The sequence below is a fragment of the Wasmannia auropunctata genome, unplaced genomic scaffold, assembly GCF_000956235.1.
Source record: "Wasmannia auropunctata unplaced genomic scaffold, wasmannia.A_1.0 LD336106.1, whole genome shotgun sequence".
Classification (NCBI taxonomy): Eukaryota; Metazoa; Arthropoda; class Insecta; order Hymenoptera; family Formicidae; genus Wasmannia; species Wasmannia auropunctata.
This window is the reverse complement of record NW_012026784.1, coordinates 8,794,674-8,922,455: the sequence shown is the minus strand read 5'-3', so window position 1 is coordinate 8,922,455 and position 127,782 is coordinate 8,794,674. Positions and strand designations below refer to the sequence as shown.

At 41.6% G+C, this 127,782-nt stretch overlaps 1 protein-coding gene and 2 long non-coding RNA genes across 5 annotated transcripts; 2 read left to right on the top strand and 1 right to left on the bottom strand.

The window, feature by feature from the left end:
* Positions 1–11,631: 11,631 nt before the first annotated feature.
* LOC105455924 lies at positions 11,632–13,602 on the top strand. 3 transcript variants are annotated; one of them, XR_975186.1, is made up of 3 exons: positions 11,632–11,980; positions 12,049–12,555; positions 13,176–13,602. It is a non-coding gene; the product is annotated as an uncharacterized LOC105455924 (long non-coding RNA). The 3 variants fall into 3 exon arrangements; XR_975188.1 differs by having other exon boundaries at positions 11,632–12,407; positions 12,471–12,555; XR_975182.1 differs by having other exon boundaries at positions 11,632–12,555.
* A 7,714-nt stretch (positions 13,603–21,316) lies between these two features.
* Positions 21,317–23,255, top strand: LOC105456992 (probable splicing factor, arginine/serine-rich 6). Its single transcript, XM_011701383.1, has 3 exons — positions 21,317–21,902; positions 22,275–22,439; positions 22,481–23,255. Exons 1-3 carry the CDS (start codon positions 21,765–21,767, stop codon positions 22,847–22,849), a joined length of 672 nt encoding a protein of 223 aa, XP_011699685.1. The 5' UTR covers positions 21,317–21,764; the 3' UTR covers positions 22,850–23,255.
* Positions 23,256–29,489: 6,234 nt separating this feature from the next.
* Positions 29,490–120,339, bottom strand: LOC105455936. Its single transcript, XR_975189.1, has 3 exons — positions 119,626–120,339; positions 119,323–119,357; positions 29,490–30,036 (listed from the first exon to the last, which is right to left on the bottom strand). It is a non-coding gene; the product is annotated as an uncharacterized LOC105455936 (long non-coding RNA).
* Between the last annotated feature and the right edge of the window lie 7,443 nt (positions 120,340–127,782).

The following is a 127,782-nucleotide window of genomic DNA, read 5'->3' as shown; positions in this document are numbered from 1 at the left end:
CAACCAATCAACAAAAAAGCAGAGGAACGTTTTAAGTAATATGTTACATTCGAATCTGTTACATCAAGTAACATTTTGGAGGGACCCGCTCTCGGCTCGTTTACGCGCTTCTTGACAGATAGGGAATCGGGCCGATCGCGTAAAACTCGGTTATCTAGATCGCAGCACGAGCCGGCGAGATGCTGAATAATTCCGTCGGATCAACGCGGCGCGAGGTGGCTGGGAATCCCCGATGTGGTTCCCGTGATGAAAGAGAGACGCGCGCCTTCTCCACGCGATCGGCCGATCCGAATTTAGATCGGATCGAGGAAAACGAGAGCCCGAACGCGCGAGCCACGTGCCCCGCGCGCGAAGATTACCGGCTAGATACGTACACACTCGCGTATACGCACAATACACGCATGGCATTCACATGCACATGCCTCGCCTGTTACATTGCGTATACGACACGTAACTCGTGCGCGCGCGAACGAACGAGCGAGCGGGCCGTCGATCTTGATGCCGGCGGCCTATCTAGATGAGATACCGCGATTAAGATACACACGCCCTCCGAAATCCGAAGTTTGAAATCCGAGCGAGATGCGACGACGGCGACGACGACGACGACAACGACGACGACCGCGAGAGGCGGAAGGGGGTCGAACGTGACCGGGCGCAGGGCGACTCTCCCCGCGGAATGAGCGATGATTGTAACATTTCGCGCGGACCGCGCCGTCGCTGCGAAACGACATATACGTCATCGACGACGAGGGGGATGGAGCAGGCACACGTCGCGGTGTGCGCGTCGGTCACGCTTGTTCCGCGATTGGCAAGACGGACGACAGGGCGGATAGACAAATGGAGAACGCCACTGTTGGCCGCCGCTCGCGTGGGTGGTAAGTCCGTCGCGTCGCGTACGTCGCATCGCCCGTCTGAGCGGTCGTCTCGTCGCGTGACACGTGCAGAAATATTGTCCCTCTTTCACACGCTTACGTAAGTAAGCGATCGAGCTGAGCTTGATTACAAAGTGCACTGAAACTTTTTCCACGCGTCTTGTGTGTTCGATAATTATAAATGTCTCTCTCACCGTTGCCCTCCCCTTGACCGTCCTGCAAGCATTCTTCGGCGCGTATTGTCCAGCGATGAATATTGATGAGAGAAAAGAGAAGTAACATGTAAAAACGGACTGTAAGAAAAATAATATGAGAATAAAATAATTTTTTTGTTACATTGCGTCTTTAAAAGTCGCGATTACAGTTTGTTTTTTATAAATTATGATTAATAGAAAGAAAATTGATAGAAAATGAAATCGTGAAACGGACCAAGAGATTACTGCACTCTAGCGTCTAATCAAGATACTATTATCGATATCTATATCTAATTATTTTCATTCAGTTAAAAGAATCTCTGAGATTATTGAAAATCAAGTCTATGTATGACAATCGTGTTTGATCCTTTATCCGATGACATCTCATTTCATTTTTATTATATCTGTACATTTGTCCAGCAACGTTTTGCGAAATCGTGAAATCGGAATCGCGTGTTCAAAGTTAGTGACGCGATCACTTTGCTTTCGACACCACGAACGGGATACCTATTCTCAAATGACAGTGGCACATCTCAGTCAGCGATCGCTGTTAACCGGGCGCCGCCGGTCGGCAGAATGGCAATATCGCTGTCATCGACGGAGCAGCTCGAATTGCGGCTTTGAGCTTTAAAGGCAGCGGCATCGTGGAAATTACGCGCGCTGTCTTGCCAAAGGAATGCAATGGAAGCGTATTACGCGAAACTGCATTGGTGCGGCGTCGCGGAATGCGCGGAGAGCGCGGATTCTAGCGGATGCAATGAGAACATAACGAGTCAGGACTGAAAGGGAAAGTATTTAACGTGGCAGGGGAAAAAAAGGAAGGAGGCCTGGTCGCCTGGTCTTATATTTAGCGAACAGGCTAATTGAAGGAAAGAGAGAAGGAGAGAAGAGAGAGGCGCCTCGAACATAATCCTTACACACTTGCATTGTTGCGTTTACGTGGAATATAACTTATGAGTTATGACGTTTCTCTCTCTCTCTCTCGAGTCCGTTACTCATCTTTCCCGCTCATCTTCCCCTTGTTCGACTAAATAAAGTAATCAAATGAAACGAGTTTCGTGTCGTACATTGTCCCGCGACAAGTCGCGTTAGCGCGCGCGGCTAATAAGCGGCACGCGGGGTTGGATCGCCAAAATTGTGACAAGTTGGATGATGAGTGAGTCATACAAGCGGAGCTACGTTGTCCGACAACAAAGTGTCAAATAACACGTAACTCTGTCGCATGCGTACATGCGTGCAGGATGCACAAAACAGCTCACGAAACATCGTATTGCAAATCCACCGAGATTTCCGAGGTGGTTACCACGAGGAATTCTCCACGAGCGAACGGCGGAACGTTTTCGACGAGGCCGCTGACGACGGTGGAGTCGTCGGCAACGTTGACGCATCTGGCAATATAATTGTCCACCGCGACGATATACGATAAAACATCCGCAATGTTTACGGCGGCCGCGTGTGCGTCAGTACGCACGTGTCTCCATGAAACGTTGAGCCTCGTGCCCGACAAACGTAATGTTTTCGTATCAATTTGCGTAATGTCGCCGTACATGCTGGCACTAAGAGAATAACTCGTGACACCTCAGCCTCTCTTGAATTACAAAGCTGGAAATCCACTGAAGTAACGAGTTGTACAATATGTTTAGTATTTCTCGCATTAATCCGTTTTTCTTCAATGTAATTAACTACGTATGATTCTAATTTCCCGCAATCTATGGAAAAGCATACGACTGATAAATCATGTATATTTTTATCTAATTACATATATATATAACAGTAGTTTTATTTAAAACGAAAACAGCACATTTAAAAAGTAAAATCAACAGCGTCCAAAGATTCAAAGGAAAATAACATAATTTAATAACGCATTAAATTATCTCCAACAGTACCTATTCGATGCTTTTGCTGGCATGATCTAGTCATAGGCATTCCGCTCTCATGTTTTGACAGATGGAAACGCATGGAATGCATGTTCGAACCTTTCTAATCATTCAGTTTAATCTCACTTGGATTGTGAGAGAACCATCGGGCGCATATTCTATTAATAATTGCAGAATGTCGCGAGCGCCGTGATTCCGTCGGTTCGCTGCTCGCAAAGCAGTAAAGTAGCAAAAAGGAGGTACGAGACGAAGACGAGAAAGATAACTTTCTGTCATATTGTCTATCAAAAGGGATGTCGGGGGTGGCGAGGAGGTAATAAAATAGCGACGATAATACACGGCTTGACTCTGAATGCGCGGAAACCGCCAAACAACGTGCGGATCATTATCGTTTTCCTTCATATTTCGCGATAAACACGTCTTGCTCTCTCTCTTTCTTCAAATTCTCCCTCTTTCTTTCGCTGTCCGTCTCGTCGATTTCCGTTTCGTCTTTCAGCTCGCTCTCGCGCGTGTAACACGTCTGGAGGTGGGTGGCCTCAGATTGAGCGAACAATAGTACACGTGTAGCCATCATGCCAAACTGTCGTGTTGCCTCGAACGGAACAGCAAAACACGGCTCGACACCTCCCACTACCTCCTATTCGTTGTAACTGAAGATTATTATTTACGATTAATCTAATCAAAGAGTGTCCCTCTTGCGAATTATTGAATGTTTGATATTATCTAGTCATCGGCGAAAAAATTTCATTTTTTTTTTAAATAAAGACTTGTATCATTATGCGAGGAAACAACAAATTATTTAAAAATCTTACTGAAATCTGCTTTTCGTATTTCTTTCATCTTTTGTTGCGTTCGGTATGTACACGTGCACGCGACAATAATATTCTACAAATATTAGACAAGTCAGATTGTCGTGTCGCATTTGAGGAAACAACAGAATCCGTCTGTTGTCCCTGTGTCACACGCATGTTTCTCTCTGATTCACATTTGTTTTCTAGACAATGATTGCTTTGGACATTCTTATTATGCAATACACTATATATATATAAATATATTTTTCCTCAAATTAATAAATTTTTTAATTACTCCATTTTTATAATGCTTATCTCGAGTTTTACTTATACTCAAGTATAGCAGAAGGAAGCAATCGTGAAACTGAACTTCTTTTTCGCCACACTAATATATGCCTGAATTGATAATCATTGCCTGCAATCATTGCCTTAGCAATTTTGCAAGCACGCATCATGATCGTGACAGAAAAATAAATCGTAGGTCAAGCGTACAAGATCTCCTCGAACATTAATTTGGAAAGCGTAAGCTGCAGATTGTTCTATCGCGGAAGATCTCGCGCACATTGTCGGTTCCCTTCGATAATTCTGGAAATCATCATTCATATTTTTTTTTCAATCAATTTCCGTTACGAGGCATGCAAATGACCATTCACGTTTTTTTATTAATTTCCGTTACGACCCATTCAGTGAAGACGCGGCGGACTTATCGTGTCTATCTCGTCGTGAATTTCGATAAGACGGACCTTCGGGGTCAGCGATTAAACGATATCGCGTTTCGGCGCTAACGAACGTACTGTAATCGAAATTCCCATCATTGGCTGCAAAGAGGAATTTATGCATCCATGGCATCTATCAAAGTCCCGTCGGAGTGGAGGCAGCAGTACTAAGGTCATCGTATGGTGCCGCATGCGTATTTCTGTGAGACACGACGACGCCAGCAGAATGCAAATGCAGCAGACCTTAGACGACGAAGACGACGAAGACGAAGACGACGACGAAGACAACGACGACGACGACGACGACGACGAGGCGGTAGACGACAACGAGGACCACGTCGACGCCTCGTCCGCGGCGACAGCGCCTGACGTCGAATATGCGAAGAGCCGAAGAACTCTCGTGCTCGGTTATGTAACCGCGCATGAAACTAATATATCAGAGTTGTCCGGCGTTTGTGGCAAACTTAGACCGCACGTCTCGAGCCAAACGTTTTCTCGCTCACTCTCTCTCTTTCTCTCTCTTTCTCTTTCTCTCTGAACCTTTCTCGGCGATGGATGCTTGATTGGAGAAAAATTCGACAATTCATCGATAACGTTTGTCGCATTGTTATTAACTACATCGCATATATTTATAGTCTATATATTTATATTTTTCGATTTCTGTGAATTGATCATATATCGTGAAATCGAACTTTTCGGAAGCGCAGCGTGTGTGATAGATTTTTAAAAATTGATACAAACGATAGAGCATCGGTAATGTAAATATTAACATTTATATTGATATAATAAACATTAATAATATTCATAAGCGCCAAAGCGATTGTTCATAATATATTTCGCATTTCGGTATTCTTATTCGATCATTAAATTCATTGTTGCTAATTTAATAAAACGACTCGTTTATTAATTAAATCAAACATTTCATTTAAATAGGCCGCATCTTAGAACTACGATTGCCAGGGCAAAGAAAAATGCACACTAATAAATAAGCCCTTCTCGGGTAATTTTGGCAGAAGCTCGGGTAGAAAGAATTTTTTCGCGTCCAGAGAGACCGACGAAAAAGAACGAGCATCTGTTACTCCCAAAAAGTCCCAAGCGTTCCAGACGTGTAGCTCTCCTCCGTCTATGCGCATGCATCATCTCTGCCGTTTCTGTACTTTTTCGTTCTTTCGCCATCCGATATTGTTCGCACAGAACGGTTCTTTTTCTGCGGCTGGGATAAGATGTTTAGTCTGATGGAGCGGTGGAACACTATATGGAATTGACAAAGAAAAGAAGAGACCGAAGAAAGAAAGCGGAGTGGAAATGGGCGCGTTGTCACTTAGCCAAAATTACTTCTATCCACATCATGAGGAAGATAATGGTAAATAATTAACTTCGAAAATATGACATTTATCTCAGAATAAACATCAGATCTTCGTCTCTCAACGTTAAAATTAGTTGTTTACTATGGCATTTAATACAAAAAAATTTTACATGCAAAGTAATTGAAGTAAAATAAAAATATAAGTAACTATATTGAGAAACTGACACGATTATTAAAAGTATATTAAATGTACTTCGACTGTTGAGATGTTAACTTGTCTAGATCTCGAGATAGAGAACTCGCCGCATATAAAATCTCTATTACGTCACCTATATGAACGTGTGCCGCGGAAAATATTAGGCACTAGACCGCATTATGTGGCGGGACTATGTAGCGGCCGTTACGTATTACTTAATTCAATATTGTGCGTCCGCGAGGCGTTTGCGTATCGCGAATGGCAAGCAGTATGCCGTAACGTTTCGCGTTGACAACTTCCGCGCGTATATTACGAACGCTTTTTAGCGCGCGGCGGCTGTCACAGTCGTGGCGACGAATTCACGAAGAGAGAGGCACACTGTCGCGGCCGCGCGAGACCGCGGGCTTGTCCCTTCACGATTTCAGGGTGCGTCCGATGATGTCGCCGATGCCGCGGCTGTCGCGTAACGCCGCGACGCGTTATACCCACGTACACGCACGTCACTTCCATTGTCAACGGGGGACGCACGCGTGACACAGGCGTGCGACATATTAAGCGCATAAGATTTACCAGCGACACCCACACGGCAGATGGGTTATACGATACAATTGTTGGAGATGGTTAGGTCGCGAACCGTATTTCCGGCTCGCGATTATAGGTCGTCGTAAAATTTAAACGAGAAACGAAGAAAGGAGAAAACGATATCTGCGGAGTTACATAAGGAAGAAAATATTGGAGTTATAATATCTGTTTTTCTTTCTCGGACGCGATGTACAAAGATAGAAAGTTGCGAGTGAATGATTTATACCTATTTCTCCGATGGAATTTTTTTTATCAGATAAGTGGAAGTTTATGTCCCTCTAAATGGCTAATCGAGCGCTAGAAACTAGTTCACGTTGCATATATTTGATCTGACCCAGGATGTGAGAATCGATCTGCCAAATTTGGAACACGTATAAATGTGAAGAAAATTGTATTGATGAAATCGCATGTTTGGCTGTCGATTACAACAGAATCCAGCTTTAGTGATAATTTAGCAAAATCGCGATCATACAGTCATTAGCACATTTAATAATTAGAGGAACCATAATAAGGGCAATATATTGTTATTAATATGTAGTGAATAAATGTGTATTTATGATTGAAAATGTGAAAGCAATATCCCAAAGAGGTACACAGAAATTCGATAATCAAATGAGCGTATCCTCGTAATTGTACCGAGAGTGTAACTCGTCGCGCTCAACCACGAAGAACGTCGCGTCGCGTCGCAACCGACGCAGACACAATAGGGGCTCGAGATCGCAATGCAATTAACGTGGCGTTACATGACAACGCAATGCAACGCGGGGAATCGTCAAAATTAGTAAACAGCGGGGAATTCACCGACGGCAACACCCACATGGCAGACGCGCTCAACCGCGCGGAGCGCGCCGCGTCGCCCCGAAATAAACCACGTTAAATGGATCGTGACTGCTTGGACAATGAAAACGCGAAGTCAATTAACCCCGATGTCGCTGGAGTCCCTAAAACCATCGCACTGATCGTGTTCGATGGAGCGATCATAAATTGATGTAAATCGATGAAAAATCGAAACGTGCACATATACAGAATTGGCCTTTTGCTAGAATTTACAATTTAATTATTAAACCGTATTATTATTATGCCATACAAGAATTTATATTGCTGAATTTTATATCATCTATATTATATCAAGTTTTTAAACAAATAATGTATATGAATTCATTGCATAAAGAAGAAACATTCAGAGTCCGGTATTTTACATGCACCAATTTTTACATGCATCTAGTTTTTCGAATAGACATACGTCTTTTATATAAAATATATTGTATTATGTTTATAATATAATACGCAATCTGTATATGTATGAAAGTACATATTCTGTATGAGATGTATGCGTATATAGTATAAAACTCATAATAAAGCCTATGCCGTAAGATATTATCCGCTTAGCGAGGGAAGAGTTAAAGACGCGTCGAATAGGTAATATCCAGGATTAGCGTTGTAATAACGGCGAAGCGTTTGGTGTAATTATTGCCCCATCAGTGCAATAATATCAGCTCGTTGCAGTCAACGCTATGCGGCACAAAAGCGTCCGTTAAGCGATGTGACGTAAAAAAAAGACAGAGCGTGAGCGGTACAGACGGAACGGTAAATTATGCAGAATATCTCTTTTTATAATCGGCGGATCGTTAAGCCGCGGTTAAATTTAGGCTAATCTGTAAAATTATAGATAAGAATAACATCTGCAAAGTGAACGTGTTCCCCGTTCTTTTAGCGCTGCCACTTTGTCAGATTCGCGCGGATATATTGCAAGCGGCATTTAAAATCCGATTTGCCGAGCAAAAAATAAGCTCGGCTATTAACTTGGAAGTCACGTGTCGTTTATAGACCTTAAATATTCCCGACAATTTTCTTCTACATACCAATTCGGGTTAATCATCGACAGAAACAAACGATGTTAAATAAAATAGAATTTATGCTGTTAAATAGTCACGGATCATCAACGATCATGAAGCAATGCTCTCGTGTACGTATGTACGTACAAAGCGTGTCGAGCTCTATTTAAAAAAATAAAAAATCGGATCGCAGAACCTGTTTCAAGCGGGGCTGCACGGTTCGATCGGAAAAATGTCCTAGCGACACACAATCGCGACACGCTGCTAAGCGATGGCCGCTGGAAGTTGACAAATGCGCGTTAAAACAACGAGCAAACACGTTGTAATTACGCGATATAAGGAAACTCGCGAAACGGCCATTCGTAATGGGATTATAATCGCTCGGCGTGGATTTCTACCCCGGCATCGATGGGTTAAATGCAAGCTCCGTTGCGCTCAATGATACACATTAAGTCCGAACATCGTTTAGATGTCAATGAATTGTTAGAGAATTGTTGAAGAAGAAACAATTGTCACACGCTGGATACGTATTAGATACATTTAAGTTATTAAGTTGGTCGACGTCCAACATGAGCGAACAAGCGAGCGTACCGTTATTCCGCACAGACGCTCTCTTCCCAATATAATAGATGTCTTTTAAACATTTCAATATCTGCTCTTTTTCCGCAGATTTTACGTCGCGGTAAAAACATTAATCTATGCGCTATGGAAGGACAAATTACTGTGTAAAACGCATAAAAGTAAAACAGGTTGGTCATTATTTGGTTTAATTAGTGAAAACTGTCACTAAGGATATAAAATTGAAAAGAAAAAGATTTTTCTCTATCTTTATATATCATATTGTTAATTGGATAAGCCCAATTAATTTTATGGTAATTTCTACGATCATAATCTCATATCTTTATATAGCACCATCAAAATATTAAAATAAAGGATATTTTCTCGTTTCAAGTCTCTATGTCTATCTGTAGAGCTGACATTTCTTGCAACTGAAAATTATCTCCCTGTCATAAAATCTAGAACTAAAGATACAATAAAACATAAGCATCTCCCTGTTGCGAAATTCTTCCGATAATCATTCTTCCTTTTTAGGTAGATTAGATGGTTGAATGTTTAACTGCGAAGAATTTATTGGATAGTAAATCTAAAATTGTTATTAACACTATAAAATGTAACGTGTCCGCTGTGATTCGCGTGAGCTATTTTATTATTTTAATTATTATTCCTCATTTCCTTTTTAAATTAACTGAACAAAATTTTAAATCACTACTCGGCCATTCTGGATTTAAAAAAATATGCATATATATATATATATGTATATATTTATATATATATATATATATATATAAAATTTCTCACTTTAAAAAATGAATAGTGACAGAATGACGAAGTGGCCCACTCTCTAACCGCAATAAATCATTTCTGTATATATTAAGTAGTTTAACTTCACGCAACATTGGCGACAAATTCCGCTACTTAATCGACCTCACATTTTATTTCGACGTCGCATATTCGTTTTGTCAACCGAGTCTCGCGCTCCGCATAGTAGCGCCGCTATAAAAGCCAAAGAAGTCGAAAGAAAAAAAAATCGCTTGTCAAACATTGATTTTTGGCACGATATAAACACGATTTATGCGGCACGCTGCGCCTTGATGTATCACATGGTTGCAAACCGGCCCGATCCCTATCCTTTCATTCGTTTTCAAGCTTTTGATTTATGACCGTCTCTTATGTGTACTCGTAAACGTTATATTGGTTTCCCGCGGCAGCGGAACCGCGTCTGCGACTTTGGCAACCAATTAACACCATATCAGATGCGCCATTTAAAAAAAAGAAGGACCAAAACATTGTGAAAGACAAAAAAAATCTTTCTGATTTTTCCGTTACCTATATATGATGTACAAAATTGTAAAGAAAAAACATCTGTTTGTAACTAAAATAAAATACAAAGGAAATCGAATTTCTAGAAATTTCTATAAAGTTTAATGAATAAAACGTCAATTGATCACTTGACTAACTGTTGCAAAATTGAAAGTTGCACAAAATAAAGACGTCGATTTCTGTTTACGCGAATCTCTGACCGTATGTGGATTAAATGGAATGGGCAGGACGCATATATTTATTTCTTTTATGTCTTCATCCGAGACGGAGTTTAGGATGGGGACAGACTCTGTCTGTTGGCACTTTTTGCTAGCACCTAGACACTGGTGGCTCAAGCGAGGGCGTGCTGACGTGAGACGCCATGACGCTGAGCGCGTTCCAAAAATACGACGGCACTTTGGCACACTGTACTGCGTCCTCAGTGATTCTAGCGGTTGTTTACATCGATAAAGAAGCTGTTGCGAGTGCCATTCCGTGCCATTAGATCTCCTACTTTGTTAGCAACTCTGACGGAATCTCCGGACTCGCCCTCACCGCTTCGAGTCGTACGTCTTCGGCGCTTTTAATCAAAAATATTGCATCATTTTAGTATCTCGTGGACTAAAACGAAATGCGGAGCCATATATAACAAAATGCTAAAAAAATCGATCATCTTTTATCAATTATATATTGACGGCACGACGTTACATTTAAACGATAAATAAATTTGCAAGAGTGAGCATTTCTTAAATAGAATTTAGCAGCAATTTTAGAATATTTAGTATATAAAATTATTCGTCTAGTATAATTACACTAAAATTATAGTTTGGGGTGTAAAATTATACGTTTTAAACGAAGTACTTTGGGACGTAGGTTTTTATTATATCTATTGTAATATTTTATTGCTGTGTGATCTACCACTTGAATACATATATTCATTATACTTAGCGCCGCAATTCTTCAGCAGAAATTATTATCACCTCGTCTCTGCAAATATTTATGTAAGCGCCTTGACATCGGTATTAATGATAATCGTCTTTGTTAGTTGGAGGATACCTCGCGTTGATTTATCGCGATTTTCGAGACAATTTGGTAAGACCGTTCCCCGTGGACGCGCGCAAGCCGCGAGTCCGACCATTCGCACCGGCTATTATTGTCACCGGCGTCACGATACGAGGGCGACGACGAGTTCCTCGCGCGGGAGAGACACGCGCGAGTACATTCATCCGCGTTCACAGAACCGCCATGCGGACGTTCGGACGCCCGTTGAGAGCGGCGCGTTTCCACCATGGCCCCACGATTCATAGTCTCGCGGGTGTACCATTAATGAGAGTCTCTCCTTGCGGCAACTGGCCACTGTTATTATAGCTGCTCATAACAGTCAAGCATCGCGCGCGGGGCATCGCCGCGCGGCAGTCGCGTTGGCAGCCGCCGTCTGCCGTCTGCACGACTGTGAGGCATTGAGCGTCTATTTTCACACGCGCCGCGCGTCCCAAACAGCCTCATTCCTTGTTGCAACGATTCCGATTCCGAGTGAATGTCCAGCAGTGTGGACCACCCTCTGGTCAATTAAAGTCGACGAGCCGGAGAGATTTCGGGCTGGAACGGCTGCGGCGGCGTGCTTGGAATGAAGTCAATCGTTAACATCGGGGTTGACAAGCGAATGAAGAAAAAAGAAACGAAAGTCTCTTTCTCTCTCTTTCTCTCCTCCGAAAGAAATGATAGACTTTGCTACCGTATTTGAATCTCAAGTAACAATTATTTATCTAAGAAAGATGTTTAACGCATAAAATTGTGATTATCTAAGAAATTTGAACAGGATGGATGTAATTGTGCTTAAAACTTTACGAAAATCGAGGGGATCCTTCACACCGCTTGTATTACACGCACTCGGAAGCACTTTCCGCAAAAGGATCGTGCCAGCTAAGACTGAAAAATTCAGGACCGGCTACGCCGGTGCAACTCCCGTCCTCGCGTGCGCAATTAAAATTAATAAAATGATAATTAATAAAAACAGCAGACAAACGCAAGACGGCCATAAGAGACCGCGAGCTCTCTTTCTCTTTCACTCACGTGTCGTTAATTCGTTATGAGCTTTCGGAGGAGGGAAAGAGAGACGTTTTCCACAAGCCACTTTGGCGCTCTCGACGCGACGAAGAGGAGACGCGCTTCTCTCTGGTACCCCCTTAAGAGTAGAGTCGGCTGTCATAAATGTCATTAACTGATCGCCAGCGTTTACAGGCTTGAGAGCCGGTTGTCATTTCTTAACGTGGCGGATCGTCTCCGCCGATGGTGGAGTGCAGCAGCTACGATAACTACACCGCTGGTAATTATTCCCCTTAAGCACATCGATTATCATTTCATTAACTGACACCGCCGCTCGATCGCGTATTCTAATTTTCTTTGGGGTGAAGGGATGGCGCGTCAAATTAAAGTGACTTTAAATCTTTATTACGTTTCAATCTTGACGTCGCTCAAATCTATCGCGAGAATGTGTAAAATGTTCACTGACTACTCGATTCAATATTATATTATGCTTGATTTATTTATATTTTATTTAAGTTAATTTATCATCATTATTTTTATTATTTATGTTAACATTTAATGTTTAGTTGGAACTGATATCAAATCATATTTAAAAAATTGGATGTATAATACACAAAAAAAATTTTAAATTTATGGAAACGAACTTTTCTCGTATTTATAAAGAAAGCTCAGGCATGTGTTCTCTGCAATATTCAAAATAATATAAAATTTTGATGCTAATTTCTGTCTCTTCTGTTTAACGAGAAATATATTTTTCTTTTGTGTACTAAATATGTTTCCAAATTTGTCGTTTAAAAAATACCTTTTCCACGCGTGACTTCCCCAGTAGTGTAAATATCGCATCGTGTCCAGGAGAAGGCAGATTAATCTTCTCTTCCAAAACATTCGTACGTAATACAGAGAATCGAGAGAGAGAGCGAAAGGCATCGCTAGTCGCGAGCGGGTGTTGGAAAGAGTACAAAAAGAGAAATCCGGCCAGACAGTGGAGGGCGTGGGAGATACATTTATAAACTCGCATCTGTGAGCTTAGAATCGCATGATTTAGTGACTACGGAAGGAGATCTTCGCGTCCGCTTTAAGCGGCCTCTTCAGCCGCCCTCGTTTGCGAGAAATGGCGTTTCGCCGAGTTAAAGTGTCCCATCGATCATAAGTAAAATGGATTGCGAGATTATCGGACAGACTGTCAAGTACTTTTAACCTTCTCCGTGATTTAATTCCGAGACTTATTAAAACTTTTACAAGCGTTCCATCTCTCTGATGGAAAATCATTGTAATTTCGCAGAAAAACATGACATTACGTTTGCATTAAATATTTATTTCAGAATTATCAATTGTCTTTTACCTTTTCTATCTTTAATTCTATCTATCTTTTCTCTTATCATATCTTTAGAAGTAAAGGATTTTAATATCGAAATGTTCAATATTAAAAAAATGATAATTAAATGATGAAAATGAATATTAAAAAATTGCGATGTATGTGAGTAATAATTTTTAAATTTTTCACTCAAAAAATATTGCTTTGAAATTCATCACAGAATTTATAATTAACAGGAAGTGCATGAATTTAACTATAAATCTTGACAATAATAGATTTTAAAGTAATTAGAGATTAATGTTCGTTGACACGTTTGTTGAGCTCGCCCGGAATTGAATCCTGTTGAAGCGTGTTCCAACTTACGAGTGCCATTATTTCTTCGCGCATTGTGTATCGCTGGTCGCAGATATTCCATTAACGTAACAAATGTTTGCGTGTATAATCCGCCAAAACGGATTTGTGCGCGTTAACGTGCACTTCGTGCCACATTTCTCAGCTCCGATCAGCAACGTTCCTTTAAGCTTATGTATGTCTTGCTCGATTGTTTCGTCTGCGCCATTTTATACGATACAGATCCTTTGCATTCGTCGTATGTCGTATTTAAGTGCCTGTTCACGTTGTACCAAGTAACGTTCCGCGAGTCGTTAAAATAGGCGATTAATCGTGCTGCACAAGAGGAAATATACTGGCGTTTTCACTTAAATCAACTTCGACTAATGATGCTACGGAACACAAATATGACAACGACGTCGCATATGTATAGGTGAATATTATGTCTATCATGAGTGTATACACTAAATAAATCTTTAAAAATAAATCTTTGCGTATACTTTGATACATTATAAAATTGATAGTTACGTATATTAAGAGATGATTCTTTGTCCTTCAATTATCATGGAATAAATATTCTAATATTAATATAATTAATATAATATTATTTGTTAAATAAATTAAAAGCTATTGTGCTATTTTTGAATAAAAAGATTATAATCTTTTTCTGTTAAACTGGTTATATATTATTAGCATTTTTTCATACTTTTTCAGTATATTTTATTCATCTTAATGTGCGCACGAATAATTTTAAGGAAAATAGCTAAATTGTGCCTTAGAATTCCGGCGGTATTCTCGACTGCGGTCGATACTCTGTCCGATTCTCTACGTCACCGAGGGCATGCAAACGCACTAAATTTAGATCGCTATCGTCGGTACGTGCAATCCGTTCTGCATTGTCGGCAACGACAACGATGTTTTTCCGTATTATTAATTATCTTTTGACCGCGCGATTTGTAAGCGCGCGACTAATTGGAGACGATCGGCGCCGTCGAGCTACGAATTCCGACGATGATGACTGGACCACGGACGTGGATTTCGACCGAGATCACGAACGCTTTGCTCGCATTGCGGAATAGCGCGACGTTAGACACGAGGGAGCATGTACGACACAAGTGAACGTCGCAAATAGCCGAAATAGCTAGCACGCATCCGAGAAAGCCATGGTCCGTGAAATATATGTCGTTACGTTGTTATCGAAGGTACCTTTACGACTTTTGGGGCTTTTGGGATTTGAAAATCGTTCGCGTCAGATCCAGTTAAATCATTTTTACGGTAAGTCATTTTTTGCTGATAGATACTTGGATACGTCACATTTTAAAATTATCGTTTTGTATGATATTTCAACATAATTTATAACACAATAAATTATTGAATTGTCCAACAAGTTGGACTGTCGCCATAAAAAAATATTTAAGTTTTGTAAAAAAATATTAAGGTATTGAATAAATTATTAGATATTTCGTCAATTAAAATCTTTGTTGCACATTTAAAATAATTTCTATAAATACCTACAATCAGCTTCCAAAACAAGAATGAAAAAAAAGATTGTAATCCGACTTTGACGAAACTCAGCGTTAACACGTAACAGAATCCTCTATCATGTTTCCTACGCGTAATAATGTGTGAACGTGACAGCTCCAGATAATATCCCCGACGATCTCTAGCCAGACGGAACATTTCAGGAATCATTGGTAACGCCTAACCAGGCGCGAGTCGCTCAACCTCGTTATTACATCTCCCGCCGGATTCCTTTCCGCGTTCAGGAACGTCTCGTCTCTCTTTCTCTCTCTCTCTCTCTCGGAAATGTTGCCGTGCCCGCTACTCGAGGCACGGTGTTCGTAAATCTTTCGCCGTAGTTACAGCCGCCGGGCATTACGTTGATGCACTATTTATAAACACGTGACATCGAGACGAGTGGTTGGTGCGGGTGGGCCAAGAAAACCTACGTCGCTACTGCAGCCGAGTAGCTTCATGTTCTCGCCTCTTCTAGTCCACCTGCTCTCGTGTAATCAAATGTTTTCCCTTCCCCTCTTTCTCCTTCTTACTGCTTCTTGTCTGCTTCGTGCGCACTCGGTTTCGCATTAAATTCCTCATGAGAACGAAGATTCTTCGATTGCTCTTAATATTTTTTTCCGTGAAAACTATACTATCAACTGTCAATTTTACAATTAATTTTTCAAAGTTACAATTAATTTTTTTATCGAATAATATAAACTACACTTGCGCAAAAAATTAAAAATAAAAACTCCAAAATTGAATAACAGAAAATATGATACAGCGGAATAAAAGTTACGTTTATGACAAAATACTTAGAAATATTTTATGAACATATAAATGAATTTTATGAACGTTAAAAGAATTAAATAATAATTGACATGTACGAATATAATAATAATTTAGGAAGATGTTCATATATTGAGTTAATTCAATATATTGAGCAAAGAAACTTGAATAAATTATACAGAAAAAAGCTCGGTTTATATTACTGATTGATGCAAATAGTTCACTTATTTTACATTATTGAATACATAATTCCTTTTTTTTTAATTAATGTACATTTCACCATCACTTATGACGATCCCTCCGAATAATTTCATAGCTCTGCAACGTTTATCACAGGTGTCTCCACGATGCGTTTCGCCCCGATTAAAGTGATATTAAAAAAAAGTTCGTTTTATATTACGCGCTGCTTTCAAGACGACTTCTCGTCCGAACTATAGCCGTTCGATACGCAAAAATCATACGGTCGTAATTATCTTAAAGCTACCGCGGTGCCCACACCATGCAGATCATATGTCTTGTCGGCTCCTACCTTTCCTCGGTGCGCGCTTGCGAGGAGTGAGACGTTCGAGAGCCGCGAGTGCATTAATCTCCGGCGATGGTTGCGTTAATATAATCGTTTAATATGTCTGGTTTATTAACTGCGCCCGTTCTCATTGGCCCGTTAATTCACCTTTCCGCCGCGGACCCGTCGCGAACCGAAAATCCGGCACGCGAGAATGAGCGAGTGGACGGAAGAAGAAGTAAAAGAAGAAGGAAAAAAGAGAGATCATTTCGACTGACCCGTCGTGTCTTCGCGTGCAATGCGAATGCGAGGCACCTAAATCTGACGTATGCAGCACGCCGCAGAATCAAAGGCCCGATGATGAAAGAATACGTATAATTTGATGTACGACGAATCGGATTCATCGTATACTAAAATTATTTCTACGCGAGGCTGAAAAGAAAATAAATTATATCACAATTCTCGTCAAATCCCGATATTTAAGATATTTTATCATTCGAAATATGCAGAAAATACATAATATATATATATGATTATGTGTTTGCGGTTAAAAACGCGAATTGACTATTTATCGTAATTAAGTTTAAGATCTCGTTTTTTGAAAGCAATGCTCTCATTGAATTATATTATTACAGAAACGGCCACATCCGACAAGTACGAAAAATTACGTCGCTAATGAATATCTGGTGGATAACACTTTCTAAAGCGTAAGCGGCATATAAGCGGAAAGATTATATCTCCGCGCGACAATAATTAAAACCTGGTTGCCACACCGTCGCGCTGATAGATGCTCGCGAGCGGGACAAATTATGATAATAAAATTGTCAACGCGTCTCGATCTCTCCGTGTTCCGAGAACACCAATTATTTATTACGCTCGTAATATTCATGCGCGCGCGATCGTACCGCCGTTGGGAGCGGGGCATTCGATGATTGGTCGATCAAATAATTTGTATATTGCGCCACGGGGGAAAACGCTAATGTGACGCGCACCAAGTCGGCCGATAATTAATCCAAAATGGCGATCCGCGGTTTAAAAAAAACCGCGTTTACGATGGATAATGAACCGCGTCGGGCGCCGCCGGTCAAGTATGCAAAAGCGAATAACACGTTCGACTTACGCGTCGACTAGTCGGTTGCGGAAGGCAGAAAGGTGGCCCGCGCTCGGCCAATCGCAATCGTCGCCGGTTACACGGTGCACAATGCGCCGATCGACACGTCGATTGGTCGACCGAACGACACCGGTGTCGCGAGGGTTATGTCTTTCCACATGCGGACTCTACTGTCATTTAATAAGCGTCCTCCGGGTATATTTCGAAGCGCAATCGAGCCGTGTCCTCGAACCGTGACACCTCTAAGATCGGTTGTCGCAGCCTTAGGTCTTTTGATCTTTACAGGTAGCAATTAACCCTACGTTGGTTAAGCTAAAAATGTTGCAGAATTTCTACACAGGATGTATTAAAAGTGTCTTTCAAATTTAACGACAGATAGATGGCGGTCTTGATTTTTCCTTAATTGAAATGTCGACGTTTTTAATATTTCTCGAGTCCGTAAACGATTGAGGAAACAAGAGAATTATCGTGAACATGCAGTTTAAACAATTTATAGAGACAGAATTATTATTATTTACTGTTTAATTCGTATATGTAATGTAGGTAAAGAGATACTGAATTACGATTAACGGAAAGCGGATAGTCTATAGTTCGGTTGAGGATTCACCGAAGTATGCCTCGTATAATAAACCGTTGCGATCGTAAAAGGCGCAAAATCTGTGACGATCGGCAGAGAGCTTGGCCTTCTTGCGAGCGGTCCCGCGCGTTCCTCTCTCGCAACGTCCTAACGACTTTCCGAGCAACAAGAAGTAGACCACGTCGGGTAAAATCGCGCATACGCGCTCCGGGAAGCCGCGGCATTGTCTTAGAAGAAAATACGCCGGCGAAGTCACGGTGATTATGACGCCGCGAGGTGTGGAGGATCGGGATCGATGGATTCCTGGAAAGAGCGAGCGTAGGTGTAAAAATGCCTCGGTGGGCAATCGTCACGCTCGGTTCGCCGCATTCTGTCCGGCCGGACATCCCGCGGCGAGGGAGGTGATGGCTCCCACACGCACACACATACGATACAATGCCAATACGCGCGCTCGTGCACACGCTCGTACGCATAAACACGCATGAAGCGTGTGTGGAACCGCTGTGCGATTCCGTCGGCGTCAGAAGCGTGCGGCACGAGGGCGACCGTCGTCGTCGCCCGGATTGCGTTCGTCGCCCGTCGTTCTCCCGCGGCGTTGGGAAACAGCACGCTCGTCGTGGGAGCGGCGAATTCCGCGCGCAATTATCCTGACGCGCGACATTTGTTAGGGTCCTGTCGGCCCGGTCGGAGTCCCGACTTGGTCTCGACGGGGCGGACAACAAAGTCTCGGAGCGGAGAACGCGCGGGTCCGTTCGCTCCGTCGTTGTTCGCAAGCCGCCGCCGTGAGTGACGTTACGAAGTCACGTTCCTAGAGTTCCTCGAGGATCGGTTTTGCCGCGGTGTGCTCTCCCTTCACGAGACACGCGAGAAGTCGGGTGAAGCAATATCTCGCGACACCGGCACGAATAACGCGCCGCGGGTGTCCGAGTTGTTGGGATCGCGTCGAGGCGCGCCACGGGGAATTGAAACTGATGTAATCACGGCGGGACAAAGTTTGGCTTTCAGAAGCAACGCGGATGCAAATTCAATCTACGACGTGTATACCGTACGGGTAACAACGCAATTGGCGACCGGCGTAAAGCCCACCGCCTCTCTGCCGTCGCGAGTAGTGATATATCGCGGATTATACGCTCGCGCGGCACGTCGATTGAATTTAATTACGGAAATACACCGGCACTCGCGATCGTTCTTATAACGTCGCGCGCGGTCGTCGCGAGGAAGAAATACTGCGGATAGAAACGAGGAGGAGATCTAAGCGCGCCGTCGTCGCCGCGATCGATGAATAATAAAACGTCCGCAAAACGAAATGCCGGAGAGCGACCGGGATGCCACCGACTTGTCGTGTTCCCCCTGCCGCCCTCCTACCCTTCGCCGCTCTCAATGCGACGTTGATAAATAATTATTGGAGTATAGACGCGGGCATTTACAAGCAGGTGCGCATTCGAGGAGAGGCGGTATTTTCACGACACCTGGTGCTGATTAACGGACAAAATCGTCGGCGCGAGCGAGCGCGTATAGCGACTTTAAAAGCGACCGGCTAAATTGCCGCGTTATTCCTGTAAACCGCGGCTATCCCCACGACTACTGTCCAATTACCGGACGAGGTGGCAAGTCGTCTCCGTCCGAGGATACACGCGTTCCGCCGCGCGCGCGCGCGCGCGCTCGCCGCGGCTTGGAATCGCGACTTCTTTTCTGCCCGGCGACGGCACCGTTAAGGACGGATAATGAGACGAGTCGCGAGACGTGTATATAGAAAGAGAGAAACCCTCGCGAGAGCGCGCGTCGTCATATTACCGCAAGCTAGCTACCGCGTACGTGCGGTAGCGCAATTTCATATACAAAGCCCGGGGTGAGCCCCGGCGTGATGACCCCGAACCTCCATTAGATTTATACAGTCACAATGTTGCACGCCGCTCACCGCCGCGATTTCCAAGATACACAGGATGTTTGCAGCAGTCCCGAGGCGCATTTGCATTCAACGAGAGCGAGAGACGCGCGACCACGAGCGAGGCACGGAGGTTCCATGCTTTTTATCTTGAGCAACCGCAAAATCGTCATTTTGTTGTCATTAATATTGCTAATATTACATTCATCGCGATGATAAATGTTCCAGTTTTATAGGGATTTTATATGTGGTTATGCTGTCGATCGAGGAGTCGCGTGCGGATCATCGGTCGCCGATAATCGATCGAGCAGCTTATTTTTCTTAATTATGCATGCCGGAATGTTATGAGTGTTAAAACGAGCGTATTAATTAAGGCGCTTTCAATGGGAGTGGTGCATCTCGGGTTACGTGACACGATATTTACTCGGCCGGTGGTACTTACGTGTTACCTGTATCGCAATGCACGCGCGACGGCGAAGCTAATTATGCGGGAAATGTAAAAAAGGATACCGCGCGGCCTGAGGAATATGAAATGAGCGATGAAGAGCAAGAAACGAGGCTATTCAATGATCAACATCGACATAAGTCGCATAACTTACCGCGCGAGACTTCTTATCTCTTGTTATTACAGTCTCGAGCGTGTTCTTCTAAAATTACTGCTTGAATTTATTTTGAACTCCTTCGTGTCGATACTACTTAATAAATCTTGTAATTATTAATATGATTGAATTATATAACGTGTGAATTAGTGCATTATCATAATCTCACGTCGGTAAAATGAAAGAAATTTGCGAAAAGGAAAAAAAAACTGAAAAAATGCATTTTCATGCATATACTTCTCTTATGCTAATACTAATCTCTCTAAACGTGGAATTTATGCTACGAATTATTTCCATCGTCATATTCGATTGCGCGATTTGAATAAAATTTCGGCATCATCTACAGATCTTCACTTTTCGTGCGATCCGAATCTAGATTCCGGTGGCTTCTTCTTAGCAACGCGCGTCGGAGAAAATAGCGCATCAATAACAACAGTTCAGTTATCTCCGGACAGGCCATTGACGAGCAACACATTCCATCCTCTCTTCCCAAAATCATATTCGGCATCTCGATTTAACCGATTTTTATCGGTTATTAAATCTTCTTAGTGATTATTTAAGCGCGCCGGCTTAAATGTGCCGTCTCCAAGTGTACGCGTTCACCGAGTCCAAGTTATCTTAGCGTCGTCGCACATTTCGGGAAGTCGCAGAGAAGCCACCGCGACTTATTTAGAAAATCATCCAGATCATCACGGATTGCGCCAGATGATAAGCGGATCGCCGAGATTAACGTCGGCGATAATCTTCTTGCGACACTCGACCTCTCCGAGCTCCTCGCATGTGGCCCCTGAAATTCTGACGAGAACTACTCATGAGACGACGCATAACGGCATTATCATCGTGGAATATCTTCAAAGGATAGAAGAGACGAGAAAGGGCGAAGTATGACGAAGCCAAAGATGTCGGCCCTGGTGGCCTCCGCCATTCGCAATCTGCGGGAAATTCGTGGTTCCACGTCAAAGGAAATCATGAATTACATTAAATCCCAATACACGGGGTCGGACGCCAACATACAAAAGCAGGTATTTGATAATTAACAGTTTGGCAAATATTTTATCAGTAATATTCATTTTTTTTTGCACAAAAAGCATGTGTTACGTATATTATTTTATGTTACTTTTCCTATCGATATTAATTTCTAATTCTCTCATTATAGAAGTAATTAATGTATAATAAAAATTAATATACTAATGCTTAAAATTTTTTTATTTCATTCTCCTCAATTTTGAAAGATATTGTAAAATTTTCTAACTTTGTTACGTCATGTTACTAAACAAAACAGAAAAAAAAACGAAAAATTTTACTGAAAATTGTAGATTAATGAACGCAGTAAACAAGCGTTTGTTAATTCTACAAGAAAATTGTTAGTCATACAAGAAATGCTTTTTTCACAGATATACGCTGCGTTGAAACGCGGCTTGGACTACGGTATCCTGAAGAGGGACCGTGGTTATTACAGCCTGAGTACGGATCCTGACATGATGTACAAAGCGCCCGTGGCGCCCTTGGAGCAAGGCAGGAGACGAAGGAGGCGAAGGAGGCGAGGACGTGGCCGTGGAGTATCGCGAAGAAGACCTAGTCGCCGAGGCCGCGGGAGGAGGGGGAGGGGAGGGGCAGAGGCAGGGGCAGGGGCAGGGGCAGGGGCAGAGGTAGGGGCAGAGGAAGGAGGAGGAGGAGGAGAAGCAGAACCAGAAGCGGCGGGAGAGGAAGTCCTCCGGCTAGAACGAGGTCCCTCGCGGCAGCCAGGTGCAAATGCGTCTCGTCCAGGAAGCGTACGGGGGACACCTTGAGAAATTCCCCGGTGATGGAGAATCTCCGAAAGGACATGACTTATTTGTATAAGAAGAGCGCCGACAACCAGACGCCGTCCAGACACCACAGCCGCAGCCGGGATCGAAGTCAGTCGCGCAGCCTGTCGAGTAGCAGCGACAAGGAGATGATTGACGACCGAAATCGCGATCAGCCGTGAACATCTGCACACGAAAAGATACTGCGGATCTTAATCCTTCGCAGTCGTATATCGTTGTATATCCGCGTAAAATTGACATCAAAATTTTATATAAAATTGAAAATTTTTATTAGGTATATTATACATCATTATTATATTTTATTATTGTTTCGTAGAATTCAATTTGGAATAGGAAGCAAATTTTATAATCTTTTAATCGGGGCTGCAAAGGATTAATCGTTCGACGCGGTGGTTATTGATCAGTGACGCGGGGATAACTCTCACGAATTTTGTCTTATTTTGGCGATAAATTATAGTGGTCCGAAATGTACGTCGATAGCGAATCTTGTTTTGTAGTCTTCGACTTTTTACAAATTTTATATGTTTCCTTTACACTAAGTAATTATACACTGTTGTATCACCACAATCGGTTTTGTTCTTATTTCAATTAATCCGATTATTTCCGCTCTCATTCGCTATTATACATTTTTAGAATTCTGAAAATCCAGCTGATTATTTCTAGGAATGATATCGAGGGACGACAGCCAGAGTTTTCTTTCTTATGTTCTCCGAAAAGCGAAATCATGAAGTCTCATGGAATTGACACGATTTTCAGGTGCGAACGTGGCTCCAGAAGTCCTGATGCAGATAAAATCCGATTGCTGTAACTCTTATCGCGACGGGGACAGGTTAGAAAGGATCGAGAAGTGATTAGTGACATTTACCGGTCTCGAGCGGGAAGGCAAGGGAGAGAGACACACACGAAGCGAGAGAGAAAGACATCTGCCGATTCCCGGTACCGTTTAGATGTCCTGCAGGTCCGCCGGTCACAATGCCGCGATCTAACTGCTCCCTATTCTCCGACAGGACTCTCCCCCGGAGGTCGACGCGACGCTAATACCGTGATCTATCAAGCGATACTAATGCGATTCTAACGGTGACTCTTTCTATCGTAAGATCCTTCTATAGCCGGAGAACCGTTCGCCGTTCTTCCGTTCGTAAGCAAAACTCTCTCTGGTGGTCCATTCAGAGTATTAATTTCCGCGCAAAAAAAGCATATTAAATCTAAAAGTGTCATCTAAAAATGCGAGTTGATTTGTCTGACGTCCCTAACGCGACGTCAGCTTCCGACAAGATTTCGCACCCAGTGATGAGTCGCACGAAAGCACAGAATGTCTCTAAATAAAGTTTTCCGCATTACTATAAATTGACGGAGTAACAAAGCTGTACAGTTATAATGCATCTTCTTGATTAACGAGAAGTTCATGAAATTGCGTAAACGGTGAAAAGGCATTTTATGAAATAATATCGCGCGAAAGAATTTAAATGATAACAAATTCATGGCAATCGTTTTTTTCTTTTTTTTAGTAATCTTCTCACTTTGTCAAGAAGTAACGAGAGAGCACAGAGAGAATAGAAGTTACTCGCGGTCGTTGGCAGGCGCAACCATCGTGTCCCGAACGGCGTTTCACGCCGCTCGTCGCTGCGTGGTTCCACCTAAATGACGTGTCGGACGGACAGGAAGAGGTCCGGAGAGAAAACCGGCGATACCATCTTCTCTTTGCGCTCGCGATTGCTCGTGAAACTCCCGGATACCGAGATGTCAGTGGGTTCTCACGTACACCGACTGGCCGAGATAGCGTCACCCCGGCATTACGCGGTGATATCATTAAGGTAGATTTATGCTACCACCGACGGCAGTGTCGACTCTCCGGGAGAGTCTCCAGATTAGGAGTTAGCCCACAGAGGAGCCACGCCCGCGGACACATCTGACTTAACTCATATCGTAACTTACAGCGGTGTGTGCAAGAAGTGTGTCCGAATGTATGTACACGCAACGTAATGCCCGCCGAGCACTTAATGCTCTATTAACAGATTAAAAAAAGAAGATGTAGTCGATTATCGCAGATGATCTGGAAGACGGAAATAATTTAACTTTGCATAGACAGTCCTTCTTGCTCTGTATATTTTGTAAAGTTATTCTTACGTTTAATAATAGAGCTGATAATTTTTACTTCAAATGTATATGTAAAGTTCACTTTTTTAAATATTTATTGCTTTAATAAATTGATAAAATTTGAAAAATGATTCTTACTGAAAGAATGTTTTATTAAAACTCTGCTGATAACATACAGAAATGTATTTTTGATTATTATTAGCCAAACTCTTTGGAATTAAGTCTTTCATATTTGTTGATGTAGAATCGCAAGATTAAATGATTTAATGATTACATGATTTAATTAATTTGATAATTTCAGTTCTTAGACGAGCGATTATTCACACAGGAACTTGTAGCGTTTTACGTTTTCTCGCATTTATATATACAAAAGCAAGAAAAAAAAGAATCTTAGAAAATACAATACAATAAGAACGAGAGGAACGAACGTGCTCAAGATCGCTGCTCTAGTTTGTGTCAACGCTCCAGGAATTTAATTGCGCCGCCATCTCCGCAGCTAATATATCCGGACCACACGAGAGAGATTTTAATTCGTGCGATCCGCAGCGTTGATAACTACTGGGTACTCGAATTAGGCTACATCGACGATATGGAAACAGCAGGTGGCGATCCTGGCATCCAATTATAGTCCGAAGTGTTATTAACGATCGATCGCAATACAGCTCCTGTACTTAACTAGCGGGCAAGTATGCCGCATCATCTACCAGCGCTCTCCTAATCGACTGTCTTACATTGTGCGAGACGGTACTGCCATTATGTGATGGACGTATACGCATCTAATCACACAATTTCCACATCGATACCTCGTTTCATCTTCTTAGCTTAAGGATGCTTGACAATTTCTTATAATTCCCTTTAAAAATTACTCCGACGTTAAGATCGATCGCAACTTTCGATGCTAGAGAACGAAAGGATATGCGTTATATCAATTATCGTGTCTTCATTATCGCGAATGAGTGTAGAGATTAATTCCACATATTTCCAGCAGCTAAATCTTCGAATTCCACTTCTTTCAACAACTGTGTATTTGTGGCTTTTGTGTTGTAACTCTCGTTTCGGAATAACTGCGAATTACGCTACTGTCACCGCTCCTCTCTAATACACAGCGGACGGATTTAGCGCGGATTTCTTTTCGCTGACACTTCGCCTCGTCCGATCGGCGTTCATTATCGCGGCCGCACTAGAGCAGCGCCGTACAAGCGCTTAACTGTTTTGTCCCGGCTGATGGATAGCGCGTTCGCACATTATTACCGGACACTCGGCCAGTTTTATGAGTCTAGATTGGTACATGGCTCTTTTACCCCCGGCTAGACTGCCCGGACCCGAGCAACTGCGGCGTTAATAGTGTATTTACCGATAATGATCTCGGTGGTACGCGATAGTCGCGCGAGGAAAATATCGAGCGCGGAAGTTCGACGTGATTTACGAGCGCCTCAATCGCGGCCTCGCGAATCCGACCGGAAGTCGTAGCTGCGGTGGGCAAACCGGTCCGCTTTTCGATACGGATGAAAATCTGAGAGCGAGAGAGTCGAGCGGCAAGACGACGCGACATCGAAAATGGAATATGAATAGTTCTAGTTCGGCACTGGCCAGTCGATCAGTCGTCATTAGCGCGAGAGCGTGTTTATTGCCCGGTTTTATGTCGTATAATTATCCATTGTGAAATTCATTTCTCGTTCATCATGTCACACCTCTGTTGGAAAAAGTCGTAACCGGCAGAGCTGTAAGTTTTGAAGTGTCGCGAATGTTTCCAGTGATTGATATTTCGATTGGAAACGCGGATATAATGTTATTGCTGCAGGCTAGAAAGCGGTAGTATTACTTTTCTATTGAGTCATTTGCGTAATTTGAAGGATTCCTGATTGCCTCCTTTCCTTTGATTGCAATTATTGTTGAAACTAATTTCAACACATTGGAGCTGCGATATGTATCACGAAATTTTTTATGAGTTGTATTTATTAATTATAGAATTGTAAAAGAGCTATTCTTATAATCTAAAATAATAAAACTTTGCAATAGAGCATTATAAAGATAATATAGTGATTAATTTATTATTATTCAAACTAAGTATCTATACCTTTCTAACTGTGTAACCTAAACAATTTTACTATTAAACTTATGTTATATCAAATAATGAGAAAATTATTTTAAAAAATGCCTTACTTTGTCAAGTAAGATCTTCCAATGGTATCGATAATTATTTATTTGCAGTCTTTTAATTAACTCTGCTTTAATTAACCTTGAGATAAGATTGAAATGTGAGTAGAATGGTAAGCCTCGCAAAAGCGTGACGAGTCGTAAATACGGTGGGTTAAGCGGAAGAGCTTTGACGTTACACCTGCAACATGCGTTTAATAGACACGCTATACGGATACGGTTTTTGTGGCATCTTAAGAGCAGGGCTGGCTCGTATCCACACCGGTCCTATCGCCCGTTGCAACGCTGCAACTCGCATTTGCATCGCTAATTAGCCGGGTCCTGCGTGGCCGATATCGACGTTGATAGCATTAACCGCTCTGTTTTTCGTCCGAATCGCACCACGAATTTTAATTATATCCCCTTCGTCCGTCGATCGCTCGTATTAGTGTCTCCGATTAATCCCGTCGCGATAATCTATATACGCATTATGAATAACCGTATACGCACGGCAGGACGGTATTATGGGCAGAACGTTTGGATATCTCTTCGGATACTTTGTCAGAGGATCTCTGCGCGTATAAATAAAGATGAGTATACTTAAAATATCCTCGCCGTTATCTCCAAAAGGTACATACATGTACGACTGAAAAAATAACACGGTTGCCTTCTGCGCCAAACGTAATTACATCAAATTTTGCAATTTAAATCTCATTCTATAAATAGTTTCTAAAAATTTCACGCAAAACGTGAAATATATTTGCATTTATAAATTTTGTTTTAATGATATGTACCAAATATTGCTCATATATACCTATATGTATATATTATTTTTACATTGTCGAAAGTAAATCTGTAATTTTTAATTTGATATGTTTTGACATACGTGACTGCTTAATCTAACAAAGAACAAAACATTTTATTTTCCCATAAAAGATTTAACTTGCGCAAATGTGACGGTATATTGCGTGCGTTGGCGAATCCTCGCGTGATCAGCTTCGCGCGGATATTAAAAGCGGCATCACGATGCGAAACAAAGGTCCACTTCGGTCTTCCGGGGCTCTTCATACTCTCGCGCACGTGCTATATAATTTCGGAGAGTTGTCAAGAACGTCACTTCAATCGACGGACGTTCCGATCGTTACGCTCTTTCTCGATCGGCTCTTGATCGCTCTTTATCGACTGTAACGAGGTAGACGTGCAAGTGATGCGCTATACCCGGGCTTAGCAAGGAAATTAACGTGACGTGAACGTGCCGGTGACAACCGGTAATTTTTTTGCCGATGCTCGCACCACCATTTAATTGATTTTAAAATAAATCGTAATTATGACAGACGCGCGCGCGCGCGCGAGAGAGAGAGAGAGAGAGAGAAAGAGGCTGCGAATCTCGGCCAAATGTACGTTTCTTTTACAGCCGAAGCCGTCGCGCTGTGAAACCACCACCTCTTGGCGCGGCTAACTGTAAATAATCACACGTCGCCGCGTAGAATCTCCGTTTTATATAGTTAGCGCACGGTTCGTCGTAATTCAATGACATAATTTTTAATCAAGACGCAGCTGAGAGAAGAGCTACCTCGAAGAGAGCACCTTCCGGTACGTGAAACCGGTAACCATCGGGTTACCGGTCTTGTATTTATATAAAGTATAAACCCAACATAGAGAGAGAGGGGGAAGGAGAGGGAGAGGGAGGGAGGGAGGGGAGAGAGAGAGAGAGAGAGGAAGAAAGAAGAAAGAGAGAGGTACGAGACCACGGAACCAGCAGGTTCTCCGAGTACCTACAATGGTGTTGCGTATCCGTGCGCGGACGGCTCTATTCAGCTCCAAACAATGTAATCACAACTCAGCGTTTTCCGCGACGTCCGCGACGCTCCCTTATCGATCGGCGAAATCGACCGTCGATCAACGCATCCTCGTTTGAACTCAACGTCTCAAGGTGAAACCCGGCGTTAATTAATTAAAGGCCTGTCCGCCGTTTCGTTGCGGATCCCAGTGACTACGATCGACTCAGGCGTAAGAATTGCGATTATTATTCTGACAAGAATATGGTCCGACATTACGCTGCATCCTCTACTGTTATGTATTTCTGCGCGACTCGATTGGGGAATTTTCGTCATAACTGGCGTAATTTTAAATATGCTGCAATTGTATCTTCGAAATTACACTTACATTTCGAAGCAAATTTATCGTTTGCGAAAGTAGCTTTTTTTTAATAAAGTAAATCTAAATAAAGTAAACTCTTAACGAAAGTACTATATTATTAACGTTATCCTAAAATACTTTTATATTCTTTCTATCATTCAAAATTAAATTTATCAAAATCAAAACGCACATTGTTGTCTTCTGAAATCGGAATAATAGTTTCACAATTATTTGAAAGCAAATGTAATTTGAAATCCGCTGCAGAAAGTTCCTTGCCAATCGTCATCGTTTCATAAAAGTTTTATAAAAATCCTTTTGTAATCGAATGCCGCACGCGCGATCGCAAGGGATTATTAATCGGCGAACTCGTTCACGCGATTTTGGAATGAAGTTAGGGCTGATTTTACAAAGGGCCGTTGCACGCACTCTGTTCCGCCTTGCCCGTGTATGATCCCGCCCGAACGGCGAGACGAGGAAGGGAATGAAGAACGGCGAATTTATGCTTTCGTGTTTGTGAATAACTCCGGCACGCAACGCAATGCAGCACAACGCGTATTTATATATGCACTCTCTCGGCCTCCTTCGAATTTGAATTACCGGCGAGTCAGGTGAGCCGGGCGATCGTTAATCGAGCAGGTAGTAGGAGGAGCGCGTGAGCCTGGGAGTTGGTTGACCGTAGATTAGTCTATCTGACAGGAGGACCCGACGTACACACAGGAGGCATACCGAATACGCCTAATCGCAGCTGGCATCGTCAATACCGCGGGAGACGCGCGCGAGATACCAGCGGAGCTCGATTTGATCAAGAAATTAAGGCTCACTAATTACATGCCTGTCAGAGCGCAATCTAGCAGCGACAAAGTCAAACGAGTTAACTTAATCCTAAACGCAATAAGTTTCTACTTACGGACATCTGCTCTCAGAACGTATTTCTTCAGAAATTCCGTCAAATGGGTGGGGGATGCACATCGTTGCCCTAAAAAAAGTAGAAAATATATTATAATGTAACACATACATTATAAATACTATTAATAAAACTTTAAAATTGTACTGGACGCATTTAATATCTAAGATTTTTAAGGATTTTTGGTTTTGCTTTAAAAAATTTATTTTGACAAAAATTAAATGCAGAAAAATTTATTTATCCTGACACACACACACACACACACACACACACACACACACACACATCTGATCTGTACAAATTCCTAATCTTATGATACTCACGAACGATCTAATACTTATCGTGTTTAAACATATACACAAATCCAGTGTGAAAAAGAAAATTTACGATCAGCCACCTTCGATGACCACGATGTAGCCTTTTTCCCGATCGGCGAGTGGCGTGATCGAAATCAATTACTCATTAATCGCCCTCGTCCGCCGGACCGACCTCCGCACTCGTAATTAACAGTGATTAATTAGACTCGATGCTCGATCGATATATTTTATCGCGTATATGAAATTCGCGCCGCGGGTTTTCCGCAGGATGCCAACCGAAACCGAAAGAAAGGTGAAGAGAAGGGGGAACTCTGAGCGCGAAGATGCGAGGGGAGGATTTGAGTAATCATTGATCGTCATGCGATCGTGCTTTTGAATTATCCTCTCTTCTTGCCTGTACCCATAAAAATCACGATAATACCAGCTTCTAACAAAATTTGCACAAAAGTCTCGAATGAATACTATATGTAAGTACTTTAACTTGCGTACATATTAGACTACATTTGTTAAACGAAAAGGCGCTCAGTACCATGCGTCAACGTCGTTCGAGCAATTAAAGCGAGGGAGCAACGAAAAAGAAAAAGTGGTCGAGAGCCCTGCCCTGATTTATCGCTGTGAGCGGTGTAATGAGACGTCCGAGGTCCGAAGGGGCGACAATTTAGCCGCTGATAATCTGAACAATGTTCTACATTCGTATTACGACTGCCGTAAATTAACCGTATCTTAATGACACCGCGAGGAGCCTCAGCCTCGAGGACTCAGCCGCCCACGCGAATCGCCCGCGACATCTCCGATCGCCGCGCGATCTCGGCAGCTCGTTCGCTTGCGCGGTACGGAAACCGGAATGCCAGGTGCGAAAGGGGGCCCTGGCGAGGATCCGTCCTCGTCCTCGGGAGCGGCACGCAAATTGTCCGGCCGAGTGGTTTTTACGCGTCGGATAGATCGGCCGATCGCAAGGGCGTGAGCCGCCCCGAGTGATCTACGGGTGATCGCGAGTCGACACGCAACAAGACGTACGGCCCTTCGGAGGAGCGCCTATATAGAAAAAACAATTAGCCGATCTCGGCGTCGAACGAGGGCATAAATTAGCGATCGGCAGACCCGTCAGAAGCCGGCAATAAGAGCGAGTATGCCGGACGGCGTGTTAAGCCGCCGAATGCACTTGGATTTAATCGAGATCGAATGTCATCGTGATCGGCGGAACGGATCTCGCGCCTTAATTGCGTCAAATCACCGGTATTAGGGCAGTAACAATGGCGCGGGCGCGCGATGATATTTCCGAAGGCTATAGAAACCGCGGGTGGCGTCGAGAATGCGGGCCACGGCATGGTGGGTTGGTGCGGCAGGAATTCTCGGGGCGGGCGACGGACAAGAAGATTTCAGATCGCGTGTGGGCACATTGCATTGTTCGTAATGTAGCGCGATTTAATGTTTGCCTTTTACTCATCGACTATAATATAACGTATCTCGCCCACGAGTCGCAAAGAGGATCCGCGCGAATCGTGCACGGAAATCGTGAAAGGTCCGATTCGCATGATAGTGATATTTAGCTGTGTTTCATTGCGGAGATCGTGTAGGCGCTACCTATCGGTAAAACCTATCGGATTCAATCGGATTACTATACCTAAAATCTTACGCGTATAGCGATTTCATTAAAACCTTCCACCTGACGTTTTCAAGTCGTGTCGAATCTCGCGAAACAATCCGCGTAAATAAAATGTTCTTCTATTTGTTGAAAAAAAAAACAGTGTTTTGTCGCAAGCAAGGCGGGCTTTAAAAATAGCAATAAAAATCGGTTTATCACGATTTCGCTTCACGCCCGTTAATCGTTCGGAATCGACGAATAATCCGCGCAAGCCGGAATCCATAAAGTCGATAATTAGTAGCGACATAAACGATGAGTTCTGCGAGAGTTACGGGCGCATTTGCAATAACTTATAATTTCACGCACGCTTAGCCGCGTAGTTAGTTATCGCCGTTGCCGTTGCGTTCTATTCATTCCAAAACGCTTTCATCGCGCGTCACGAGGCCGCACACGTTCACTGCCATATCGAAGAGTATCGCAATTAAGTGAGTCTTCTTTCTCCATTCTCTCCGCACGCCGCGCAAACACGCTATACGTACGATACTCCTCTGACAAAAATATCCGGCGCGCTCGCCGGGATTCCGCGGCGAATAGAATTACCCGGGTCCAGGCACTTCGTGAACTTCTGACCCAGAATCCCGCACGGCGATGGATATATTGAAATCATCCTGAATGCAGTAAGCCCGATTTTCCCGAAAGTCTCGAATCGAATTACTATTTAACCAGAATTAGAATAAGTATAATACTGAAGTACGTGCATGTATGTGTGGGCTCTCTATAAAATATTCAGTATATTTTATAGCCGGTAGAGGTATATCAGAAATTATAATAATAGAGACAAAAAAATCTTAATTAGTAATATTTTACGAGTATCTTGGACGTTACAATAGACATGAATATGTTATACGCGTATATAACGATGATTGAAAATATTTTCCGGATATCCCGTGTTCCCTTTACCTCTCACGTGGGATTTCTTAGAAATATTGCAATATCCCAGCGAGAGATAGTCTCTCGACGTGGTCTCGCAGATTTCCCTTCGCTTCGTCTCGGATTGCAGAATCCGGTATATAAATCGACAAGTCGGTAAACACGGTTGACGGAGATTGGCGTGACCCGCCATTAGGCGGAGTAATCAACAAGTCGATAACGCACGGTACCGGTGTTATATGTTATACGCGACGATTGCACAATGGCGGGGGCGATTTGCGAACGCGGCCGGATCGAGAAAATCGCCGGCGGTCGTGCCGCCGAGACGCTTAAATCACGCAACACCCACATACGTCTCACTCTCTCTCACGCTATGCACGTGCGAAGTGGAAACGCGCGACGAAACGCAACGCGCCCCTCTCGCCTCTGATTTGAATGAGCGAGAGGCGAGGCCGGCACGACGATGTGTTTTGCCACGTCGCTACAATAGATCCGGAGAACAATGCGCCGGACGACAATGCGTATATTATCGGCAGCGTCGATAATTAGTTTCTCCATTTGGTCGAGAGGCGCGCGAAAAATTAATCGATCCGCTCGGCGCGACAGTACAATCGGCCGAATTAATTATACCGGTGTGGCATTTACTTAATGAAGCGTCATTGAAATTTTACAACGCGCGCGAACTATATTGCTAATGCAATCGGAAGAATAATTTTGCTTAAAAGAATTTATGATATCCGGGAGACACGACGATAAATTTCGATAAAATTTATTGATCGAATCAATTATTGATTCGCGATGACCACCGATTCTAAAGCAGCCTGTCAGCGAGATTTTTCAGCATATCTAAGGCTATTTCGAGATATCTAACGTTGGAATTTGAAAAGTGCATCGGTTTAGTGAACAGCTAAGGTTTAAGACCAAGTGAGTAGCAGTATTGCATTTGTTAGCATATTTGCTGCGGCCACCTCGCAATCCTCGCATCATGAAAGACGCCGAAGCGCGGAATCATCTCCTCCGCGGAACGTCGTCACGGTGCATACAACCGTGCATCCGCGCTTCCAGATTTCCGTGGCATCGAGCGCGCGTGTAGCACTGCCGCGCCGCCGGCGGCATCGGGGCGTTAAAGCGCCGTAAAACGCGTCTGGTCGCGCTATCACGCGACGAAATACGGAGAAAAACGGGAGAGGAGGAAAAAGGGAGACGAAGGAGGCAGCGAAGAAGGAGATGTAGAGGCGGCCGCAGATAACGCCGCTGCGATAAAGTCGAACGCTAAGCCGTGTGCGCGCGCGCTTTGTTTCTTCTCGGTTGGCGACTAATGACAGGATATTATACGCAAGAAAATGATCCCGCGGCGGTAAGTCGCACGGTGACGAGGAAACGATAGAGAAAGAAAAGGTGGGAGAGAGACCCTTTAATTTAATGTCCGCGAGCGAGCGATATCCTCTGTTTTGTGCAAGCGGGAGAGCACACCGTCATCTTCATTAAAGGATCTAGGAAAATGATTTCGCATGTGGGGTATAGAAAGACTCGGGCTGCGTCCGCGAGAAGAAGAGAGGACGGAGTAGAAGAGAGGGGAGGAGAGGAAGGCGGATCAAGATCGCCTCCGCATGCCGCCTAAGTGCTCTCGTAAAACGACTCTAGCATTTCATCTGTTCTTATTTAGCGGCAGATTACGCGTGCTTCGCCAGAGCGCGAATTAAATACAATAAATATCAAGAGCTCCCCCTGCTCTCCATCTCTCTCTGTCTCTCTTTCTTGCTTTTTTCGATTCTCTCTTAATCGCGCTCGTTGATTAAGCGACAAATTATCGTCCGATAAGACTTTGTGCGGCGCGGCTCTGCCTCGCGCCGTTTTCTCCAAACGAATCGACCGAACGCTCGTAAACCGCTTCGAAGGCAGGATGCAATGCACAAAGTATGCGATGCCAGCGATCTCGCGAGCTTGCGTCCGGTTTATCAATATTTTTGTCCCGCGTTTACGGCCCGCGTTCGCTCGGCCGAGGGAGCGTTTTGTGAGGCGCCGCGAGCCCACTCTTTTCCCTGTCTTTCACCCGGCCGCGTGTAACGATGTAATAGTTCGGAGAAACTGCCGCAGTAAAAACCGTAATGAGGATGCGCGTAAACGTTCGCACCCTGAAGTTAGTCGGCCCATTTGACGTAGTCGCGATTTACTCCTCGACGAAACGGGCAGATAATATTCGTGCGCGCAATTATATCGGCGCGCGCGTGAACTCGTCCGCTCGGCCGACGCCCATTTTTCGAACGTGGCGCTTTTAAGCTCGACATGCACATATAACGACGTATGGAGCACGCGAATCGTCTAAATCTCTTAGGAATAATGTCTGTATTTTGACGCTTAAATTGCGAATATTCGTTATTTAAATATAATTTAAGTAATATTTGCGAGATCGATCGGCGAGAGCTCTTCGCAAAATGGCAGCAACAAATATAAAAATGAAGAGGAACATGAATATATATAGTTGTACACATTATTATATATTACCACCGAAACTATCACCGTCGTTATTATGATTGCTAGGTACAAGATACTGTGACATTGCAAGGACGGTACATTTGGTCTTCGAAATGTACCACCCACGGTCCCACGTCATTGAACGCGGCTCCCGAGGCGATGCACATTAATTAATATGTTTGGCATTGTGTGGTCGCTCGTCGAGATTCTATCTCGCGCCGCAGGTTCCCGCCCGCTCCTCGATGTTTCGCGATCACCGCCTCGCGAGCGTACGATGTGACGAGATTGCGCGGCGATACCGCGCCGGAGGAAGCCCTTTGTCCTCGCGTATCTCGCAGTGTCCCCTTTGACGAGACTAGATCCCGAGATTAATGAGAGCCAAGCCCCCTTAAGCTCGTACTGTTCTAACTGTAAGGAGGTCCGCTGGACTCTTACGGTGCGATCCCTCCCGCTTTCCCCTCCCTCATTCCTCTCCATGATTTGTAGAGATTTCGCGTCGTGCGAACGCAGTTGAATCACTTTGACGTTCCGCCCTCTCTGCGCGCGTTTTGTATTCCGGTCTGCTAAATCGGTAGTTCAGCGAGGCGCAGAACGCCTCGAGACTTATACGCAGAAGCAGTTGACCTCAGTGGAATCTATTTTTTCTAACTTTTAAGATTTTTCTTCTCTTTCGCTCACGAATATCCAAGCCTTGCTAGAAATTTTTTTTCGCAAACGAGATAAAAATTATTTCTTAATATTTAACTCTTTGTTTGTTTTTCTTTACGTGTGATAAACGTTTTTTTAATATACAAATACCTTCAAAATCTTGAAATATTCAAACATCATTAAATTATGATTACGTCACATCACGCGTAGTATTGCGGTGCGTGGACCAAAGGGAGCTTCAATCTCCCAAGGATGTCAAGTGAACATCCGACGTATTAGGACGATGACGTCGCGATCGACGCAGCATTTCCGACGTCTTTCCGCGTCGCGCCAACGGAATTGCGTATTCCGGCCCGGTCCGCCGTCACGGTTGGGGTCAGGAATGCCGTGGTGGATCGTGGCGGAGAAAGCATACCGCGGGTGTACCGCGCGGTAAGTTGTGGCCAGCAGGGTCGTGGGTCGTCGCCAGGCCGTCCGGCATCATGAGAACAGACTTAGACCCAAGGCATCGAGGCTTCCCCTCTCAGAGGGGGAGATAGGAGAGCCGCGGGCCTCTTACACGCGGCAACTAGCTGATGACCATCGTCCACCTGACTCCGCGAGATTTATCGCGCTCACGATGTAGGTAGATATAAGGTGTATATACCTACCTATACGTATTGCGATACTACACAAACATCACGGACCCCGCGCGATAGACCCTCCGCGCGCGCGGCCTAGGCACCGGGGAGGGGGGGAGGGAACCCCGCTTTGCGTGAATAATTAAACTCTTATCTTCTCCTTCACCGAATGTTATTAGAATTTCCTTCTTCTTTCCCGGCCGCAACGTCGATGCCCTATGAACTCGGACGATGTTTCAACGGTTGATACGAATAACGGCTGACGTAACAATCGGACAAGATGAAAGATGGTCACGGTAATTTCGTAAACATTCATCCCACGGTTTTGCGCGCGCGCAGTCGGATGAAGTCTCTCTCGCTCGTGAAGAAAACTTAATTCGCGTACGGTGAAACGTATATACGATTCGCTTTCATCTGCGCCGGGGAAACTTGCTACAAGCGTTCGAGCTTTATTATACGGGGCTCTTATTAAGTCGCTATCATGACGAACAATGTCCGACTGGCGCTAATATTAATATAACGATTGCGAGGCGACGTTGGTGGACAAGTCGAGTTATCGTTCTTGCGTTCCATATTCGAGCGACAATGATCGATGACTCACGGTGCCTAGCTCTTCGCGCGCTATCGACGTAACGACTATATATCACCCCCTCTCTTCTCTCCCTCCCTCAGCAGGATGCTAAGACGATTTTACGTAATCCGCGCAAGTTTGATGACCCGAATGCGACGAGGAACGTTGGCTGTTTCGTTCAAACACTCGGCCGTTGCAATCGATTTGTACCGAGGGGTCAACCACTACTTAAAAAAATGTACAGTGATTGCTAATTATGGCAATACAACACACTTTATTGCTATAATTGCTTTCGTATTATCAGCAATATTGCCTCATGTACTGCCACCTATTGCACAATATTGCCAAGTATTGCTAATGTATTCCTATTGTTATATTACTATGTATTGATAGCGTATCGCTAGTATTCTACTGCCACAATACTTAGCAATATATTCCTAAAGAAATGTACACTGATTGCCATAGTGATTGACCCCTCGATTTATGTACATTCGTCAACGAAACCTCGCTGCCGCCGCCACGGTGCCGTTTCTCTTGATCGCCATGTGACAAACTCTGATAGAAAATCTGCCGACGGCACGAAATAATTTATAAACGGAGATCCCCACCGCGGCGTGCGTGTGGTATATACTTCGCTGGCGCAATAATGCAGCTGCGGTATGCACCACGCTCCTTGGTGCGGCATGGTGTACGGCGCGGATTCACGTAGTCGCATGTGTAGGCATCCTGATATACATAAACACGGGTTCTCGTGCACGCGACGCGTCATCGGGTGTGGGAGGAGATTTACAACGTATAAAATTAGACGACTCAATGGACACTTCTAATGCGTGCCCGAGAGGGATGGTCCGCCGTTCCTCTCCTCGTCGTCGTTCACGCTCGAATGACTTCGCGTGCGCGAAGAATCTCTCCTCACGCTATGTGAGCGGATTAAAAGTCGCGTTTCCGGTGGAACGCGTGGTTCGTACTCGGTCATCAAACGTCCAATATATTGTGAACGATATAGCATTGAGCTTCATTGACAAATAATATATTTGAGACATTGGTTTATAATTTAAATCAAAAATAGATATTGCAACGAGAACATTACTACCTTGACTTGCACATCTTCAATCAAGTATTTGTTTTAAAAGAAAATCTTAAATTTATGATACAAAATCATCCTGCTGTATTACTCTTATTCTATATAGGTACCACAGATAGCTGTCATCTGTGCAAAGTATAGACTTTTAGCAACGCCGCGGTCATGTATCCACAAAATTTGATCTACCAAAAATTGCTAATCGATCAAAATCGCGTCTCCGAATCGTGTAATCTTAGCACGTTTTTATACGCACCCCGGCAGGATAATTCTGGTTTGTATATAATTTGTAGGCCGTGTAGATCCGAGAAGCGGTACGAACTCGTTCGACATAAATACGCCGGCGGCTATTAGGTATAATGAGTTCATGAGTTATAGTGTTTAACCGCCATTAGTTTTTATAAATAGTCGTGACGTCGATATACGCGAGACTTTTCTTTCCGGTCGAAACGTTCTCCACACCTGTACGATATTGCAACAGGGGATAATAGTAGGTTTAGAAAATTCGCAATATGTCGCTGAATATAAGTTATTAGTGCCTAGCATCCTGTTGGAAAATCCTCTTTTCTTCTTTACAAATTGATTCAATATTCGATTTATGTAAATTGAACGTCACATAAATTTATAAGCGGTCAACATTACAAAAAATCTCTGCCAAACTCTTAGTGGTTAATAGTTGTCTATTAAATAAGAGACATCTTTTAAGCAATAGACTGATTAAATGATAAATCTTAAACAATATTGTTGTAATAACACTATTTATTTAAACGACAGACAACGAAAGTCTCAGAAATAACACTAAAAAATGATGAGCTTTACTGTAAAACATTTTGATATTCTAGCAATAGTTTTAATTCCCAACAAAATTATTTTCAGATCTGTATCCGGCAAAATTTTTAGATCTTCCAACAAAATCGGTCTTTTCCGTGTAAGAATAATTATGATATTGATGCAAGAGAAGATCCCGCAGAATTTCAAGCCGCGCATGTCTGCACACTGCAGTCACGATGATTTAGTGCAGTTTACGAAACGTAATCCCCGCATGTTTCAACGCAACATGCGTGACTGTCGTGCCCGCGAAGGACGAGCGGCTCCGCCGAGATAGAAGACGCACGATTGTCGCTCAGCGAGACGGCAGGCCGCATTATTTAAGACGCCACCCGTTGTACGTCTTGGCGCATCGCGAGTAGCGATACCGTGGTGTTTTCAACCCACGACGACGAGTTATATTACATTTTCTTAGAGCCGACCGTATACTGTCGCCTACTACGAGAGCTCGGAAGCTCCCTCCGCAAAGGTCCGCGCGGCATTCGTCAAGCGAAAGTTTAAGTCACGCCATGTGCGCCCGTAATTCTTGATTATGACGCATAAAATACATTGTGTGAAATAACGGATGCGAAATCGTAGCGACGCATGACACGTTAGACACGCCTTCGTGTAACATGTGATATCTTGTTTAACCTGGAACGCACGACTAGGATAATACCCATCGGTAAATGATCTCTCGGGTATGTTTGCTTAAATAATTAAAGTTTCTAACAAAGAGAGAAAATATTCCTTCTAAATAGTTTCCTTATAGAATTATAAATTATTATTAATTAAATTTTTAGTCCAATAAGTACTTATTAAAAATTTATAACATAATTACACTATACAAAAAAATAATACACTTGTATTATACATAATATACTTTGTACAATCTTATATTGTCATCAATCAATTATTCAAAGTGTCATTGCAAATGTATGAGAGCAAAATATTCAAAGATTTATTGTCTATGACAAGTTATTTTCATACATCGAAAGTAATTCTTGTTTCTTTTCCTTATACACACAAAGATTAGGTGATCTGGTTTTTCTCATTTACCTCTGGGTGGCAGCAGCATAAGAACGACTGCGACGGCTGTCGATTGCACTTGAAGTATAATACCCTGCGCGATTAAGAAACGCGCCGGGTTAATCGGCAATTTCCCTCTTTCTGCTTTCGAATTACGTGCGTGATTGCACGCTGCTGCTACCACCGGTGCAGAAACAGATGTATCCTGTAATAACCCGGAGAGACACGAACGGTGTGCTCGCGTTTTCTCGCGAATGAGAAAGCAATAGGTAAGATGCATTTGTGATTCACGGTCACCCTTTTGCCAATCAAGCAAAGTTCCGACGAATTAAAGAGTATCCCGCTAAAAATAACCCGTAGGGTACTTTTGTGCGTAAAATCGCGGACGACATCAAAAGCACTTACTGAAGACGTGACAGCTTTAAAGAATAATTAACTATAATGAGCGATTATGTGATGTGAGAGAATTATGGGAGAATGTAAAGAGCACAAGTGACGCATTTATTAATTTGTCATCTTCAAAGTAGTTTTATGATAACGTTTTGCGATACGATGCATCTTCAATTTTTGAAACTATCAGCAGAAGCCCCAAGAGAATTAAAGCGACGTTACGTTCCTTCCTATTCTAAATATATATTTATACGTATTTTATGAGGAGTTTCTCTACAAATCACTCCCTTTTGAGCAAAAATAACATTTGCTGCAATCTAAAACATGAATATTGCTGAAAATTATTCTTCCTTGACAGTTGGAAGCCCGAAGCTGAAATTTCATTACTTTCCGTGCTTCTGTACAACACGGAAACTCCGATTGCTGCAGCGTTGCGCGCCTCCGGGATTCTTCGCCCGTCATAATTTTTAAACGTCATTAAGGAAATTACGCATCGGTCGCTCTGTATTTCGGACAACCCATTTCAATACCTTTTTACCGGCTCCTTCGCCTCACTCCGCGAGACCATCTCCGGTATCGCCCGTAGATTTTATCTCTCGCGATGCAGAAAGGTATATTTATACAAAATGGAATACGGTAGATACCGCGCGCCAATCCAACCGTTCCGCCATCTTCACCGGCAACATCCAGAGCATATTTCATGCCCGATCCTTTTGCCACTTTCTTGCATCGTTCCTCATTACATTGTCGCTTTAGGGACTCCGCTTCCTGGTTCTGCAACGTTGTTACTGTCCGAACGATCTCTCCGCCGCGATCACAATAATCTCCGCCCACGATCTCTCACGATATCCGTTAAAGCCGAAACGGTTGTGCGAACGCGAGAGGTCTCGCGCTTGTCGCTTCCGGGCGAAATTCTTCGCAACCCGACGCGCCCGACGGACACAATGCGATGAACGTCACGATCCTTGGGACCTGGCAGGCAGGGGAACGAAATTCCACATTGTCCGTGCAACAGTCCGAGCTTTCGGTACCTACTTGCCGCATGGATGGCTTTTTGACGATAGCCCGTAGCATCGGGCGCGGTTTCCGGTACCGTAACCACATTGTATAAACTGCATGTTCATTTTTACCAGCGTCCGAGTATCATGCTCAAATTTCTACTGAGATCATCGTAGTATTCGTATAAATATATCAATATTCGGCGAAGGTAACAGAAAAAAGTCCTTGGTATTCTAAGAATGTTCCAAAATAATAAAGAAGCAATAAAATTAATTTTGTGTAAACATTTTTTTTTAAATTAATATTATCTTAGTGTCCAGTGACAATTTTAAAAGCCGACTTTTTGACGTAATCTTCTAACTTCAACTTAGAAAAATTTTTTGTATCCGCATGATATTTTCTTATAAGATTTTGATTGTTTCAACAGACCGCGCCGTTGTTCGGTGCATATACAATACACAACTGGGTCATTGATCACGGCAAATTCGCGCGAGAGAAAGGTTTTACGATTATGGATGCCTGGTTTTATAGCGCAGCTCGCAAAAACGGTTACGATAACCATTCCTCGTTGAATATCCCAGTGAATACCTGGCGCGGCCGCGTGCGCGCGAGTTAACGAAGCGTTCGTAATTCGTAAACAGCATTCATTAGGAGTGCGTATGGCCAAAGCGCGGATTTTTCCTACAGGTATTTCCCGGCAGGCCGATCTAATAGATCTGTAATAAGTTTGCCGACTCGTCGGCGATTTTCATCGTGGAAGCGGAGATCCTCGATTACTTCACCCCGCTGATAACGTTAATTTATGTTACTGGATCGGCGAGCAACGCGAGAATGCGACGTGTTACTCGCGTACGTCGGTATATTCGGAGCCGCACAAAGACGATAATTTCAAGAATCTTAATCCAGACCTTAAAAGCAAATCGGTCGAATCGTCGCAACGCGGGTGCTGTACCGGAATGGAATCGAGATAATGGTCTTTCCGTTAAGATATTATCGGTATGTTCATCTATCAACCAGCTGTACGGTTAATGTACAATGTTTCGCATTAATGTACAATGTTCTTGTAATGATACACACACGTATATATACACGCAGGCTTAACTTCAAGTATACAAGTTTATTATATAAAAATAAACTTATTCCCATTAAAATGAACGTTATAGCGCTGATAAATTTGCCTGAAGTTGGAACACCCCTATAGCTAATTACTTCTCTCTTTTCATTTATAAAACAAATTTATAAAAACTGAATAGAAAAGGTAGTCTTAGAGAAGATAGCCACAATGTGTTTATAGATTACAAGATGATATCAGGTGCTAAATAAGTAATTGTATTACTCAGGCAAGAAAGAGGAAGCGATAACTTTTGGTTGCGACACAGCGATGGCAGCGTAAGGAATCCTTTCAAGGACTGCCTGACAAAAGGTGGTACGCATCATCGCATATTTCTGTAATTATTGCCGGCGCTCTTTGATCTGCCTTAACTCGACTACACGCGTTTCTTCACTCCGTGTCTCCTGCCCGTTCGCTGCTGTTACCTCTCGGATCCTGGTATCGTTGCGAGCGCAAACGCGATCGCCAATAAGCTGATAACGAGATGCCGACGCGTATTTACGCAGCGCTATGTGCGTACGCTTTATGTGCCAGTTGCCGCGATATCGACAGAAACAGGGGAAAAAAAAGATAAGAACACGTTTCTTGTTCAAGATACACGCAGTTTAAAGACTTATTTAGATTCGAACAATTTTTCACATAATACCGTTTCGACTTAACGCCTAAGCTAAATTACGGCAATGTTAAATATAAGTAATGCTAATGTTTAGAACTACTAATTATAGCAAGGATTAAAAGAAAGAATAATATGCGTAAAAAATATTTTTCTAAATTATTACTTAAAATATTCAATATTTATAAAAAGTATTTTGAGTATATTAAATTATGTCAACTTTATGTTTTCATTTCGCGTAAAAGCAGCACGTCGCTGTTTGTTAACAGCAACAAATGTTTATATCCAAAAGAATAACTGAGTAAATCTTTAATATTTTAAATCTCTCATTGATAAGCTTATAAAACCTCGCAACCATTTACAATAGCGGCATTTCAAAACAGATACTTCGCTTTCAACAATTGCTCCACAAACTCTTCTTACTGACTTCAAACTGACCTAAAAGGTCTAAACAGCCCCGTCAACAGGCTATTACGGCGTTAAAAGACAGCGCCAAGTATATGTGTATAAGTTAGGGCGCAATAAATAACCGGTCAGTACAGCCAATTAAGCGAATTTCGAATGGAACGTGGCCGCGCGCGGGAAAGGGGTTGGACGTCATTAGGGGCGCGATGGCGATTAGGACGACGTCGCCGAGCCTCGTCGAGTGCCGCGGCTCCGGCGTACGGTAGCGAGATTCACCTGCTCCCGGACGGAACAGCTGCTACCATTCCGTGCGCGCTTCCGAAGTACGGCGGTGCGGGGCTAATTAGTCCCATCGATGGCCCCGACGTTAATGACTTCGGTACTGGGCCTCCTCCTTCGCCACCGCCACCGCCGCGCACCGGCCTGCGTGAATTAATCGGGCCTTGCTCCGCTCCGCTTCTAGCAACGCGAGTGATAAAGTGCTGGGATAAGAACGGAGGATATAAAGTTGCACCGTACGCGATTATCGCGTCTGGTTTTAATGAAGTAACCGAAGTACAGACCGCGCGACGTTCTATGTATAAATAAGCTTTGCAGGTAGATACGTAATTGTACAAAAACAAACTCACAGAATTAAACAATTCAACTTCTTTGTTAGACTTTATTACTTTTGTTCGTATATCTATACTGTTTTATATTTTAGATAAAAATTAGACTCAAATTATTCTATGATATACTCTGCACTCTTAAATTAAAAAAAAAAAAATACGCGAGGACGTTTGCACGCAGCGTTATTATTACTTTTATCGGCCTGTGTGGATGTCCATCCGGCTTAGCGCGCGTGTAGCGTGAATTTTAACTCTTCGTATATATTAATTGCTTTCGAAGGGTAAACAGAGCGTCAAAAGAGCGGAACATCTTACGCACTGATAGAGATATAAATCGGGCGACGCGATGCATGCGAGTTTATCCGTGCGTTAAGCCCCGATAATACATCGCTACATTGCGAGGGGAGGGAGAAAGAGAGAGAGAGAGAGAGAGGGGGGAGAGTACAGAGAGGAAGAAACAGCAACGGCGCTCACAAAAGATCGATTGCAAAACGATCCCCGAGCAAATAGGCGCGGATACAACATCCGTTCAGTTTATCGTCATGCGGACCGACTCGCGTGACCCGGTTGCATCCTTGCATCGGCATTGCTGAATGCATGGGTCCCGGGCGTCGGTGTGCCGGTCGGCGTGAGCGCGCGCGCGGAAGGAATTAATAGAAAACGCATTTATATCTCGCGTGTAGAGCGAGGGTGATAAACGGCCGGCCATTACGCAGTATACATAAAGTTAAGAAGGCACTACTCGAGCGTGCCTACCCCTCCGTCATTCCTCGCTTCCTTCATGAGCACTTGTTACAAGGGAATCTCTCCTACTTATCGTGGGATACGTGAGTCCGCGAAGTTGCGCGAGTCTAATATTGCATATATTTTGCACCTATCGTCCAATTTATCATGCACTTGGCAATTCTTCAATTTCGCCAACACAGCACCACACTTGGACTAAATTTCTCCAAAGCGATCGACTAATCTCGCCATTAATTAAAGCTTAAAAAGAACCAAAGTACACGCTAGATATTGTCGTATGCTAATCTTTGCTTTTCTTCATTACCTAATTATCCCTTTTTTTAGCTTTCTCGAATAATTAAATTACAACGTCGCTAGAAATATGACATGTAAATGACGTAATAGACCTATATATGACGATGATATGTGACGTAGATAATGATATTCAAGACAGCAGCGGGCTTCGAGCGATAATAAATTCTCTTTCTCTCTGTCGCGCGGACTATATCTCAACGTCGTAACGCAGGCATTAACAACAAGTACAAAAACTAAATCGATTCGCTTCGGCCGTGAGTTAAAAAGTATATATACGTTGCGCAACATTTTTGCTCGCCGTCCGCTTGGCGTTTAGGCCGATGGTGTTGCCGCCTGTTTTACGCTATTAATACAATCATTTGTAGACGAGAGCGCCGATCGTGCATTAGCATATAAAGTTTTTTTTTCAATCTCGTTACGACGGACAGGCTCGTATGCATAAAAGCGGGACGAAAACCGATCGCGGGATTCTCAAGAGCGTATCGAACCTATAACCCCCGGATCAATTAATCACATTCCTCGATGGAACTTTATGAATTCCATTTGCGTGCACGTCGGTCTTTTGCTAACCACACGTCGGCGATTAAAAAAAAAGCGACAGCGTCAACAAGGTAAATTAGTAATTTCCTCGTGCCGTAACAGTCCTATGTAAATCGGCTTCAAATTGTTTTTGTCTCTACATTCATATATCACTGGTAGACATTCTCCCTCTGGCTCAGCTGGACAAAGATTTGTTAAAAAAATCAATTTTACGCGCTTGTTTGAATAGACGCTTTTATAGGCAAGTTTATAGATAAAGCATAATAGTTGGATGTGCGGACGTTGGATGATAATATATACGCAACGCAGGTGAGATCGTTGAAAAAGTATCCTTTTATAGCGGCGGGCTTCCGCTCTTTTCTTAGGCATCTCTCACAAGCATCCTATAAACTCGACCGGACACTCGAGATCGTTCCACACCTGCGAAGGAATGTCTATCGGCGCCCGTCGGGTGGATGCATATTTTCAAAGCGGCCCCGAAAAGTCTACGAACACCTACGCATCAGGTCGGTTCTAGGTTCTAGGTCGATTTAAGTACTGGGACGGTACTTTAGTACAGTCTGTCGAAAATGGTTTCTCACGGTGAAATTGGGTATCAGGCGCAGAAACCATCAATGAAGAACCATCGGACATGATTAACTATCTCGGCTATTCTCGTAATTATCTGTGTTAGTGCCGTAGGAGAGAAAAAAAGATCATTTTTTTGCTCTTTTTTTGTCGTATATTAATTAGACGATGTAAGCGGCTAGAAAAACTTAAATTCGAGACTAGAATAATTACGTAACGTGAAATTACATTATTATAAGAATATCCTACCAACACGTAGCAGTGGCATGTATTGTAGAATGAAATAAAACAGAGTAGAAAAATTATCATATACCTAATTACACGCGTGTGTGTGTACACACACACATATATATACAATACATATGTGTATGAAAAAATATATATATTTATTCAATTTTTTCATTTTTATTCTACACAACACTATTATTAGTAATATATTTATCGTATTTTTTTACAAATATTATATGTATATTTATATATACATATATATAGCTAATAGTAGTGTTGCGTAGAATAAAAATGAGAAAAATTAATTAAGACAAAGCATTGTGTATCTTTGTAACTTTGTATTTCAATGAATAATGTAACCATAACTAAAGGAAAAAATATGTGATAAATTATTGCGTTAATGGTCAATAGATGGCATGATGAATTGGTTGTTTTCGCAGTTCACTACATTTTCCTATGTAACTTGTTGTGCAACTTACCATGCAATAAATTGGTAACGTATACCAAGGCCCTTGAGTCTTAACTTATCGATTTGTGTACACGAAAAATTCGCATGAAACCAACCGTAATGTTCCTATTTTGCGTGCATCGGGCTTATCCTATTCCTGCGTTCCGTCGCGAGAGCAAAGTCGGAAAAAAAATCACGGTATGCATTACACGGTAATAGCCAGTTAATCGCAACGAGGCAGCATCGTTGGCGGGCCGGTGGCGCACGTGGAGTATATTGAATGCACATTAAATAAAGTTATCCCGCGAGACGTAGAGGAGCGCGGTCTCGAAGCGAGCTCCGATTTCTACGCGGCAGTATATTTGCAAAGGTTCGCTATCGGCCGGCGCGAATCGGCAGTACGTATCTCGAAACTTTGTTGTGTGTGCCCGGAATTACCGAGCGAATAAACGATTCCGGTCCAGAACCGCGCCGGAATCGCCTCCGAGGATCTTACGTTAGTCCGCGACCGGCACCGCAACAATTATGGATATATCGGGCATGCGTTACCGGCGGCACCCATACGTCACGGTAATGAGCTAACATATCTCTGTGGTACTGACAGTGGAACCGACTTCCACACGCTACTCCACCTAGGGCGGATACGCGGCCGAGGCCTGGCTGCCACGGGTGGCGTAATGATTTACGCGTCCCTGTCCCGCGGGCACTGTCAAAACCAATATCGAGAGAGAGAGAGGGAGAGAAGGAGAAAGAGGATTACTTTAAAAAGAGTAACTACATGCTTTCCTGGAGGAAGCTGCATTGCATCCGGTGTTGCATTTGTTCTCGATGTCGGTCATACACGAATCTAATTCACTTCGACTATTATAATCTCATTCAAACTCGCCATGTACGTCGATAATTACAGATAAGTTTATATTTTAATGAGATATATCTGTTCACTTTTTGTTTCGATACGTACATTAGAATATATTTATTATATTGCATATATTTTTCATAAAAATATTTAAAAATTTTACGCAGTTTATATAAGAAAATATAACTTCTCTGTAATGTTTTGTTTTTATATCTAAAAGATTTCATATGAAATGACACAGACATGCGGGGTTTATCACATCGTGCGAAAGAACGAACAATTCAACGGAATCGGACGATTATAGAAGAGAGAAAGATCCCATGGTGGTCTCGATAAATGCAACCGTAACTCGCAAGTCTCCTCTTTCTCGTGATGCAACACAGTGTGCTGTATGGTCGATCGTGCGGCTCTTCGCGGGCACGCTTCTCTTCCTCCGGGGCCACGTCCGTTCCGGAGTGCGCGACCCCTTGACCCAGCGAGGAGGACGCGCCGCGCCGTGGAACACCCGTGTGGATAATATATTCCGGGTGTATTCCGTGAGGGAGGAAGGGGGCAATTTTCGCGGGGCGGTGTTGCGTTGATTGCGGTCGTTCATCGCGAGTTCGCCTCCGTACCTTCACTTCTTCACTCACTCCCGTCCTCACCGCCACTTCTTCCACCCGCCTGCTATTCTCCAGTTTCCCTCCCTGTCTCGCCTCCTTCCCTCCCCCCCAACCCCGTCCCTCTCCGCTCCTCACGCTCGTCCTCATCCGTTCGCGGCCATTCTCCGCCAGAATCTCTTCGTTCCGCGCCGCGAGAAGCACGCGGCAGTACGCGCTGCTACACTCTCGGCTCTAATTTGCGCACAGCGGGAGCGACGCAAACTAATGCACGTTGCGCACGCCGGGAGGGAGTCCGTAGGATCTTTGTCTTCGCGCACTCCCGCGCTAACGCGCATCCATCATCGTGCGGCGGGATCTTCCGACGAGAGGAGGATTGTCCGCCGAGTTGTTCCACCGGAACGAGGGCCGCCTTCTTCCCGCAAAAGACTCTCCCGATAGAGTTCTAATACTTCATCGAAACATTGCTACTTTTCGTAATCATAAATCAAATGATATTCTGTACGATAGGACGTTTCGCTTTACGAACGAATATGTCGTTTTGTAAAAATTCAAAATTTTGAGAATAGTGAGATATATTGTAGGCAACGTTTAGAATAACAATATGATAAAAACAAATGATAAATTCGGTACATTGATATTCTAAAAATGCCTCGAGAAACAAAAAATCGAAGGTGATATCAATTAAGAAAAGGAAATAATTGACGTCATAATAGTTTTCATTATTATACGAATATTTCCGTTAGTGCATTTATAGGTGTGTTAAATGTAACGCGAATATTAATTTGAACGAATAGTACCTATATACCAAGAGACGACAAGGCTGATAATACCGAGAAATAATAGCAAACAATGTGTTATTATCGGATCGATATAATGCGTGGCGGTAATGATAATTATTCAGGAAGCCACATAAATTATTGTGTTTTGATAAACCGCAGTTGCAGGAAATAACATTTCTATATCTCACCTCAGCGAGAAAACGGAATTAAAAATTTCGATGGTTTATCTTGTATACGGAAAATTCAGTTGTCATTAAAAATAGCAGTTATGCTCAATCGATTGCGTATCGCCGTCCTTGAACAGAGACATTCACAGAGAAAATCCTACGTGAAGCAACTCTGGACAAATCTCCGGTTTCAGGGCCAGAAAACGATGGCCCTGAAGGCAGTCTACTACACCGGGAATCCACGCTCTTCGACTTTTGAATCTTAAGTTTTCAAGGTTCGGGTAGACAACCACCTGACTCGAAGCTCGAGGGGGTAATCAAACGCACGCGAGCCACGCAGTTTAACTTCGTTTTCGATTTTCTTCGAAGTTTCCTTGCCCGTAGTTGACAGAGATCGAAGGTTTTGTAAGGATTAATAACACGCTATTATCCTGCATCCTCTTCAGAAAAGCTTCTTTGAGAAAAGCTAATTATTCTCTTTCTCTTTTTCTTTACTTGAAAAGGCATTTTAAATAATTAGCATGCTATGACAGAAATATAAATATCTCATACATTATGTAATGGTGTGTTAAAAGTTGTAATGTAACGTAGAATGCGATGAGAGTACAGAGGATGATTCGAAATTCCGTGCTTGATTTAATGCGCCGTCTTTGTCATTGAGACGCCACGAATAAACCGCGAACAAGTTCGAACTCACGTCGTTTCGTAGAAGCTCAGATCTACGATCTATAATGATATGCATATGAATCAACCATATGTTCGCAGCCTCATTTGTGTCAGTCCTCGCATATGTTGGCGCACGCATCGTTTTTCTTTAGGCGTAAGAGTCACGCATGCATAGCGAGTCAGCGCGGTCGGACTTCCAGCTCGCCGATCTCGCAGATTTAACCGAGCCCTCAAGGTAAAACCCTTCGAAAATGCCCCGCTTTCTTCCGAAGAAGCGCTGGTCGACCGTTCATTATACCTTCTGTTATTTGACAGTCTCTGCTCGCCAATAAATCCTCTCCCATTCGCCGTAATAGCGTTCTGCGCGAGACGCGTGTGTTTTCTCGCCGCATCTGCATAAATATTAACAGTGTAATGATTTCGTTTAAAGACATCGACGAGAAAAAAATGCTAACGGCAGATATGGTTGTTAAAAGTATAAGATGTGGTTGTTACCGATTGCGATTAAGCTCAATGATAAGCCAGAAGTGGCGTAAAATTTTCTCCGGTACCGCGCGCGATCGTGAAATGATCTCCCTTTAACGTCGACACGTATTGGATGCCTTTAACTTTCAATTTTGCCCCGCGTATGCTTATCGACTTCATTTACTCAAATAACCGGCGGCACGATCAGCGGTGCGATCTTTTCGATAATCGGCAACTTGCGTCGCCGCGATGCGCGCAGGACGATCAACGGTACCAGCTGCGCGGTGCGCATTAACTATACAGTGGCAAGTTTTGTAACGCCTCGACTGTACTTGGATGCGCGCCGACTCCTCGCACTCGACTCGATTTTTTCATTAAACGTAATCGGGGTATATTCGCGCGCGAAAGCTCGCGCACGGAATACACCGGTTTGTTTATATGACTATTTCCTTTCGTGCCCCGAAGCGAACACGCGATAACGCAAAAAAAAATACTAAATATCGTACAATTTGCACGGAAACTACAGCGGGATAATTACGCGGTGCTGATAATACAAATGGCTTTTTTTCCCCCCCTTCGCTCTCGTCGAGAACGACGAGACAGCTGCCATCCTCGCGCAGCGAAAGAAGCGAGCAAGTGCTGAGCTCACGCACGCACACGACGCGACGTCGTGTGCATTCCGTTTGATCGATCGATCCGCGGATCGATGGATCTTACGTACGCGAGAAACCATATTTACAAGCGCGCCTCGGCATCGGCGCGCGCGTTGACGATCGGACCCGCGATAATTAATTACGTCGCCCTGAAAGAAAATGAATTGCTACGGGTAGCAATAACAATGCTTAATGCCGCGGCTCGGTTATCGATGATGCTGCAAAATAAATACCACTTGTCAAAAAGATCATTTATCGGGGATTGATAATTGGCAGATCCATTCAAGCTTGTCCTAGGCTCCTTAATTATCACGGCCTCGTCGGGATATCTCATTAACATGTTATATTTTCGCTCGTTTATAATCTATTATCATCCCGCCGACAATGCAGATATTCTCAATCTTTCGCCACTCGCAGGCAGGGAGATTATGCATTCTAAGATTAATATAATATCGACTCAGGGATTATTTGCACAGTCATACAAATATCGTTTAAGATGTAATTTTGAGATAAAGTTTTCTGTTTTAGAAGATATGTCTATACATAAAATCAATATACGCAAATGATCAAGACGATTGCCTGCTCACGTAAGATACAAGATCGTCCTGGCAATGATACAAAACGACGTCACAAATGAACCGGCTGCCCACGCTATAAACGTCAGTGCTAACCGCGCGCGTCAGACGGACGCGCGAGTAAGCCGCTAATTAATACGTAAAAGTCACATAAGCCGTGGGCAGATAGAAGAGAGATCCTACGGATAAACCGTCTGATTAAGATGCCAGCGGCTAACGTTTCTAGAAATTCAGAAAGGTGGAAGGAAAAACGGGGTGCAGGCGTTACGCCTTTTTTTCACGACGATAGAAAACGACGCGCGCGCGCGATCTTAGAAAGTAGATTAGATCTCGCGTCGAATCATTATATTAAGGATCCCAGGATGAGCTTCCGCCTCAGTAACACGCGACGTTCTTTCGGTCCCGCATCTCAATTGGCCTTTGACATTAATTTGTCGATCGGCTGACCAACGGTGGCCGCGTGCTGCAGCGTCACGGTGCAAGAATTAAGAGGGACGGCGTTCGTTCGTTAACCAGGAAATGGAGACGTTCACGCCATGTGCCCAGGTACATCCTTGCGGCGGCGCGTTTATCACAGTCGGAGAAGAATAACCGACATTTTTCTCGGTGACAGACTGACTCACACGGTGGCAACGGCGACAGCGGCGACGACGGCGGCAGCGGCGGCGGCGGCGGCGGTGATGATGACAGCGGCGACGAAGAAGCTTCCTTGTTCATCGGTGAACATCGGTGAATCGCCGTCGAAACGCCCTGTGTGAGTCGACTCGCCGTCGACTCGTAATCCCCAGTGATATACGAGGAGACCTTCTCGCGCAACGGGACCAACTTTTACCAAGAAACTTGGATTTCGAGACAAGACGCGACGCGATATGCGCGACGATGCGTTCAAAGCGATCTCTCGGAGCGGTACGTGTCAGTGCTCAATGTTCACTTTTCATTTTGTCAGGCATTTTCGAGTCGTAAAGAAGCAGACTATATGTAAGCGTCGCGAAAATATCACTCCTCTCTCGATTTGCATTTCAGACAATTTCTGCTTCACACTGATATACACTTTTTATTTTCTTAAACATTATATGGAGAATTAGCTCATGTGTACAAAGTCTATAAAAATTATATAAACCAATCATATATCAATATTAAATTCAGGACAAAATAATTTTTTCTGAAAAATTGTCTGAAATGTGTTTCTCTAATTTCGTGGAACATTCTCTAATGATATCTTTAATTAGATAAAAATTATTATATTATAATACGTGAATTCTTTTCTAAATTTTTCTAATAAAAATATGTTAATAAAATCGAAAATGCAGAAATTATGTTTTTGTCTTACAATTCTGATCATCACGAACGATACTTCGATCAAGCGAACTTGGATTGCATATGGTATGTGTTGCTGAAGACGAAAAAAAATGCGTGTACGTGTTCACGCGATAGTATATGAAGCTAACGAGCAGCGTATCATGCTATTCACGCCGCGCAAGAATAAAATAAAATGAAAAAGGATGAATTGGTAAAAGGATTGAGAAAAATCAAGATAAAAAGCAGAAATAAATATTTTCTTCTTTTCGAAGTATCGATTGATAGAATGATATTTAAGGTGTTAAATAATAATAAAAAGTAAGATAAAAATTATTTTAAAAATAAGGAGGTAAGAAAATTGAAATTACTTTCAACACACATAGAGTATTAGTATGACAATTTGATAGCATCGAAACATTTATATTAGTTCTTTTAGAATATTTATTTCTTACTTAATTCTGTTTCCTTGATCAAAATTAAAAATTTTTTAAAGACAATAAAGTAAATTGCAAAAGTATTTATCTCTTTCAATCATCGGTATGTGGCAAACAATTCGATGTATAATTTGCAACCGATCTAACCAACATGTAGAAAAGTAATTGGTGCGAAAGCTCATAAATGGTCGATCGATCGACTATATCGATGGTACGACGATAGAGTGATCTACTGAGTGCTGCCGATCCGCTTCTTTCCACTCATCGCGGTTGCAACTTGCAACTTTCGTGCAACTGCGTGCGCACGTTTCTTCTTACCTTTTAGGTCTGGAGCAGGAATATACCCTGCGGTTCGCCGCAGTATCCAATAGTTATATACGAGCGCGTCATTATATCCAATCGATATCGAAAGTTTTGATCGGCTCGGCAGCTGAGAAGATCACGAGAGCAACCAAGTGCGCGGCTTCAGTCTTTTGCGCGCTCGCGTACGATATATATATATATATATATATATATATGTATAAATAATATATACGTACATGGAAAAGATATATCCATCATGCGCGAGAAAGAGACGTATGTGGCGATTGAGAGACATGTGGCGTCGAGATACCTCCGCTTCGCACGATTATCTGCCCACATCATTCAGCCAGGGCCTGGCACGGCTTATCCTTGCGTAGGATATTGGTTTTGAATCTGATAACCGCCATTAAAGCGGCTTTCCACCCGTCGTCCCCGAGCTTGTCCGCGTAATGGAATGTGAGATAAGACGAAAACCGTCTCGCGCGCGGCCTGCCACGGACGGTTTTTTGATCGTTCGTTTCGTGACGACTACGCGCGAATGGACATTAAACGTTGTTCGACTCGATCGACCCTGCATCTCTCATCTCGCGCGTCGAGAAAGGATTCTCAGCTGACTCTGCGGAATAATCGATTACACGCGCGACAATATTTTGCATTCGATAGAGACATCGTATCCTTACACTAGGATAAAGGTGTGATAATAATAGAGGAACAAAACCAGAACTATCGCCAGCAATGCCGAAAATTATCAGCACAACACATTTTCGAGTGCCGTGCTGGTGGCAAAAGTAAAGATTGTTTTAAAAATGTTTATAAAGCGAAACAACTTTTGAAAACGATTCACTCGCATCGATCTAAACAAGTTAGAACTATCGCCAAAATCGAAAATTGTCAGCAGGACACCTTTTCGTCGAATATCGTGCTGCCATGGATATTCAGAACTGTGTAAAAATGATTAATTGTTGCACTTTTGTCTTGAAACACTATATAATTATGAAATTAAATTATGATTAACCTGTCGGAAACACTTGACAGATGTAATATTTAACGGGATATAGTATTTTAGAGGGAGATGTGCCGTGTTGGAACGTAAAGTTAGCACGTCATTTTTTAATTTTCATTTTTTTGATATTAAAAATTATTAATGTTGGAACATTTGTTAATGTTTATCAGAAACGGTAAAACTATAGAAAGTGCTACCGGAACTATTATTGTTTTTTTAAAATTAACAAAATGTCGTGCTAACTTCACAGACACATCTTTATTTAAGAATTTCATTAATCAGCGATTGCTGGCTAATGTTCTAATTACTATATCATCATCGCTTTCTATAGACTGTACATCTATTGTGACTCAACTCTTCCAGTTCCCGTTACGAGAAACATCTTAAATCACTACCGTCCATAGTTTTCTATGCCTGAAGGGCCGGCGAGTCACCTAAAAAGAAACTTTTTTTGGACTTCAAACTTTGAGTTGTGACAACCAGTCTGATGGATCGCTGGTTCAATCTTCATTTCAATCTGAATGTTTAACTGGCTCGAGCTGGATTTACGTGCATTAATGTGTATATCATTTTCCTCTATTAAAGTCCTGTGTTACATTCATATCGAGTGTGTTATATGTTGATGACAGAAATGGATACTATTCAATCAAACAACATATAGCGGGACGAATTCGATCGAAATTAGTTATCGCTACATCGCGAGGAGTCTCGTGAAATATAAAGATATAAGGACGCGCTGCAAGTTTTTAACACTGTCTCATCCATGAACCTCATTAAAAACGACCTGTCGGGACTAGCCAGGAGTTGAAATGTTTCTGTACACGCGGTAATCGCGAGAACGGATCTCGAAGAGTCCGGGAGCGGTGTGGGACGAGGGCAGGCAGACGACGAGACAAAATTCGACGAGCGCTTCGCGAGCTCGAGATCGGACCGTACGAGAGGTAAGTGGGCGGAATGTTCAGTCGTCGTGTCGAATCGCGTATATGAGACTCGAGAGATCCTATCGAGATGACGCACTGCGTACGCACCTGATACCGGACCGCGTGCGCGCGTATGTAAAACGACAATCAGGCGAGAAAAAAGAGAGTTATTTATAGGTTTATTTTAGAATACCGCACAAATTACACGAGACGAAAACTGGCTAGGAATACTCTGCTCTGGAATACTCGGATCTGTACAGAAAAGAGAAAGATGGAAATTTATCATTTGCAAGAATTAGAACTTCGCATTTAAAAAACGAAAGGTTGAATTTTTTCAGATATGTCTTTTTCCGAAAATTGCTCATGTCAAAGCAATGTCTCATATTCAAAAGAAATAAAAATTAATTGTACATGATAAATTAAGATAACGCAAAATACCTACAATACTTCATATGACAAGCAACGCATTTGATAAAATAAATTAATATAGAGAAGTAGAATCCTAACTTACTGGAATATATAGTGTTTTCGATCAACTTTATTAACGAGTTCTTTCGTTATATTCTCGGCTCCCATTAATTCCGCGGTTCGTAAAAACACGCGTTCTACCATCCGTATAATTAGTAACATATTCACAACTTTATCACAGTTTATTGCGACGACGCGCATACAGAGAGTCCGCTCCACGCGCTAATTAGGACTTAATACCCGATGAGTTTCTTCGCGCCGACCGGCGGCGATTTATGTACGTCGCGAGAATAAATTCGCGATTCGTTAGGAAATGCTGATCGCCTCGGGCGCTATGCAACGCGTGGTAGCAACGTGTGTAACCGGCATGTACTCTGTAGAAATCACTGCTGGTGGTAAGTCCATTTACTATGGAAGCTGCGTATACCTCCCACAAGACGTTGCGGCGTCGTCCGAAGTGATGGACCGCCAGGGTCAGTCACGGATTGACCTTAATGCAATGCGCGACGACTTTAAAAGTTTTGCCAATCTGACAATAGAATCACCGTCGAGTCAGTATTACATCCGAGTAAACTGAATCAGTATTCGAGTGAAGCAGATGATTATAAAGAAAGTCTTTTAGTATAGCACAATGAAACATATGTGAATCTCAATTATAAAAAAATGTATGAAACAATTTCGTTTACTTTATAAAAGATATCGTGATTAAGTTAAATTCCATTTCTTAATTCTTGCGTTTATAGTTACCTAATCGCAATCAATAGAAGTTCTTGAATTTTGTCAAATTATCACGTTATACGCATGGTTTTAATTATAACAAAATCATTCAGTATTGCCACGTTCACAACTGATTTCCCCGAAATGGAATTTACTTCTCGGTAATTTATCTGAAGTTGATTTATTCACCGTTGATACCACGACATTAATCCAACCGAAGTTCGTAAGATTTATGTGCACACCCGGTTCGGACGTTGCAGCAGCCGCCGAGTGCTACCAACGCGCCAACAGGAGGATTAAACAAAAACGCGGGACAGGCTAGCAAAAAGATTGCACAGGCAAGGGAAGGAATCGGTCGTCGGTAGCGCGGAGCGCTCGTTACCGAAACGAAGCGGACTCACTTGTAATTGAGGATAACGCCAGGCGCAGCCCGGGAGAGGAGAGGGGGTGGGAGGGAAATATCAGTGATGGGATTTAGTGCCTTCCACGCAGCGCAGAGGGAAAGGGCTGATTATTATTTACGCCCGACAGGAGAGCGTAAATCGTTGTACGAAGAAACCCGCAAAACATCAGAAATTCTGCGCCAACCGGCGCGGCGCGCAAGGAGAGGCTCTCGCGAGCCGACGACTCCAGGAAGTATCTTTCGGCGTAAAAAAAAAAGACAAATCCCTGTTTTTGCGGCGCCCGCTAATGAAAAATTTGTTCTGCCTCCGGAGAGAAAGAAGAAGAGAGAGAACGTTCGATGTTTGTTCCTGCATAATACTGTGCATACGTGTGTTATTGCATTCCTGCAATCGAACAAAAAGTTATGAATCTGCTGAAACTCGGCAGAAGTTACGATTTCCATATTGCCATTTGAATATCCATGATTTACATCCCGTATATAATTATCCTTCAACTTTTTTGGTATTTATCAAAGAATGGATATAGCAACGCGATTCTGTGTTTCAGATAAAATCTGACAACACACGGAAAGAACGATTTTGTTGAAAAATCTAAAAATTTTGCTAAAAACAGATTTGAAAATAATTTTTTGTTGAATCATCAAAATAATTTGTTGGAATGTTAAAATTGATAAGCATTGCTATAAAATATTCTAACAATCACTTTGACTTTCGCACAAAATTATTTTGATTATTGAACAAAAATTATTTTCAGATCTGAACTTTCAGCAAAATTGTTCTTTCCATGCAGCTATTGAGTTTGTCATTCAGAAATTATTGCATACTATCGTTGTCCTTTATTTAATTTCGCGCATCACACACCATCAATGTCGAATTACGCAACGAATTCCGTGTAATAAACTATGATAAACAGACTTTATCGTAGCGGACACCTGAAGAGCAGAATAATTATGCGTACTTGCGTCGCTTCTCCGCGGCCGTATTTAATTTTCTAATCAGTTGATACAGATCTCTCTCGAATGCTTCTCTCTGCTTATCTTTCTCCCGTCGACACATCTTGCATCGAGGTAATTAAAAAGTCGTGGGTCGATTTTTACCGCCCGCTCGACGCATTTATACTAACTTTCTCGTTAAGTCCTGAGGAATAAGTGCGTAACACTCGGCCGGCGATCGCCGCCGATCGATCGTTTCGTAAATCAACCGGGGATCGTATTTCCGCGTACCGGCGAGTTCTCGCATCTTATCGGCCGATCCGATCACGCAAAATTTATCCCTTATCAGCCCGGTTACCGCGCGGCGCATCACGCTCCTTTCTCGCTCCGCGATAACAGATCGACGATAACGTATCCTGGCAAAAACGATATAACCGGATGCCTTCCACGTGCCCGGATGATAATGCGCCTCTACCGCGCGATGTTTCGGCCGATATCAAAGCAACTCAATATATATGGATTGCGGATCGCGGCTATTTTTTTCTCGGCGTAGGATTTATTAAAATGCCGCTGTTCACAGCACGACCGCCGCGAACGATGCCGTTAATTTTATGAGATTACCGCGTAAAATCACACCGCCGCGCCGCGCCGTCGGTCCTACTCGCCGGTCAACAATGTCAACTTTCGCACGTGGTGACGCGACGCGCCCGACAAATGATGGAATGCGAGACGAAGAACGGTAGATCAAGATACAAGACGGCAACAGCCATGTGTCCTTGCCACCTGCGCCATTGCTGATTAATTGCCACTGACGCGCGCTCGTTAGTCCATCGATTCTCGATGCTTTGCCTCCTTGGATGTGACAAGCGACAGCTTAGGGAACGCGCGAGTTGCGGTTTGTACAACGCGCCGATAGCAATTATTGATACGTCTTAAAGTATCACCGCCGTAACGATCTCCAGAATAATCCAGACGATCGGAATGACCGAGTCGGTATTGACGGCGGCGAGTCGATACTTCGATATCGATCCGTCCGTCAGCGAACTCGTCCTCTCTCCTTCATCGACATACGAGACCGACGGCACGTTTCTCGAATTTCCGGATAACAGAGCTGAAGTAGACGATTCATTATGCATAAACATTCACCTGCCGGCGGCAAAATCGGTAGGGTGCGCGTACCAGCGACAACGCAGTTTCCTACGCGGAGAAAAAGATTTAGAACGGCGAGGAAGAGGGCACACGTCGCGGCGATGCAATAACGTAGTAGACTTTACGGTGGTCTTTACGAAATAATTATGACAATGCGTGCATAAATACCCATTTAAAGTACCTACATCTGCGCGGAAAAAGGAAGGAGCCGGTCTAATGTAGCCGACAGACGCTTATGATGCTAATTATCAGGGTTAATCGAGCTCACCCTCCCTCTTTCTCTCTCGTCACGAGCAATCAGCCGCTTGGGACGTGCTTCTTTAATGATCAAAGTCACTCGAATATCACTCGGCGTTCAGTCCATCCGCGCGATAAGAATCGTTTTGCGGCGGCGGCGATGGTATGTCGACGGATAAACATACGAGATATTCCGTTCTAAAAAAAATAATAATAAGTCGTCTGCTGCCGTCGGTCGAACGTACATTTCACAGAATCCGGCATTGAGCATTTACATTAAACTCGACGCACATCTTCTACGTTTTCTTTTATATTACTTATTGTTAGGTTGACGCGGTAATTCCTTTAATGATACGTTCTCGTCGTTCTATGTGTCGTTAGATCTTTTTAGTACCTAATATAATGTCTTATTATCTTCCGCTAATATATATATATATATATATATATATATACCTATATATATAGCGGGAGGGGATCACTGTGTCGGTTCTTTTTATAATTGTCAAGGTGAACGACGACCGTTCGCTTGATAACCATGCGTATACGGCAGGTGTTTCGCGATCTTACAGACGTCAAACGCGATCGAACTATGAACGTCGAGGGCGGTTGAGAGCTGTCACGATGTAATACAGTCTATTGTCTTTCATTGTGACGCGGTCAGTGGTCGAACCTTGGTAAGCTCAAGAGCACCTGCTGTCCACGAATGATACTTAAAAAAAAAACCTATCCAACTATAAATCTCCTGTAGTGACCAGAGCACGTCTTTATTTACCCATTTAAAATTATTCACCTTTTTCGTCCGGTCTTATATTAAAATTGTATGCGTCCCTATAGATCCTGGAATATACAACTACGATTATAACTCCAAATTGTATTTCCGAGCTCGCTGACTTGAAACGAGAAATGTAAATACGCCAATTAAAACAAATAAAAAATTTAATTACTTTGTTAAATAGAAACGCTATACGCTCATCTTTTTAAGAGAGATGTAACAAACACGATTTAAATTAAATCTAGCGTTGCTGAATTCGTGTAAAAAGTGTACTACTTAGGCAAGAAAAATATTCACAGCAATAAATATATTTCGAAGTTAAGTTTCTTTAAATGTCATGTCATACTTTCTGAACGTAATTACGTGTGTAATACATGGAATGACGTAATACGTGGCAGATCAGCTAAATTAATTAAACGAGCATGAAGACATCCAAAGATTGTTGATGCTATTAACGATACACCGCGGATTCGTTAGGAAAGCCATTAGCAAAAAAAAATTTCAAGAAATTGGCTCGGAAAACCCCTCAATCGACAAATGCGGGGGCCCAGGTTAATGAACCGGCAGGTCCCGCGGGACCTGTGCCTTTCGCAACGTCGTCGTTCCAGAGAGTATACCGAAGCCCACGGCCAACGAACGGCCATTATTAATATTTCATACAGTTTATGGGCCGCTGAGTGGCAGCGCCCGCTCTGTTCTTCGTCTTTCTCTTCTTCTCCTCCTATCTTTGTCTTCTCGTTCTTCTTTTTTTTCTTGTGCGTTCTTCCCGCTGCTGCATGTGTCATCCACGTGGACCTTGCACATCTACGGACCCTGGACTCTCCGATGAAGCCGCATAATGCACGTTAGATGAAACAGAATTTTCGACTTTTCACGAGATCAAATTAAAATCGCGCAAAATAATTATATTATTAATATCTCACAAGTCGCCGAATGTGGGTGTGTATTTGTGTGCCACTGTTCACCGTTATTTGTCTCTTCTCTGCACCCGTGTCCGATGCTTATCGGTCGTTTAGCACTTTGTTGCTCCCTCCGTCTTCGTTCTTTGGACAGCTATATATGCGTCACTCCGCAGAATTTTATAATCGATAGTCGAACAAGTGAGAAAGATCACGTGCAATAAGTGGCGTCTTTGCGATCGTCTCGCGCGTGGACCGCTGAATAGCAGTGCACTTTGTACCTTGTCATTCCCGCGAAACGATTGTTGTTCTGAAACGATTGAATTGCATATCGAAAAGATCCCCTTCACGAGAATCAATTATCATCGTGTGAAAAGCCAAAAGAATGACTTGTAATGTATCCTGACTGGACCTTTGATTTATATTATGCAATATGAAGTGTTAGCAAAGAAATCGAAAAATGTATTATTAAAAGTAACATTCATCATGTATTCTTGTTCATGTATTCTCTTACATTCCTTATGATAACCTTGTTCCTCTTGTACGTTATAGTTCGAGCAAAACTTTGTAATAAAAAATAAGAAGGAAAAAGAGTGTTAAGGATCTTTTAATTCTTTTCATAATTAAGAGCATGAAATTCTTCGAACGTTCTCCGTTATATAATTCAAAAAGTGCATGTCTTTTTTAGCAATTATTTAAACATTCACTTGTCAAGTGATTGAAAACTTTACTATCTTACTTTCGAATTAATATTTATTTCATATAATTTATGTCATATCTATGACATAAAAAGTTGAAGCGTCGTTAATCTTTCACGCGTTAAGAAAGCGGGAAATCTAAAGGAGTGTGAATACTTAATTTCACCAAGCGAATGTTTCGGTGAATTATCATTAGAAATAAAATCCTTTACTTCGAGTTTATGACTCTCGGGATAAATCGATTGTATCAGGACGGAGAATGCGCTTTCACCGAGATACGAGCAGTGTATGTTAGTCACCCACGCGCTTTATCGTAAAAAGATTTTAAAGAAGAATTTTTGTTTTTTTTCCGACGAAAAAAGGATGAGAAATCTTTAAAATTCAAGAGCTTACGTTAGCATTAACGTATATTGTTATTAAATTCGACACAAGTAATAAAAATTACCGTTAGCGCGAGATTATTCAGTTGTTAATGTATTGTAATATCACTTGACGTTTTAGTACCGTATTGGATAATATAAGTAATCACCGTGAAGCCAACACAGCCGACATTAGCCCAAAAAAAGTCACAAAAATATACCGCGTTAATTGAGTCAGCTGATCGCCACAGTTACGAAGCCGTATAATACCTATTCGCGACTTATTTATGAAAGCGGTAAAAGGCTGACGACGAGGAGAGGATCTAACGGATCGGTCTGAACGTGGGTGATCCCCGCGAATTACTTGATACGAGCGTTTTGCGGAAGTGGCCGCTCGCAAAACTGAAAATTTATATCTCTGCGATTATGCCCCGCGGCTCGTTAAAACGCGCGCCGTCTCACGGGGTCAAAAGTGCGGCCGAGGAGCGCACGTGGAAGAAGTTGCGTCCCGGTAGGATACGAGAGAACGAGAGAGAACAAAAACGCGAGGCGGAGGAAATGGGGTAGGGGAATACCGCGCGCGCGAGAGACCGACAGATGGACCTGCGTCGATATGCGTTTTAAGGTGCATACTCGCCGCCGCCGCCGCCGCCGCTCGAAGGAGGAGAGGGCGGTTCGTCCCATTTACATCGAAGGCGGCACGCGGAATGGCAGTCGAAGGCACGAAGGCCGGCAGCAATAAATAACGTAACTCCGCCCAAAATATAAATTGAACGCTACCAGTGTGTGGTCCCCCCCCCGTACATGGGTGCTTCCATGCGTATGTGGAAATACTGCACCGCATTATGCGGCTACCGATCTCTCCTTTGGTACCGGCGCATTACCGACGCATGTGCTCCCGATCGGCGTACACGCGATTGTTTCTCCGTGCGGGACTTTAAATGCGCCGATCTGAGTAATGTAGGAGTGCCGCGCGCTGCGCTAATCGGCCAAACGGGATCTCGCAAATTGCTACGCACCTTTGTGAGAGATTTAGAATATTAATATTATATAGCATTGATTTCCGTATAGCCTCTTCTACCTGTCATATTATAATTTATAATTAACAGGATGAATGTTAATAAAGATATAGTAAATACATACATCACACTTGAATCTTTATGAATTATCATCATCGCCACGGTTGTAAATGAAGATATTTTTTATAACATTAATTCTTGTTCCCTCGTTACGCTTTATCGATTAATTCTGTTCTTCTATGCGGTATCAAAATTTAATCATCATTTCATGTATTCCTAGATTACTAGGCTCTTCCGTTAAGTGTAGAATAGTGCGATATAGAAGTTGCATCACACAAAGTTACACTCTGTACAATGCAAAGACAGCCGAAGGGCGATCCTAGTAGTGCGTTTCTACGCTCGAGAGGAGAAAACTGACGGCGCGGCGGCGGCGACCGCGCTTGTAGTATCGCGCGATCTATGAAAGAAGAGACAATGTGCCTCTCAGATCCCATCTGGGTTTCCCAGTTAAATCACTGATCCGTAACCTCCGCGGGGTACGGAGAACCAACCATGGAGAACCTTCGGTACTCCTGTCGATCTGATTTTAGTTCCCCCCGTTGCATCTCCGACCGCGCCGACCACCGTACGTAACGACGATATGTAACGGCTAACAATGAGGGCGCATTAAGACGTATAAGACCATATCCTGACTCCCCGCCGGCTTATTGTCTCGGTACAGTTATCGCGACTGTGCGCATACGTTTGTACATACGCGCGCCTTACGTACATCTGTATCGCCGCACGGCAAGATGATACGAGTAATAAGACCGCGCGCGCGGGAAGAAAAGTAACGCGCGGTACCGTATTCTCTCGCATTCGTAAATACATTCAACATTTAAGTAAGTGTATACTCAAATACATTTATTTATTCATGCACGTCTGTCGCAAAAACAAATTCTTTGAGAAAAAAGAGAGAGGAGAATATTTAGTTATACGTCATATTGTGCCAGCGATCGAAAGAAGTCCTTAATAAAGAAGATAATATCCCTAGAAATTATAATTGCAAAAAAAAAATAGAATTCTGTTAAATTGCGCAAATAACTAGTTAAAAATAATATCACATTAATTTATTATTATCTGGCTGGTGATAGTGGCTTTTACAATTTTAGATTATTTTTCAATCACAAGAACGATCATTATGATATGTTGTAATTCAAAATAACTTACCAGTATGCTCCCGAGCTAATCTAAAACTTGTTGTTCTTAGATCGATAAGGTAATATTAAATAGCAAATTTCTCTACGTGCGACGATAAACGCGGCAAAAAGGAAACAATAACGCGGTAACTGCAGCCCGATGTAATTAATCCGTCGAAAGTCCGGTGAAAAAAAGCGACGTAGCGGATTTACGGCAGCGCGAACGACGTCCAATGGACGTTCGATTAAGATGGTCGGTAATTTGCGCCATCCACGAAAAAGAGAGGAAAAAGAAAGTACTCCGCCGCGATCTTTTTCTCCCGTACGCAGGTCTACGATCCAGAAAGTGTGGTATTATCCAGTGATAACGACGCGAATACCTCGTTACAGCGCGCGGTAGCACCGCATTAACCGCGGTGGTTTTCTCTATCGATGGTTTTCTAAATTACTGTACGCCCTAGCTCCTTAACCGGAGCTTCGATTTCCCGCGTCGCGTTAGATGGAGGATGAAGGACGGCACGTCTTACAGGAAATAGTGTGGGCGCCGGGATACGGCGGGCGCGTCGATGAGAGGTGCGGGGCAGAGAAAGAGAGGCCGTGAGTGAAAAAGGGAACAACACATACACCGCGAGTTCCCTCGGCGTCCATTGGCTTCGCCTTAATTGCCTCTCCCGGTTATTAGTCCTCGGACGTGTGTATATATAGCGTATATATTCGATATCGCGCGCGCGGTACGATACGCACCGTATCCGCGGCAACCGATAAGTGATTCGTATTAAGATCTCGCTGGGCGTGGTGATAAATTACACGGTGACTTACACGCATGCAACGCAACGGCGGCGTGGCACACGGCGCGGCGCGGCGCATGGCAGCGCGCGCGGCGCAACGCCGGCGCCGTGCATGCGCAGCCTTCGGCGAAAAAGCGTCCGCACGGACGCTTACATACACCGAGAACGTAAGCAGAGGCTTGCGGATAATTGGATAATCGATCTCACCCGATCCTTTCCAGAAAGCAGCGGCGAGAGGGAAAACGCCGATCGGCACGCGGCTACCAATCGCTTGGCTCGAGAACATATCGACGATCTCTTTGTCTCTCGGTGAGAGACAAAACGCGGAAGAAAGAATCACAGTTGAAAGTAATATAAAGAACAAATCGCAGTTGTAAGTATATTTTCTCAAACGCCCGATGAAAATGTTAACGACGCAGACAATTGAATGATGAGGTGATTTCCCCAATGATCTATAGTACGCTCATTGAACATCGGAAAATCATTAACGAGAGCGAAATCAAAAGAGAAGTACTCGCTTGTGTCGCATGAATAACGTGAATAACAGTTTGCATTGGATCGCCGCGGCTCTCGGGGCATGACAAAGCGACGCGATCGACCGCAAAAAATCGCTGCCATTATCGCATAGCATATCGTATTGTCGCAAGAACAAACACGGCGCCATGACTGCACATGACTCGCATCATGACTCGTCCGGATTCGCTCTCTCGGCCGCAGGATGTTTAATTAGTTTGGGCGACGAGGAAGACAATGAGGGAGAGTTAAAAGAGGAGGACGGCGAAGGAGCGAGAAAGAGAAAGTGGACACTCTTCAGTGTCGTGTACTGCCCACGTCGCGGAGGCCCGAGCTCATTAATAAATAAATTGTCGATGACCGATCGTAAGATGGCGTCATTGCATCGGCAAGAAGCGGCACCATCAAGCTGACGCCAAGGCGAGCGGCCGATGGTTTTCATACGGCAGGTGCACCGCGTCATAACTTGACGAGGCCACGACCGGCAGGAGGTACCAGCTGATTACCAGAGGAAGACATAAGCGCCGCACTCGGCAGCGCCATTCCTCCTCTTGGCCCATCGTCCGCCACCATCATCACTAACACCTACCACCTAGTGCGAGACTCGTACTTCACTGCCTGCTGCACCGCCGCTAAACGTCGGCTAATATTAGATGGCTTTTCGCAAATTTATGCCGCTATCCAACGAAATTGTGATCTCGTCGTACGACAGCTCTCGCTTCGACCGGAAAATATGACTGGCGATATGTCGACCGCACGTTTAAAACTGACAGTAAAGCAATCTGCGTTCTAAGAGGTACGAACGACCGAGCTGTGGTAAAATTATTAACCTGCTAATAAAGTTATAATCCGTTCCGAATTCATCTTCAACCTGTGAGCGATTGCGTTAGAAAAAGGTTTCGCTTCAAATTGATAATTAAATCGTGTGTGTTTCAATTAAATAAATTCAATTAAATAAAAATGAACATGTATAATTGACGTTTACGCTCTGAAAAAATATATGCGACCGCATACATTTTAGATGCATGTGATAAAAATATATTATTTTTATAAATAAAATATGTAGATAATATTATGTATAAAAAGAAATAAATTTCTGTAAATTCATGACTCAATCTGACATAATGTTGCATGATATTGAGACGATATATTATAACAGATTGTAGGCGTCACATGCAAAGAGAGAGTTTTGCTATCTTTCTATATTAATAAAACTCCTGATACAGGATAAATAATTTAGTGCTTCAATGTAGCTTCGCGAAGCTATGTTTGCAGCAAAGCGAAGATATGCCTCTATACATATAAGAAAATATTAAGTTATTGTCACAGCACATATACATGGACAGCCTGCTATCCACGTAAAATATTTCGTACTGTTTGCAACTAATGCAAGACGACCCGCTCGGAAGGCGCGACACTGTCGCGTTGTCTCGTAACTCGGAATTCAGTGCGGTTATACCCGTAACTTGTGAAATTAATGACAGATTTCCTGTTACAAACTGAGAATAATAACTGTAGCGACGACTCGTTGTTAAACGAGCGCTATTGGCACCCGGAGCGAGACTGGTATCTCGAGGGATCCCGTGGCATACCTTTTACCGGCGCGATAACGCGCGAGATAGCCTCTTTCTCTCGTACGTTTCCGGAAATGCCCGTTTGTATCGGTGGTTTCGTGTTACCACGGGGAGATATGAGCGCCGTAGAGCTGCTCTCTTTTAACGAGGCACCACCCGAAGCGAGACTTACGCTTTACATAGTGTACCCGAGCGCAGGAACGATGTCGCCATCGTTTATAGAGACTGGTATCCCGAGACTGCCGAGAACATCGTTTGAAAATGCTATGGGGCCCCGACAAGATGCAGGAGCTATGAGTCTTTATGTGATCGTCGCCGCTGGGATGTATGATTTTTAACGTTGCAATATTTTTAAACTTGAAATTATGATCCTCTAACGTCGTATAGATATATAGGAACAAGAAAACCGTATACAAAGTAGGTTTGACTTTAAAGACGTATTTTAGAAGATTAATCTTTTCAGGATATTAAATAACACCCTGCTTTCTAGACACACTCTTGTGTGAACCTTCGGCGATTATTAAACGTCAAAGCAATAAGCTGTCCGTTCATTATTTTATCGCCGGTGCAATGTGCGAATGGAAAGCGACATCGATCGATCTCCCTGCCGATTTCCAATCCAATCACGTAATTTGCCGATCAACTCGGTACGCTTTTCGGTGCGCGCGTTCGCATATATCCCGCGTATCCGCCCGATTTCTAAAGGCGCGCGCGCGCGGCGGACCGGCGAGATTTATGTCGTACGTAAATGGTAATAATTCCCCGCGGAGATTAATTATTCGCGACGCCGGGGACATAAAGGAGGGCTTTTCGCGTGTTGCTTACGCGCACGAATCGGACAATCCGGTCGTAGATTACAACCGCGAGACCGGTGGCGGGCGGTTGCTCAATTACCGGGCCCGTCCGTTACTTTATTCGGCGCGATAGCATCGACCGATCGGCCGAGCGGCGAGAATTTAACGAGCGCACGATGGAAAGTCCCGCGATAACCGGCGATTTTCGTACCGAGAAGGCGCGTAGGCGACGCACTTCAGGGGCGGAGTAGACGAAGGGTTTTCAATTTGGAGCACCTGCCGGGCAAATTGTGGCCTGAACACGTTTCGAAGCCAACGCGAGAAAGGGAAGCGGAGAGAAAAAAAACGGTGAAACACGCAAGTACACGGTTCATATACCACTGCGTTCTTTTCATATACCACTGTCTTCTTTTTTTACCGAGCGCAAATGATTTCGACCTTATCTCCGAAATAATATTGTTATGCCCGAAAATTACTCAAGGGAACGCAGGCGGCCGGTGAATTGCAAAGGATAATTAAATCTGTTTGTTACGTGACATTTTTCCCCGAGCGTCACGTATAGAAACGCAAACGTTTTTTTTATTGAATATGTTATTTATGTGACTGTGCACGTTCTTTATTAGGTGATTTCTGTCGAAGATTCAGATCTTCTGATTGCGATTCGAATAAAGTTCTCTCCGTGGTGATTCGTGCCGCCTACGGATCCTGTGCGCGCACGCAATTAAAAAGGCCGTATAAATCTGAGAGATTCATCGCGCGAACGCCCTTAAAATTGGATCCAAAGGCCACCTGCTGCTTCGAGCACGATGCGCGAGAAAATCGAAAATTTATTTGTAGACAACGAGATGTAGCAAGCAAACATTTATCACAGTCACCGATTCCACGTGACGAAGTAATATTGGATTAATTTGAAATACGAAACATGAGATATGCATAATTAGATATTTTTCCAATAATATATTTTAAAATGATCAGAAAAATATCAAGAGGTCATATCATTAATAAAACAGTTACAAAACAGAAAAAGAAAGAGATGAAATAATCTGTAATCTGTACCTTCCTGTCAGAAAAAATATAGTTTTGAAATATCTTTTTTAATATTTTTAAAATAAATGTTTTTATTCGTATAGTTATCTTTATATTTATAAAAAATTAGGAATAAAAGTAGGTAATATTAGTTGAACAATAATATATCGTACAAGCGATGTGTAAAAAAAAATGTTGGCTCGTTTATAGTACTTTCAAATTATGAATTGTATTCTGTATACCTATTTGCAGAAAAACTATATAATATGACGAGAATACAGAGGTAAAAGCGACATGTGCCATTGCGAAAACATTCACTGCACGTTTATGCCGCGTCAAATCAGAATCATGCAAACTGGATATTTAATTAACGTCTGTAAATCAGCGCGTTATATGGAACCAGCTTCACGTTCAGCCGTTCCATTGCGAACTAAGACGACGTCACGCGACCAAACCGAACGCTCTTAATGAAAATCGCATTTAGCAGGGAAGTTATTTCCGGACGATTAAATAAATTCGATGAAATGCAACGAATGTACTTAACGCAAAATTTCTCTGTGGATTAATTTATTAATTCGCTATCTCTCGACTGAAGAAATATCAGTTTAACGATCAATCGAAATTATATTAATATCAAAGTAATTAAACAATTTATTGCCGGTCATATTAATAGATACGTTTCTATTGGCACTTTAATTTTAATTAAGTAAAAGACACATTAACTGTGATTTAATAAAACCACATCATCCAATTCAATTAAATATATTTCTATATTTAATAATTTTAATATCGGAGACCTATACTTTAAAGATAATTATAATCAATTTTGCATAAGCCAGATACAATCGCAGCACGTAATTCAACGAAAAATACAATTAATTGGAAATGTTATAACTTTTTTTGAAGAACCCTGTTTAGGGCCATTGCTTGTCAGAAGCCGAAACGTATCGTCAAAGGTATATATGTATATGGTACCGCGAATAATTTGCGAAGCCCATCCGTTGTATCATCGGCTTTATGCGCCGGTGGTAGAAAATGAAACCCGTAATAAAAGAGGCTTAACGGAATCAAGCGCGATTGTGCCGGCGATATATAAATCCTTTTATGTACACGCACATACATGCGCACGCGGCACGAGTGAAAAACACGCGCGCTTAGCCTCTATGAGAGCTACGGAGCATGGGACATTAACAAGAATCGCTCGCGATCGCCGTGGGCTGGGAACGGTACGGGTAATTACATTGAGTGACGGTCGTACGCACGTTTCAATGAATTCTGCGCGGCAGTAAACCCGGCGTTAATACGGGACTAACAGCTCGCTATTTTAATTAACGAGTATCGAAGCGACCACGAAGGACCCATACGTTCTCGATACGCGGGCAAAATATGAATCGCGCGCGCGTCCGGGAGGATCATATTCTCCGTCGTTACACCTGTACGCGCGTACTTGTCGCGTAAGAAATGCCGACGTAAAGCCGCACGTACAAGCGTTACACCGTGCGGATACATCGTGTAGTCGAGAACCATCCGATGTGATGCTTGACTCTAAATTGCCATTACAAAATTCATACTCGTTTTGTTGATTTATGAAAATTTTAAGAAGCTAATGGACTATCGTTCAATGATATTTCGCACAAGTGCTATAAAACTTAGTTAACTTAACTTAGTATTCCGAATATACGAGCCGTGTATTATTTCCCTACCATATTATTTTTCTTATCGTAAAAAATTTCAATGCAAAATATATATTCTCTACACTTTAGTTCTATTTTATTCAGAACACTCTTATGTCCCTAAGATTCTAGAGGTTTTAAATATATATTTTACTCCGAATAAATGCTCCATATCTATAGAAAATCTTTGCGTAACATCTTTACGTGGTCGGTTACTTCAAAAGCATCGGTCGGAGAAAACGAGATGCATTACGCCGAGCGCAACATGTAGAAATACCGAATGCATTCCTGTCGCGGTATTAACCAGTCGTGCAACGGTGGATATTTCTATAAATTATCTCACATGTGTACCGGCGGGTTGAGCCCGGTTTCTCGGATATTGGCCCGAGGCTTATTCCTTCCTGGATCAACGCGAAAGCCCTCTTTCCTGAAAGGGCTATGATAATTTAATTGTGCAACCGATAAACGTATGCCTACAGTGATTACGGCTGTAGCGTCGATGATAGCGTCCGGCATAATTGAAAAGGTGAACGTATATTCAGAGACGTAACTACGAACGAAACGAGACCGGGATCATTTCGCGTACAATCTGAAATAAGACTTCTGAAATACGGAAGCCTATTTCTCATTTGTATCAGAATTTCCTTAGAATTTAGTTACCAGTACTCCACGGAAAAAATAAATTACATAATAACATACGATAAAAAATTAAATATTGTAATTGAGAATTTTAGGTAAATACAACAATAAAATTTATTATTCTAAAATAAATAAAGCAATTATTTAATAATCGCCATTCTGACTCCTTAATTATATTTCAATGATTTTATATTAAGCAAAAGTTTATCACTAGAAAATAGTTGTATTGTATTTATTTAACTTTATAAGTTATGACACTTAACCTTGTAATAACCTTGTAATAAAATTTCATCATATTTTTCGTCTCGAAATTCAAACCGCATGAATTGACGCTATTGACTAATGGAACATAAGAAACGTCATATGCTATGTTTCTTTTATAGCTGCCGAGGGTCATGATTATTGTCTTGAAGGCAAGAGGGGAAAAAGAACGGAGGGTGACGCGGCATTGATAAAAAATCGAAGTTAAGCGTCTACATCCGTCTAAAACGCAGCATGTGACGTTCGGACGTTCACGCGAGGCATTTACGAGGACAATGGGGACGAAAATCCCGCGAGAAGGACGCCTCCTTATAACGCCAGCTGGTAGTCGCCGTCGTCGTCGTCCCCCTCGTGATATACGCGCGTGGGGACACGCCGCCGCCTTGAAGGTGGCCGAGGCGGCACCCCTCTTAACCAGGGTTTACGAGGGTGGCTAATCGTGTACACGTCGTGTTTCCGCGCAGTTAGCACAATGCAACGACAATACCGACAACACGTTGTATACTGACCGCTTGACCAGCCGCCCACCGATCGTTTATCAAACGAATAGCGACCGTGTCTAAACACGGCGCGAGGGTGGCCTCAGGCGCTTTTCCTGTACGCATGACGAGATAGGTGCTGACGACTAGCTCCTTGCCAGATGCACGTGGCAATAGTAAACTTCAATGCTGACACTATGGACGCAAAACGTACGACTGACAATAAGAAGAATATTATTTCATTGAAATTTTTGTTTTCCAAGAGCAATTTAAGTTGTGTCTTATAAAATATAATGAGTAGTAACACAATCGAAATACGTATAAAATATGAAACTTTTATAATAATAATAATAATATTATTGTTATTATTATATGTAATTATTTTATGTGTATTGTACTTTAGGATATAATTATTTTACGATATCATGTGCAAAAAATATATTTAATGGAACTGATATAATACCTTATTTATCTGATGTATGTCATTTTTATATTTTTCCATTAGAATTTTATAATTTCGAAATAAATAAAATTATTCCAATTTATAAAATACTTTTTGTAGCACTGTTAACAAGTTATGAAAAGGAACAGATAATAATTGGATTTTATTATATCATTTGGGAGAAATATTTCTTCGTGTATCTCTAGTTAAATCGACGATCTAACTGCTCGTTTAAAGACGACAAGGCGCGATACGGCGAGATATAAATCACGAATGTAAAGTCAACTTGTCGCCCTTTCGAGAATAGCAGGGGCCTCCAGGGAGACTAAACGCGGGCGCTGTTATTCGTTTTCGGATGACAGCGGGTCGGCCGCGCGGCGTTCGATACGATCGGGTCAAGATCGGCCAGGAGCCAAGCAGCAAAGAACCGCTTGGCTGCCAAGAGCAGAGAACCGAGGGCGCAGCTGCAGCTGATCGGGGCCACCACTCCCTTGCCGGTTAAGTTGGCGCGTGCCATCCCCATGCTACCTATCTTCCTTTTTTTTTCCCTTTCCCTCCTTCTGAAAGGTTTCAGGTAGAGGTCTCGGATACGTTGCTGGGTCTCTTGCGTAACGTACATTCCTATATGTACCTGCCGCGAAAAAAGTGGGGAGGGTGATGCATTCAATTCGAACGAATTGAGACTTGCACATTGCTAGCACCAATTTGAAGTAGACTTCATCAATCGTATTATATGATGTTGTGAAATATTCTGATATCCATATTTATATGTAATAAGCAAAATTATAAATAAATAAAATTTAGCTATAATTATAAGCAGTTTAGCTTTTATCGTTAGCTTTATATTTACTTATACTATCGGTTATGCGAACGATAGTAAGTAACTGCAATCACATTATAGATAAACTTAATATAAAAATATTTAATTTAAACTATATTCTAGTTGAATTTAAACTTAGGTTGTCTGCGTGAATTTAATTTTCATAAGCCAGCTTTTGTGAATTTTAAAAAATTCCTTTAATTCTAGTACTACCATTGAAAAAGGAAAAATCTATTTTTTTCTTTCTCTACATCTTACTCATCTTAATTTAATATCATTTTATCTAAAGTCATTTTTATTTTAATAATTATCCTCTAGCCTAAAATTAAAGCAATCTAGAATACGGTTCCATGTTATTTCAAGAAAAAAAAAAAACATATTAGTTAATTTCAGAAATTATCATTTTTTCGTACTTTATACTTCTTTGTCGCAGATAAAAAACTAAATTCCATATTTTTGCCAATAATCGGTACCATAATCAAATTATAGTCTCATCACACGGAACTTCAACAACGTCTCTGGTACCGGAGACAAATCTAACGGCTCCAACGTTTTTTGTTGTCAAAAGACGCGTGCCAAAATTGAAAGTTTAGTCGCCCAAGGCAAGATGGGTAGTAAAAAAAAAGCACGGAGCTCAGCGGAGGGGCAAACAGCTGAGTCGCATTGAATCGCGTCGCGTGTGTGCTCAAGGTGTTCACCAACGGCTGAGATTCGAATTCAACGTGCAAGAGGATCTTGTCCCGTGCCTTCCTTTCATAACGCTTCTTATTATGCTCCCTACTAAGCCTGTCCAGGAGCCGGAATTTCGGTTAGACTATCTCCTACCGCCATTCCGGGGCGGGTAGTCTTCCTTCGGGATGACTCGAGGATCCACGTGTCGCGTGCTTAATATACCGTGACTTCGGAATAACGTACCGATGATACGTTAAGCGAAGAGAGATTAGAGTTGATATTTATACGTCTTGCAATTCTTAAATGACAGCTAATATAATTTGCACTGTCATAAAAGTTTCTTAATATCAGCGTTTAGCTGTAAAGCATATCTTCTGATAAAATCTGGAATAATATCCTGAGGAGCTAATTGAACATTTTTCATTTATTTATTTAGCAATTTCTAAGTACTCAATATTTATAACAATATATGCATTTATTATTAAGTTGTTCGATTTTTACTGTTTTTAAATTCTTATCACTTTCTTCCTTCTTCCTGAATTTCTTTAATTGAATTTACGTAAATTTTTTTTGCCATCTTTTCACAGTAGTCTGTAACTCAGGCGACTTCCAAAAATATTCCTCATCAAATTTACTTCTTCGTCTGCGTGGGAACGTGCCCACGCGTTCTCGTGCTCGTCTACATCGTCATGACTTTGGGTTCAATTAATAGGAATGCCGCTGTCCCAAATATCCACGCGGAATATAATCGAAATAGCCGCGTTCCCTGGTTGCCGAGGCACATATGTATACCTGGTGTAAGCTCGTGCCAATCAAATTTATAGCCGCGCGCCATCGCTCGCTAACGAGAAAGAGGTGTACACACAAGACGGGTGTGAGGGAGAACGAGTAGGCGAGATAGAGCCTATATAGGTGTGTTCGAAATACGCGCATGTAACTGGATAAGATAGCAGGAGGACGCCTAGGAATCTGATTTAATTTTCACCGGGCGGCGATCGGCGCACACCTCTTACAACATTGTCTCGTGAATATGGTAATCGCTGAAACAACGTCCAAGAGATATTGGTCCGTAGAAAGAATATCCGCGCGACAGGACTAGTTTGAGTTACCGGTCGATCGAAGTGAATGGTTATCGATGATTGTCGCTAATACCAACTATCACTCTTGCGCCTCGTCCTGGCTGCGTGCGCGTATTCCGGATATATTTCACTAGTTACGCGTCGCGGATTATCTACGACGAGCGCTCTGATTAATTGTCTGAAACGACCAGCATCGAAGGTATCGATCCACGCACCACCGATGCGCGCCCGAGAGATCCCGCGCGTTTAAACTGGATCTCTCGATCTCTCGCGGTCGCTTCCGAGATGCAGATAGTCATCGGTAATTATCGTTGGACCTACGATAACCCGCGGATAAGCGGAGACGCCGAGGCGATAAGGAAACGTCCAGGCGCTATTCGAAAATAATTTCGAATAACGGATCGTAAACAGTTTTACGTGTCGCGGTTTTAGCGCGCGCGTCAATTTACCGCGAGGGGTTTTATCTCCGGTTTTGTATTTCGTTCGATTGTACGGGCCGTTGCAATAAAGTAGTCTGAGATGTAGAGAAACGTACCCGTTACTAATCGCAATAACTCGCATCTCAGATGCCCCCGATAATGCAACGGTAAGTAGGCATTCCGGCATGTGTGAGCGATAATAAAATAGTAATAGGCACGCTTTCCATTATTGCGTTCGAGCTCCGGGCGGATCTGGAAGCCCGCTTTCCGTTCCGGAGGGAGAGAGAGGGAGGGCAGGAGGGAGGGAGAGAGATATTCATTATTATGCGCGCGGGCCGAGCAACCTGCGTCGATGCTCCCGTTTCAAGGAACAAACCGATCTCTTCCTTTTCACTCTCGATTCGTCCTTTGTATCTCGTTGGCCCATTTCGCGAGGTAAATGCACTCGCGGGTCGAAAATCGATAGCGCAGGTAACGCGGCAGATGCGCGGCTTGAACCCCTCGACGAGGACGTTGAAAATAGAACGAAAGGGAACGTCTTCATTCTATACGTTATGGAATCGACCTCTTAGCATATTTATTCAGCGTAAACGTCGTCGAACGAATATAATCATCACGAAAAATTGAATACATTTCCGCACGGTGCGCTACTGCGCGCAGGTGGCCGTAAAGGTGCTTTCCGGTTTGTCTAATATACAAGCGATGTTACCGGATTTCCCTCCGGAAACGATATCAACCTCTTTAGAAACAGTTTCTCCTTATTGCAAACAGAAAGGCAAATTAATGTTTTATGTAGTAGTCCGGATTTAACATAAGAGAGATCTTATATCTTTGGAAAATGTATATTCACATACACACAAGAAGAATATCATGAAATTTCATTTTCTTTAATATAGAAACATATTACGTTATTTCTAAGGATTTCTACAGAGAAATTAGAACATGAATAAAAATTTCAATAAAAAGATTTTCTTACACATTTTTAATTAAATCTTTGATTAAACAAAGAAACTCATCCTGCGTCGCATGTAAGACCTGTCTTTTTTTTTCGGCGACGCGTCGCGACGGCGTAATCGTTTCATCTTGTTCTTATGAAAGTCGATGTCGTATATTGCGCCGGCACGTCGAAAAGCTATCGAGTACGCGCGACGTCACGGCGTTAAAACCTGCACGCGGCGGCAATACTCCGTTTATAACCATCCAATCAGATCGGGATATTATCTCGGCAATATACAGCGACGTGGCCGCCGATTGGAGCAAGCCCACGCACCGTCGTCTCATATGCATATCTGCGCGCTTAATAGTTAATGGTCCGCCTCGCCGTTACGTCGCGTTTCCCCACCCTTCTCAGCTTGCTGCTGCCCTCCTCTCTCTGTAAACACGAGTACGCGACGACGATCGAGATCGATTTAATCGGATCGGCGCGCTATCGGGTGGACCACCGCGTCGCCGTCATTAACTTCATTATGCGGGGTCCCGGTGCGATTCCGCGTCGCGAAGATAACGCGCAAAATCGCCCGAAACGATTTCTTTAATGGTTGTTTACCAAACGTCTGGGTTCGCAACATAAGATTCCACCTTTAGCCATTTAATATTAATAAGAGTTTAACTTCGAAAAACTTTGTATAAACATATGCGCGATGAGAAAAATCAGTTTTAAAACAATTCGCACTGATAAATAACGGCGAATAATAATAAATTAATTATATTTAGAAAAGGAGGAGAAAATAAGAAATGAATTTCGAATTTATAATACGCGATGACAGCTATGGTGAAAGCGGCAGTATATAAGTCCTAACTTCGCACTGAGATTCTGATTCAAAGGGCTAATCCGGCTTCCAAGCTGCTCGCTCAATCAACGCTTAAGCTACCTTAACCCTGCTGAGAGCTCAATCCAGAAATACTGGTGATGGTAAAGCGGACAAAGCAAACGCATTAAGAGAAAGAATGCACGTGATTTATGGATATCGACGCAAATTTAAAATTTAATTTAACTTCGTCTTCAAGATATTATAACGTGTATGAAAATTTCAGAAATTATCCATTTATAATATAACATTTACAATAATACTATTAATATTTGCGTATCAATTTTAAAAAATTGATAACTATTGTTTGTTATCTAAGTAAGAATATTTAAATTTGCGCTTTAAATATCGCATTGATCAGAGTGTCCCGCTATGTACAATGCATTAAAGAACCAAAAGATCGAGCATCCGTTTCGGTTGATTTCTCGCGCGTGATTCGCGAGCTAAACTTAGCTCGATTCTCGACTCGGCAAAATGTTTGCACAATACAATCACTCGTCTCGGTAGCATCGCTCAATGTCCAACGTTACAAGACCTGATGGCTAGAAACTTTCGTCACGAAAGAAACCAGATCGTAGTGTGCGTCGATTACGTAATTGGGGTATTGCCCAGGTCAAATCAAACGAGTGACCAATAATAGTTGGACCATTTCGTAAGATAATCGGATAGATACTGACGATTATTCTAGCGATCCATCAAGTATATATTCATGAATAAAAGATGCCTCAGATAAGAATTCTTAGAATAGCTTGGACATTTGAAGAAATACAAACACAATCAATCACTATAAAAATCATAAGAAATAAATATCAGCATCTTCGGATATCGATATTGGGGATCCTCTCTAAAGAGAAAGAGAGAATTTTTAAAGCAATAGTATTGTTTAAATAATTAATTCTGCTAATGAAAAGTACTTTTTTTCAAGCACAGTCGGTGTTAAACGTCATAAAATTGTATTCAACTATACATCTATATTGCGGAGACGATTATTAACATGTCTATAGATAATGAAAAAGGTGGAAACTCAAATTATTCCGAGAGTAACGATCAGAAAAGGGTCCCGTCTCTGCGTGACGTCTCGTGTATAAATTTTTCATAGTTCGTAAAACCATCACTCTTAATGACGTTTATAATGTTACGATAGAGATGTATATGTATAACTGAAGAAATGTTTGTGTCAAAACTGACTTGAGAATTTTTTAAATAAATTATAATAAAACGTGTACAAAAAGCAGTAGATTAAACAATGAAATTTATATTTGATTAAATTTTACTAATTCCTAAAAGTTAACAATTTATTAAAAAGACGTTTTTTGTTAATTTAAAGTTCTTTTCATAGATTTTGTTATAGTAATAGATTATAGAATGTTATAGTAATTGTTATAATAATAGATTATAGAATGTCTCAAATTCGAATTTCCATGTTTACTCATATATTTGCATTATACTGTTGCGTATAACTTGAAAGGGCGACGGGAGTAATTAACTTATTTGACAGAGAGCACAATGTGACGCGTCGCGTGTATGAGGGTAGATTAAATTTATTAGAAATATCTTTAGCGCAGACTGCGGTCGTTCTGCATATAATTCCTAGAGGATATTCTTATTATTCTGAGGGCAATTATAATCTCCGATGCACCGTGCCGTCGAGGCTATATTAATTCGTGGCGACGCCGTCTGAGAATGCTTGCGTATTAACAGAGGCCACTGGACTCGCGCAAGTTTTAACCAATGGAAGCGTGTGGGAGCTTCTACCAGTAGAAACTTCAATTAAAACGGAATAACCAATACTTATTGTCAAATCAATCTATCGTTATAGAAAATTTATGAAATTAAAATAGAATAATTAAAAAACTTAAGCTAGTTTCATAAAATCCCATACTATTCCATGAAAGTGATTAAAAAATTAGTATTCATACGCTAATTGACTACTCTCTAAATTTTCTGTAGTGACTTTTCACTCTTTTGAAGTAAATCTCACTCCAAAAGAGTGATAATATGTCACTCAAGTGACCGAGTGGCAGTATTTTCAATCTTTTGGAGTGAGATTTACTCCGGAAAATTTAGAGAGTAAAGATATGTTATAAATTGTATTCTGAACAGACTGATTGAAGGATTAATCGATAAACAGCGGTTATGTTAAAAACAAATGTGATTTAGATGCTTGTTAAGGCTAATTTAACAAATAATACCCCTTTTTTATGGTATCGTCATATAACAATCTTGTTAGTCGGCGATCGGAATTTTACGGATGTACGAAAGAACGCTCGCTCTCCAATCAGGAGTAATAAAATCGTTGCATGCCGCATCTCGCCGCATACTAATAAGCTATTTCGTTGTGATAATACCATGATATAGTTTCCTTCGTATGAGATGAAACTGAATTATAATATACAAATAATACAAAAAGCTGACCGCAAGATAATAAAGTATTATTTAATAAAGACAAACTTAGTCAAGCTATTGATATTTTGCACCGTTAATATCATAATAATAAGATAAAGAAAAGCAAATGACTATTATAGAAAAAGCTTTAATTGTTATGTGAAACCAATAATTCCGCGATAAGAACGCTTCAATACTTTCGATAAGCGATAAGTATTTGTAAGGAATGATCATGTTTGGCGTCTTATCACTCATCACTATCGTATCACGAAGAGTAAGTATAGTATCACGTAGAGCAGCTCGCGCCACTACTCGTCTGCTTGAGTCTTAACGTACGAATGGCTCAAAGTAATCGCGTACGTAACACAGCGCGCTGTACGTGATCAAAACAAGTGTCGAAACACTAAGTGATGAGTTTTGTATAAATCAACAAACCCATCGCCGCTACGAAATATTTAATGTATTATGAAATATGTATTAGGTTAGTCAGAAAATTTTTTCATATTTTCTGCAAAAAGGACAACTCAAAATGTTGTAACCTCATAAATGTACAATGAATATTGTGCTGCCTACTTTGAAATATTGCTGCATGCTTATGTAGTTTTAATTTATTTCAGGTAATGCTATACATTTTGCACTTTACTTTATGAATACGGTATCTATAACGGGGATATTGTTTGTATACATTAATTCGATAAAACATATACCACGAGTCATCGATAAATAGATACATTACTAATTGCAAATTTTATTAGTCACGTGCAAATTATAATTACAAATATTGATTCTTCTTTTTAATGAAAGTTTGAATGATTGATTATTAACTCTGAAATCTAATCTAATAACTGACAGTTATATTATAAGCCATAATTCTTAGCACACGAGTTGATCGGGTTTGCAACTAGCAGCGACTAGTATGGCTCGAAGGCGTCTTCTGTCAGACCGAAAGGTACATCCATTCGCGCGAGTCCGGATAACGCGAACAGGATCTGAAACGCGTCCGGAGTATGTCGCCAAGACATTATCGTTCGTCCTTCGCTCGCTCGCGACTATGGCCCAGGGGCGGATTGACTTACCGGAAAAGCCATGACAGGCTCGAAGGCGTGAGGATATTGAATATCAACCGTGAAATTAATATATAAAGATAAGAAAGACACTATTTTAAGATCAATTACAAAAGTGGAAAAATCCCTAATATAAATTTCTCTTTTCTCTCTTCAATAAATTTCATAAAATATAAAATTAAATTTACATAAACATAAGCCTTATAAAGACTATTATTCGTGTGACATGATGTTTTGCAATTTAATATATTGTAACAGTTTTTACTTTTTAATGATTAATTTTATATTTTATCTGTCACCCGTATTAGTTTGTATAGATTTATATTTCTATATAAATCTCGTTGCAAGATAAAGAATAATTATTTAGCTAAAATTTCAAAATAGATAAAATCTGTTGTGAAAATTTCCTTATTCCGCCCCTGCCACGGCCTACGCGGCTCGTCTCGATCGAATGACCATCCGCTTTAATAGTGGAAGCGACAGATTTAAGTCGCGATATTTCTTTTTTTATCTGAATGCAATACGCCCTTGTCTCGTTAGAAGGCGTTTTCATACGCGAAGGAAAACCCGCTCGCAATGCGTTACGACGGATTATACAGACGTGTGTCGATGTCGCGGATATTCACGCGATCGTTAGTGTCGAAGGTGGCTTACGAACGTCTCTCGAGCAGACTTTGAAAGCGTCGATGAGTTTCGTCGAGATCGTAACGCCGACCGTACACCAGCACCAGTTCGCCCGATCGCTCTTCCGCTTTACAATTGTATAATCCAATTAAGCTGATCCGAGCATAAGCTTTACCATTTAAATGGCCAAGGGTACATTTAGTTATTAGTTACGTTTTTTTATGATTAAAGATAAAGCGTGTTACGAGAGAAGCTATACGTTTACAACATAGCCATTGGATAGACTTGTACATGTTCATCGATAAAATTAGTGTCAAGAAATTTATTTGTAATGAATAATCAATGTAGAATATTTATTATTCAATTAGTGTTTCTAGAATTTTATTAAAAGTTCAATTCAATTTTTACAATTAGTGTTACGTTAGTAACGTTGCATAATAGTATAATTAAATTGTACCTGCTCATTCTAGCTTTTTAATGTTTTCTACAAAACATTCTATAAACAGACGAAAAAAGATTAATCTCAATCTCTTAAATACAGATGACATACATATGTATATAGAAATAGAATCAGCTAAAGTATCACTTTTGATGTATTTTACATACAGCTTATATTTATAAATAAAATTATACAATTACCGCATAACCAATCATTATATGACGTTGTTTCTCTCATTAAAAGAAAACGGGCGCGAAATAAAGGTATACGGAGTATATACCTTACAAAAACACAAATGTGCGAATGTATTGGACCGTTTTTCAATGAAGGAGACAAGAGCCCCGGGATGCAGGCTCGTTTGCGACATCGTTGATCGAACTCCTTGATCCTCAGCTTAAACTGAAACCACCGGCCGACTAAATATGCGCGCCACTACTATGCAAATTTATCGAGGTATGCGTGGCGTGCGCGATTTCATTAACGTCCCGCACCGGTAAATCGTACGCGCGATGCGAGGGCATCTGAATATTTATACTTAACGCGCGCGGAACGTATAGACCGCGCGCTGAAAGCCGTTATTATAATAATTCAAATTCGAAATTCGAGCTCGAGTGTAATGCAGAAGCAGCTGCCCGGTTACAGAAGGGGCCTCGTAAAAATTATACCAGATAGTCGTTCGCAATAACGTAAGGTATGTTATCGCGGGAGAAATGCCGTGCTCCTTCTAAACGATCTCTCCTCCCGTCTCGGAAGAGGATCGAAGAAGTCGCTCGCACGGAACCGCACGAGACCCGTATATCAAGCACGCGATATCGAGAACAAAATTACGAGACAACGCGTCGTTACTTATTCATTTAACACATTACTTAGAAATAGAATTGTTCTTGCGAATATATACCGACACGCATGATGAGTAAATTTTACTTTCAGTTCGGTTCAAGATTAAATTACACAACGATCCATCTAAAGCTAATATACATATAAAAAAAAAGAATCTAATCAAATAAAAATTCAAAATTCTCTTAAATCCTTTCTTAAGTAATTAATTGTAATATTTACATCCAATAATTAATTACGGGCTTTTAAATTAAAACCTCTAAAATTGTCAAATAATAAGTTAGACGTTTCTATAATATATACAATAGGCGTTTTTGCGACTGAAACATTATTTCCGCGTAAATTCAAAAATTAACACGGACAAAAAGGAAATGATAGTTCTCATTTCGGTAAATTTCGCATTAGTTTTTTGGAAGATATGCGAGGAATGCGTGTTTTTCAAAGATTTTTCGACAAGAAGATGCTACCAGTGCAAACGATCGGGGATATGAGGGAGGGGGGGGGGGAGGAGAGAGGGAGGATACAGGATCCTCGTGTACCTACTACCTACTACGGGCGGCAGATATTAGTAGGAGGCGCGCGCGGAGTAGTAAGCGAGCGAGGGTCGATATTAATCTACATCCAGTGCCGCGGCGAGGGACGGCCGGGCATTCATCATCTTTATTTTAACCACACGACGCGGGCCGGGCGGTATATCTGCTCCGATCTGCACTAATAACATTCGCGTTATGAATGGCGCGCGCGATCTCTGAAACACCGCGAGCATTAATTCGCTGGGCGAAGGAAGGCGCGTCGAAAATTGCAAGCGGCGACGATGAGGGCGGGGACGCTCAGCAGGGAGAAGAGGAAATCCCGACGGGCACGACCGCGAGGAACTTTGATTGGAATGCACGTGAATTCGCTGGTGAGACGATTTCGATCTCGAAACCATACGGGCTAAGCGAATCTAGTTTGCATTTTAACATAGCTAAAAATTAATGCGACATTGACGAAGGCTAATTTAAAGTAATAACATATAGAGATTTCTCTGAAGATTGAAAATGTGATTGAAAAATAATAAAGAGAATGCTGTGAAATAATAAATAAAAATTTATTTCTATAGAATTTTTTTTCTAAAATAAATTTTGAAATTATAAGTAAAACTTAAAAAGGAAAAAATAAATTGAATAATTTAAATCAACAAAAATTATGATTTTAATAGTCTCTATGGAATCTGTGTGAAATAATTTTTCTCTAAGATTCAATGCTTAAAATGATAAAAATGATGCTTAAAACAACAGTAACGTAAATATGATGAAAAAATATCTAAAGGATTGAAAACTGAAAAATAACAAGCTGAAAAACAGTGGAAACTTAAAAAAAAGAACATACAATTTCTCCGGGTCGTTCGCGAACAACTACCAATCCTCTACTCATTAATCTGCCGTTATCCAGCAGATAGATCAGCGTCGATAGAAATTCCGCAAACGAGCGCGCGCCGTCTTCGGAACGCGATGCGTCGACGGGTTGAGCCCGTCGATCCGTTAAAATTAGACGCGGACGCGTGTATTAGCGTAACTGTGCTGAGGTTAATAGTTCGGAAACGTGAATTGCGTAGATATGGCTGTAGGATCATTTTTACCTATCAACGATTTCGCTAATGAATTCGATTGTCGTTATCAATGGGAACGGCCGACGATCGAGATCCTTGTCGTGTGCTCCGCCACCGAGCAGGATGTGCACGGCCAGTCGACCGATCGGTCGCGACAACGTCAATCGTTGTAAAATATCGTTCGCTGTACCTATACGGGTGGTGTTAATGAGGGGAATAATCGAGTCGAGTTCCAAGCAGGAAGGCACACGCCGATGAATGCAGCGAGGCGTAGACGCGGAGGAAGAAGACGCGAGAAAGGCGCATACGGACACGCGGGGAAGGAGAGAAAGAGAGAATACGTTGAATAAGAGCGCGGCTAAATTAGTCCGGAGAAAATCGCGCGATCTATTCTGCCTCGCGGGGCTTTCTTTCCTCGCACCAACGTGTCCCGAAATAATTGGCAAAAGAAAACCCTGGACTGTCTACCATTCCCGACGGACAATGTGAATTATTCGAGTTGGCGGCGTGGAGTGAGAGCGAACCGTGCGCGCGAACCCGTCGTCGTCGAGCCGCGCACCAAGTCTCCTTATTGCACCACGTATGTACATCGTATCATCGAAGGCAACGAACGCTATTGTAAGTGGAAGTCACACTGCTACAGATCTCTTGAAATGAGGGTGGACGAACCTTCCGTATTCGCGCGCGTATTCGATTCAAAATTAAATCTAAATTCTATAATATCTCTAAGTATTTCCGAAATCACGTTACCGTTCATATAAACATATATATATATATATATATATATATATATATATATATATATAGTTACATGTCTTACGTCATATGTTGAGGATATCTATAGAGAATAAAAATAATATACAAATTTGAATTATGAAAAATTAAAATAAGATAACAGATAAATTAAGACAAATAGATTTACATAAAGCCCTTTCTCGTCTTTGGTAGCGTGTGAAATGTTCCGTGCATTTGGGATGCTCTAATTAAACGCTCGCCACATAAAACAATGCAAGTACCACAGAGATGGAATCTCCCAGCCGAGAATGAAAAAGGAAAGAAGTTAAAGACTTCACCCTGCGCGGTCGCATCCGAAAGGGAAGACAGCCAGCAGGCCGGCTTTTGTTCTCCAACGAGAGAGGGTCTGCTCGTGGGTTTGCATGCTTGCGGTAAATGAAGGGAGCGAAGCGCCGCCGATGGGGAAGGAAAAAGGATGAGGCGCGACGAGAGAGGGAATACGTGGAGGAGATAAAAGAGATCAGAAGGCGGTAACGTACGTACCAACGTGCGAAAGCTCAGCGTGTTCTCCTTTTGCGACGAGTCGACGCGCATTGTAGCAATCTCCTCCTTCTCGTCACCCCCCCCCCCTTTTACGACTAACGTGTATTACGAGATAACGTATTTTAAGTCAGCAGTCGTGTAAAATTAGAAAGAATAATGGCAATCGACAAAAGGAAAGGAGAGACAGAGCTCGTTAAAGTCCCGCGTAAATTATTATAACATAGAGCAGAATGAAAATAATACATCTTATATAGAAATAATAATACATAAAAAGATAATATATTCTATTTAATGAAAATTACACTGTTTAAGATTAAGAATTCTAACGATATAAATATATAACATTCAAATTTTGATATAAAACGGAGAGTATTGTTATTAGATTATTATTTAGCATAATGAGAGAAAATTACAATACTCCTTATATATTTATTAATAAATATAAGAGTAAAGAATATGAGTTCCTATATTTTCTCGCATGTCACATAGAAAAAAAACAAAGGAGGCAATATAGCTTAGACACCGGAGCACTTTTGCGAGGGAAAATGGTACCTAGATCGAAATAGATCGCCGACCCACAATCCATGTAGTCACCCTGGTCAGTTAATCACTTCGTCTTCGACGCAATTATCTCAAGTGGGCGCGAGATCGGCGAGCGCGATTTGCACGAAGGCGTGCATACGGCTTCTGTTCTCCGTTGGCTCTATAACTGAAATCCCGTCTTGCACATGAGATAATATTCGATCGGGATTGGAATTATACATTACAGCATGATTATTTCTTTATAAATCAATCGGCATAGATGCACACTCGAAAATCTTAAAAATCAATAAATGTCAATAAGAATTTTTCAAATATTTAATTTTTTTCATAAATTTTTTGTCTCAAATGCAACGTAAATGTTTAAATAATTTCTTAAAACCAATGCAAGTTTCTTAAATAAATGAACGGTGATAATTTTGTTATGATAATTAGTTCAGTTTGTTTATTGCGAATGATTCGTATCGGAAATTAAAATTAAGCGATGGACATATAAGTAATAAATTTATTTAAGTATTCAATCTAACAACATTTAAGTATTTAATCTAACGCTTGTAAGCGTTGAAATTCGCTTCCTAGAAGAATAAAACATGATGAAAACTCGTGTTGTCAGATTTATTATCTTACTGCTGAGAGCTAAGTATTCTTTTGTCAGTGCGATCCAACGCATGTCATAGCGAAATACTTGGCTTTTAGCTTACTCACTCCGCAACGTGACATTGCATTTCGAAACGAAAGCGTTGGCGCGAGATCGTACAATTGTTTTGTCTTCAGATTGTCCTTCCTCGATGACTACTACGCGTTTTACTCTCTCTCTCTCTCTCTCTCTCTCTCTCTCTCTCTCTCTCTGTCTCTTTCGTTTCTCTTTTTCGTCCTCGAATCCCCTTGTTTGATACTCTTCTCTCCGGGAGAAGACTCGGAGCATTTGCGGATAATTTCGTCCTCTCTTGCTCCATTTGCTAATTCGACGATGGCTCCGCACAATGAGCGAAGGAGAAGCGTCTCTCAGAGGTTCAATTCTACCATCGGACAGTATTATGACTACATGGTTAATTAATGTCCCGGATTATGTTCCGTCGAGGCACTTCTTCTTCCAGTCCGTTCCTTCTGATTTAACCGCAAATTATAATCCTCCCGCGCTTTTGTACGAAAGACAAATCCGTCGGCCATTTCATTTCTTATTGCGTGTGCTCAATACGTCTTCGCGCAGCGAAGTTATTATGGCATGATTCCATCTCTACGAGCACCGAGAGATACAACGTGGACGGTCCTCCTGCTCACCATGCGAGTTATACAAAATATTAATATTATGAATTATGGATATTGCGCGATATAATCGGGAACGATTGCAAAGCGAGAAAGCAGCGGTTGTACACGACGCATCAATTATTTACATCACTTTACCGCCAACATTTGTCTTCGTGATACTATTCCATATACTTTGTGGAACCAAATTATCATAGAACAAAGAGATGGAAAATAACATGAAAATACAATGAGTTTAGCTGAAAAGTAGGTAAATTGTATTTACACTGGAGAGCTAGAGAGAAGAAGATCGATATTCTTTTAATATTAAAAAAATTAGAATGAAGAAAACACTTCATAAGAAAATAAAAAAAGATTATTGAATAATTTACAATATAAAATAATATCATAATAACTACTTTTCACAAAATGTCATATAAATAAGTAAAATGTGTATATTCATTTCCATTATAAGATATTTAAATCATAAATATCTTTGTAATTCTTCAAAAGATCTCTTAAGGGATTTCATGCCAATATATTAATTAATTTAATTTGTTCTAATCGAGAGCTCTATCAATAATAAAGATCTATTATTCCAGCAATAATTCTAGTCCCGTCTTTGAAGCTAATGTCCATGTAAATCATAACGGACCGCCAAGCCGCGCTCACAAAGTCTCGGTCGTCGTGCGAGTATAAAACAGATATTGCCATCGCGGTCGGCGTAAATTGTGTTTCTCAGCCGCCACCGTCTTCAGACACAAAGGCAGCCTACGGTAAAACGTACATTAATCAAATCCAGGCGCAGGCGTACATCCAGCACAAAGAGCTAATTGAGATTTCTGACCGTTACGGTACAAACCAGTGACCTTGCGCTTGTTGTTTAGTACTGATTTACGATTATTTTCAATGAATCTACTTCGCGCGTATAATATCCGCAAAAATCGAGAATATTGTCGTCGTTTCAATTAATTCTTATAGGAATTAATTTTCTCTATAGGGAAATCATTTAACATTCAAAAATTTTTTTTAAATTTATATTAGGAATGTTTTCCTAAGCATTCCTAAATTCTAAAGTTTTCTAATGAAAACGATTTTTTTATATCTTATAATTTTCACTTAATTTATTCCGTTTTTAGAATATTAATCTCATATATATTGAAAAAAATCATTTCAATTTTTATATTTAATATTTCAGTCTTAATATAAAAACTAGAATATTAAATTCTTATGTTATTATAGCAGGATTATAGAGGCTTGTTCCTTTCTCCAATATTTATAATAGAGGCTTGCTCCTTTCTCCGATATTCACTGTTATCGATCTCGTCTCGACTTTCGCACCTCATTTGCACGAAATAAGATTGACCGACACCCTTCCTCACGTGCATATGTTGCCTACGACACGTCCGACACGCATCAGGGCGATACAGCGTGCGTAGACGGTCGCTGTTGTCGGTATCGCACGCCCAATGCGACGCAGCCCGAGCGTGCATAATGCGTTAGTGCTAAATTTACGTTCTGGCGACGCGAATCTAGACGTACGTAGGAGGAGTCCGCCTCTTGCTATCTCCTTCTCCCTGTGTTCTTTACCTCTCTTTCTCGCACTACAATTCCCCTTCGCAGCCCGCCATTATCACTGTATATTCTCTCTCTTCAACCTCCTTCAAACTTGTCTCCTCTCATGTATATTCTCTTTATCCCTCTCCTCCTTCCCTTTCTGTCTCTCTGTCTGTCTCTCTCTCTTTCTCTCTCATACTCGCCTTGCGCAAGCTGCCGACGGTGTTGCCACTTGACTGGCGATTTGTTACTCGCAACCATACGCGATGAATAATTGCGACGTCACGCCGCCAAGGCGTAAGACGCGGTTTCCACGTCCACGACGGAATCGTTTCCTACACGGGGACGACGACGATGAAGAAGACGCGACGACGATGAGGCCGATGAGGCCGATGAGGGCGTCCCTTATACGCGAGAATTACGGTCGGCGGCTGCTGACGTCTGCTCCGATCTTAATCCCGTAACCATCGATTCGTTTCGTGTATGTTCTTCTTTTTCGAAAGAGCAAAATCTGCATCGCTCACGACGGCCTCTAACGCTTGCAGCAAATTCTGTAGGCAATTTTCTAGTTTTCCGAAGCCATAACTCAATATCGATATCGCGTGATATTCCTATAAGTATCCTTAATATCATGGCATATTTCTTACAAATTACGAAGCGCCCAAGGGCTCTCTCCAGTGCTACTGTGTCTGTTATTGTACGAAAGGATCTTTAGATATCGGATCTCTAAGATTCATATCACAATCATTTTTGTGCTTCTGATAGCGCTAATAACACGTTATTAACTTGCCCCCAACATACACATACACACACACACACACACACCCGCGCGAACAAGATCGGAAATTGCTCATTTGCGATGGACTACGGTAGTTAATTTGTTAAAATAATATCGATATGAAATTATTTGAAGAGTTATGTAGCTTTTATATTGCAATTTATACATCATGCAACCTGTACATTTGAGCTTTAATAGTGTAATCGTAGCTCTCTTTCACCGATACGAGTGTAAAAGATCAGTAGATTGCAAAGCTACTCATTTCGCTCTGAGTAAAATGTGAAAATATTCTATATTAGAGCGGACGCTATTCTCGTGAAAGTTACTTCAGATGTGTTTTCAACTATAACATTCATTAAAATCCAATCATATCAGAGAAAATTATCCAGAATTCATTTTCTTCTCTTTTATAATATATCAATAGAATTCTAAAAAATTATATTATACGTAAGGAATCCGAATACATCCGTAAATTGCATCACAGCGCCGAGCAATAAGTAACACGCAAATAACACCCGCTAATTTGACCGAGTGTCGCGATCGATCTGCAACTATTAGACGCGCGAGTTACAAAGTCTCGCCCGGCGACACTTTCCCCTCGAATAGAGCCGTCTTAAAGCCGCGCGTGGATGCGCCAGAGGAGAAAAGGGGGCTTGAACCTCGGTAACGCTAAGTGCCAGCGAGTCATTAGCCGGGCAAATGGCGTTACGGTGCCTGGAACACGTGGTATGGAGTGTGTATTCGATGCTGCTCGCTCGCTTGCTTGCAGACGCGACCAACATGTCATAATCAGCTGGCTGTGAAAGCAGACGGAGAAATGCGCAGCCCATTAGGCGAACAACGATGACCGGTGTTCCGAGACGGTGCCGGCCGTTTGTCGTCATATCGCGCCGCGGTGAGATTCAACCACGCCGCGATGATTACGACGCTGACAGAGGCGCGATTCGCGAGCGTGCGAGCAGCCGAAATGACGCGCCACCCGCCAGCCCATTATCCGCTTCCGCGAAACCCATTCAGTCGTTTTCTCGTGATTTCAATGGACTGGAGAGACACGGGCCTCTCCCCGTCCGACATTCCAACGTCCATCCACGTAATTCGGGATATCAACGGGATCGAGAATATATAATTAGGCGTCATACATGACGGACGTCTCGACCGTTTAAACGGCACCGCGGCTAATGACGATGTAATGTTGCCTCGTTACTTACGCGATTATCACTGGCCGACTTTATAGTTTGTGTAAAACGATGTATTTGGGATAATCCGGCTCGTTCCACCGTTATGTTATAAATAACTGGCGAATATGTCGTTAAAAAGAATCTTCAAGTATATGAAAGTTAATCTTAATTTTATTATTAGCAATTTCTGAGGATTTCAATGATTATATCTATAATTGCCGACTTTAAGACTTTTTATTACTGGAAGATAAACAACGATGACTGCAGGTATTCCGAGACGGTGCCAACCGCTGATCAAATATTTGTACATATAATTTAATATGTATTTAAATATCAGATAATAAAATACTTAACAAGAGAGTATTAGTATATATAATTAATTTACTAACAATAATCATCCCAAGGGATCAACCATTACTAAAAAATGTACAGTCAATTATGGCAATACAGTACACTTTATTGCTTGTATTGCTATTGTATTGTTTTCGTATTGTCAGTAATATTGCCATCTATTACCTCATGTACTGCCATCTATTGCACAATATTGCCATGTATTGCTGGGTATTGCTCGAGATATTGCTAGTATTGTATTGCCACAATACTGGCAATATATTTATAAAAAAATGTACACTGATTCTCATAGAGATTGAATCGAATCTCATCCTAATTTAAATATTCTCAGCAATTCTTTAAATCTATAAAAATATGTATCTTTAAAAGCATATGGTATACAGACATGTGAATCATTGACTAATGGCTATTGATTATATCTTGATATCTTAAAATGAAGTTATTCTTTTAATATTGAAGTTCTCATCATATTTAATTACAATCCAGCAGATTTAACTTGCAACAGTTCATCATTACGCATGTGCATATTTTGCAAAGCTATAAATCTTAGAATACGCTCTTTCTTTCAAAGTTATTAAAAAAATCAGTTAGAATTCCCTCCTAGTTTTTATTAAAACATATGAAGATTATAGAATGTATATCGATCGGTACTTTCCGGTTATCGCATGTTGCTCCGAACGGAGAAGCAGACGGTTAATTTTCCTGAAGGTAGAGTTGATCGAAACGGGAGGTGAGGCCAAAATCGACGAAAGACACACGAGAGACAGGTGGCGTTTTCTCCGATGTCGAATCTTTCGTCCTCATCTCGGCGAGGAAAGGATTTTCACGTGCGAACGCAAACCTAGTTGTCTCGTCTCTCTATTTTTTTTTGTCCGTACGACACCGCGACACCGATCGCTGACAGGTTTGTGGTTGTCCTCTTATAATAGCGCCGCACGGCGCGCGACGCTACCGTATAGCTATCTCACGGATGCCATATAATCCGCCGCACCGATTTCTATTTATAATCATGAATGTGTGCGACTCGCGCCACATGCGAGATGTTACGTTGGTAAATAGCATGAGCAATTTTTGCAAGCTACAAAAATATAGAATTTTTTTCTTGTTCCGAGATATTAAAATTACATAGAAGAGAGAGGGTGAGAGTCATGGGATATAAGATGTGGGGTCGTGAGATATCCATGATCGTGAAATACCATAAAACACATTTCTCCTTTTTTCTTCAGTAAATTGTAAACGTTTGTTCTATATATCTGATGAATTTCTATCTATAGGATGATTAGTATAATTCTATGGCTAACAAATTTGTGTTCATATAAATTATATCGTGTAAATATCTGCTAACAATAAGTTACCTATTTAAAAAAAAAAGGTATTCTATCCTTCTCTCCTTTAACATTTGGCATAGTCAAATAACATCTCTATATAGGTATAGATGCTATTATTCAACATGTATATAACGTACATATATACATATATATGCACATATGTATGTAGACCGACCAATGTTTTCCACACTGGTTTATACGCTATTTCGGTGATATTATACCCACTACCGAGCGCGCCGAGGTAATCGATTCATTCGGCAGGTGCTACTAACCTCGTTGACCGCAGGTGAGTTGAGATGAGATGAGCTGCGAAGTGATCTCACCAGCAAGATCGAGCGTTGAAAAATGGTTGGATATTATTGTCATTTACATAACAAGAAAATATCTGTTCTTGTTAACCTGATCCGCTCGGTAGAAAACAGGGATTGAAAATAATATAATTATTATACGTATGTGTAATGAGGATAAAATCACAATTTTTCATGGATATGATAAAATCTATGTCAATTACTTCTAAATAAAATAGTGAAGCAAAACAAAATCATTAAATTTTGGTAAAAATATTTAAAATGTTTAATAAAACAAATAAACAAATTTCTTTTTACGAGATATATTTTTTCTCGGTTTTTTAACATCTAAAGTCATAAAAAATCTACTCGAATTTTTGATGTAAAATAACAGACTGATATCTGGTCGATATCTATATTATTTTGAAAGAGATAAGTTCAGTTTCAACATAATTATTTAGTCTTGGAAACAGTTTTACTTATTGTTAGTGTCCTATTTCTCTCTCTAATTAGATAAAAATTCAGAGTTTCTTAGCCATACATGTATAAGTTCTCGACATATACAAAAACATTTTAATTCCATCGCTGTCAATTATTGACTTTTTTTTATTTAATCTCAATAGTAGAATTTTGATAACTCAAACGCTAATATTTTTGTCAATTGATAGACAGTAAATCCTTTATTTGTTATGTATAAACTAGAAAAATAAATTTGAAAAATTATCACAAATGAAGATCGTCGAGTTGCCTATATATTGAAGCGGTATTTTCGTCACAGTTTATCGGAGAATTAATTACGTTGGTAACGCCACCGCTTTTCGCGACAGCTGTGGGACGAAATTTGACAAGCAAAGGGCATGAATTTGCAAGACGCGACCCGATTAACCGACAATCTTGGTAGCTATTTCGGAACGGGGTAAAGCATAATGTATTTTATGCGCGTATCGGAGAATTCGACGAAATGCGCTTAAAAGGCACTGGTGGGACACGAGTTCCTAATTAAGGTACGCATTTTAATATCGTGTCGATATTAACGGCAATAAATCTACTGTGTCAAAGACCGGCCTTTTTGGTTGTCTGGTCTGGTGGATAACACGCCGGTGCGTGAAATTTAAATCGTCCAGGTGTAACGCCAGTCCATTAACAGCTTTTATCGCTCTTGGCAAGTTTGTAAAATCGATCCAAGGAAAAGCTAATAATTTCGTCTTATCGATGATAAGACATCTCTAATCGCGAATGTAACAAGTTCTAATGTAACAGCGGTTCATTAGTCTAATGGTCAGTATGATACTTTCTTTTTTACGACACAATTTCCTGACACAATATTTATATATAAATAATTGTGTTATTGAAATAAACATTGTAATAGAAAATACGATAATGTTTTGTAAACAGCATGTAAAAATCATCGCAATATAATACTAATAAATTTCAAATTAATCTAATTTTTCATTCAATTTGAAATATTATTAACAGCTGATTAAATTATGTATTATGATTTCATTAGATTTTGAAAGATATAATAAAAATACATAGATGTATCTTATATAAATACAATTAGTTTAGGAAAATCTTAAAATTGAAAAATTATGTTTAGAATGATCTTATAGTAAATAATCGCAAAGTCTTATATTATACATCAGTTCTTCTGCATTTAGAGAAAAAAATTCTAGGAAAGTAATACAATGCTTATATCAATACTTTTTATTGGACCTTATTTTAAGAAAATATTTAAAAAATATGCTTATTATAGGAGAAATCCCTTTTTTGCATTTATATTTTTTGTTACTGGAAATTATATATATTTTACAAACCACACACGTAAGCAGATCGTAAAGAATTTATCGCGAGCAGAGAGTGCGGAGGATATGCTCATTAATAATTGTCACACTGCCAAGCGAATGTCAACGTCATTCGTCGCTCTGCTCGCGCAAAAGATACTTCTTGGCGACAGGGAGACGTACAAAGAAGAACGGTGAACGTAAAGGCGACGGGGAATAGATTTATCGGCATTACACGCATTCGTAATGACGCCAATATATTTAGATGATTGATCCGACAGTAAGTAGCCCGGCTGCACAGTATATTCTTTGGCGCATGAGTAACGGGTACGTCAATACGAAGGCAGGCCTTTATCGTTATACGATGGTGTAATGCGAGTAAGAAGCTATTAATGTTATTACCATCATCGCTGCTAGTAACTGTATTCTGTACAATCATATGTTAAAAGTAGTCCGTATCTAAATCATACCTTGCAACACTCGCAACCGTTAACTCTTAAATCCATTTTCATATTCCACTTCACTAGCTCTGTACGCAAAACGATACTCGATCCTTATTAAAATTCAATGTTCTCGTTTGTGAGGCTAATTGCAACGTTTCAAATGTATAAAAATCGATAAATCAGCGGCAAAAGGACTAAAATAGGATCTTGAGTAATCCTATTTTTATTGAGTTACATTATAAGCTCGATGCAACAGCCGATAATCTTTAATGATGATGTTTGATAATGTTAAATGAAAGGCAAATGAAAGTAAAAGAGCCCCGTGTGCAATGAGTCAGAATGCGCGGCTTCCGCTACCAAATCGAGACAAAGACATTCCACGGCGCCGTTAATGCAATCGGACGTTGAATCATCCTCGAGCACGAAGGCTCGTCCTCCACCTACACCTCCCACGTACGAGCCGATAAAGAAACGTGGCCAACACTAATTGTTACGATGATGGATCGCCGGGAAAGAACGCGCGACATAGAGATCTTTGTGCCGCGCGCGACGCATCTCCATAATACGTATGCGTGTCTCTCGCCCAGATAAGAGAAATAAAACGAGATAAATTAGGTACGGCCGACCTGTCACATTCGATAAAAATCTCCCAGGTTTTCACACTTAGCTCTCGTCGTCGTATGCAGCAATTTTTTGTTGGTGAATGCTGCATTCATCGCTTTCAAATATACTATTTAATAAAGTTAGTATAAAAAATAATATACATGCGATTCTATATGCGTTAATTTAACATATATATGATACACAAATTCGTCTGAATTTTTCAAATTACTTCAATTATCGCACTCGTAATAACTCTTGCGAGAATATTATCCTGCAATGAGATATATATCTGTCGATTCTCATTACGTAACACTTGCATCCAAGTACCATAAATTCTGTAAACGCTCGAGCAGCGATGTCGTCGATCATCGCGTTGATTCTACCGACTAAGACACGGACGGTTGTTACTCGCTGTACGCAAGTTAACCGTCGCGCTACGCGTTGCCCACGGGCTATTAATTCGCCGGAGGACAATGGAGATATCATTCCGCGGCAGGGGAGCCTCGTGCGGGGTGCAATAATAATTTATTAACGTCCCACGCGCGTAATGCGACGCGTTATCTTGCATCCGCCCACGCTTTCGAGCTACCTCTCTCCCTCCGCCCTTTCGCGCGGGGAACCCGCGCGCGGCTCTTGCAACGCGCACCCGGCATCGCGTACGGCAGCCGATCGTGTCAGCTGCAATTGTCATTTATCGTCTCGACAATTTACGATTCCGTTTACACCGACGGCGGCGACGGCGGCAGCGGCGGCGACGATATCGGGCCCCGTTCCGGAGCGTCCTGAAGTTTCGGAGCGATTCATCAGCGCGCGATCGCTCGTATATTCTCGCCGGCGACAGCGCGCGGCGCACCATGCGCCGTTGTATCGCTCATGGTATCACCGCTTCTCCGCTTATCCTCATCTCATTTCGCATCACGCAAACTTAAAGTCGCCCTTGTTGAATTATCCTTACCGAAATTACGTTATCAGGACTATTTTTTTGAAACCTTAATAAGAATTTATCTCTTTATATATACGAATGCAAACATTGAAAATATTTAATATTTGGAGCTGTTCTAACAACAGATATTAAAGTAAAAAATAAGAAAAATGACGTCTGCTTAAAATTATATTTATATCGATAGATATAAATATATAGATAATATAAATTATATATATTTATATCAATTGATTCAATAAATATTTTATTTTTATTTAATTTATTTGTATATCTTAATCATTATTTGGAAAAGACTAAAAATGTGGCATTCAATAAATTGTAATTGTATAAGGTATATATTTATCAAAAGGCCATCATATAAGAACCGCAAATAGGAAGCACGTGACACGAACGCACCCTTCACGCGGTAGCGGCGACACTGGTAGGCACTAGGAAGAACGCAACAGGTTGTCAGTTCGGTTCGTTGTATGATGCAGTAATTAATGCCTGTTAGCTGTATCCGGTGTACGCTAGGCGGCCAAGGAGCCTTGTAATCAAGTCGTAAATACGCGTAAAAATGATAGAAACGTCTAACTGCGCGCGAAGGGACCCACGTTGCTTTATTTCTCGGACTTCCCTTTGTTTCCGGCGCGTCACGCATCGCGTGAGTAAAGCAACGGGCGTGCAACTTGCGTACGAACAAATACAGGAATCGCGCGATCCGCATACTTGACCCCACGCATGCCCGATTCTTATCGCTGGTTTAACACGCGGCCGTATTTTCCAGCATGCTCAATAACGCAAACAGTTTCGATATTAAAGTAAAAAATAAGAAAAGTGGCGTCCGCTTAAAATTACATTTATATCGATAGATATAATAAATCCATTTAATAAATATTCTTATTTAATTTATTTGTATATCTTAATCATATCATAATGCTAAATTTGTCTAAACGAAATGTAATAAATGATATAGTACTTTTCTACAAACATATATTATGTTGAATAAAAAAGACAAAAGAGATCGATAAAACGGCGGAGTATTTTAACATTTCTCTTAATACGTAGCGAGATTAAGAGAAAGGATGATAATCTTCATGGTATCGTTATGTCCACACACATCATAATTGTTTAATTCTTTGCGTCGTTATTTCGAATCAGATAACAAAAATGAGATATGATTCAGTTTTACGAGGAGCGAAAAGAAAAGCCAGTTTTTTTTAAATGTATGTAGACAAGCGTTTCGTTAACCAGTTCCCGTCCAGGTAAAAGCTGCTTAGGGGACTTTACATGCAGCAACACGTTACACAAAGGCTCACGGAAAGAGTTTATACGTTTGATAGTTGCGGTTTCTCGTAGAATTATAAATTCATTTATATAACAAATTTCGATTCGTGCAATGTGGCGTGTACGAACGTGAATAATTGGCGAGAAGTTATCCATTGAATTCTCGTGATTCGAGTGTCGATCTAGTCTCATATCTGACTTCCTATTCAATATATTATAAAGAAAACTACATTTTACGTAAGTTACTACATGTTAGTCCCGCGTCACGGTTCATCTACCATGAATAACATCGCGGCTGGGTATCCCTCGACTTCGCCTCGTACCTCGAGCAACGACATTACCTTATCCGCGATAATCTCTGTAGGCTGACTTTTAAGAATTGGAGCTGCGACCCGGGCCAGACAAGTTACTCCATGTTCCTTATCTGAGGAATTAAGGATGCCGCAATGACGGTGAGAGAGTAACGAACGGGCGCGGTGTCGGTATATACGCCGTCACGTGGAAGCGATACCCTTCGGCGTGGCGCAAAGGGGCCGACCAAGCCCGAGCGAGGGTGTTAAAATTCTCGTTATGGCGCGCCGCGAACGGCCGTGAGTGAGTTCAACGACCGGTGGGGATTCACGATTCACGTTATAGATCGTCGTTTCAGATCCCGCAGGCTCTCGGCCCGTGTGTGCCCCGTTCAAATATCCCGAATGCCCGCTCTCGAGCACCATGGGTTCACGTAGGCGTCATTCTCACGGTGCCATCCACCCGGGCGATGTATTTGTTTCGCGCGCGCGGAAGGTGCGCGATATCGTAAAGCAAGGATCTTCTTAGCGGCTTGACCTTCGCGGCCGGGCTAAAGATAGGACATGACTCGGCGGATTTGTACGACGAGCTGAAAAACACTGCCGCGCGGCGCGCCTCGAACGAGCGTATAAACAACCGCGACGACAGGATACTAAACGCCGCTCGCTTTCATGTAAATCGAATAATTTCCTTAACCGTTCGCGGCAGCATCGTTGCACGATATGATCGATCTTATCTCATTGCCGCGAGGAAGTTCGCCGGGCGAGTCGTTGCTACCGGAAGGCATGCGTCATTGCGCCTGGATTCTAATGAAACCATTTTTTGAAGACGCGAAGACCGTTGGAGCGCGCGATTCCACCTTGCCCTCATAGATCATTCCGCTCCCGAAGAGAGAGCGGGAGAAGAAAGGAGCGAGGAGAGCGAGAACGATCGACCTACGCACGCTTATAGGCTCGCAACCCCCGCGAGGAAACGGAATTACCTCGAAGAAGGTTTCGATAGGCCTCTCTTCATCGGTCACGTCTTAATCGACGACGAGCACTCCGTTTCTTCGACAGCCGCGGTTGGGGGCCGACCATCAACGTAACCGAATCGCCCATCGCGGGATCGATACACGAAGCGGGTGGGGGAAAGAGAAATGTAAAAGAACAAGCTCGGAGAAAACGTTTGAGAGGCAAAGGAGGGGCCAAAGGGCACGAGCCCGTCTCGTATACGCGCGATCAGCTGACGCGTAATAATGTAAAGCCTACCCGTAGCCTCGATTAGAGGAGCTCTCTAATTGACGAGGTCGGTTATTAACTTGGAAGAAGAAAATATTGGCAACCAGCGGGCGGAGAAGCCGCGGCCTCGTGTCGATTAATTATTATCCCGAGAAAGAGAGAGAGAGAGTTGAGATATAGAGATAAATCAATTTCCCTTCCGCGATTCTTCTCGATTCTCTCGGACCGTTTGTCAGTCGTTCGTTGGTTGTCTATATTCGTTACAATGTTAAATGCAGCGATTTCCCGTGACGCGACGATCTTGCTACGAAATGCATAGATTATCGCCGCCTTGATATTTCTCAATCAGGGCAACGATCAACAGTGTTTCACGAACACTTTTCCTACGTCCCAAATAAATTTTTCTGTTGTTTTAATCACATCGATGAAAGCGACTTTTAATTATATTCTAAAATTAACTGCAGCGCCACAGATACAGTAAAACCATATACATGTCTGGTACATTAAGTACATGGAAGGATAGTGCTCTTATCTCGGATGAATGGCTGAATTTAAATCTCTTATTAGTATGTTAATGATAAAGACATACATTTTACTTTATGTCCGAATGTTTGCTATATCTTAAAAGTTGTTCCTTCAAGAAAGATTATACGACACTGAATTAATTATTCCGGAGGAAAGATAACAGGATATAGGTATTAGTAGTTACGAGGAAATGTTTCAGAAAAATTTGAATCTCTCTCTCTCTCTCTCTCTCTCTCTCTCTTTCTTTCTCTCTCCACGAAAAAGTAGTCAGGAGCGCAATTGCAGCAAAAATAAAGTGACTGCAGTTGACAAAAAGCGCGAATATGACTGCCGACAACGGAACGTGGCGGACTCGACCTCGGTGAAAGAAACTGACGTAGAATTTTGCACGGCGAGTGGCAAACGGGAACTGGGAGATTGGCGCGACGAATTGTCAGTATTGTCGGATAATGCCGATTAATCGATTGCCAATCGCGGATCGTTCACGGCTGCGTTCTCGGCCATGCACGTGAGGTGGATTAAACCGTTCTAACCGTGCGGAGGAGAGAACCGCTCGCTTGAAAGTATTTCAATAAGATTATCCTCTCGCGAATAATTGTGTCCCTCACACCTCGGATTGCGTCAAATAAAATAAATCACAACGACGGCAATCACGTGTCAGCTGTTAAAAAAATCGGGGATTGACTGTAATATTTATAAGATTGTAAGCGGCTTAAGACGGTTTGGAAATAAGCTCTTCAATTATTAAGAATAGTGAATAAGCTCTTTCTTATTTGAAAATATCCTTTTCCTTACCTTTTCTCGACCTTGTACACAAAGCTGCCCCTCACTTAATTCAATTCTTAATTCAATTTCGTAACTGTACTACTATGTTTTATCAGACAAGGGCGGAAGTCGCGCTTGGCGGCTTGTTTTTGGGGAACGGGCTCCTTTTCGAACATCGCTTATCGCCCCGCGGTCGTATTATTGAATTAATGAGTTTTCACTTCGTCGACGATTGACAGATAACTGGTCGGCGATAACTGTTATTACGATTCTTACACGAACGGGTGCCACGGTAGGGCGTGTCGCTGGAACGATATCGCGCGATAACTCGTGTATGGATCGTGCGGGCCACTTAGGCCGAGAAATCGTCGACCTGTTCTCGAGGCGGCAGCGGGCTAATGGGCTTCCCCGAAGTCGATTTTCCGATACTTTCCCTCGGGGGATCGGGTCGCACGCCACGCCGAGAGAGCGCACCGCGACGTTTCGGGAAGATAAATCGCCCGATTAAAAAAATCTATTTACGTTCGTACTGAATCGATGGCGAGCGTAAAATAGCTGCATATCCCAATTAAAACGCGACGACGAATATCGACTTTTCAAGAGAATCCAATTACTTGGCAGAGACCACAGATAAATTATCCCGCATGATAACCGTGCGGGAATTTGTCGTCCGACTTGGTGGAAACATATACGGTCTCTTGGTCTCTGCTAACAAGTGCACCGAGACATTATTGTATAAATGTTAAAAAGCGCTGATTTTTGTATATATCTTTTTTTATTACATATTAATTGTATTACGTGTTAACTCGTTATTTTATTCTGTTGTCCGACACAAATTGCTATTATTTCTTTATTCAACAACCACTAAATATTCACGACAAGATGGAATATAAAGGAATGATTACTTTACATTTTTAGAGTTTGACAGTAAAAAGAGTTGACGCGCCGTGATTGCAAAAGTCCGCCGAGAGTTCAAAATGTTGAAGCAACTTTAATACAATGTTAGCGTACCTCCTACCGGCGCACCTTTCACGAGGCTCTCCGGTAAAGTGAAAATGATATTCCGAGCTGTCGGCTGCGCCGAGTAGTATTAACGATCTTCACGGTGCACAAAATGGATATTCTTCTCCGCCGTGTAATCCATTATAAATCCATCGACAGCTTGGACGTGTGTCTCGTAAAATCGATACGTTTGCCTCCCTCGGGTCCGCCCTGCAGGTTTCCACCCCGGACCGTTCGGTGAAATAATAATTGACATGCAGAGAAAGGAGGGGGGGGGGAGAGGAAGGAGAAGAGAGGGCGGCGCGAGGCGCCAGTGCGTAGAGTGCTCGTGTGTGACGCGCATTAATTACGCATGACCATTAGCATTTAAATCGCTTTTTAATTGCAAACGTTGGTGCTATCTTCTTGCCGCTACGCGCATGATACTTTTGAACATTTTATTCCCGATACATGCCCCGCTGATCCGTTCTCTCTACAACCTACCATCGACATACAAGCCGGAACGATTTCGAATAGAATAGCAAGACTAACCGGGCGATTATTTATGATTGTGATCGCGATATTAAGGATATTAAGTATTGTGGGAGTAAGATGGGTGCAAGATCTAATCCCTGCGAATATCATTTTTTCTGTCGCATTGCATGTACATATATACACATATATATATATACACGATACGTACGCGTGCATACTTCTGTCTGAATTGCTTTAAAGTTAGATGATATATACATTATTATAGCGATTATCCTATCGTTCGTTATTTCTTTTATATTGCTCTTCATTATTATTTCTTGTTATTTATTTTTCCATTTTATATATACAATATAATCAATGCGATGACAAGAACCGAGATGGCAAGCGTACAATTCGGCACGTGCTTCTGCGTCCAATATAGTGTGGAATTTTCTCAATTGCATCGGTAGGTCGCGTGAATCGCATCGTCGTTTCTCGAGGCGCTGCCTCGAGTTTCGTTATAAATAAGCGGATAAGCCCGCGGTGCCCGTGGTGCGCCGGCAAGGTGCAGCGTGAAAAAGGAGATGATATGACAATACAGCAGCGGTACGGATTAATTTATCTTTCGCAGTAAAGAACGTAAGCAAAAGCGGTCGCACGAAATCAATTACAATTACAGGAGTCTGTGGTTTTTTATGAGATGATCGACTACGCGCAATCAATGAATTATGACTTTGCGCACTTGCCGTAAACGTACGCGATTATTTTTTTGTTCGCCTAACTAATGCTCGACTGCCGCGCGCCGTTCGCCCGTGTCTTTCTCTCGTTGAGATCTTATTATCCGCTAATTCGCGCCGATTCGCGCTAATTATCGTGCGCGAACCTTTTACGTGGCGCCGGTCGGGCCCTTTCACTTTTTCTTGTGTTACAATATCATTAATAAGTTCGTCGATTCTTAACTTTCAAAAGATCTATTCATATTGAGAAAATAGGAAGTTACATCGACTTAATCTTATTTTTAAGAGCTTATTTTCGCGAATTAATTAATTATAAGATTCTCCTTTTTCATTAAAATAAAAAAAAACAGATAAAAAAACGCTAAATGACAAAAATTTTTCTTTTAAACTGAAGTAATTTTATATAAGATACAAAAATTTTCTTTTTTTGATAGCATTATAACAGTGAACAAATATATAATTTATTAAAAATTTGAACACATAATCATGTTTTTCATGTTTTTAATTCTTCTAAAATAGATCACATTATTAGTAATATTTTCTTTAACTTTGACTTCGTCTTTTTACACCTTTGCAGAATTTAAATTTAGATATTCAACACCCGTTCCAATGAATAATCAATGGTGTCGTAATTCACGAGAAGTTGTCAACTAAACTCCATGATCTGAATATCCATTTTATGTAATAATGAGAGTGACGCCTCGTTACAACGTATTATTATTTTACGAGATGTACGTCGCAAACTACCTGCTGCGCGTCGCGGGATTAATTTCGCGTAACGCAGGTAACGTCTCGCGAATGAACGAGTTAACGCTGCCGTAATAACTCCGGTGGCCGGTTAACGTTTACACAGGTGCACCACGTAACGCACAAACGTGACTTTACCGCGGTACGCGTGCAGCAATGCCGGTTTGCATACGCATTCGGTGCGGCAGAATGCGCACCCGTTTGCGGCACAGGATCCGGCCGATACGAGGAAACGCGGTATATTTACGACAGCCATTAATCTCAAAGGGATACTCGCGGACGACGGAAACGAGCATGGCAGATTCTGCTCGACTTTACGACGCAGTCAGCGTCGACAAACGAACCTGCGTGATTACAGGTAACAGCGGCGCAGTAACTTTCGCGCAAACTTATTTATTTGTTCTCTTAATTGTTTATTCAACTTGCGATAATAAATTATAAACACGCTTTATAATTCATAATAATAAGAATAAGTAGAAAATTAATCAGCAAATATTTTCTAACTAAAAAGCAGTAAATTTATATAAATATATGTGCGAAATAATTCGCCAACAAAAATTGCTGTCCAAAGAGTAGTTTTTATGCAAGTGGCGAACTATGCGATTTTCAAAAATTTTTACAGCTAAAGAGATATTAAACCTGTTTTAAGAAATATGTAATGTAATGTAAATCGCGGACTCAATGCGCATCGACGAGGTCGAACGATGCACTCGTATTACAATTTGTATATATATTTGTATTAATAGTGATAATAGATATTTGTATGTGAAAATCTCGAAATAGGAGAACCCTAAGTTTTGCTTTCACTTCCAGTCTCCTTCACTTCAAATCGAGCTCGGCAAATTGGCTGGACTCTCTCTCGGAATTTTTTCTTTCTTTCGCTCTTTCGATTCTCGATATGCAAATACACATGCACACACATACACACAAAGACACACACACGAGCGTTCGGATTTAGCCGTTTTATCGCACGAAGAATTGTTGATACAAACGATTGTCAAACGGAAGCAGGCAAGCTAAGCAAATATTGATCTTAAGGCCTGTGAATAGTAGCGATGATGAGGCGAACGAGTAGGAGGAAAGAGAAAAGGAGCAACGTCGACGGCAACGTCGAGAAGTCGATATAACCAGGACGAGAGGCCTAACCCTCGGTTAGCTGATTGGATCGACGTATGCGAGAACGAGGATGCGGTGAAAAAAATCGGTGAATGGATCGGATCCCTCCTTCTGAAGATGCACACACTCGGGATTCAGCGACTTGTGATGGCTATTAGCAAAGTGCTGCGCGCGGTAAGAAACGCTCGCGGAAAAGGGATGATCCGCACCCAAGCGTGATACCGGATTGACCGATCAAATTAGCGTGCCATTGAATCTTCGATTAGGTATATATTCGTACCGTGCCGGAAGTAAAATTCAATCGCGCGAACCCGCTCGAACTATGGCTCGCGAGCGGAATCTTGGGCGCAACATTGGCTATCACGTGCCCGCGAGGATCTCGGACGATCGTGGAGTTCCATTCGCTCTATTTGCTCTCGCTAGAGCAACGATCGCATATACCATGGGCTCGCGCTCGCGTTCAGATTACACCGGATAATCGCGATATTTGCAGAACGCGATTATCAATCAGGCTCAGAGAGGCTCTGCCTTGGAGCGAGCTACTTTCTCGGTCACGCTGTCGCTTTCGAACACATTCGCGCCATTGTGCCGCAATGTAGCGACTTGGAGAGTTAGAGGTGTGGAGGAAGAGGAAAACAGATTTTTACTCTGTTTATTTACATGGACACTTTTAAAATAAATATACATACACATAAGAAAATTCAATAAAATCTCAATAATTGTACTATTATTTTTCTGATATATTTTCTTGGCTTTTTGCAGTCGTTTTTCAATTATCTTATTATATCAAACATATCTTTCTCAATAATTGAATCAAATGTCGGACATCAAAGAATGGATAATGATTTGTGTAATAAAATTATGGTAGATAAAAGAGAGTTCTATTGTGAAAAATTTGTGTTGTGTTACTATTATCAATAATAATAATTCATGACTGTACTGAAATATAACGCACGAGATTACACAACGAGAGACAGACGATTATATATCGTCAGATTATACAATGAGAAATGATCGCGTTTGAACGAAACAGCCGGGCTACAGCATACAATAATCACAATATTTGTGCACTGCGATTATTATCGCCAAAGCGTTTCGATTTCCTCGGGCGTCTTAATCCCTCGTTTTCTAACGGGTCTTTAAAATTCCAGTTAGTAAGTAGCTCAACTAGAAGCATGAAATTGTTTTAGAAGCGTGGCTTTTGCACAATCCAAGCCAATTTATGTAACAAACGTCATGATATTTAAACATTTCTGAAAATCTGAAATCGATTCTGCCTGGCATATAGTAATACCCCCGTAAACATTAAGAAGCGCTTATTTAATTCTGTAACTTCAATTTTTACTATATATATATATATATATATATATCTTAAAATTTTATGCCAAGTTTTTTTATTAAATCTCTTCTACTCTATTATATTCTAAAGTGATTCATATATTTTTCTAAAAAAACCGAAGAACGGACAAGGTACATTGGTTCAGTTAACTCTACAATCCGCGCGACACACTCTATTCTTACCACTTCTGATTATCATGATGCCGGGAGGCAGAAGGTAAAAGAAGAAAAAAAGAGTTGAAATGTGCGCGCCGAGTTTCCAATATCGCGCACGTACACCTGTTCTCTCTATGTCTCCCCGCGCGGTTTCGTTAAATTCGATATTTCGCAATACGCACGAGCCTTTCTCGGGGCGCCGTGTCACGCACGTGCGTCGATGCCGTAATACGACGCACTATGACGACCGTAATATAGACAACGCGGGATATCCAATATCGCGCGCACGACAAAGAGAAAAAGAGAGAGAGGGGAAAAAAAAGTTTGAATGATTATCTTGCGGCTAAATTGAGGTAATTTTCTATACCCGGGAATCGCAGTTTATCGGGATAAATACTCTCATTTTTGTCGTAACGGGTGATTGCGTCGCGCACGGCCCTACGGGTCTTGTCGCGTGGAGAATATCTCGGCACGGTTGAACGTGCTTCCTGTTCGTATTATTTCGTAAGAAGGTAACAATCGACATTGAACTAATCCATTTTTTTTCTCTGAATCGCTTTTACTCCTTATTACGTCAGCGAATGACTAATGAAACCAATTTAAATATCCCAATTTCATGCATAACAAAATGCAAAATGACTATACACTATATTATAGATACAATTATAATATCATTAATTTAGTTTAAGAAAAAGATAATAATATATAAAATAAATATATGTCAACTAACTTTAAAATTTGCATACGTATATATATTTGATACAGAAATAAAACGCATATAGTGATTCAATTAGAGGCTTAAAAAATTGACCATTATTTTATTACATTAAATGGTAATGTAACAGCTTACTTGAATTGTTTAAATTATAAATTGCTTTTTTATCAGTAAGAAAGTTTCATCCTATCACTTAATGTACATACGCGAGGTGTGTATAAATCATTTGCTTTTTGGATTCTTCTAATTGCGTGCATTCTGTTGATAAGCAATATCGCAGAGAGGATAGACCTGCATAATTCAAGGTAGACGCGCATCGTTAAGAGGCAAACGGCAGCACTTTGTAAAGGGCCTTCCGTTTTAATAAACAACAGGAATCCATTATAGAAAACACCTTCTAGCACAATGTACTTAATGGGCACAGCGATAGCGATGTAACCAGGTCTGCACGCACACACACACACATATGTAGCACAGTTTGCTCCGCGTGTATGCGCACGCGTGTCGTAACACACGAATGCCATGCAAGGGCATGTATGATGGTTTGTGCACCTTATGCTCACTCTCACCGCATATCTACATAGCATCGCGCCGCGCCACATACTGGGTGAATAACTTTTAAAGATAACACTGTCCGATAGCCATCGTCTCTCTAATTGTTCGTAGCCGGTGTAAACGATCAACACGGAGCTGTTCATAATTTCACAATCTACGGAGTAGCGTTTCTTAAATGAAAAATGGATTTCTTTCTTTTAACGTTTCATTCGAGCATTGATAAAAACGAAGTAATTGTTAGAGCTGCAATGTTGCAATGTATTTTTTAATTATTACATTATTGTGATGTAATAATCGTATATTTCTCTAAATAACGTATATTTCTCTATACGTATGTCTAACTAAATGATTTTGCAGATTGATTTAAAAATGTGAATCGAAGTAACGTAGAAATAAAAAAAAAGAAAAAGGCGTTTTTTATACATGAACACCCGTTAGATGTTAGTCTTGGTTTCTTACGGTACGTGGGTTAGGTGTATCTACCTGTCCGAGACCCCTCCCAGCTCACCTGTGGTGAAAAAGGGTCAATAGCACACACTGAGAGAACACGTACTGCGAAAGTCTGGACCGGGAGGCTGTGCCGAAAGCTCGTCGCGCCGGAGAAATGTCGGTCGACAATACTTTTTCTGGCGGCCGGCCAGAAACTTCGGGTATCGGAACGCTGTCAAGAGCATGCAGAGAAATAATAAAAAAAAAGAAAAAATCCAATCGGGAAATGGCTCCTTCGTTTTTCTTATCACATTATGAATAGCGGTGCGTTTCTACTCGCTCGCGCCTCGTGTTGTCATCCTTTCCTGATCTTGGGAACGAAGAAAAAAAAAAGTTCGCCGAGATAAATACGCCACGATAATTCGTCTCGACAAAACTGTGAGAAACAGTTGAAATCTCCGACATTCATATAATGATATTCATGAATTACGTAACATCGGACCGACGACGTATATAAAATTAAATCTCGTGTTCACAAGATGAGATGTTCCCGCCATTGAATCGTAAATATCGGATCCACCGTTCATTTTTAAATTCCAGGCACTTGTCTTGCGACGGAATTTAAATTAAACTGCAGTTCCTAGGATAACTAAGCCTTTACATACACACATAGTCGCATATCATCGTTTAATGCCGCTCGAGGCGAGGCTTTATTAGACCGAAGTGATCGGGAACAAAATACTTCGTATTTCGAGATATGATATGGTATTCCAACCTTGGCTAAGCGCAATAATCAACTATACTTAGAATAGATATACTTAGAATTCTTCACATTTCAATATTCATTAAATATATTCCAACTTTTTGATAGGTAGTTTATAAAAAATATATAACATACATAAAAATTTGTAATATAATTAACTCCAATTAAAATGACGTCAATTTGTAAAAACGACAAGATTTCATCAACAATTTTTTGAGGTATGTTTTTTATTTTTCGTAAATAATAATTTGCATGTATTTTTTTTAAGTTTAAACTATCTAATTACTTTTCCGCGGTAAGGCCCGAAAGGATAGAACTTTCTATAATGGGTGTTTCATACTCAGTTTGGAAAAGGGCGACGACTCACGGGAGGTGAAAGACCGGCGCGATGTCATGGACAGAATCGCGGCGACGCAACGCGGACGAGCCGAACGACCCGCGCGGTGAGAAGCGACGGTCGAGGAAGTAGTAAAAGAAGTTTATTGGACGCCTTAATGACGTAATAGCGCGGGTGCCTCTCGTGGAAGACGCGCGAGAAAAGATGCGCGAGTGTCTCCCAAGGGCGATCCGAAACCGGCCTGAGCCGCGTTATAATAAGGGCGGCGCGATCGCCGTCGTAAAGTCGACGGAATCGTTAAATTCGTGGTACCGCTCGTTCGCTTGCTTCCCTCCCCCTCCTCCCTCCTCCCGGTCCGTCCCTTTTCCTTCTTGACCGATCCCTCGCTGTTATCCCTCGTACGCGCGCACGAAATTACCCAGAGAGCGGCGAGAGAGGCCCTTCTCTCTTTCCTCTCGCCCCCGGAGGACTCGGGCGATTACGTGACGTGCACTCGCGTGTGCATGTCTCTTTCGGCCGGCAATCTGGAGCACCTCCGTCTCTTTCTCGCTCGCCGACGAGAGAATCTATCATGCCGAATCCCGCTGAGTCGAACGAAACTCGATGGGTACTCGAGGTACGAATCTTGACTGAATACGCGCGATGAAATTGCTGCCCTGATAGTGCTTTCTCGTTTTGTACGTTTCAACGAAGCCATTACTGCGGTATTTGAGGGTTTGCGTATCCTTTCAGTGCCACACACACTTGAGAATTTGAAAAATATTTGGACAGTTAAGATTTCTTAAATATGTAAATGTCGAATGCCCTCGTGTGTGTATATGGATATTTGATTGGCAATTTAGGCGGATTCAAGTGTTTAATTTCAATATTTATAAATTATTCGAGCATTTCGATACTAATGTACATTAGCGGTTTAACAGTCGCTGCTTTGTTATTTAACAGAATTTGCGATAATCAAATAATTATTTTACATATTTATGTTATTTGTAAAATCTGAAAGAATATGCACTTCGCTGGATTTCGGGAGGTCCTCTTTACTGTCCGAAAGGGTGTGCGGCGATGCACCGAAATTGTTGTAACGAGCGCCGTTAAGGCTTCTTTCGTTGGAACGTAACGGACAGCGGTTAGGCTTTATGGACGAAAACATAACGGAATTCGTCCCAAGGCAACTTTGAGTATCGGGGCATGAGCATAAGTATTGGTTCCTACGACTTCGAAGGCTCGGAATTACCTTTGCTGTTTATGAGAACAATGTAGCAACGAAGCGCATTGCTACATCGTGTGGAATTATATTTCTCGTACAATTATGTAATTTCTTATGGTATGTAAAAATAATAAGATTATAAACTGAATAAGAAGATCAAAATATATGCCTTTCTATTAACTTGTGAAAAAACATAATAAATTTATATCGAAATCGTTAATAAAATATCAAGTTATTACGAATAAATAAACAATTAATGTGGAAAAATTTTAAATATATTTTTCAAATTCTAATTTTAATATATAAATACGTATTTTTTCGTATCTTTTATAATCGACAAAGGGAGAGAGTACATTGTATATGAAAAGTAACAACGATTTTCTTATCGATCGTAATAAGTTGTTTTATCGACATGAATTTTTAAAATCGCGCTTTAAGACGATACATTTCGTAACCGTTTGTCTTTTCGTCTTCTTCGTCATCGCCGAGACGAGCGAAGCGCATGCTATGGGTCGGTGCTATCGATTGCCGCGCACTCACCACGAGTCCTTGGACACGTGGAAGAAGGTGGAAGGTGCGTGCTGCACGCAGCGAGAGAACCTGCGTTATAACGAACGCACGATCCATCTTGATTTCTTCGCCTCCTTTCACTTTCGACAATCTCTTCGGTTTCGCCCGCGGCCGAAGATATCGCAGGACGCGGGAGAGATCGACTCTCGATACATGACAACGACGGATTGATCAGCGAAGGGCAGCGAAAGCTTTCGTCCCACGCGCACATATTTGTTATTGTGTTATTTTCATTTGCGCAAATCGTTCAATTTTTGCAAAAAAAAAAACATTGAACTTCTAAAATATATTTAGATTTAGAAGATGGTTATAGAATATTATGTACATATCATTGATAAAGAAGGAATATCACAAATGTCTTATATCTAATACAATTTAAGTTGAGGATAAAACAAAGATATTGTAACTGCATTTTTTCAGTCACTGTACAAAGCAAAAAGAAAATTTTGATATCATCAAAATAATCATAATCGATTGTTCAAGAATTTGTATATTCATATTTTCAATATCTGAATTCTCATAACATATATATGAATCAAAAGAATCGACTACTTTAAATTCATATAATCTTCTTGTTAACTTTTAATTTTGAATTTTTAAATCCTTATTTAAAATAATAATAATAATAATAAATTTGAAAAAATCTCTATACGAAATATCGCTGGATATTTTGAAGATCAATCGCGAAGAACAAGTGCGGTATTCATTTCTGGCCGAATCTAATTCGTTGCTTCCGCTTGATGCGTGTCGGACGCGTGTCTGAGAGGCTGATTTGAACTGCTCGTTAAATTATCTCATTAAAATCGGTGAGCTTTCGATCGATCTCTAAACTATATATCTCTCTCGCTCTTTCTCTCTCAGCTGGATGCGACACGACGCTTGGAGAAATCACGGTGCTGCTGAACAGACGTTCCTCGCGGAACAACCGCGAGAAAATTAGCATAGGAAATTGCGCGGCGCGCGGCGATGAGAATCTTAAAGCGTGATTTGTCTTCGCCGGACATCCACGCGCCAGGCGCGGTAATCAATATACGAGGTGCCGCGATACAAAATTATGCAATTAAGCTCGCAGCGACTCTTGAGAATTGCAAGCGACGTACTTGACAAACAAGCCCCATGCTGGAACTTCCGGTATCGTGACGTTATAAATTAATCTTGTCTACCGTTTCTTTTTTCCTTTTTATTTCTAGATATTAGATAAATCCAAAATGCTTCTACCTATATTTTACAGCAAACATTTTTCTACAATCTAATACACTTCTCTTTTAAATTAATTAAGCAAGAAAGTCTTTCTCTTTCTCCTGTTCCCTTTTCTCTATCTCTATTAAAATCTATTTGCCATTTTCAAATGTATGATTATTAAATTCTGATAATAAAATGATAACATAATTCATATTATTATTGTAATAACTATAGTATATTTTACATTGTCGATATATCTGCGATACGCGCGTCGCAGACAATAGTCGGTGCGTAATGTAAATGTTCGTAACATTTTGTTACCGCGTACTCTCCGGCATGCACTAATCTTTAACAGATTTCGTCCTCGTAGCAGTCGGTCCGTCGCGAACGATCGAGCAACGATAACACCGCCTATTACGACAATACCGGTCGTTTCGAATCGGTCGGAGTCGGCGGGAGAGGTTTTTGCTTAAGGCGAGCTCTCTCGCGCGCAGTTTCTTGCTCCCGCACGCACGACCTCTTCCATGTCCGTCTGTTCCTTCGGAATCGATTTACGAGCAAACGCCGTTGCGTCAGTGCTCGGTGGCCACCACCAGCACGTGTTGACGCGTATACACACACATACACGCTACGTTTCTCGTATCACACTAGTAAAGGCGAGGCGATATACTGTGGTACGCGCGCGAACGCGCACCCGGTGGGCAAGTGGCCTTACAAGGACGTGCTGCACGACACGGCGCGGCGCGGCGGCGGCGGCGGCGGCAGCGGCAGCGGCGGCGGCGGCTGCTGCGAGAATATCGCGCCGTGGTCCTGAATGCACGCTGCACGGCGGCAACCGCTCACATAGAGCACAACGATTTACATGCGCGCGTACGCACATGCGTGCAGCTTACGCTGATGCTGGCACGCATGTACACGCGCGCTGGTAGGTCGGGGACTGGCATACCACGGAGCGAGACTCGAGAGCTATCCGCAACGGCACGTGCTTAGAGTAGTTGGTAGAATTAGCCAGTTTTTCATTAAACTGCCAAAGATAACGATTGACACTTTTGAAGAAACAAATAATTATTTATCACAAAGTTTTTAATTTAAATATTTGCATTGATTCGCAATAAATTTGGTTGACGAGAAAATCTCATTTTAAATATTTTATGAAAAGACATGAAATATGGACAATCAAGTTTCGTTTTACATGCGCGCGCGCAACCTTGTATTATTAAAATATTAACTTTAAAGTTTAATATTAAATTTTTAATATTAAAAATTTTGATATTATATTAATTTTATATTTTTTTGCTTAACACTTTCTGCTCAGATACATAAACAAGATATAAACAAAATAGGTTTTTACTGATCGTATTTTATAGTCATATTAAAAATATATATATATTTAAAGAAGACAAAAACAAGAGGTAGAAACGAATTTGCGAATAAAACAATACGTTTGAAGTTTGCGGAGTTAGCAAACTTTATTTTTTCCAAAGCAATAACATGCCTCATTGCGGTATGTATGACGACAATGCCGAAGAAAGCGAAATAGATGGCGTCTGATTAATAAATCAAATGATGGTTCATTTGAGAATAAATAGGGCACAGCACGCAATCGCTGGTTCAAATAATGAAGTCTTTTCACTTTAAATGTACTTTAATTGGTACTTTAAACCGCGCTCTGGCCCGAGATGTATCCCAAACCACGGACCGTACCACCGTAAAATCGTCGAGCGGGCGGACGCGGACGTTTCGTGCGGTAGGTAACTTCAGCTACGGTATACGCAAGACCCGTACTTAAAATTTTATTTTGGCGAGAGTGCGAAGCAGAGAAAAGGAAGGAGGAGAACAAGAGTAATCCGCGTACACAGTGAGAGTACTCGAGGAAGAGTCATATGAAGGCAGAAATTACGGCACGCATAGAAGTACGCGGAAGAGGAAGCGATTTATATAATTAAAACGAATTCCACGCCGCAACGCCGCGATTACGATGAATCGAATATTTAACAATTCCGAGAATACTTTCCGTTGTAATAAGTGCGAATTTCCGCCCACCATCATGCTCGGAGAAGCATGGGCGTGTTTGTAATATCAGATGTTACAAAAAGAGATAGGAGATTGGGAGAAAATTATATGATGAATTTAATTATTTACAGTCCATCGCGATATTTTCGTTTTTTAAGATAATAGTTGTGTGTTTTCATCATTTCGTATTTTGTTTGATCAAAAAATGTTTTCTTGTATTTTATTAATTTGGGAAAAATTTATGTGTAAATAAATTATTTATCTATTTACGTGATAGTCTCTTATGTCAGTCAAAATCGCGATATTTTCGTTTTTTAAGATAATAGTTGTGTGTTTTCATCATTTCGTATTTTGTTTGATCAAAAAATGTTTTCTTGTATTTTATTAATTTGGGAAAAATTTATGTGTAAATAAATTATTTATCTATTTACGTAATAGTCTCTTATGTCAGTCAAAATCATTTAGTCATGTCATTTCAAAAGAAAATTTAATTACTCTGATCCCTATAATGAGTATTTTAATGTGATAAATACTTGAGTGCGATAGCAATCAAAAAGGAATGTAGAAATGACCGCAAGAAGCACGAATGTGCTGTCGGTAACGGACAGCAGGAAGAGGAAACACGCGCGGCGCGAGAATTTTTCCGGAAAAGTCGAACGATGACTCGTTCCTTCATCGCTCGCCTCGACTCGCTTCTGTACGTTCCCCGCTCGCGCGGTCCGCAGCACGTGTAAAAGAGACTGCGGGAGCAGTTTTTGCCGTAATCTTCGCGGCTCGTTTCCGCCGCCGCGACCACAGAATTCGCCCGAGAGAGGAGAGCGATTTTGCGCAGAGACGCCACACTGTTGCGGCGCGGTACGCCTCACCGGCGACGCTGATCGTCGCGCGGTAGCGGTAAGCAGTTTCGCAATTTCCGCGATAATCCGCGTTGCGGAACAGGTCCGCAACGTCGTCGGCGAAACGTCGTCATGTATGCGCGCGGTATCTGCTATCCGGGCCTGATAAATTCACCGGTGATGTTTACGACCCAGTTAGGGGGACGATGACGGTCGGGACTCTCTGACTCGCGAAGCGCATTATTCCCTACCTGCGTCCCACGGCCATATCCCTCGTAAATATCGTCGATGTTCGCTTTTCCGAGACGATAAAGCTCGCATCTACTTCGGAATCATCGTGAAACGATAAAATCTAACGGTACCGTGCGCGCGCGCAGGTCTCGAATGGTGTGAATTGGTGTTTACCGTCGCTTAATTAGCGCGTACGATTTATGGGCTGATCCGGCTCACGGATTTGCGACGGAATTTTGCCAGCTAACTAATGTATCGCGATATCCGGAACATGATTGTAGAACACCAAATAAATGTCACTGATCTGTCTATTTATTTAGCCTTTTACGCTTATCTATTCTTTTATCTCGCAATAAAGTTCCAAGAATTTTAGTGCCGAAAAGTGGCTATAACTAGGAAACTAGGAAGTTATAATATTCGAAAAAAATGAATAAAGATAGCTATTATAATGTCTCATATAATCCTAAAAGAGTTGTGCTCGAAGTCTTATCGTAATTACATCTATCTAAATATTTAATCATTTATTTATGCAAAAAAAAATTAGCAATACTACTTTAGAATCAATGCATAATTAAAACGCGTATTCTAATATAATATTCAGTGTAAATATAGCTTTGGAATTCGCAACTTTTAAGCAAATGAAAAATTACTCGGTGGGCGTATAGAAATTATATATATAGTCGTCACATATTTCACGTATGAAAGAGGCCAAGGAAAAGCCTACTTGTCAAAGCGGTGACAGTATGCGTGTCCGGAAACGCACTTGATCGACTCTCAATTGGGAAATGCCGACGCGTACTATCGATGGCACTGTTCGAGGTCTCCGTGGTTCCTCCGCGTGGTGAAAGTCCGCGGAGAAGTTTCGCGAGCGGCTCGTCGGCAGAAAAGACGGGACGCGGCGCGTACGCGGCGACGACTGTGCAGCGGAGAAGACTGTGCCCTCGCCTATCGAGTAGCAATAACCATAAAACCTATTGGCCGCGACGTATTTACATTCCATCGTCAGTACCTGCGAGAGAGGAGTGCCTTTCGTCGGTAGGAACGAAAGAAAGAATCGAGAGGGAAGGTGGAAAGGCACGACTGCGATCGTATGCCGGAAGCAACCGAGTTTTTTCAACGATCGGAACATTCCGAAGCGGAGAAACATCCGGAGAAACGCGGGCGTGTAAAGTGGAAAGATAATCGTCGGAAGTTGAGTATCGGCAATGCGCGCCGTTCGCCTACCGCAAAGTAGCTCGAAAATTTCCTTCGCGAATGCATTCATCGTTAAGTTATATGATCATATGACGCGAGAGAGATTGCCGAGATAATCAGGCGACTTTGTAGATTTACGACAACAATTGCCATTTATTGATCTCCGTGATAAATGTCTCTCGTTAGAGCAGATCCTATAAGATTTAAATGACTAATATCTCAGATATCGAAGATAAATGTTTCATTTATGACACTTCGTCGTGTCTTACCCGACGATTTGGTCTTAACGATCTCTCTTCTACAACTATGAAATTTTATCTATATTATCGCAGATTTATGCCAGCAGACATACGGCGGCGTTTCGTATGAAAACGTAGCCGTGCATTGTTTTCACAATGAGATAATATTACACAGCATCATTTATATTATATGTCACAATTAAATCTGTGCGCGCGGATGGATCATTTATATCAACTGTGCCGGAGTCTTTATGAAACATTACGCGCTAATTAACGGTAAAATATGACGTAATAATGTTAGATGCGCCGTATCGCACGCTACATCGAGCAAGTAGCGCGCGTACCGACACCACCGCGCCCGGTTCAGCGCCGAGTCCGCGCCGCGCCGCGGATGGGATCGCTCAAAATCGTATTTAACCGTAATGGTCAATGGCTGGCCGTGATTAGAGGGCATTACCGGGTAGCGTCGAGAAAGAGAGAGCGCGGGGCCACCCACCAACCTCAATCAACCTCTCGAGAGCGAGAGCACCGGCCGTCTCCTCGTCCTTTTCTGCTCAGTGAGAGCGAGGCGTCTCTCTCTTTCTCTCTCTTTCTCTCTCTCTCTCTCTCTCTCTCTCTCTCTCTCTCTCTCTCTCTCTCGGTACCCCTCGCTTCTTTCCACGGCGATTGCTACGGCTCTACAACCGCCCTGGCCGCCACAACCGTCGCCGCTCATCCTCCGAACGGCGAACGGAACGAAAGCGAGCCGAACCCACTTCAACAACAACAGTGCGTACCAGATACTATACGGTTCGTACTTTGATGTGCACCAAGCGCACCTCGGTGCCTCCTCTTCCCGCCGCGAAAGTGAAATCCGGATTCACTCTATCCTTCATTTCCCGAAAGTAGTAATTACAAAGGATAGAAGTAATTTCTATTTCCTTCTCTCGAGAAAATCCGATTCATTGATCTTAAGATTCAAGAAAATAAATGCATGCTACAGAATTCGATATTTAAGAAACAGATAAGATGTGATTACACAGATTTAAAGGAATATTACGTTCCTATTCGCAGATTGCGAATACGTTTGAAAAGATATCTGCATCGCGATAAGAGCCACTAAAACCCATGAATATTGACGCTTTCCAATGGTAAGGGGCTACTCGCTTTCGGCAGTCCTTAACTCCTCGCTGGAAACGACGCTGAAACGACTGATTCGATCGCTTTAGTAAGGCCGTATCTACCGATATAGCTCTAACCTCGCGATTCCGATCTCGACGCTTCCCGATGAAACAGCGAACTTTATCGGCGATATTTTAAATCCCACGATCGTGTACGCGTTCGCCGACTTTTACACCTGGCGCGACTTACACTGGTGTTATACCTTACGCCTTCGCGTTAGCCGTAGCATATTTACAGCTTAATATAAAATCGTATCGGTAAACACGTGCACAAACGTGCGTTTATGCACGTGGTCACACTTTAGCGAAACAGATAAAAGGGACGAGAGCAAAGCCGTGAGAATCGGACAGTCGCGAATTAATATAAATATTGACGCGCGGGGGTGTCATCGTACGAGAGAGCATAATATTAAAAAAAAAGTAAATATTTTATATCATGACTTCGTGCCTGTTGTGTATGTTGGAAGCTAAATAACATTATCTTATGCTATATATGTAAAATCTAGAGACGGAGGTGCAGGACCTGCCAACGGACAAGAAATAGATGCACAGCTGTGACAATTTTTATTGCGTGTAACTATCTCTTTATCGCGGTACACGTACATTCGCCAATCGGGGAACGATAAATAAAGCCGCGTAAAACGAATCGGAGGATCCATAATAATAAAATAGATCAATATCTATCCGTAACAATCACCGCGCGGTAGCACATTTCCGGTTTACTCGCACCTTAGACGATTTTAGCACCTCGCACCTGCGTGGTAGCCGTAAGACTTTATTTACACGAGTAATCTCGGAACGAGTAAGTTGCGAGTCGCTTGGTTGCGGCGAGTCGCGGCGATATCGAGCGCGGTGTAAAGATTATAACAAATTGCGTGGCGTGCCGCGGCAATAATTAATTAAACGGCAATAGCACTGAAAAGAAAAGAAATACAATGTATACTAGAGATACGATAAGAGCTAATATATAATTGGCGAGGAATCGAAAAAAATGCCAGTGGTGATAAATTTTGAAGTGACTCCTTGCACGGCAAACAAATATCATATTTCTCCGTGGCATTTACGCACGGGTTGCGCGTTTGAAACGCGCCTTTTTTTAGCACGATACTTTACAACTATCAAGATTAGACTATTCAATTATTTGTCGAATACCTTTTCAGTATCTATATTGAAGAATAACAAAGATAGATATCTTCGAATTGGAGCTTTGTAATTTCAAAATCTATACGAACGTAGCCTCTATATTTCTTTTTTTTAGATTAAAAATGCGTACATGCATAACGAAATAAAATACAATTATAAAAGGAATATATGTAAGCTGAATATATGTAAGATGTAATATATGTTTGTTTGGTGTGCATTCTTGCACGAAAAATCGATGATTACACATATAATTAACGTTAAATAATCAATCTGCCGTGAAAGGATCTATGAGATGTTCTTTTTATCTGTAACATTCTTTCACAGATTTATTTTCTGATGAGATTAAGATAAAAGTCAATTTGACTCACCGTTATGATGCGCAACAGCGGTGTTGTAATATAATCTGCAAAATCAACATATATACATTTTGATTTTGCAAAACTAGCGCCCATATACACACAATATATTGAGTAAATATTGCATGCATTAAATTTTTTTTGTCAAACAAGTATTTATATAGTGAAATTACTTTCTAAAAAATGTCTTCTTAAATATAAACTTTTATAATAAATGTGTAAATAAAAATCTTTTTCAAAAAACAATCCAAATAAAGATTAAACGATTAATTTTTAGTATTATAAAATAAATGATAAATTATATACTTATCCAACCTTAGGTTGTTCCTGATGCTTTCCAGGTCTCCTCCCCATCTCAGATTCCTCCAGGTTCCTTCAGTTTGCCTCCTCTCAGATGCACACACAACACAATACAACGCGAAAGCGCTCGATTGGTTACGAGAGCGCGCCCGTACTAAATACTAATCATTCGAATATGACGATGCGAGAAATATGTCTTTGCGACATCTTGCACAGCATTCAACGAAAGAATAAGATGAAGAAAGTAATGTCAGATGCGAAGGTGCGAAAGTAATTAATATCCACTCGCGACGCGCGACGCTCCGTTTCGAGAAACTATAAACATGGCGGAAGGACTTCGTGGAAATCGCGGGGGGCCAACTTTACGCACCAAAAGTGATTATCGTCGCGACGCGACGCTGCGCCTGTTGCGCCAATAAGCGACACTAATGCGTGCACTTTCCGTACTACTGATATTCCGTACTATTGATGTCGTACATTTGCATTTCATGATTGCATCGCAACGTAAAGACGATCGAGCGCCCGCGAATTGCATTATTCGATACGATCGTCACTTTATCGATTAGATCGAACTATGAATTTTGATCGCGTGAATCTCCGCGAGGTAAATATCCAATATCACGAAGCTGTGAAAGTAATATATATCTACTCGCGACGTTCCGTAACTAACGATCAGAAAGTCTAGTGACGAAGAGAATTCGCGAAAATCGCGGGGGGCCAACTTCACGCATCAAAAATTATTAGCGTCACGGCGATGCCACACCTGTTAGCACTTCTTCCTCTAGAGTCTCTAGACTAATCGTGCACTTTTCGCACTTTGCATAACGATGCATACACTTGTAACATAAAGACCCGCGATACAATGTGCGTCATCAGAACGTCACTATCCGATACGATCGTCGTTTTATCGATTGCTCGGGCGATCGCGTTAATCTCCGCGATGTTCAATTTACGATTACCGAATCTGTGCCACGCGATCGTCATACACTATATCTAATCGCCGGGATATGATGATCGCGCGACACATTCCAACGGAACTCCCGACATTGATCGCGACACGCGACACGCTGTTATCGCGAAAGATAACCGCGATCGAATAACATCACAATTCATGTTCCTTCATTAATGCTCCTAAAGATTAAGGCGACCCCCCATGGCACTAGCGTACGTGCTTCTCTATATAAGCAAGCTAGTACATCTTAAAAAATTGGACAATTTTGTAAGCGAATAAAGAAATGCGCATGCAAATCGATCGCGCTATTCGCAATCATATATTATCAATGGAATTATTTAAAAATACAAACAATAGAACTGTAGAACTTAAAGGACGTGTCACAACAGTCCAGAACTGAATTCAATTCTCCTTGAAATATGTTGTTAAACACAAAAATCTAAAAGACACATATTTTTTTATACATGCAAAATCACATGTTTAGGGGGTGAAACACCCCTTTGAAAATAAATGGTTCTTCATAGCGAATATCGTCCAAAGTATAAAAGATAGAAAACAATTTTTTTAAACAAAAGTTGTACGATTTGAAGAGTACTTTCAAGTTATAAAGGAAAACAATTTTTTATTTGAGTGGTGGGAATATTTTGTTAAATAAAAAGAAATTAAAAATTTTTTTTCTTTTAACTTGAAAGTATTCTTCAAAGCATATAGCTTTTGTTTAAAAATTCTTTTCTCTCTTTTGTACTTCCGACAATATTTGCCACGAAAGAGAAGAAACCATTTTTTTTAAAGGGGTGTTTCACCCTATAAACATGAGATTCGCCGCACATATAAACAAATATGTGTTTCTTAGATTTTTGTGTTTAACAATATATTTCAAGGAGAATCAAATCGATTCCGGACGGTTGTGACATGTCCTAGTCAGTCCTAGCTTTGTTATAAGTGTGCATTTGTTCGCAAAAACGGGATTCGATTGTCCACATCGCTAATTGGCCAATCTAATGTAATTTTCTTGATTGCTTGGTCCAACGGAAAAAATTCCAAACACCGATATAACTGTGAGTGGCGTGGTCAATCACGCCGTGGGCCAATGGAACTCTTTCCTTTCGCAATGTTAAGCTAATATTATATTTGTTCGTACGACACTTCGTTATAATTTCGTAGCGGAGACGAATTCGACACAGATCAGTCTTGCTTTTATATTTTCGCTGGATCTAATTAGTGTAAAAACCAATCATAATAAAGAATCACTAAGCGCCCACTGGTTTGTTTTCTCTGCTGAACGCAGCCAATCACAATACAGTTGGGCGCTCGGCGCTGTGGTGTGGCGCTTGTTGTGTATTACGCACGGTAACCTTGAGTCATTCGCACGTCCAATGCCCGACGCCGAGATTCGAGCAGGCAGGCAACGCGGCGCCGCGTGAGACCCTCCGCGTGTCGTCGCATTATTCTCCGTGATATGATAGCGAATACCTAACGAGTATCGATCTACGTGATTAACTCCCGTCATTAACAAGTAAGCACATCGACGCGACGGCTCTTCATCGAGACACGTATTTTGCTCTCATTTCCCCATTTATTCAATCAAAATAAGAAAGCTATAGGACGGATACTGTCCATATAAGCTTACGTTGTCGCGATTTATTCGTAATAAGTTTGCATATGTAATACAATCTATTTCTTTAATCACGTTTCAATCCAGTTAATTTCGCACCGCGCTTGCAAATCTTCGTCGATTTAAAGTGTAATTTGTCAAGAACACCCGCGATATCGTTTTGTGGGATTCATATACATGCGCGTGGGCAATATTGAATTTCGATTATGTATTTTCGGACAGCCAATCGCATTTTTGTCAACTAACTAATTGATTAGCGTCGTATTGCGCGTTGTATAATCGAATTGAAGTTGCCAGCGTCGCATTGTCGAATTTTCGTCGTCATTAACGAAACGTCGCGGAACGGATTACAGATGTACACAAGGCGCCATAAATGCCTACTCATCTGAAATTACAGGGTCACATATACGTATATATTATTGTATATACATATATATAATACATATACATGGGTTAGTATCCCTGCAAGTTCAGATGGGTAGGCATTTGTGACGCCTTGTGTACGTCGCGATGTGCTTGATTAAGTCGATTCGTTATTATCCTTATGACAATCTCGCAACAAGTGAATTCTACGTTCGTTGAAACATATTTCGCGAGATTTGCACGATCGAAATCTGTACGATAATTAAACGCGGACAACACTAAGTGACGATCATATTTTTGCATATCGTGTTCCGTGAGCCTTAAATTATCTCTGATCTTGCACATTTCTTTGCTTGTTAGAAGAGACGAGATGGGCAATTACCGCAAAACGCGCAAGCGTGTATTAATTAATATTCAATATGTAAAGTGTAAGAAAGGGTAAGAAGGTATAGTCCGTATAGTTATGAGCAACAGGTGCACAGCGTCGCGGCGCGGCGCGGCGCGGCGGTATAATCGCTCCTGACGCGTGAAGTTGGCCGTTCGATTTGCAAAGTTTCCCTGCCATCTTAGAGGGCATTCGTTGCGTTTGTTTGCGACACGTCGCGGGTATCGAGCGCGTATCGCGTGCAGTCTCGTAAGATAAGTTGTCGTTCGTTTCGTGCGTTGTTCGTCGCCAAGCGAAGCGAAGTACATATATATACGCGTTTCGCGCGTTTTGACGCCGGGAGTGCCGTATAAAGTAACGCGCGAGCATTAATAGCGCTCCGTCGTGTGTGCGTTAATTAACTTGAGTGTTTCCGCGGGTGAGTGTTGTGCCAGTGCAAATGAAGGGAGATCTGAGAGGAGGAGGAGGCCTGCAGGGAGGGGCATCAGGCGACGGCGGAGCAACTCCTGGGTAAGAGTCTCACTTGTCGTTTATATACATTACGTATTTATATTATATATTATATTATATCTGGCTAGAATGCCAGATTAGGTGCGATTTGTGATTCGTTATTTGTACGAAATTCGCGAATAGCGCACGGGCACATTGAGAAAAAAAATTGTTGGTTTAAATAAATATTTTTTTATTCAACTAAATGCGGCGGTCACGGGCTGTCAAGCAAACATTTGTTAATTTCAACAAAATACTTGTTAATTCACAAAAATATCATGTTAATGATGTATCATGTTATTGATGTATGTTTAATTCGAAAACATATATAATTGAATCAAAGAAAAACTGCCAACAAAACGCATTTAGTTATTTTAACAACTTTTTTTCTCAGTGCAGATTCGTTAAAAGCGCGCGCGCGTTCGCTGTTTATTCGTTCATCAATTCACCAACAGAGCGGTTTTTTTCGACGAAATCAAAGGCCACGAATGCCGACGAATCAGTTAATTCACACTGATTCGCTTACCAGAGCTGCATCGTACAAACGGTGAACCATGGTGAATTATGAATAAAACGTGAAAGTTCGTAGCGTGGAATGATGCGAATTTCATTACGAATCGTGAATTACAAATTACAAGTGGCACATATAGTTGAATTTTATATTTTTATATTTGCGAAATTAATATTCTTATATTTATATTATTTAATTGTAATTAAATAGTTAATATTCTTATATTCATATTTATTTGAATAACTTGTAAATAAAAAATAGAGAAAGAGATACTCTCATAAAATCCTTATAAAAATTTATGTTTGAGAAGACTTTTGGAGAATTCTTTTGAACGATACGTAATCATTTTACTAAATATTTATTTGACAGTCGAATAAAAAAATCAACGCGTGCGTTAATTACTTTTTCAGATATTAATTATTTTGAACGATGCTACAATTTGAATATATATCTTTATTTTGCAGATTAAAACGTCCGTATGCTGCAACTCCGTTGCTGCGCGTCCGTACCGGTGAGTCGAATTATTTTCGGTAATGAGACGAGAGATGCGAGCAACGATTACAAGTACGGGGTCTAACCCGTACGCTTGTGCGTGCCATATACATTGCTCGGATTGAATGAAACGCGCAGGAAGCACGTGTGCGAGGTAGCGCTGCGAGGCTTGTTCGTTTTGCCAGGTAATCTCCAGGGCGAGGCGCGCGGCCTTCGCGACCGGCCGGCATCGCAGGTGGTGAACCCGCGCGAAATTGAAATTGATTCCGCATCGGTAATAAGCGGCTCCCTGCGGTCCCAGGGTTCCACACACAGTGCCAGGAACAGCCCCCGAGGTCGCCGGCGAGATCGGCCCACACGTACGCGCCACGGCCGCGCGCAAACGATATGTGCACCTCTCTATGCAGGTGCACGCGGTTAACGAGCCGATCGATGCTTCTCTCTCTTCTTCCGTTACTCTCGCGACGTTGTAGCCACATAGTTCTCTCAAACGATTTTCGGACTCATACATCGAAACATGTGTACGTCCGTATAGTTGGAGAAAATTCCATCTCCGTGAAACGTGCAGGCTACAAATTATTCGCGTAAAAAATATCTTTTCTCAGAAATTATTTTCACATCCGTTGCATCTTTTCAAGAGGCTATCTTTTCAAATAGTGAAAAGAAAAGAGTACGTTTTTAATAGGTATTACTTCGACAATGCAATTGCATAACGCTTACTGAAACAGCTGTAATAAAAAGCTTTTATTGTTAAGGATGCGGGAAAAGAATTAAATTAAAGTGAAGTTATTAACTATATTATCTCTCTCTCCCTGAAATAACATGAATATTAGCTCATAAATCATGTACGTACTAAAATTATTACAAGCATCGACGATTGGTTATGTTAATGACACTTGCTTTTTCATAAATTTTCCTCCATCGATCGGGTCGCGGATGCGTGAAACTGTGTTCTTTGTGCGTGCATCTTTCGCGAGCGCTCACACAAAAGAGGGAATCACAAGGATAGAAGAGGCGGGAGAGGGCTGTCTCGCGATTGCGTTCACGTAGCCGGATGTATTTCTCGTCGTAAAGGGAAGGGGGGGATCGCCGTTCGTCCTCTCGGCGAAGAGAGGATTTATCCTTCGTCGATTTACAATGCTTTATGGTGTCGGTTTCGCTGCCTCAACAAATAATTGCCAATTAAACGTCCCGCGCATCGATCGTCCTTGTTGCCAATTGCGAGAGAATAGTGGATATCCTTCTATCAAGAGACCGCCGATTTTAATCCTTTTTCTTTCGGTCTTCAATACACCCCGTGAATATCCTTTTCGCACGTGGACACGGAACGTGATATTCTCGAGCATATTTTTATGATATTTAAGATTTTTGATTTTTACATGAAATATAATCTTATAATTATTATTATTATGATTATAATAATGATTAAATAATAATAGAAGCTGTTTTATTTTTAATGGGCGTATGATAAAATAATATAAATGTTTAGCAATGAAAGCAGCACTAACAAATAATTATTATAATAATTAAATTGTGAATAAAATCGTGATGATAAAATGTAATATGATAAGAAATCCAACTATATTTTTATTATACAAACATTATATCTAAAATTGTATCGTTTTCGATTAATCTGAATTCATTTAAAATTAATACAAAATCGTATAGAAACTTTCTAAATATATCGTAGAATAATCGATATTGCAATTTCCGATGATTTACTTTTGTATATGCAATGATCATTAAAGAATGTAAGAGTTCACCGACATATAATTGACGTTTTTGCCAACAAAACAAATTTCGGAACAGTTTCGTTGCTATCTCGCCACCGATATCCACAATACCTACTTTTTCTTCTCCTTCCCGACAAGAGACCGACGAAAACGCCCCCGTTTCATTGTCTACCAGATCGTTGGAACGGAATACAATACTTGGCCACTGCCTAACATGAATAAATGTATTTACGATTTGACGTAGGTGTACCCGCATGCCCCTACAAAAAATTCGAAACGAGCCTGCGGTTGTGGATTCCGCGGGCGGAACGCGGGGAAAGAAAGGTGACGCCGAGCCGTCCGCCTTCCTCGGGGAGAAGAGAGGACTATACGCAGGTGGAGAACGAGTTTCCCTCGGTCCGACAAAAAATCCGATATCGACAGCCTGATCTTTTTGATCCGGCGAAATTGACTTTAATCGCTCGACATTTGCTTCGCGATACATTGTTATCTCGAAGCCCGCTAAATAGGCGTCTAATCGATTTTTCATTGTTCCGCTGCCTTTTTTTTTCTCCTCGAAACTTCATCCATTTTAGATTTCACCGTACACGTTCTGCAAAAACATTTTTTCCTTCGCTCCTCATCTTGATGAAGATCAGAAGGTGCTCTCTGTAACAATTTTGCCCTTCTCGTAAAATTGAATAATTTTCGTATATTTTGATCGAGTATTAATACGACAATTACAGTTCTCGTACAGTGGCTATGAATAAGTTTGTCGACCTGGTCAATACCATTCGTCTCTCTGAATTAAAATTGTCTCCTCGATTAAATTTCAAAGCGCTTGCAAAATATACTCGTTTAATTAAATAAAATACAGCATTATATTAAATATCGATATAAGAGTTGGCAATTTATATAATTTAATATCAATGATAATAAAAAATTAATCTACTAGCAAACAGATTAAAATCATTTTCATTATGCTTAATAACATTATGCTTCATACATGCTTAATAATTTTTTAAATAACTTAAATAATTCAGATTATTTTCCGAAAAGAGAGTTTAGAAATAAAACACTTTTTTTCTTTCTGTCTGCTTCTCCATTTATATCATTTGCAGTGTACGAGAAAATTTTATTGTTAATCTTATAGAAATAATATTATAAATAGATGTTTAATTAGGAATGTGAATTAGAATTTAAATTATCTGGAATTATGCAAATACAATTATGATTATATTAATTTGCTTTGTTATATCCATGTTTAAAGCGCACTATTTGATTAGTGAAAATCAAACTAAATTATACTAAATAAAATCAAATTAAGAAATAGGGTGAAAATTAATTAAGAGTATTCAGACTTACTGAATCAATAGTAGACAGTAAAGTGATCTTAAAAATCTTTCTTGATTTAACGAGCAGAAGAAATACGTTTTTCGGGAAGAATTCATGATGCGCGAAGTCGCGGTGCGGCTGACGACGTATACGCCGCGGCTCTTCCTCTGCGTTCTTTCGCGGCGTACGTCGAGCAGGGAGAAGGCGCTCCGAAAGTTTATGGCCGCGGAAAGGAAGTGAAGGAGATACATACACGCCACGCTGTGAACGCGCAGGGACTCGCGACGTTGTGCATACATATATATATATATATATATA

Excerpts from the sequence above, each read along its gene's own strand:
- LOC105456992 (XM_011701383.1), top strand. The coding sequence starts at position 21,765 with ATGACGAAGCCAAAGATGTCGGCCCTGGTGGCCTCCGCCATTCGCAAT. Across the intron at positions 21,903-22,274 it reads ACGCCAACATACAAAAGCAG|ATATACGCTGCGTTGAAACG; the intron begins GTATTTGATAAT and ends CTTTTTTCACAG. Across the intron at positions 22,440-22,480 it reads GGCGAGGACGTGGCCGTGGA|GGGGAGGGGAGGGGCAGAGG; the intron begins GTATCGCGAAGA and ends CCGCGGGAGGAG.